Below are 143726 nucleotides of genomic sequence, written 5' to 3' on the forward strand. Positions count from 1 at the left end.
AGTGAACAGAACCAGGACAAGGAAATGACTGTGACTCTGCACTCCATAAAATAAAGAAATAAAATGCAATTTATCACTGGAGAAATGGAGGAAGCTGAGCTGATAAAATAACCTAAGAAACTATGCGAATGATGTGATAAAGCTGGAATGGAGTCGACCATTTTGTACTTAGGATTTAATACCGTTCTCCCAAGCGGCCTGGGCAATCTAAAGCTGGGGCGGCGGGGGGGCGGGGAGGAAATGTCATTTCGCGGCGCACGTCTGCCTGCAACTCGGTCACCATGTGTGTAGGTGTCACCGGTTGGAGTCAAGAGCGTCTGTTGTCACCTCCAAAAAGCCCACTTGATGATTTTTTCACGTACCTTTATGGAGCGCATAGACTCGTAAGTGGAGGGAGTTAAATAACAGCGTCTGCCCAGGAATTGGGTTTTGGGTTTTGAAATTGTGTAAAATAAACTGTTTTTTCTAACAGATAATTAACATTTCGAGGAGTCTGGCCGCCTGCTCTGTGGGGAGCGGCTGACTCACTGAACCTCAGGGGTATCACCAGCCGCCTTCGCTCCCTCCCACCGAGAGTGGTTTTGTGTGAAGCTGAAGAGGTGGCCTCAAACGAAACTGCAAACTAGGCTGTTTCTCCGGAGCCCTGGGTCTCCGGGTCCCCCGCTTCCCCTCCAGAGATGCCCAGGACGCTCACATCCTCCTCTGCTCCCCACAAAGTGCCCTGGGGGCTGTCTGTTCACACAGAGGAGTCCCAGGTGGCGCAGCGGTGAAGAATCCGCCTGCAGTGTTGGAGACGCAGGTTCCATCCCTGGGCTGGGAAGATCCCCTGCAGGAGGGCATGGCAACCCACTCCAGTGTTCTGGCCTGGAGAGTCCCCACGGACAGAGGAGCCGGGTGGGATCCAGTCCCTGGGGTTGCCAAGAGTCAGCCAGGGCTGAGCACAGGCAAGAGCAGGCGAGACACCCCCATCAATGACCCAGCGACGATGACCCCTAATACACCAGGGCTGTACATTCAAAGGCTTACGGCCACCTTCTCAGCCACGCCTGAAAAGCTTTATTTCCGGTATATCTCCCACTGCCTTGGGATCTGGAGTCGCCTTCAAAGACCACGCCTCCTTTTTTCCAGCGGCAGCACTTCCTGCTGGGAGAGTGGTCATGCTTTCTGGAAATCATGACCGTCCTCCTGAACCCAGTCCCCTGAAAAACGTGGGGAGGTGGTTTCTAGGCTCCCCGGCGATTTCAAAGACAGTAGCTTGGAGATGGACAGGGAGGCCTGGCGTGCTGCAGTCCATGGGGTCACAGAGTCGGACACGACTGAGCGACTGAACTGAACTGAACTGAAATGTGATTGAAAGCACTTTCGGGGAACTTCCCTGCTGGTCCGGTGGTTAAGAATCTGCCTTACAACACAGGTGATACGGGTTCGATCCCTGGTGGCCGAATTAGGATCCTACTTGCCGCTGGGCAACTGGGCCCACGCCTGCCAACTACTGAGCCTGTGTGCCCCAACTAAGACCCAATGCAGTCAAATAAATAAATATTTTTTAAAAAAGAATATTTTAGAATCCAGGAGCCAACCAGGCTCCAAGACCCAGCATGCTGCTTGCAAAGGGGATTCTCCCCGCAGCCTTCCCGGGCGGCCCTGGAGGAGAACGGCAGCCATAGTAAGCTGCATGCGTGCCTGCTCAGTCGCTCGGTGGGGTCCGACCCTTCTCAGTGCTGTGGCTTCTCTCGTTAACGGGAGCACAGGCTCTAGCGTATACCGTCTCAGCCCCCGTGGTACAGCTCACGGGCTCAGTCGCCCTGCAGCATGTGAGATCTTCTCGGACCGGGGAGCGAACCCATGTCCCCTCCATTGGCAGGTGGATTTTTAACCACTGGACCCCCAGGGAAGTCCCAGGCAACTCTTCTGTAAGATTGTAGGGAATCTGGGAAGGGCATGTTTCCCTGAAGATCCAGTTCACCTGGACACATTCCTTTTGCTTCAGGTATATATATCCCTATAAAAAGCGGCGGCCCTCAGGTGGAGAGTGATGATCACTAAACTGAAGCAGCAAACACGTTGGAAAACCGAGGAGGGTAAGGCCCTACTGCTGCTCCCCGTGTCCCTGCCCACAGCGGACATCACCAGTCGGTCATTGCACTCCGGTGTTGAGGCTGACCTCAGCTTGGAGATCTTTCTCCACAAAGGACTCCAGGCATCACTACTCATACCCGAGAATTAGGACGCAAGTCGAAACCTATCTGTAACCATTGCTTTTATTTATTTATTTTTTAAGATTTATTTATTTGGCTGCACTGGGTCTTAGTTGTGGAACACAGAATGCAGAATCTCTAGTTGCAGCATGCGAGATCTAGTTCCCTGACCAGGGATCAAACCCAAGCCCACTCTGCATTGGGAGCAAGAAGTCTTAGCTGCTCGGCCACCAGGAAGTACCTCTGTAACACGGCTTTTAAACTGTTGCCAGTTATTGTAAGGACGATGGTAACCAGTGATGGATCATGTTGTCTGACATACAAGCTACATACAAAAGCATAAAAGTCTCGAGTGGAAAATATTAATATCATCACTGAAGCAAGTGTATCTGGCAAAATTAGGAATCCAGATAAAGCTGATTTCTCTCTTTCGAGCCTAAGGCATGGAGTTTTCTTCTCCCAAGGTCAATTAGGTCAAGTGAGAAATTCTGAAACTTTGGAGATTTGGGGGCCTGACTGTCACTTCTGGTGGATCAAGTCTGCCCCTCAGGAACCACTCCTGTGTGCCGTTCCTGAAAATTGAGAAAAAATATGGCTTTGAAAATGATGGATGGGCTTTTAGACAGCACCCCCCCACCCCTCCCAGCCCATGCTGGGGAAGGAAGGCTTTCCACACTGGCGGGTGTGTGGGTGGCTGAGAAAAGCTAGAGAAATCACCCTGAAGTGAGAGTTTGCTGAGAAAAAAAACGTGCCTCAAACTGAGATGGATGATGCCTGCATCTGCGCGTGCCCACGACTTTCTATCTCCTCAAATGTCGGGAGGATCTGGACAACTCACCAAACTGCTTCAACAGAGGCAACCCAGGTCACGGGGAATTGGGTTAGTCTGGGAGTCTGGACACGGAATCAGAAACTCACAGCGGGCCCAGTAACCTGTAGTTAAGTAAACCCCAGGTGACTTGATGCTAAAATTTGAAAAAGTGAAAAAGGTGAAAGTGTTAGTAGCTCAGTCACGTCTGACTCTTTATGACCCCGTGGACTGCAGGGCTTGTTAATTTAACATCGATTTGCATACTGCATACCACCCACCCTCCACTGCATACCACCCACTTCCAGCTTGTTAACACACAGTGGGGGTGCAGTGCAATCTGAGTGTCTGCCTTTGCTGTGGGCTCACAAGCAAGTGTCTAAAGTGGATCAGAAGAATCACCGTTTCTCTCTGAGAAAGCTCCTTAACCCCGGAGTGCCTGGCCCTGAGGGTGTAGAACCATTGTCAGAAAGGGTTGGGGGTGATGTAGAAAGTAGAGTATCATATCAGAGGCTGCTGCCTCGGCTGAGAGACTGAGCCACCGATGCTGAAGCAGAGAAAGGCAGTGTGGGCAGGGTGGAGCTTCACTGTCACTGGCTATCCACCTATCAGGGGACAGGGATGTTCGCCTGTCCCCAGCTTAATACTGTTGGGCTTCCTGGGTGGCTCAGTGGTAAAAGAGTCCACCTGCCAATGCAGGAGACCCGGGTTCGATCCCTGGGTTGGGAAGATCCCCTGGAGGAGGGCTTGGCAACCCACTCCAGTATTCTTGCCTGGAGAATCCCACGGACAGAGGAGTCTGGTGGGTTACAGTCCATGGGGTTGCAAAGAGTCAGACACGATTGGCCACTAAACAACAACGCGGTCATTTTCAACCGGAGGAGGTTCCCCTCCCTTCCCGGCCCCTTGCTGGTGAACATTTTACCCTTACAGCTTGGGGCGGGGAGAGGGCAGTGTTGCCAGCTTCCAGTGGACAGGAGGCAGAGAAGCTACGAAACAGCCTATGATCCACACGACAGTCCCCACCCCGGCAAAGAACTTCTGGCCGCAGAAAGTGAGCTTTGCTGAGGCTGAGAAATGCTGACGTGGAGGACTGAAATCAGGGTCCCTGAGTGACTGATCCTGCCTAAAACAAACCCTTAACTTAGGACTCATTCAGTGGAGAATATAATTCTTCCAATAAGAGGAAAAAGAACCCAATTCTTGCTTTGGACCTAAGGGAAAGTGTGTCCATATGATGTCTTTATCAAATTAGAGAAAACTGTATTTATAAACGCCTCTACAGCCTAGTATTTCTGCAAACCAGACAAATAACTTACACCTTTTTATGTGAGCACAATCTCTGTGGCCGCAGCAATCTGTTTAGGAGACGTGGCTAGGAGGGTAGCCTGTCATTCCCCTCGCCACAGAGAAACATTAGAATAAACAAACCATCCTGGGGCCCCCTTGCATACTTGAAGTAAATGATAACAGCGGTTTTTTGTTTTCCATCTTTAAGATCAAAATATTTTAGTGACTTGTGATTCCTACCCCTATAAAAATGATGTGCTTAAAATTCTACAGTCTTAAAAAATAAATATGAAAAGCCTAGTTCATTTAAGACATCAAGAAAAAAAAAAAAGGTTGGTGGGATTTTTTTTTTCCTTTCCTGATCGAATAACGAACAAAATCAGCTATAGCACTACACTTTTAAAACATTGTAAGCTGTAGCATTTTACTGTAACGAGTCTGTGGGTTTGCAAGGCAAACTCAAAAGTTATGACGATCAACTCAGTCCCAGAGGGGAGAGTTTAGCTGTGTAAGCACTGCTTTGGGGAATGAATATTTGGTCGAATCAAAGATTCCGATAGTTGCTGGGTTTCCTCAACCCTAAATTCTTCTAAGATGCATAATTGGATATTATGCAGTTAACTGAGAAGGACCTTGGGAGAAAACAAAAACCGAGTTCCTTTTAGATCTTCAGGAACATTAAAAGCTAAGCTTTCAACTCTAGCCAAATGCCATTACCATGAATTTCTTCCAATATATATTGTTTAGTCACAATGCTTTATCCTTGATATTACATGTGGTCCCAAAAGTTCAAACTTATAAACCAAGACTCCAAGACTTGTAATCCCAGAGACAGACTGTGACCAACATACAGTGTGGAATACATTTATGCTGTAAAATGCTACTAATGATAACGTCAAACTGAGTGGGATTTGATCAAAGTCTTCACTGAGAGGTTTGTGAAGAAAGGTGGCCTGGGTCAAGTAGTCGGGTCCCACCAAGTATTTGCAACAGCAACCAAAGTGGGAAGCTAGGTTCTCCTACACTCAGGAGAAGAGGAGTGTGTTTTCCTGCCTGGAGTTTCCAGTCTTTAGAGGCATTTGGGGTTCTTATAGGTAGAGAAGGAGCCTTTCCTTGGAAACTTCACACCACAGCCTCAGTCTTGGATGTTCCCCATCAGTGACAGCTGCCGGGACCGGGTACCAAGGGCTTCACGGGCTGCGTGCGTGCATGTTAAGTCATTTCAGTCGTGTCTGACTCTGTGCGACCTTATGTTATGGACCACAGCCTGCCAGGCTCCTCTGTCCATGGGATTCTTCAGGCAAGAATACTGGAGTGGGTTTCCATGCCCTTCTCCAGGGGATCTTCCCGACCCAGGGATCGAACCCGGGTCTTCTGCACCGCAGATGAGTCTTTACCATCTGAGCCACAAAGGAAGCCCAACAAAGGCTTCAGAGTTATCCAAGGCAAGTCACTAAAGCGATGGTTGTGACCAACACCTCAAGCCCCCATTCCTTCTCTAAGGCAGCCTTCATCTCAGACTCAAATCCAGTCCCAGCTCTTTTCATCCCATCCTCTTCCCACGACCTCACTACATCGTCCATCTGCGAATTCTGTGCACAGAACTGTCCCGTGTTCTTTTTCACCATATTTGTCCTCAAGCCTTGCCACTGGTTCCTGCTGATGCTGACACAAGAAGACCTCTGGCTTCTGGTGTGGCTGGGGACCCAGGGGCGCAGTCTTTCAAGTTGTTTGACTTAAGCACCCAAGACTTAAGGGGTTGCTCCCCGACAAAAATAAAATTCATCTGGCCTTGAAAATTTGGTCTTGATTGGCATGACAGAGAGGAAAGATTTTTTTTTCCCCCGTGAGTGAAAGAGTACAGACAAAACTTCAGAAGCAAACGTGTCAAAGCATTTCCAGCCAACATGTTCGTTCAGAACCGCAGCTGATCAGCAAAAAGCAAAGGTCAGCACCGCCCTGGATGCAAGGCTTAAAAAAGTTTTGTTTTGTCCAACTGGCCAGAGGAGTTATGAATGTTTTGAGGTCAGAGTGGTTACGTGATCAAAGTGCTTCAGGAAAATTAATTAGATGGTGTTATGGGTTGGGACCCGATATGGATGGAACAGAGTCAAGAAAAAAAAATCAGTTAGGAACTATTAGAGTGAGGAGGGCCTGAGCTTGGGTGGTAAGAGAAAGGGGAAAAGTACTCACAGAAGGATCAGCAGTAAGTAACCAGGCACGTGAGGCTCCAGAGACGCCCTAGAAGGCGTCACAGCACCGCTGTGCCCCCTGCCTTGTCAGGAACGCGACACATCCTTGCCATATTTGCATCCCCCCACAGTTGGTGGCCCCCAGTACGCGGGCGGTGCTGTTGGAGCAGATGTCTCCCTGATTCCCCCAGCACCCCGTCCCTCCCTGCCCAAGGCTGCCCCATGCACCGCTCCTGTTGAGTGTGGCCTAACTGAATGCAACCTTTTACAAGGGTCTTCCCTGGGTTCTGGAAGCACAAACCTCTTCAGGGCTTCCCTGATGACTCAGCGGGTGAAGAATCCTCCTGCAAAGCAGAAGACACAGGAGATGCGTGTTCGACCCCTGAATGGGAAAGGTCCCCTGGAGGAGGGCATGGCAACCCACTCCAGTGTTCTTGCCTGGAGAATCCCACGGACAGAGGAGCCTGGTGGGCTACAGTCCATGGGGTCACAGAGAGTCGGACACAAATGAGCACATGGAAATCTTCCTTTCTGAAAGCAACTGTGAAGACATTACCCTTCCTCAACCCTTCATTCTGAGCCCTTCATGCCAGCTAAATGGGCTTGGTGAAAGCGATGTGATTTTATGTTATCATGTGGTCCAAGCTCTGATTCCTGACCTTTTCACTTTCTGCGCATGTCATTTGGGACAAGTTTATTTAGTCTTGCTGGGCCTCAGTTTCCCTATTTAAAAATGGGGTTGATAATAACAGTCATGCAAGGACCTGATAAGAATTAAACCGCATGTGCCAGCAGTTGGCATGCTGTAGAATGACTGTACCTTTAGTTATAAAATAATGATGATAAAACGGGTGTTTCATTGTTACTGTGATATGTACAGAAGTAAATATTCTCAACCTGACCACACAGAAGGATCCTCTAACCACAAACAAGTCATCCTGCTCTGCAACCCAGCGGCCCCCAACCCTTTTGGCATCAGGGACCAGTTTTGTGGAGTACAAGTTTTCTAAGGACCGGGGGTGGGACAGCACATCACTACCCATCATGGGAAGGATGAAGGCAGGGGTCTCCCACCTCTGGGATCTAATGCCCGATGATCTGAGGTGGAGCTGATGTACCAATCCTAGAAACCGAGTGCACAATAAATGTGATGCACTTGAATCATCCCAAAACCCACCCATGACGACCCAGACGGGCTCAGATGAGTGTCACTCTCACCATTAGAGTCCCAGACTCCTCCACGAATTTTCAAAACCAAGTGAACTGATCTCAAACTGGCTTAATAAAGAGAATTTTAAAATAATGTTGCGTTGTCATTCTTTCTGAACAATTAAGTTAATATTTAGCCTTTGAGTAAGTAAAAAAAAAAAGAAAAGAAAAATTAATTTACTCATTCAACATTATAAAACTTTGCTTTTGTTTTGTTTTTTAAATTAACTCCTTTCTTCTCAAGCTCTGGGTCAACCTCTCCTCGCACTTGGGAGAGTCCTGTATAATATTCTGCAACACCACTGACCCATTTACGAACAGGCCCACTTCTGAAAAGAGCCTAACACAAACACACGTCTTTCCCAGAAAATCAGAATTTAAATAAGAGAAACGAGGCTGTTTGGTCGCAGGTCTGCAGCTCCCCAGCGAGTCCTTCTCCCCTTCTGCTCCTTTGAGGAAATGAGTTGGCTGTAAGGAAACCACAATGACCTCACTTTCACGGAGGAAAATGGAGAAAACTCAGGGTTGTGACGCCGTGGAATTCATTTACAAAGAAAGTATGAGGGGCAGTCGGGCCATATATCTGATGTTGATCTTGTCTATATCGGTGCTAAACTTGCAATTTGGGTTCAGTCCTGGGTGTAGCTGTTCACCCCTGGCTAAACAGGAAGCTTTCTTCCTCATCAAAGTCTAAAGCTTTTGATCTTCCTAATCTCCTGCTTGTTCACAGTCTCTGCATACCCAAGTGAGGGAGTTTCACTTGAGTCTATTGAATCTCTTAAAACTCCAGGAAATGTGCTTTTTTTTTTTTTTTTATTTCATCCTTCATCCTTAGGCACCAGTGATAACAACTGAATTCTGAAGAGATGTGGGTGATATAGGCGATTCATGCTCATTTTTATGACTGCTTAAATTCTGAATTAAAGATTCAATAGTTCAGAGAACCAGCTTGATATAGTAGCATCTGCTCTGCATTTTTATGGTGTCTTTTAACTGCTTTATTCTCGGCGAGTCTGTTGACCCCTTCAAAGCCGGCCAAGGGTTGGTGGCAGGTTTCCGAGCAGTCTCTTCAGCCCACGTCTTCCGACGTGATTATTGGTGGTCTATTTGGTTTTGCTGGAGAAGGAAGTAGCAGTCCACTCCAGTATTCTTGCCTGGGAAATCCCAGGGACAGAGGAGCCTGGGGGGCTACAGTCCACGGGATCGCAAAGAGTCAGACACAACTTAGCGACTACCGAATTTGGTTTTGCAGAGAAAAGTTGTGATAGTCATATTCTAACAGCTATGTGTCAATTTTAATTAAATGCTGAAATTGAATATTAATCCATTTTGTGCAGTAGAACAATTAAAAAATACATCATCTCATCCCTTAGAATTAACCAGCCTATGAATATGGGCATAATTTATTCTAATTGTATCTGTCTGTGTTTCCTCCATGCTTGAGATCATTCTTTTTTTTTTTAAAATTTTGACTTTTTTTCCCCCTGAATCCTTAATTTTTTTAATTTAATATTTTTAAAATTTCAGCTGCACTGTGTCCTCATTGTGTTACTCAGGATCTTTGTTGTCGTGCATGGGCTTAGCTGCATGTGGGAGCTTACTTTTCTGACCAGGGATCGAAACCACATCCCCTGCATTTGAAGGTGAATTCCTGACCACTGGACCATCAGGCAAGTCCCTTGAGATCATTCTTTATATACCATTTGACAGCCTACTTAAATAAATAAATTTAAGTTTATTTTTAATTGTAGAATAATTGCTTTACAATATTGTGTTGGTTTCTGCCATACATCAACATGAATCAGCCACAGGTATATGTACGTCCACTCTCTCTTGAACCTCCCACCCACCTCCCACTTTTGCTTAGCTTAAAAAATCGTTATCATTAGGTGGGTCCTTAAGCAGTCTTCACTGTTTTAATGGTCACATGATATTTCCTTGCATGGACATACCTTATGTTAATAACCCAAAGTGGATGTTTGGGTCATTTCTTACTTACATTAATATTACCATAAATATTCATACTCTCTATCTGCACTCCTAAATATTTCCCTAGGATAGCACCCTAGATGCATAACTTCAGGATCTGAGGATTTTAAAGACATTCCTCCTCCACATTTAAAAATCTGAATAACTTCTAAGGTTTCATAAAATGTGGTATTTCACAATTATGAGGGAGAATACACAGTTCTCCCTGGTGGCTCAGATGGTAAAGAATCTGCCTGCCAATACAGGAGACGTGGGTTCAACCCCTGGGTTGGGAAGATACCCTGAAGGAGGAAATGGCTGCCCACTCCAGTATTCTTGCCTGGAGAGTTCCATGGACAGAGGAGCCTGGTGGGCTGCAGTCTGTGGGGTCACAAAGAGTCAGACACCACTCAGCAACTACCTCTATATACTACTATCCACAGCCCTGCCAGTCTGACTGTGGAAACACTTAGACTCTAATGTAAAATAGTATAAAGTTCTACTGAGGGAGTATCTAGTCTCTGTGAGTACATTTCTCTCATCTATGTGTGTCTTCATTTTTCTTTGTCATTCTCTTCACATGAGTACTTAAAATTTTCTAAAAATTTGAGTTAAAATACATGTAAAAATACAAGTTAAAATATTTGTGCATGATACGGAAGCAACTTAAAGTGGTCATCGCTGCAGAGATGAACAGAAGAGAGTGGAAAACTGAGATTTGGAGTTTTCATTTGGATTTTTTTGTATTATTTGAACTAAGTACATGTATTATATTCTTTAAGTATCAACGGGATGATCTTCATAGTGTGACTATAAGTTTCTCTTTTTCTGTTTTGTAGTTTAAATAAAAGATACTTTTTGAAAAAATACAAGTTTCTATCATCCAATTCATAATGAAAGTTATTAGTGGAAAAAGTCAACAAGTCAACAGTTAAACTGTTGGCAATTAAAATCGCACATGGTAAAACATACTATCAGATAAAAGTATAAACATAAAATATAAAAAATAGAATCTTCATAGTTAAATGATATGAAATAAATTTGGCAGGAGAAATTTGCACTTAGCTGAATGAATGTTCAAGAAATAAAACTCTAAATGTATAACTGGTAAAATTTTTATTTTTTTATATCTGATGTAGCTAAACATTTTCACATCTGTTAGCTTTTATATATCCTCTTTAAAAATTGTTCATAACCTCTGTTATTTATATATTAGATTTTTGATGTCTTTTCTTATTGATTTACCTTATTTTTCATATTACAAAACCATGAACCATTCACCTGAAATTTTTATTGGGAAGATTTTCAGCTAGTGTGCTTATGAAGTATTAAAGTGCCTGCTTTGCTCCTTGCATCATTGTTGCAGCTATTCCTCCTAAAGGTTCCAGGACTTGCAGGCACATTCATTCATTTATTAACAACCCAGAATCTTTATGGCTTCTCAGGTGGCTCCGTGGTAAAGAATCCACTAGCCAGTGCAAGAGATACACCAGACACAAATTCAACCCCTGGGTCAGGAGGATCTCCTGGAGGAGGAAATGGCAATGTGTTCCAGTATTCTTGCCTGGGAAATCCCTTGGAGAAAGGAACCTGGCGGGCTACAGTCCACGGGGTCGCAAAGGGTTGGACATGACTGAGCACACACACACACAGGATCTTCATTTATCATCTGTCTTGACCTATGCAGATATGTTGTTGTTCAGTCGTGTCTGGCTTTTTGTGACCCCATGGACTGTAGCCCACCAGGCTGCTCTCTCCACGGGATTTCCCAGGAAAGAATACTGGAGTGGGTTGCCATTTCCTCCTCCAGAGGATCTTCCCAACCCAGGGATCGAACCTGCATCTCCTGTGTCTCCTGAAGATGTATAGTACCTTTAAGCAGTGGGCATCTGATCGTCCCTCTAGGTTTGGCCACAGTCCATTTCCCAAACACAACAGAGTATCAAGCCTGTCTCAGTTGCTAGGCCTGCCATAACAAGGTTTCATAAACTGGGTGATTTAAACGATAGGAACATCTTGTCTCAGTGTTCAGGAGGCTAGAAGTTCGAACTCAAGGTGTTGGTGGAGTGGGTTCCTTTCGAGAGCTGTGAGAGAGAGCTCTAAACTCCCAGCCATACCCACCTCCAGGTCTCCTGGAAGGGCAGCCACTTGGCAGGACCTAGAAACACGTGAAGCTTTACACCAGGAGGCTTAAGGAGCCAAGGGCTCTCCTTTTCCTGGCTAGATCATACAGGGAGACAAAGTAGGTGCCGAGTGAAATACACAGTATCTGCAACAGCATGCGAGTTGGAGGAGGGAGAGGGCATGTAGACAAGCAAGAATTACACACGACCCTGGTTCCAAAGCTGCCCCGTGAAAGCCAGCAGCCCCTTCAGGGACCACAGCCTTGTCCTGGCGATGAGGGTGAAAGAGGACAGTGAAAAAGCTGGCTTGAAACTCAACATTAAAAAAAAACAAAAAAACTTAGATCATGGCATCTGGGCCCATCACTTCATGGCAAATAGAAGCAGAAAGGGTGGAAAGAGTGACAGGTTTTATTTTCTTGGGTTCCAAAATCACTGCAGATGTTGGCTGTAGCCATGAAATTAAAAAGACACTTGCTCCTTGGAAAGAAAGCTGTGACAAATATAGACAGCACATTAAAAAGCAGAGACATCACTTTGCCGACAAAGCTCCATAAGTCAAACGTGTGGTTTTACCAATAGTCACGTACAGATGTGAGAGTTGGACCATAAAGAAGGCTGAGCGCTGAAGAACTGATGCTTTTGAACTGTGGTGTTGGAGAAGACTCTTGAGAGACCCTTGGACTGCAAGGAGATCCAACCAGTCCATCCTAAAGGAGATCAGTCCTGGGTGTTCATTGGAAGGACTGATGCTGAAGCTGAAACTCCAATACTTTGGCCACCTGATGCGAAGAACTGACTCAGTGGAAAAAGACTGAGGGCAAGAGGAGAAGAGGGCGGCAGAGGATACAATGGTTGGATGGCATCACCAGCTCAGTGGACATGATTTTGAGCAAGTTTCAGGAGATGGTGATGGAGGGGGAAGCCTGGCACGCTGCAGTCCACGGGGTCACAGAGTCGCATGTGAGTTAGAGACCGAACAACAATGACAAAGAAGGCAGCAGGAGAACCGATGGAAGAGGCATGGCTCACCACCCCACCCTGCTGCCGTCCACCCTTCCAGCTCGCTGGATCTGTAACCTCTTGCCATACTCTTAATGGACCAATTAACTCTGCTGTCTTATTTTCTCCACTGTCAGATTTATATTTCTTTTGCCTTATTAGACACAATAATCACGTCAGAGAGAGATTAAGCCACTATAAAAAACATAAAATTCACCTACAGCTTTTAAGTCACAAGGGAATTTTAAAATCTGGATATTATTTATGGGGATATTAAATTTGGTTGTTGTTTTTAACGCAATTTAAATTGCTGTGGAGACATAACACAACAACAACACAATCAAAAAAAAAAAAATGATTTTCGGTGTACCTAACAAGCACACTTATGATTTAGGCTTATAGCCGAAAACTTAATTAACTCTGCTGAAATGTAGCAAAGGCCATGAACCATGTGTTAGAGAAATCAGAAAGAGAGGGGAAAACGTTAGGCCTACCACAGTGGCGGCAGTTTTACAATGGTGATTTCTGAGTAAGCAAAGCAATAGAATCAGAGAGTATATTTGCTTTTAGTGGGCACACTTTTTTTTTTTTTTTAAGAAACAGAACATTTTCAGCTAGAAAAAAGCATGCAACAATTCAAAAAGAAAAGGGTTCTAAATGGTCTTATCCAAAGCTCTAATTTTGCCCGCAATCTAGATGAGCTAAAAGCATGAAAACAAGTCTTTTATTAGGGAAGCTAGTGAAGGCAGAAAGAGAGAGAACTGGACAGCGTGGGGAGACAGGCTGGCTGTTCAGTAAGCGGGCATGGGAAATAAAATATAATGATTAATAAACAGAAGCGGGGGGCTTCCCTAGTGGTTCAGTAATTAAGACTCTATACTTCCAATACAGGGGACGTGGGTTTGATCTCTGGTCAGGGAGCTAAAATCCCACACACACCGCGGCATGCCCCAAAAAAGACAACGGAAAGGAAGATGGCTGTCACAATATCCGTAGACCCCTGGGAATTCAGGGGAGTGGATTTTGTTTATATGTATAGTTTAAATTCCTTCCTTCACGCCAATCAGTATGTCAACATAAGCACTTGCGTTGGTGGCTCAGACGGTAAAGAATCTGCCTGCAATGCAGGAGACCTGGGTTTGGTCCCTGGGTCAGGTAGATCTCCTAGAGAAGGGAATGCCTACCCACTCCAGTATTCTTGCCTGGAGAATCCTAAAGAAAATCAACCCTGAATATTTACTGGAAAGACTGATGCTGAAGCTGAAGCTCCAATACTTTGGTCACCTCATGCGAAGAGCCAACTCATTGGAAAAGACCCTGATGCTGGGAAAGATTGAGGGCAGCAGGAGAAGGCAGCAGATGATGAGATGACTGGATGGCATCACCGACTCAATGGACATGAATTTGAGCAGACTCTGGGAGATGGTGGAGGACAGGTAAGCCTGGCGTGCGGCAGTTTATGGGTTGCAAAGAGTCAGACACGACTGAGCTGCTGAACAATAATAACAAATCCTTGTATTATGCTGAGGGAAGAAGACTAAAGTTCTCTCATCCTGCCTGGGGTGAAAGAAACTCAGCTGTTGAGTTCTGTTTCTGATGGCCAGGTTAGGGAATTTGAGATGGGCATGTTCACACTGTTATATTTTAAATGGATAACCAACAAGGGGACTTCCCTGGTGTCTCAGCGGTAAAGAATCTGCCTGCAATGCAGGAGTTGCTGGAGATGTAGATTTGATCAGTGGGTCAGAAAGATCTCCTGGAGGAGGGCATGGCAGCTCACTCCAGTATTCTTACCTGGAAAATCCCATGACAGGAGCCTGGCGGGCTACAGTCCACAGGGTCACAAAGAGTCAGATATGACTGAATCAACTTGGCACACATGTCCATAACCAACAAGGACCTCCTGTATAGCAGAAGGAATTCTGGTCAATCTTATGTAGCAGCCTGGATGGGAAGGGGCTTTGGAGGAAAATAGGGCATCCCCAGTAGCTCAGCTGGCAAAGAATCTGCCTGCAATGCAGGAGACCTGGGTTCAATGCCTGGGTTGGGAAGGTCCCCTGAAGAAGGGAAAAGCTACCCACTCCAGTATTCTGGCCTGGAGAATTCTATGGACTGTATAGTCCATGGGGTCACAAAGAGTCGGACACGACTGAGCGACTTTCACTTTCACTTTCAGATACATATATACGAGGGCCTCCTGTAGAGCAGAAGGAACTCTGCTCAATATTATGTGGCAGCCTGGCTGTGAAGGATGTTTGGGGAAGAAGAGATACATGTGTACCTATGACCAAGTCCCTTTGCTGTTCATCTGAAGCTATCACAACATTGTTTGCCAATCGCCTATACCTCCATACGAAACAAAAAGATTAAAGTTTAAAAAAAATCAGCTATCATAAAAAACCAACAACAACAAAAAACAAACCAACATAAAATAAAAAGTTAAAAAAATAAAAGATGCGGTCCCATGAGGCTCCACTGGATAGGATGCACCATTCATCCAAGATGACTGGTGTCCTTACAAGAAGCCACGAGACCAGCACGGAGAGGACCCCATCACGTGAGGGCAGAGGGGGCTCCACAATTGAGGATGGGAGCAGAGATGGGGTGACCCCACTGCTGGCTGAGCAGCACCCCGGACGCTGCGCCATGGACGCCTGAGTGCGGCTCGGGGACACGCTGACCCTGACAGCTCCCCTGCTGTCCGCAGCTGTCCCGCTGGTGACAGTTTTCACAGCAGCCCTGAGACATGAACACCACGTCCAGAGGGATGGTGGCACCAAGGGACAGCTCGCTGAGCGCCTGGCTGAGTTCTCGGGGAGAATTTACAGAGACTCTGCAAGGATGGAGGGGTTTCTCTACTTCCAGGTAAATCCAATCTGGAATCACCTCGCCTTGAAAGGGGCCAGAGTTTAATGCTCCCCCTTTATGGCTCCGGGGCGGGGGGAGGGCGGAGGACAGGCTTTTGTTCCCTAGCTCTTCCCATCCAGAGTGGGCTAAAGGTCAGAGAAACTTCTCCAAAAGGGCAACCCAGGGCCAAGCGCAGGCTGGTAGAATTCCTAAGAGCAGACAGAGAAATTTGAAAGCAGACAGAGACATGTGTGACTCCAACATCTGAAAAGAGACTAGAAAGTTCACCCTCCTCCATTGCTAGCACCCCTCCCACCCTGCCCCAGTGAAGCAGAGGCTTGGTGATTTCAGCTGCCTGCTGTTTACACATAAACTTTATCCCAGAAACACATTTTGGAGTTAGCCAAACTATGAGGATGCCAGGACAGAAATTTAGAAAGCAGAGTCAAAAAAAAAAAAAAGGGCTGACTTTTCTAAAAAATACAGAAACTGAGACCAAATAACAAGGATTGTTCTAGAATTCAAAACAGCTTGGGAGAGAGAGTCTTTGCCAACAATGGAAAGCAGTAAAGAGATGGGACAGAGGAAAATTCTCACCAAATGAAGAAAAGACTGTCGAATGGGAGAGAGAAAGCATGTGTGGATTTAAGTATGTGCTTCCCAGGTGGTGCTAGTGGTACAGAACCTGGCTGCCAATGCAGGAGACTTAAGAGACGCGAGTTCGATCCCTGGGCCGGGAAGATCCCCTGGAGGAGGGTGTGGCCACCCACTCCAGTGCTCTTGCCTGGAGAATCCCTTGGACAGAGGAGCCTGGTGGGCTACAGTCCATGGGGTCGCAAAGAGTCGGACACGACTGAAGCGACTTAGCACTCTCATGCCCAACAATACCCAGGATGCTCCAAATGGGGTCACATATTTCATTTTCAGGAGATAAACAGTGTCAACTTGGCTTTACAGATGAGAAAACAGAGATGGGGCTGGCCTGATGCGTCCTAGTCACAGAGTGAATGAATGGAAGAGCTGCATTTCAATCTCCTGACTGCAAATCTCATGTTTTCCTTTGTTTTTTGTTCTTAGTTTTGAGTTTGTTTCAGAAATACCCAGGCAAGGCAAGAAGAGTGGAATTTGGCTGTCTGCTGAAAACACATCCGTGCATGAGATGCAAACTCAGAGGAACCAAACTGAAGACTGTATACACTGGTTTTGTTTTTCTTAAATACAGATGATGAGAAATGAGAGCTTCCAGGAAAACACAGAAAACTCAGTTTTTGCTCAAATATCATTGTTGTAAGGCAAGCGTGCCTAAACCAGGCAATAACACAAGAGGCAAAAAAATCTGCTGGGGAAAATGACAAGGTTTTTGCCTGCCTTTGAATCTTAAAAATATTTGGCACAAACCTTGAGAATAGTTCAAAGATATTTCCTACCAGCTGTAAGTTAAATATTAGAAGTGAATGTTCTCATTGTGAATACAAACATAAAGCAAGAACATAAAACTGTCAGTTTCAAAGAAGACCGTATTTCTTGTGCAGCTGGTACCTTCTGAGAGAAGCACGAACCTCGTCCTTCCCTTGTTCTCATATGCGACCCTTGTGTTGGGGCGCCCGTGGCCTGAAGCAGGATGCTCGTTTTCTAGAGGGTCTGAAACCTTCGCTTCACTCAGAGCATGGGGCAAGGGAAGCTCATAAAGACCAAAGTTTGATTCCTCGAGCTGCCACTCGCCGAGGTAAGGTAGCCAACCTCTTTGTCTAGGCACCCTTATCTGCAAAATGAAGGCATTACAGAGCTGTCATAAAAGATAAATTAGAATGAGAACCTCCTGCCCAGCGCAGGGACCTCCGCTCAGGGCCCTGCAGTGACCTAAACAGCAGTGTGTTAGTCGCTCAGCTGCGTCCAACTCTTTGCGACCCCATGGACTGCAGCCCACCAGGCTCCTCTGTCCAAGGGATTCTCCAGGCAGGAATACTGGAGTGGGTTGCCATTTCCTCCTCCAGGGGATCTTCCCGACCCAGGGACCAAACCCGGGTCTCCTGCACTGCAGGCAGATTCTTTACTATCTGAGCCACCAGGGCACTGGAATTAAATCCTGCCTCTAACTTTTCTTTATTGTAGGACTTCAGGGGAAGTTTTCGGTTTCTGAGTCAGCCTCTGTTTCCTCTTCTGATGAGGAAAAATAAATGGAAACCCTCCCTCACAAGGCAGCGAGAGGATGAAATGAGCCATCCCCAGGAAGCAGAGCGCTGGTCCTGTCCTCGGCATCACTGCCACCCCCTTCTTACTTCCAAGGTGTCCTCTGCTGTGGTCCTTGGCTGGCCTCTTCCCTGGGTGACTCTAGCACTCACCATGGGATGAGGGGCTCCAGCCTTGATTGCTCACAGCATCTCTTCCTCATCCTTCTCCTCCCTTTTTACATCAGTGGGGATTAGGACTTTTCCCAGGAACTGGTCTGGGTGGATCAGAGTCACAGCTGGTCTGGACATGGCCGGAGCTGAGCAACCAAGAGCCCGTTGTCAAGCTACCAGGTCCAGAAGAGCAGAGGAAACCCAGGCTCGCCTCGTGCCAAGGTCTCCATCCAACGGGGATCTGATCCAGCAGTACTTTCTGGACTCCTCACTTGATATTTAAGAATCCTGTGACATTCACAGACCAGACACTGTTATTTTCAACTTAGAGAGAGACCTGTAAGTGATTTGTCCAATGCGAGGCCAAAGGCCGTGGGCAAAGTCAACAACAGGAAAAACGCCAGGGGACAAGGAGCCAGAGGAACCCTCAACCCGGTTCAGTCAGTTTGGCAAACACTCACTGAGAACCAAGGCATCTTAGACCCGGTGCAGAAAGCGAGAGCCCAGAGCAGCAGCCACTGAGATGTGTCTCTCCCTGCTCCTGGGAAGAGGGAGCAGACCTCGGAATTTGCAAAGGGAAGTAGGGGTCCTGGAGCGGGAGTGACCAACCCAATCCAGGGGCTCAGGGGAAACTGGCAATGTAGTAGAAATGTGAGGAATGGAAGGATTGCCAAGCAGAAAGTGGAGGAAGGAAGCGAAGAGAATAGTGTGGTCCACCTCTGCAAAGGGCAAAAGAAAGAGCCACGCACCCTGAGAAACGTTCCCTTCTGCTAACTCAGGGGCCGAGGTGGCAGGACCCAAGCTGTTACTACAGAGGTGGGGGACGGTTAGACCACAGAACAAAATGATAGATTGTCATGGAATATTACTCAGCCATAAAAAGGAATGCATTTGAGTCAGCTCTAATGAGGTGGACGGACCTAGAACCTATTATACAGAGTGAAGTAAGTCAGAAAGAGAAAGACAAATACCATATTCTAACACATATATATGGAATCTAGAAAAGTGGTACTGAAGAATTTATTTACAGGGCAACAGTGGAGATGCAGACATAGAGAACAGACTTATGGACATGGGGAGAGGGGAGCAGAGGGTGAGACGTATGGAGGGAGTAACATGGAAACTTCCATTACCGTATGTAAATAGATAGCCAACAGGAATCTGCTCTATGGCTCAGAAAACAAACAGGATAGATTATCAATACTTTGTAGCATATGTTTTAAATGCCAACTATTCATAAACAGTCCACGCTACTCTCTCTGTTCATCTCAACCTCTCCCCAAACCTTGTCTGTAAGTCTGTTCTCCATGTCTGCATCTCCATCGCTGCCCTGAGAACAGGTTCATACACACTAATACCTGTAAAGACGCAGCCAATGGGAACTTGCCGTTTGACCCAGGGAACTCAAGCTGGGCTCTGTGATAACCTAGAGGGGGGAATGGACAGGAGGTGGGAGGGAGACTCAAGAGGGAGGGGACATATGTACACCTATGGTTAATTCATGCTGATGTGTCACAGAAATCAAACCAATATTGTAAAGCAATCATCAATCAATTAAAAATAAGTATTTTTTTAAAAGGGCCAGAAAAGTGCAAAATCAGAGACTCTAAATGTTGCATTAATTTGCTAGCTGCCTTCAGAAAATACTATTTACCAGTGACTTTGAAATACAGTGTGGTCTGTTTTATGCATGCAGGCTTTTATCTTAGGGAATAATCTAGGTCATCTCCTTTAAGCACCACAGTAGGAAATGTTTAATTGGTATTTTACTGTTTTATTAATAAGACTATTCTCCATCAATTGTTTCATTAAATTTTACAGTAAGGGGAAATGCCACAAGCACTGTTTCTCACCTCTCGCTACCAAGGTTTTAAGTCTCCTTTCTCTGGACTATTATTAAAACTATACAAATGATTTTATTTATTAGAAAAACAACTAAAATAGGAAACACACGTAAGTGAAAAACATTCAGTTATCCTCACGCTAAATTTGGCAACTATCAGTTCCAACCTGATCTCCATTACTCACATGAATACATGGTTTCTATTCCTAAAAGGGTCTACTGCATCAGCTGGTAACTGAGCAGATCTTTGAGAGAAAGGTTTGTGTGTGCTGCGTCTTCTCAAAGCATTTCCCACGCTCCAGGGACCCACACTGGGATGTTTAAGAAAGTTTCTGCCGTCTGGTTCAGGGCTCCGTTCAGTTGATCCTGGAGGCGCTCCTGTCTCCTGGGTGGCCTGGTGGCCGGCAGCTCAGTGTTCCTCCAGGAGAGACTTCCTGGGTGGGCTCTGGGGAACGTGGACAGTGGCCCGCAGACCTGCAGAAACTACTGCAGCTTTGACTACGGCCCCTGCTTTGACCGGTAGCCCCCAGCCAGCAGGCAAGCACCCTAGGAGTACCAGACTCCCCCACCAGCGAGAAATCTTCACTCCAAGATTCCGTATGTACTGATACATGTTCCGTGCATTCTTCCCTCTGATTGTAAACTCCAGGAAAACAGGGCTGTGCTGTGTTCAGCGGCGTCCGACTCTTTGTGACCCCATGGACTGTAGCCCGCAGGGCTCCTTTGTCTGTTGGATTCTCCAGGCAAAAATACTGGATGGAGTAAGTTGCCATTTCCTCCTCCAGGGGAGCTTCCTGACCCAGGGATGGAACCCACGTCTCCTACATTGGCAGGTGGATTCTTTACCACTGAGTCACCTGGGAAGTATGAAAATAGGGACCATGACCATTTTATTCACCCATTTTCACAGCAGGAGCAGAGAGGGATGCACTGAGTGCACAAAAATTCACAGATGGAACCCCTGGCCGTGTGGCGTGATGGTATTTGAAGGTGATTAGGTTCAGATGAGGTCGTGTGGATGGGCCCCCCCACAGTGGGATTAGTGCCCTTATGAAAAGAGGGAGGGACAAGAGATCCCTCTCATTCTCCAGATGCTTGCACCATGGAAGACCTTGTGAGGACATAGGGAGGGAGAGGGCATCACCAGAACCCAGCCTTGCCGCTGGCCACTGTTGGAACAACACAGGCTGGGCGGCCTAAGCAACAGAGATTGATTCCTCACCATCCTGGAGACTAGAGGTCAGAGGTCAGCCTCTTATTCCCTTGGGGGTAATGTGAACTGAGGTCTGATGGGAGAGTTAAAGGTCAACTGGACGAAGAGGAGGTGATGAGAAACAGAGGATTCCAGGAGAGGGAGCCATGGATGCCAACACGGGGTGGCGTGCACAGCAACATGGAGAGACAGAGGTGGGGAGAGAGGGGTAAGGCTGGGGGGCAGGCAAGCAGACCCCGCTGAGCTTCATCACACACAGTGAGGACTTTCATCATCATCCCGACCTGACCCCACCTTAAGAAAGGTTTCTTGCCTGGAGAATTCCACAGATGGGGGAGCCTGGTGGGCTACAGTCCTCGGACTCACAAAGAGTTGGACAAGACGGAGCAACTTTCACTTTGGGCTTCTCTGGGGGCTCAGTCTGTAAAGAATCTGCCTGTAATGCAGGAGAACCCCGTTTGATCTTCCTGGGTCAGGAAGATCCCCTGGAGGAGGGCATGGCAACCCACCCCAGTATTCTTGCCTGGAGAATCCCCATGGACAGAGGAGCCTGGTGGGCTGCAGTCCATGGGGTCGCAAAGAGTTGGACATGGCTGAACGACTCAGCACAGCACAAGAAAGTTTACCCTGACTTCACTAATGAAATAATTCTCTCACTCTTCATTGTTAGGGAACCACCTACCTCTTCTTAGAAGCACCCCAGTGGTTACTTGGATGTTTATTGCTATAATCAATTCTACTAGCTTCTGTCTCTCCCACTGTATCCTAAGCTCCCTGAGGGCCAGAGCCAGGCCTCCTTGGTCCTGCAGTGGCCACTTGGCTCACTGTGTTGTCTCCAGCATGAAGGGCCATACCTGACCCAACCAGACACTCAAACAGCATTTGCTGAATAAATGAACAAAGGAAAACTATGTACAATAATCATGAAAAGGCTGAGGTTCCCTCGTGCCAAGTTCTATCATTGAAAGATGAGAAGATGTGGCTGGGTTCCTTTCTGTGCCTTTGCAGACTTTTTTTTCCCCCCAGTTTCTCTTCCTGGAATCAGTTAATACCATGAATAAGTTTAAGAGCCAAACTCTTGAGACCCAGCCCTAAACAGAGCACAGTATTTGTAAACATTTAACCCAGGCCACCGTCCCAAAGAGCCAAGGTTGGCGTGCACTGCAAGGAGTTTCTTTGTGGGTTTTAATTGAATTGAGGGTTGGAGGTCCCTCCCTACCACAAATAAAAAATGTTTTGAAATCACTAGAAAACTTCCATGTTTGAACCAACTCTCAACTTTCACCCCTTCCTACCACAAAGTTCAAAAGTTGGCAGTCTCTCGAGTTTAACTCCCCAAATTCGATTCTGTCCTAAGCTGGGCTTTTCTATCTATAATGGTGGTTACATAGGTCAACCATTGTCTTAAACCCCCCATCCTCGATTCAACATTATGGAACCCATAAACCCACAAGGAAGCATTAGCAATTCAGAAAGAATGAACCATTTCAATAGGAACGCGTTTCTTCCTCCAGCCTCCGCTAGGAATCAGAAACACCTAATGTCAGCAAAGCTAGCAAGGCCTGTGTGGCCGTAACCTGCACATCTTTTCAACATATGAGGGTTGTGTGATGTGAAGAAAAGGATGAAACCGTAAAGATCTTTACGGCTCCGTGCCCCTAATAATAAGCTCCATGCAGGCAAATATTTTCACCCGGGTTATCCATAGCCTAAAACGGCTCCTGGCACATAACTCAGTAAATACTTCTTGAATGATGAACGAGTAGATGGGTAAATGAATTGAAAGCTTAGTATAAGTTCCAGACACTTTTCTAAATACTTGATGTGGTGCAGCTCCTTTCATCCTGACGGCCACTTTATGAGGTGGCCACTAGTGCGTCTGCTCTGGGATGAAGAAACTAGAGGGAAAAGGGCCTACCTTGTGCAGGCCCATGGAGCTTGATGGTCACTTTTTAAAGCACATTTATTGGTTGGGCCCTGCTGGGTCTCTGCTGCTGCACTGGGGCTTTCTCTAGTTGGAGCAAGTGGGGTAATCTTGTTGGGGAGCACAGGCTCTAGGGTGCTGGGGCTCGGTAGTTGGGGGCATGGACTTTAGCTGCCCCACGGCATGTGGAATCTTCCCAGACCAGGGATTGAACCTAAGTCCCCTGCATTGGCATGCTGATTCTTAACCACTGGACCTGCAGGGAAGTCCTGAGGTCGCTTATAAGAGTGAGGCTGATACCCTCTCTGGCCAGACCCTGAAGCCGGTGCTCTCCCAGGTAACAGGCCCAGTTCACACGGCCAACCCACACTCTATGCCCCCAGGTCTACGCTTCCATGTCATATGCACACCCAGCTCCATACATCTTCCCTGACTTCTAGGCATGGAGAAGAGCAGCCCGGCACATCCTACCACTCACCCCCCGCCCCCCCAGTTAAAAGAGAGTCCGTCTACTTATGGATTTTCTGTGCTGGGCTGAGTCACCCACCTGCAAAGCGTTCTATAAGCAGAGCAGGTAACTGGCAGGAGTGACAGGTCCTCGGGCTGAAGTAGAAGCAGCTATTCTTTGCTGGGGTCGCTTTTCCGTATTCACTGGCTTCACTAGGCTGTGCCTGTGAAGTGAGGTCATGCTTCTTTTTAAGGCCTGAGTACTTGTGGTAAAGACCCCAGGGCCTTCCTGCCCACGTCCATCCCGACTTTGAGCATCCACGCCGTTGTCTCTGCTCTTCAGGACACGGCATCTCCCAAAGGCAAAGCCCTGTGTAAGTTACCCCACTTTTTCTTATAGAAGGAATTCCACCTCTTTCATCTCCCCAGCACAAATGACAGCAAACGTAGACTTTCACAAGAATGTAGGGGAGGTTCAAGGTCAGCAGAGAGATGGCCCCCTGGGTCACAGTCAGTCCTGGAACTGGGCACTCAGACTCCCAGGCCCCACCAGATCTCAGCATCCCTGCTCAGCCCAAGACACCCAGCTGGGGGCCGCCACCTCTGTCTCCATCAGTGGATATCTCTACGCATCCCAGAGAGAGCTCCCCAAACTTGTCCCACGCTCATTCCGGCGAGAGTAGCCACAGCTATTTCCTCCAGGGTGGACCCTGGGGCCCACCCTTTAGCATCAAATTCAGCAGGCCTGGACCAAACAATGACAGTAATTCACAGAGCAATACCCGAAGTCTGACGGATTCAGTGCTAAGTAACACCATGTGTGGGACCCACCAGCCAGATCCCAGAAACTGCTGAGTCCAATTCCATTGTCTGCGTCCCACACACGGGGAAAAAACACCAGGCCTGCTGGCTCACACCAGGGTCCAGGATTCCTACTTACCATCTAAGTGCTTAGAGAGGAACTCACTCACACACACACACACACACACACACACACACCCCAGGAACTAGCAAGGATCTGTAGACACAAAGCATTTAAGCCACGATTCAAAGGGGAGGAAGAACACGGTACACCATTCTGCAACAACGCAGCCTTGGTAAAGTCCACAGTTTTCATGCCTGGGCGAACAGTGATCCCCCCGGCACGACACATGGACCCTCACGTGATGCTGGGTGTGCAGGGCTGTCCAGAAACGGCCCACCTGCCCTTCCACACCCACTCCGCTCCCCACCCTCTGTGTTCTCCGACCCCCTGACCTGTTTGGTATACACAGGTCATGAAGCTCCACTTGGGCTTGGCCTATGAGGAGTCCAGAGGGAGCCTGGGAAGAAAGGCAGGGTCTTCATCCCCTCTGCTCCCTCCCTGTGTGGTCCCCCTAACTGGCTGTGCCTCTTTATCCTCCAAAAGCCATCCTCTCAGTGTGATGCTCAGTCGTGTCTGACTCTTTGCAACCCCATGGACTGTAGCCCACCAGGCTCCTCTGTCCATGAGATTTTCCATTGCAAGAATACTGGATTGGGTTGCCGTGCCCTCCTCCACGGCATCGTCCCAACCCAAGGATCGAATGCAGGTCACCTGCATTACAGGTGGATTCTTCACCGTCTGAGCCACCGGGGAAGCCCTGTGATGCTCCCAGGTCCCCGTAACTACCCTCACCATTGTCCCCCTGGGTCTGGGTGATGGGCAGCTCTGGTCGGCACGGGTTACTGCTGGGGCTTTGGGGCTCCCAAACAGTGCGTCAAACCTTTGTGAAAGGTCCCTTCATTCCACCCTCCTTCACCCTCCGTCTCCTGGGGGGGTGCCGACCGACACAAGAGTTTTCCCGGAATAGAGCCGACGACTGAAGAGCTGGATGTGTCTGAGCAAAAGAGGAGGCTGCTGGTAGCTCCTGAAAGCTGCCCACAGGGCAGCGATCCTAAACCCCTGTTCTCTTCTGTCTCCACCCAATGCTCTCTTCCTCCTGTTGCAGCTGGGCTTTTGTTCCCGAACACAATAAAGAAAAGAGTCTGGAAGGGACCAGCATGAGTCTTGGCACCTACAGGCAAGATATATTATTATGCTTGTTTTCCTCTGACCTGGAAAAGAAACAGCAGGAGAAGGAGAGGAATGTGCTTATGAGCTGGACAACCTCCATCCCAGCCTTCCTAGTTCAGGGCTTGCTTTAGGCTTCCTTGTTTTATAGGGAACATTGGCTTGCAGGCATATTTCTTGCCTTTTCTAACCACTTGCTTTTTAGATATTATTAAATACGTGCTCCTAGACAGAGGTTCCATTGCATTTTTAAATTTTAATATTTATCAAATGATTTGGAAATGTCCCTATGGAGCTGTGTTAAAAGGGCCCTCACATATTGTCATGATGGTATGCTCTTAGCCGAGGAATGGGAATTGTCGGTCTCATGAAATACCCTTTTGGGGTCGAGGAGCTGCCTGCTCTGCTGAGGAGACAGTCCAGGGGATCAGATGGGAACAGAAGTTTGGGGCGGGTGGGGGGCGCTCTAGGCTACCCATAGGTCTGGAAATCTAGAAGCAAACTGGGGGTCAGGCGGGTGGGATCACTGTGCCATCGGCGGCACGTGGCCTGCCACTGTGCCTCTCCCCCTCTGTCTCTGGGTGGGAAGGACAAGCTGGCTGTGGAGACTGCAGGGAGGAAGGAGCCTTCTCTCTCCCTGCGGGGGGTTTTCTGTTCTCCCAGGAAGGCTTATGCAGGTGAGTGTCCAGAGTGCCCAGTGCATTGGTTTCCCCATGCCCGGAATCCTCATCTACCCCACTGTCGGGTTTTTATTTTTAGTTAATTTATTTATTCATCTGTTTGCACCGGGTCTTAGTTGCAGCATGTGGGATCCAGTTCACGGACCAGGGATCGAACCCCGGCCCCTGGCCTTGGGAGCGCAGAGTCTTCCCCACTGGACCACCAGGGAAGTCCCTACCCCCCGTTTTTTGTGCTGATTGATTGGTTTGGATCATCAATTTGACCTTGGAAATTGCTTCCCAGGTGGTGCTAATTACGGTAAAGAAACTGGCTGCCAATGCAGGAGATGTAAGAGACGTGAGTTCGATCCCTGGGTTGGGAAATCCCCTAGAGGAGGGCATGGCCACCCACTCCAGTATTCTTGCCAGGAGAATCCCCAGAAGCCTGGCGGGCTGCAGTCCATGGGGTCACAAACAGTCGGATACAATTGAAGTGACTTAGTACACACATTAGCAGACATGCGTGTCACTCACACAGTCTTTGCCTCCTTAGTTTTTGAGAGACTGACTTCACCTCCTTCATTGATAGGGACCCTCAAGCCTCCTGATCCCACCCGGCCCTGCATGGAGCAGAAGCATCCTTCATCCCACTGTGGCCAGGGTCCCTTCCCAACCCGTCAGAGAAGGTAGGGGAGGCAGCAAGAGGTGGGTAGAAATAGGAGGACAGGAGGATGGAAAGAGATCCAAGATGCCCATCCCACCAGATGGATCTGGAGAAACGGCCTCGTTCGAAGTAAGAGGACCTACATTCAACTCTAGAACGCTGCCCTCACTTAAACCTCCCAAACTTCTATGTCCTCAGTAGGGAAACAGAGACAGTGACATCACTAGGCTGATGCAAAGAGTAATGGAGAGAAGACAGGTGCAGGCGTCTGGCACCAGGACGGTCAGGCAAGGGGCACACCGTGATCAGCACGATATTAGAGAGAGTGGATTCTTTCTGTTCTTATTCCATGGAATGCCTGTCATTTCCTCAACAGGAGTCTGCTGGACATCTGGTCTCTGGAGGAAAGGGCTGGAACAGAGCACCCTCTGTGGACACCGAAACAGTTTTAGGGGCTAGTGACGCGGCTCCAAGGAAGCGTTCCCCAACTGCTCTCCTGCAAGCAGGAGTCTAAAAAAGGATGGAAATGCGCTGGGTGAGATGGGAACAACGGGGAACACGGAGAGGTCCAGAACCACAAAATCTGTAAGACCATGAAACACAGAGGCCTGTTAGCCTAAAGAAAAAGAAACTCTAGCGGAGATGACTAGGCACCTCCTTTCTCTCTCTTTTTTTTAAGATCATTTTTTATGTGGATAACTATTAAAGCCTTTAATGAACTTGTTACAATATTGCTTCTGTTTTACCTTTTTTTGAGGGTTTTTTTGACAGTGAGGCGAGTGGGATCTTCGCTTCCCCACCAAGGATCAAACCCACATCCCTGGCACTGGAAGGTGAAGTCTCAACCACCAGACCCCCAGGGAAGTTCCTTAGGCACCTTCAGTAGTAACAACAAGGATAATCTGTTACTGAACCCTCACTGGATGTCTTCTACACATTTTCCTCAAATCTTCCCCACCGCTCTGTCGGTCAGGTCTGATAACCAGCATTGCAGAGAGGAAGAGACTGAGGGTCAGAGAGGACAGGACCCTGACTGCCCACAAACCTCACCGCCTCCCCCTGAGAGCGGAGTGCCGACACAATGGAAAACAGGGCCGGTTTCTTTTCGGGTCGGAGGCATGTACCTGGGAACAATGGGTGGAAATTACAGGAAGACAGATCTCAGTTTGATAGCAGGAAGAACTCTGGAAACCTGGGGGTGCTCACAGACGGAAGGTGCTGCCGTTGGAGACGCACAGTTTCCCATGACTGGAGAAACCTAAGCATTGTGTGGAAGTGGGGGGAGGGGGTTCTGGGTAGGGCGCTGGAGCCGCAAAAGCACCTCTGCGTTAGATGACTTTGTTTTTTTCTTTCCTTTTGGTTGCACCACATGGCACAAGGGATGTTAGTCTCCTGCCTGGGAATCAAACCCCTGCATTGGCGGCCTGGAGTCCTTATCTCCGGACCACCACTAAGTCCCCGTGCATTAGATGACTTTTATAGGTCCTCTGCGGTCTTTTCCAACGAGTCAGTTCTTTGAATCAGGTGGCCAAAGTATTGGAACTTCAGCTTCAGCATCAGTCCTTCCAATGAACACCCAGGACTGGTCTCCTTCAGGATGGACTGCTTGGATCTCCTTGCAGTCCAAGGGACTCTCAAGAGTCTTCTCCAACACCACAGTTCAAAAGCATCAATTCTTTGGTGCTCAGCTTTCTTTACAGTCCAACTCTCACATCTGTACATGACCACTGGAAAAGCCATAGCTTTGATTAGACAGACCTTTGTTGGCAAAGCGATGTCTCTGCTTTTTAATATGCATCAAGGTGGGTCACAGCACTTCGGTAATGTGTCCAGCCTGTGAAACGACCGGCTCCCCAGTTCAGAGGAGAGAGGGCATCTTCGCTTTCCCCGCCATGTTCCTGCATGGTGACTGAGCAGCAACTCTGATGTGCCGGGGCTCCAGAGAAGAACTCCCCGACATCTGCCTCCAGCCCACCCCGTAAACTGAAGTGCTCTCAGTTCACAAGCTTTCAACAAGCCCTGAAACCCATCCCACTGTTCCGTGGGTGATCTTAGCTGGGAAGAGTCCTGAGCCCTTACCCTCGAGAGCACTGCACCCAACTTCCAGACTCTTAGGATCATGCATTTGGGCGAAGTAATTCAATATCTCACAAAACCCCCAGCAAAACGAAATGAAATATAACATGCGAAACAGAACAACTTTCTTGCACACAAAACTTTCAAAAGAGAGCCAGCAAGTGTGTTCTAGACATCTCACAAAGTTCATATTGTTTTGTGAACCTCTTTAATGAACCTGTTATTATGCTAGGAGAACGCAATAAAACATCTGAAACCTGAAATTTCCTATTTTTATCACCTCCTGTAAAATTTTCAAAAGGGCCAAAATGATTTGTTTCAAAATGTGTACAGAAATAATTGGATTGAGGGTTTTCATGCCAATTTTCCACTTGGAATGAAATCTAGAGACTGTTACTTCATAAACCACTGCAACTATGAGCACAAAATGAAAAGGGTAAAATATTATGAAATATAAGTATAATCAAACATAACGTACCCTGGAAGGAACCATTGATTTACCATCTCCTGGTGTGGGGTTCGGCACAGGGACCTCTTTTACATCACAAATAATTGGTTTTAACTGAATCCCCTAATTACTTCTGGAAAGAGAAGCATTATATACATGAACTTCTGTGTGTGAACACATAATACTAAAATACTAAAGTGCAAATCCTACATTGCTTAATTTTTAAGCACAATAGTATTCTGGATTGTTCAGAAGAATGCTATCCTCGGTCCCTTAATTTTCTCTTGGCAACACAAATCCTTATTCCCTGTTACAAAACTCTGGCACAAATCAAATCCTTGTGTGCCAAGCCAATACATTTTAGCATACAAATTGAATATAAGAAGTTTATTTCAGATTGTGATTTGTTGTAACAGTCCTGCCAAATGACCAGGAATTAATCATACGCCCAAACGTGTAACTGTAACAGGAAGATGTTAGTTATCTCATGATTTCAGATTTAATTTTCAATTCGCACCTTTTTGAAAGTCATTCTGGAAGATCGGTCGCTTAGGAAACAGACAAACCCTCCTCGATTGCAAATCAAGTTTCTGGTGTGGGGGGCAATCTTTCCCAAAGCATTCATCTCTGTCAGTGTATCCAGTGCACTGTCTTTCATGAACAGCTTTCACAATTAAGTAGAGCAATTCTGTCTACCATCTGGCTATCTGAGCAAAAAGTTTTTTTTTTTTTTTCTCCTATGTGAAAGTATAAAACTGATGTGTCCCTTGGACTAGACATATAATCTTTCCAAGGATATTGTCCATCTCCTCGTCCATTCCCAATGGATGGAATTTGAGATGGACCAGTCATCAGAGGTGAAAGGAATGGAGTCTAATTTCATATGTTTACTTAAGTTGTTTTTAAAGGACATAGGGATTGGAATCACTTTTTTTTAAAGAGGACCACCATCCCTGGGAACTGGCCCAACATTTACTTTTTCCTATGTGACAATTGAGCACATTTTCAGGAGAAAACACTGCCTAGTGGAGGCGGCAGGGGTCTTATTTAGCTGTCGCAGATGTTGGCGGTTAAAACCACAGCTTTTACTGGTTGATCTGCAGTTCGAACCCCTTCGGTCACACTTCTAACCACATAGGTTTATGCTCACATGCTAGATAAAATCACAGTTGGGAAAAAAAAAAGGCATAAAAAGCCACTACAACAAGAGTGTGATCTCTCTTTAACTGCTCTTTTAATGCAATGGATTGTCTGCATGGATTGCGTTGGCTGAAAAGCTTGTCTGTGTTTTCCCATGTCATCTTCTGGAAAAAGCTGAACAAACTTTTTGGCCAGCCCAGTCCAACATGAGTGTGGGTTTCAGCCACGGAGTGGGTCTTCCCTCCGTCTTTCTTCCGCCCCGCCAGAACAGTACCCTGGGCGGTGGAAAGCACGGTCAAGGTCGCAAAGCACGAGTACGCTGACTCGTGGGGCTGTGAAAATTTTAGGGTGGTCGTTTCTAAAACACTTCAACCACCAAGAAAAACTTTCTTAAAGAAATCTTGTCTGTGTTCTACAAATAGTAATTGATAAAACTGGTGCCCATGGGGGAGTAAGGAGCAATCTCATCTCTATCATGCAATCTGGTAGAAACTGAGGCCACCCAATTCCAACGAACTCAGCCTAGAATCCTGAAGAACAAGATAGAATTTTATGTGCTCAATCAAGCCGCAGTGAAACACTATCCTTTTAGGAAGAACTGATGTTCAGTCGCTAAGTTATGTCTGACTCTCTGTGACCCCATGGACTGCAGCATGCCTGGCTTCCCTGTCCATCACCATCTCCCCGAGCTTGCTCAAACTCATGTCCATCGAGTCGGTGATGCCATCCAACCATCTCATCCTCTGTCGCCCCCTTCTCCTCCTACCTTCAATCTTTCCCAGCATCAGGATGGACTGATAATCAATCAACAAGCCCTAAAAGGTCATGGAGATCTACTGCAAAGATCAGATCAGCTGATGCTTCAAAAGCTCAGCTCTGCTGCCCTTCTCCGCTGGAGGGCCAACTCCGGCACAAGTGCTAAGGTGCCAGCCGGGCTGGAATCCACCCTATCGCTTCCTCTAGGCAAGTGGCTTCACCGTCCTCTGCCTCAGTGCATCTCTGCAGTGAAGATTCTAACAGTGTGTTCCTTGGCATGCTATTGGGAAGACTTCGTGCATTAATGCGTGGGTGCTAGGTTGCTTCATCTGTGTCCTACTCTACGCCACCCCATGGACCGCAGCCTGCCAGGATCAAGAATGCTCCAGGCAAGAATACTAGAGTGGGTAGCCATTCCTTTCTCCAGGAAATCTTCCCGACCCAGGGATTGAACCTGGGTCTCTCGAATTGCAGGGCAGATTCTTTCCCATCTGAGCCACCAGGGAAGCTGCATTAACACTCAGGTAAATGAAAGAAGAAAGGTCTTTCTCTCAGCCCTTGACCTACACTGCTGACATACGGAAGAGAGAAATTTTTTATAAAGACTCAGGAAATAGAAACATTTGAAAGTGGTGCCTGAGGACAGCTGGAGGGGAAGCTACAAGCCTCCCCGCGCCCCTACGAGGCTGCTCCCCCACCCTGTGTCCCCACGTCTCATCCTGTTCTTTAGTTTTCCGGCGGCAAGAAAATAGACCCTGCTCCTTACAGAGCCCATCCCCACCTCTTCCCAGTGGCTCAGAGGGAGGCTTTGAGATTTAACAATGGAAGGGAAAAAGAGCCGAAGACTAATTGATTCTAATGACTTCTGCCTCTTGATAGGAGCCTTTGCCTTTAGCTCAAGGTTAAGCTCATCATTTCAGACCACGTGACACTGGGTAACATTTTTTAACTGTAGAAGGCTCTTCCTAGTCTTCTTCATATCATCCAGCTCACCTCCCCTCTTTTTTTAGTTATATTTTAGGACTACAGTTGCTTACAGAGCTTGTGCGTTTCTGCTGTACGGCAAAGTGAATCAGTTACACATACATGAATCCACACTTTCTTAGGTTCTTTTCCCATATAGGTCAGCACAGTGTACTGAGGAGAGTTACCTATGCAATACAGTAGGTTCTTATTGGTTATTTATTTTATATATATATATGAAAGTGAAAGTGAAAGTCGCTCAGTCGTGGCTGACTCTTGTTGACCCCATGGACTATGTAGTCCATGGAATTCTCCAGGCCAGAATTCTAGAGTGGGTTTCCAGTCCCTTCTCCAGGGGATCTTCCTGACCCAGGGATCCAACCCAGTTCTCTCACATGGCAGGAGGATTCTTTCTATGGACAGAGGATCCTGGCAGGCTACAGTCTATGAGTCACATCTATTTTATATATAATAGTGTGTATGCGTCAATTGCAATTTATCTCACGCCCCTCTTCAATTCCCCTCGGGTGACCATATGTTTGGTTGCTAAATCTGTGTCTCTATTGCTGACCCCACTTCTTAGGACTATGGTCAGCCTTGGAAATACAGGCATAACCTAGCATTCTAACCCTAGGGTTCTCTTTCAGTAAACTAATTGATTCCACTCAAAAGGGCAATGTGACCAATGTCAGCTTTACAGAACCAGCTTCATTCAGATTGCAATTTAGATAAAGATGATCAGCTTAAGTTTATTTTCCATCAATTGTATTGTCATGTATGATAATAGAAAAAACACCTAAAAGTCTTGATTATATGACAAAGTCTGATTTACATAGAAGTAATTTTTGGTATTTAATTTCTTGTGTCTGTAATCAAACAATAAAGAACAAATACCTCACGATTTCCGAATGGACTGTCTGTTGTGCTTAAATCAGAAGCTGGACCTCCTCTGAGTGGTAAAGCTGGACTTTCTCTCCTTTCAGCATCTTTTCTATTTGCATACCAGCCTGGCAGCCTGAGCTGCCGTGACCCAGGCTCCCTCGAGGGATTTACCGAGCCTGCCGCTAGGGGGAGCAGAAGGGAAGGCAGTAACCAGGCCTGCCGAGGAGCTGGGTGGGCAGGGGGGGAGGGGGGCAGGAGTGGAGGAGGGGGTGAGCAGGGGGGAGGGGTGAGCAGGGAGAGGGGTGAGGAGTGGGGGAGGGGGAGGAGTGGGAGAGGGGTGTGAGGAGGGGAGGGGGTGAGCAGCGGGGGAGGAGGTGAGCAGGGGAGACCGGGTGGGTGAGTAGGGGAAGAGGGGAGGAGTGGGGGAGGGAGTGAGGAGGGGGGAGGGGGAGGAGTGGGTGGTGAGGAGTGGGGGAGGGGTGAGGAGTGGGCGAGCAGGGGGGAGGGGGGGAGAAGGGGGGAGGGGCTGAGCAGGGGGAGGGGGAGGGAGAGAGCAGCAGGAGAGGGGGGGAGGGGTGGGGAGGGGTTGTGAGCAGGGGGCAGGGTGTGAGCAGGGGGAGGGGGTGGTGAGCAGGGGGGAGGGTGGTGAGGGGTGAGGGAGAGGGGGTGAGCAGGGGAGGGGGTGAGGAGTGGGAGAGGGGTGAGGAGTGGGAGAGGGGTGAGGAGTGGGCGAGCAGGGGGGAGGGGGTGAGAAGGGGGAAGGAGTGAGGAGGGGGGAAGGGGAGGAGTGGGGGAGGGATATGAGCAGGGGAGGGGGTGAGCAGCGGGGAAGGAGGTGAGCAGGGGGGACCGAGACCGGGTGAGCAGGGGAAGGCGGGGGGAGTGGGGGAGGGGGTGCAGGGGGGAGGGGGACGGGGCCGTGATGGCGCCTGAGCCCAAGTCCGGGAAGGAGGGGTGGCGCCAGGGTGCGGAGGAGCCCCGGCAGGGACATCAGGGGCTTTTAGGGACTCTGTCATCCATGTCTGCGGGTTAATGATCAGGCGCCCTGATAAACAAGCAAAGGTGGGGGCCTGCAAAGTAAGGTTGGGGGGGCTCCCGTTTCTCGGTCGAGGGGGATCTCTGTTCCTCTTTTCCCGGGCCCCCCGGCGAGGGGTGCAGGGAGATGAAGCCCTGGGCTCCGTATGAGAACTGGGACTTCTCGGGAATTATCAGCCACGTGGGACCGGCTCCTATCACACTTGGTTTCCTTTGGCTGGTGTTTAGTTTTCCTATTTAATACAGGCTTCCTCCATAACCTCGGTGAGGGGAATTGGGGGGGTGCTGGGCTGGGAGGAGACCCCCCCGTGTGTCCCTGCACACAGGCCCAGGGCCGGCTCAGCGGGAATGAGCCTGCACCTGCGGTTAAAAAAAGCCACAGTGCGTCCTAGTCAGCATTTCCCAAACCTCCGGCAAGAGCTGTCATTGAAGGAGGTTGTTCATGGTCTGGGTTCTGCCACTGATAAGAATAAACCTGCTGAAGCCAGTGCAGCTTTTGTCACTGGGGCTCATAGGGGACATTGTTCCAGCACAGGGGGGTCCGGGGGGGACAAGGGGAGACGGGGAAGGAGGACCCCAGGCCACCACTGGCCGTCCAGGCAAAGCTGACCTGGATGACCGAGTCCACAGCAGGAAGAACATCCTTAGCTCTCCCTGTTGGTGGGGGGCAGGGGGCATGCAGAACTTGTCTCCACGGAGCCTTCCGCTCCACGTTCAAGTCAACACTGGAGAGGGAACCGGCAGCCCACTCCAGTGTTCTTGCCTGGAGAATCCCATGGACAGAGAGCCTGGCGGGCTACAGTCCATGGGGTCACAGAGAGTTGGACACGACTGAGTCACACACACACACACACACAAACACACAAACACAGAGTTGCATGGAGAAGGAAATGGCAACCCACTCCAGTATTCTTACCTGGAGAATCCCGTGGACAGAGAGCCTGGCGGGCTCCAGTCCATGGGGTTGCAAAGAGTCGGACACGACTGATCGATTTACACACACACACACACACACACACACACAAAGTCAACACGGAACCCATTAGACAACAGACCTTTGCCAGCCCGGCCGTCACCCTCTCGCTTTATTCCAGTTCTTGGCATAGCATTGACCACTATCCAGTACTGACTCACCCGTTCACTCAGGCATCCATTGGTTTCTTTCCCATCAGTGCCTGCATCTCCCCATGAAATGTCAGCTCCAGGAGAGCAGACCTAGTCTGCACTGCGGGCCATGGCAGGCCCAGAGCACCTGGACGGGGGACCTGGCACGTGTTCAGTAACTACTCCTGCCTGAATCCGATCGTGTCTCTGAGGATGCGTCCCCCAGCAGCAGCGTGGAGCGTGGTCTGGGGGAAGGAAGGAGGGAGCAGAATTGGAGACTGAGACAGGAAGGGAGAAACGCGCGCAGAGGGCGTCCCGGGTCCACTCCCGTGAGGGCTGACATCCATGCTGCGAGGCGGGGCCCGGGTCTGCAGCCGGCAAGGCAGGGTGGTGGTTAAGGCCAGGGTAGGGGCAGTGGGCAGGGGGAGACTCACGTGATGCAAAGGGTGGCCAGTCCAGAGGGGCCAGGAGCAAACAGAAGTGCAAACCAGTGGCCTGGAAGCCTGGGGACAAGGCAAGGGGCAAGTTCAGGCCAGGGCAGCGGATGTCATGTGCCCCCCACCCTCCCCCAAAGAAAAGTGAGTGTTAGTCGTTCAATCATGTCCAACTCTTTGCGACCCCATGGACTGTAGTCCGCCAGGCTCCTCTGTCCATGGGATTTCCCAGGCAAGAATACTGGAGTGCATTGCCATTTCCTCCTCCAGGGGAATCTTTCCCCACCCAGGGATGGAACCTGGGTCTCCCACACTGCAGGCAGATTCTTTACTGTCTGAGCCACTAAAGACATGTGTGGCCAAGAAGATAAAGCCTGAGAATGGGGTCTGGGGTGCAGCAGTGCTCAGTGAGGGACGGGTGGGCCGCGAGACGGTAACAGGGGACAGTGGTGGCAGGTACCCCCACGGTCCCCCAGCCGCTGAAAGTGTTGGTGGCTCCAAGCTCTCTGCTGAGTCCCTCCCTGGGAACCGGCCCAGGTGATGAAAGCCACCCTGTCCCAGTTCACAGTCTGCAGTGACTGGTCCACGGTGGGAGGTGACAAGACAGAGGCGTGGACCCCGGCCTGGCGGCTTGGCTCCAAATGCCGTCTCGGCTCAGGATCCAGTGGGGCTGACAGAGGTCTGCCACAACCACCAAGACAGTTTAGCATCCGCTGCTTGGGGTCACTTCTGCTATCCCTCTAGAGGCCAAGACCCCAAGGTCACGCCTCAGGAAACTTGTCTCACACAAATCTTCCTCTCCACGTCTGTTTCCCAGAGAGCCTGCCGCAAGGAGTGGGTGCCTGGAGCTACCCGAGGACACAGCCTCTGACACAGAATTGGAGAGTGGATCATCCAGCTCCCAGCTGGAAACAAAGCCCCGTCCCTGGAGGCCGGGGAGACCCTGACCGTCCTTGGTTCTGCTGGAGATGGGTGAGTCAGTACTGGATAGTGGTTAAAGCAGAGACGTTACTGATGAACTGGGAGGTAGGTACCCTTGAAACTGAATTGGCCATAACAATGGCGAAGTTGGATAATGGCTACAAGGAGATGTATCTATGTATTCTCTACTTTGTATGTATTTAAATTTTTCCCGTAATAAAAGGTCTTAAAAAAAAAAAAAAAAAACAGAAAGAAAGTAGATATCAATGAAAACCATTTAGGCAGCAAATACAGAAAACCAGAAAAGCAAGACTAACCTTTTCCTCATCTCTCAGCAGCACGATCCGAGGCATTGAAAATACAGTGATAAACAAAACAGGTGAAAATTCTTGCCCTTATGAAGATTAGATTCTAGTGGGGGAAATAGACAATAAACAAAATAATCAGGACAGGAAAACTGTTTCTGAGCACCTTTGTGTTGACCCTGCTTTTTCTCCCCTCCCCTAAGTGCTCAGGTTATAGCTTTGAAAACAACATAACTGGCTCAGGGGTCAAGGCAGCACAATGAAAATATTCTGTCAAAGTACTAGGATCACAGATTACACATACGAGTTCTTCCTTGGCCAAACTGTTATGTACATAAACATAAACCCATAAAGCAGGAATATAGTTCCCTTCTCCTCAAATCTAGTAGTACTTTGTTGGTGTTCAGTCACAGCAGCACGCCAGGCTCCTCTGTCCTCCACCATCTCCTGGAATTTGCTTTAATTCATTTCCATTGAGTGGGTGATGCTATCTAACCATCTCATCCTCTGCCGCCCCCTTCTCATTTGCCGTCAATCTTCCCCAGCATCAGGGTCTTTTCCAGTGATTCGGCTCTGTTCATCAGGTGGCCAAAGTATTGCAGCTTCAGCTTCAGTATCGATCCTTCTAGTGAATATTCAGAGTTGATTTCCTTTAGGATTGACTGGTTTGATCTCCTTGGAGTCCAAGAGACTTTTAAGAATCTTCTCCAGCACCATAGCTCGAATGCATTAATTCTTCAGCACTCAGCCATCTTCATAGTCCAACTCTCACATCCATACATGACTACTGAAAAAAACCATATCTTTGACTATGTGGACCTTTGTCAGCAAAGTGATGTCTCTGTTTTTTAATACGCTGTCTAGGTTTGTCACAGCTTTCCTTCTAAGAACACGCGTCTACAGGGAACCAGAGCCAAATAAGCATTCCACTGGGTTGTCTACAAGATTCAAAGTGACTATAGGCGTTCCACAGCCACAACCCCTGTCCTTCAAGTAGGCTGGGAAGACTGCAGCCTCTTTCTGCAGATATTAAGCAAAAGCTCCACCTGTGTCATCAGCTTTGATTGGGCCGTCTATGCTGAACCAACCGTTGTCATCAGATGAACACGGTCTAAGTCCTCTGCTCCCTTCCCCGGCTGAGGGTGGAGTCCTGCTCAAGGGCTAATCATGCTACACACAGCGGGGTCTGTATTGACAGCTGAGCTGACGGAACTTGATGAGGAGTTTTAAACAATGGAGCAGTGATTTTTCAGTAGGGACGCCACCACTCAGAAGGGAGTTTTAAAGATTTGTGGGAGTATTTCGATTGTCACAGCTATGAAAGGGGAGCTGCTGGCACTGAGGAGGCCGAGCCTGGGATGTCAGACCTCCTGCCCTGAACAGGGTAGTTTGCGTAAGGAGCTAGCTCTCAATCCTGCATAATTTCCATGAATCTCATTAAAAACCAGGCCTGGGGCTTCCCTGCTGGCAAAGTAGGTAAGAATCCGCCTGCTGATGCAGGGGACAAGGGTTCAGTCCCTGGTCCGGGAAGATCCCACATGCCCCCCCGGAGCAACTAAGTCCATACGTCACAACTACTGAGCCTGAATTCTAGAGACCGAACACCACAACGACGATGCCCCAGTACTGAAGCCTTCACACACAGAGCCTGTACTCTGCAAGAGAAGTCTCCGCCGTGAGAAACCCGAGCACCACAACGGAGAGAAGCCCCCATTTCTCGAAACTAGGAAAGCCTTCACTTGGCAATGAAGACCCAGTGCAGTCAAAAGCAAAAAAAAAAATTCAATTAAAAAAAGTTTTAAATTAAAATTTAAAAAATTGAAATTAAAATTTTAACAACGAAAGGAAAAGCATGCCTGACTATGTACTCTACAGCAAGCTGTGTTGTAAAGAGGAGATTTGTTTTCCATAAGATGATCCACATCACAGCAAAGAAAATTATTTTCTCCCTACACTTACAAATAATAAACAAAGCTGAGCTCATTGATAAGATTATCATACTTGCTCATTTTTTTCACTTTAACAGTCTCAGCTGTAACTTGTCTTGACATGTTATCAGCTCAGTTCAATTAAGGATATCCCCCTCATCCTCTTATTTTGTAGCCCTGTAAGAAAAAGACTATGAAGCCCCTCTGAGTTTCTCCCTTGGTTCGCAGGGAAGAAGGGGCCACAGACAATCAAATATGGAAGCCAGGACATCATGGTTACCAGCAGAGAAGGAAAAAGTGCAGCTACAGTCAAAGGTTAGCACATATTTAAAGGGAAGAAAAACTATTAAAAAAAATATTGATAATATGCAGCTTAAAAAAGATTACAGCATTTGGCAAGGAAAACTATTAGGTTTTATGAACAAACCACTGTGCTTGTCCAGGAAAGTAAAACCTCAAGGATCTCTGGTTCATTAAGTTTTTAAACTTAGAATACACGGTATGATCACTTGGCTACTAAAAAGGGATAATTTTTGTCAACACTGGAGTACTTCTAGTTTTCCTAAAACTCGTTTGTAAGCTGTGGCTTTCCCGGTGGTTCAGTGGTAAAGAATCCACCTGCAATGCAGGAGATGCAGGTTCGATCCCTGGGTGGGGAAGGCCCGTGGAGAAGGAAATGGCAACCCACTCCAGTATTCTTGCCTGGAGAATCTGACACGACTTAGCACACAGACACACACACTCAACAGTTTATAAGCTGACACTGGTTTTTAATCAAAGTCCACTCACATCTCTGCTCTTTCCCATAATTTTCTGCTCAGAATGACTTCTGATCATATTTCCCTTACGTCCAAATGATTCGCTAGAAACAGATGCAAGCATCTGACAACTTCATCATGGAGTGTTAGCTTCTACTGATAAGTAACTCATTCCCCTGAAATGTGGTGGCTTAGAACAACATTTATTATCTCACTTTTTTCTGGGTCAGGAGTCCAGGTAGAGCTCAGCTGGTTCTTCTGCCTCAAGGTCTCTGATAAGCCTGCAATTGAGATATCTACTGGGGGACTTGCTTGGCGGTCCACTGCTTAAGACTCTGAGCAACCAATGGAGGGGGCGCGAGCTTGGTCCCTGGTCAGGGAACTAAGAGTCCACATTCCCCGGGGCAACAACTAGAGAAGTCCTGAGCACCCAACTAAGACTCGAGACGGTCAGATAAATAAATATAAAATAAATAAACAACTTCAACCACAAGGTTCTTGGACATTCTGAAGTGTCATTTGCTAAGAGACTGCTTTTGTGAAGACATCTGTGCTAGATTCTTTTTGCATTCTCAAGGAGCTTATCCTTTAGAAGAACTTTGTCTTTTCAGTTTATGCCCTGCTTCTGTGGGCTTCCCTGGTAGCTCAGACAGTAAAGAATCCGCTTCCAATGCAGGAAACCTGGGTTCGATCCCTGGGTCGGGAAGATCCCCTGGAGAAGGGAATGGCAGCCCACTCCAGTATTCCTGCCTGGAGAATTCCATGGACAGAGGAGCCTGGTGGGCTACAGTTCACGGGGTCATGCACAGATTTGGACACGACAGAGTGACTAACACTTTCACTTTCACACTTTCTGTGGAAGCAGAAGTCAGCATTCTCTCAAACATCCGGATCTTACAGGGCAGAAGATACCTACTAAAATGATGACCATATGAGGCAAATGGACAATGTTCCATCAGAGGGCCAAATTACTGCTTCATTCAAAAATATGTATTGGATGTCTTCTGTTGCCAGATCTGTGTTAATTATTGGACACTGTGCTAGAGGCTAGTTACAATTTTCACAGCAAGCTATTATCTGAGTGAAACTAGGTCAGGGAGACAGAGGAATTAAGTAGAACATTTAGCTCCGAAAGTATCAGACACATGACAGACTGGAATCTTGGCAAAGGTTAACAATGACAGCAAAGTCTCCTATTTGACACAGATATGGACACTTTTCCTCTCAACACCCAGCAATGAGCACAGAGGAGCTGTCTTGGGTTGGGTTGCTAGGAGCCGAGCCTGCGAGAGGTTATCCACTCAGGAGGCGTATTCAGAGTGACCTTGGGAGAAGGGTCAGGGTTAGTACTGGAAGTGGGACAGACCAGGAGGAAAAGCTAAGCAAGAATGTATGACTCCCCTGAGATGAGCCCCCAGTGAGGCCCGGGGTAGAGATAGACACAGTCTTGTCCTACCTTGAGGTTATCTATGCCCATGTCACTAGGTCAGGGGCCACGGTCCATGTAGGTTTAGCAACACGAATAGCACTCAGACCTTAATGATAGCATCAACCAGTCAGTCCTAAAGGAAATCAGCCCTGAATGTTTATTGGAAGGACTGATGCTGAAGCTGAAACTCCAACACTTTGGCCACCTGATGTGAACAGCCGACTCACTAGAAGAGACCCTGATGCTGGGAAAGACTGGAGGCAAAAGGAGAAGGGGGAGGCAGAGGATGAGATGGTTGGATGGCATTACCGATTCAATGGGCATGAATTTGAACAAACTCTGGGAGATGGTGAAGGACAGCGAAGCCTGGCGTGCTGCAGTCCACGGGGTTGCAAAGAGTCTGCCGTGACTGAGTCACTGAACAACAATGATGGCAGGCTGGGTAGTGAGGCAGGAGCACAGACCTGCTGAGTGTATTCGAGAGAGAACGGGAAGGGAGGAACCGCACCCAGCGGGTGTAGACAGCTCTTCCGGGAAGCACTGCTGCAAATGGGGCAGAAAATGGACTTGCAGCCAGACAAGTACACAGGATCAAGGGGACTTTTCTTTAAAAAAACATTATTTATTTGGCTGCCCCAGGTGTTTGCTGCAACACTGGGTATCTTTGATTTTTCCAGAATCTTTTTTTTTTTTCAGTTGTAGCATGCAAACTCTTAGTTGTGGCATGTGGGATCTAGTTCCCTGACCAGGAACCAAGCTCTGGCCCCCTGAATTGGGAGCACGAAGTCTCAGTCACTGGACGCCCAGAGAAGTCCCAAGGAGGTCTTTTTTAAATGGAAAAAATGTTTTGTTTTGTTTTGTTTTTTTGCTAATAGGGATGATCTAATAGAGAAGAAACATGATGATGCCAAGAGGAAGGATAGTTTGGAGGACACTGGCAGGTGGGTCCTTTACCGCTGAGCTACCACGGAAGCCCCAGTTCACCTCTGTGAACAGAGGAAAAGACAGACTAAATATAAGGGGGTATATTCACCTGAACAGGAGGGCAGGGGCACCGATGGGAGACTCCAGAGGTTCTCTTCTGATTGCTTTCTGTTTCCCCTGAACTAGAGGAGGAGAGGAGACTGAGGACAGGAAAGGGGGTGGAGGTTTGAGGCGTGCAAGAAAGTGCATGGGATGAGGAGGGGCTTCCCTGGTGGCTCAGCTGGTAAAGAATCCACCTGCAATGCAGGAGACCTGGGTTTGATCCTTGGGTCGGGAAGATCCCCTGGAGAAGAGAAAGGCTACCCACTCCAGTGTTCTGGCCTGGAGCATTCCATGGACTGCAAAGAGTTGGACACGACTGAGTGACTTTCACTTTCACTTTGCTTTCAAGCAACTTGACTGATTCATTTTTGGTTGATGACTTCAGATTGCCTGAAATCATGACTTCTGTTCTTTCCATATCGCAGCATGTCCTTTATTTCTGTTCCATTCCTTTTTTAAAAAAATATATGTATATTAAGTTTTTTTTTTTTTTTTAATGTGGACCATTGTTAAAGTCTTCACTGAATTTGTTACATATTGCTTCTGTTTTTTGTTTTGGCTTTTTGGCCACAAGGCATGTGGGATCTCAGCCCACACCAACCAGGGATTGAGCTGGCACCCCTTCCACTGGAAGGTGAAGTCAACTACTGGGCCACCAGAGAAGTCTCTAAACTGAGTTTTCTGTCTTTCTGTTGGGGTTTGGGAAGGGTGTGCGTGCTAAGTCACTCAGTTGTGTCCGACTCTTTGTGACCGCATGGACTGTAGCCCTCCAGGCTCCTCTGTCCATGGGATTTCCCAGCAAGAATACTGGAGAGGGTTGCCATTTCCTTCTCCAGGGGATCTTCCCAGCCCAGGGATTGAACCCAGGTCTCCTATATTGGCAGGCAGGTTCTTTACCACCAAGCCACCAGGATACTCCCTTGGGAAGGGTATGGAGATTGTTGTTTACGTGTTCACTGGGGTCTCAAACAGTACTTAGCAACTAAACAACTGTGCTTAAAGGAAAAGTCCTATAGTAAGTTCTAACTGGAAATGAGAAGGGAGATTGGGTAGTAGCAATAAAGAAACCTTATTCCCTCTCAATTGGGATAAAGTTTTGCTTTTATTCCAACCCCTAAGTTTTCTAAATAAATGCTCATGAAGGCACACATGGGCAATCCACCCACACACCCTCCCCCATGCCTGCAGAGCTTCGGTGACCAACCACGGAGGCCCACGTTTAAAATAAAATGACTGCGGACTCATTGGTGGTGCCCAGCGTGATATACAGCTTGTTTAAGCAAAAATAATAATGACTTTCCCGGAAGATATAAATGGACTCTACCCATGCATGACTTTGCATTTTAATCCTACCACTATCGAGTGGAACCAACCTTGAGGAAGCCAACTTAAGCCATAGCAAGAAATGTCAGTTATTTAAAAATGAGCTGGAGTCCATACTCATCCAAGCAAATAAGAGAATCATAGACTTAAAGTTCTGAATGGCCTCTCTTTGTTCTGACCTTCAGATATCATGCAGGTGAATCTTTAAAGCGGTGTTGTCTGCCAAACGCCAGGCTTTCAAAGGCCACTGAAGCTGCCAGTCTTATTCAGATCCTTCCTGCCTTTCTCCCTGTCTCCCCAAACACACACCCCATTCAGCAAAACCAGAAAGTGTTGATGAGCCAATAGCATTTGTTTGGGCGGTGCTGCTGATCAGAGAGGTGAAGACTGTTTAAACAAGGCAGGGTTAGTAGGAGAAGGCGTCTTGCAGAGATAATTCCCAGGACGTTGGAGAAAAAATAATCCTTAATTTTTTTTTTGGTAAAAGACAATGAACTTGAAGAAGAACTTGGATCCTCCAAGTTTAGCCCCAAAGTGGAAGTGACCAAGTAGAATGGCTACTAAGACTGTTTCATCCTTCTCTCATCGGTCTACAGGATCTGCTGCAGTGTTGACACATACATTTTTTGTTGGGATTCTGTACCAGCTGAGCCACAAGGGAAGCTCAAGAATACTGGGGTGGGTAGCCTGTCCCTTCTCCAGGGGATCCTCCCAACCCAGGAATTGAACTGGGATCCCCTGCATTGCAGACAGATTCTTTACCAGCTGAGCTATGAGGGAAGCCTGGGTAAATAAACAGAATTATTCAAGGAAAATAGTTCAATAACAATACTGTTCATGTGCTCTGGAATATTATGTAGTGTTTAAAAAACATGTTCAATCTCTATTTTATTGACAGGCTAAAACTCCTAAGACATGTGGTTAAGTCATTTTAAAAAGTAAACAAATAATATATTTGATAAATACAGGAAAACATCTAGAGGTATAAGGAATAAATATAATAGACGTTATCTCTGTGGAAAAAATACCGAGGGAGACAGTCATCCATGTGTGCTGTGTGCTAAGCCGCTTCAGTCACGTCCGACTCTTTGCAACCCTATGGACTGGGGCTTCCCAGGCTCCCCCGTCCATGGGAGGCAAGAACACTGGAGTGGGTTGCCATGCCCTCCTCCAGGGGATCTTCTCAACCCAGGGGTCGAACCTGCGTCTCTTACATCTCTTGCGGTGGCCGGCAAGTGCTTTACCATTTGAATATTTTCAACAAGAGTATATTTTTATATTCAGTCAGTCAGTCAGTTCAGTCGCTCAGTCGTGTCCGACTCTTTGCGACCCAATGAATCGCAGCACGCCAGGCCTCCCTGTCCATCACAAACTCCCGGAGTTTACTCAAACTTATGCCCATCGAGTCGGTGATGCCATCCAGCCATCTCATCCTCTGTCGTCCCCTTCTCCTCCTGCCCCCAATCGCTCCCAGCATCAGGGTCTTTTCCAGTGAGTCAGCTCTTCTCATTTGGTGGCCAAAGTATTGGAGTTTCAGCTTCAGCATCACTCCTTCCAATGAACACCCAGGACTGATCTCCTTTAGGATGGACTGGTTGGATCTCCTTGCAGTCCAAGGGACTCTCAAGAGCCTTCTCTAACACACAGTTCAAAAGCATCAATTTTTCGGCACTCAGCTTTCTTCACAGTCCAACACTTACATCCATACATGACCACTGGAAAAACCATAGCCTTGATCAGACAGACCTTTGTTGGCAAAGTAATGTCTCTTCTTTTTAATATGCTATCTAGGTCGGTCATAGATTTCCTTCCAAGGAGTAAGCGTCTTTTAATTTCAGGGCTGCAATCACTATCTGCAGTGATTTTGGAGCCCAAAAAACTTTGCTGGAGCAGCCGTAAAGAAATACCCCATGTCCAAGGTAAGAGAAACCCAAGTAAGCTGGTAGGTGTTGTGAGAGGGCATCAGAGGGCAGACACACTAAAACCATAATCACAGAAAACTAGCCAATCTGATCACAGGACCATAGCGTGTCTAACTCAATGAAACTAAGCCATGCCGTGTGGGGCCACCCAAGATGGTCAGGTCACGGTGGAGAGGTCTGACAGAATGTGGTCCACTGGAGAAGGAAATGGCAAACCACTTCAGTATTCTTGCCTTGAGAACCCCGTGAACAGTATGAACAGTATATTTTTATATTAGGTGTGTAGAAAAAAGATAAAGCAAATGTGCCAATTATCAACTGATATTTTTCTCTTGTGCACTTATGATAAATTTTCATATTTTACTTATCTTTTAAATGTCCTATTTACATTTCATTTTTAATTTAAAAATTGTAAATTAATCTTTGGTAATTCATATTTTTCCTACTAAGAATACTATTTTTATTGTACTGGCATAGTTATTTTGCTATGATTTCATATAATAAACATGTAAACAAACACACTTAATAAAAATTAACAAAAACTGAACAATACTATCAATGTTTTTCAACCATTTCTTTACTATATATATTTCCATATGAATATTATACACCTATCAGTATTCATGGTGATTTCATTCTATTTCATTGGATATATATTATATGGATATATATCATCATCTTATAACCCCCTTCTTTTTGAGTATGTATACTGTATTCCTGTTTTTAACTATTACAAACAATTCCAAGAAGTATACATTTGAGCTTGATTGGCTTGCATTTTTAAAAAAAATTTAGTAGTGCAAATTATTGTCCAGAAAAGTTGCACTATTTTAAACTTGCAGTGAGCAGGAATACATTTTCCCCTACCAGTAAAATAATTGTTGACATCAGCATTTAAAAAAACCTTCATTATGTGGTAAAAAAATAGAACCATTTACTGTTTAAATGTATGAGTCTTTATAGTTATTAGTGACAATGTTAATATCTATCTTTGATTCTTTAGTGAAGTTCATGCCCTTTCCTTAGTGGGATATTCACTTTTGTTACTGACTTATAAGCTATTTTTATATTTTAAGGCTGTTTGGTCTTTACAATGTGTTGAAATCTTATTTACCAGGTCATTTAATTTTAAACATTGTCTTAAAACTTTCATCATAAGACTCTTTAAATTCTTATTAAACTTTAGAAATATTTTCTCTTACCACTTTTTCCTCAGTCACATTTTGACAGTTTCCCAAAATATACATGTAAGAAAATAAAAATCCTTCAAGCACGAGTACGGTTTCATTTTCTACCTTTAAAATATGTAAAATATGAATAAAAAAGAAAATGTGTGTCTAGGTGCATAAAACATAAAAACATTAAGGCTTTAATTCACCTTATATTTATTGATTTATTTATATGCAAACAGGTAGGACATGAAATTTATTTTTTCCCAAGTGGTTAGTTAGCTAATCATCCCAGTACCAATAAACAAATATCATTTATTGGCTGTTGCATAATACCACCTTCATTATATCCATAGAACACAATTATAAATAAACATGGGCTTGTTTCTGCATTTTTATTCGTTCATTCGTTTATTCACTCAGCCCATCCTGACTGAGCAAACAGTACATTCTGGGCACCGCTTAGGCACGAAGGACTCGGCATAAATGAGATGCACAGGAGCCTTGCCTTTGGGAGCTTCTGCGGAAGTCACAGGCACAACAACGAAGGAACGGTGACCAGCAGGAGGAACATACAGCAGAAGTCAGAGCGCAGCATGGGAAGAGGGGCGGGAGAGAAATCTCACTCAGCACGATCAGACGCGTCCGGGAGGACGGGGGTCTCAGCACACCGGAAAGCAGCAGAGGGAACATGAACGACGCGCAGAGCCCCAAATGTAGTGAGGAAATAAACCTGTGACCGTCTGGGGGTGGAGAAGCAGCCAGTGCAAAGGCCCCGGGGCAGGACGGGGTGGGGAGGGCAGGCCAAGGCAGCTGGACCGAGATAAACCAGCACATGTGCAGAGATTTTTAGAGTGCTGGGGGCCCTTTGCAGCTGTGGATCAAAGTGAAAGTGAAAGTCACTCAGTCGTGTCCGACTCTTTGCGACCCCATGGACTATAGAGTCCATGGAATTCTCCAGGCCAGAATACTGGAGTGGGTAGCCTTTCCCTTCTCCAGGGGAATTCTTCCCAACCCAGAGATGGAACCCAGCTCTCCCGCATTGCGGGCAGATTCTTTACCAGCTGAGTCACAAGGGAAGCCCAAGAATACTGGGGTGGGTAGCCTATCCCTTCTTCAGCGGATCTTCCTGACCCAGGAATTGAACTGGGGTCTCCTGCACTGCAGGCAGATTCTGTACCAACTGAGCTACTAGGGAAGTGGCTGCGGATGAAAGTTCTGTATGTAGGAAGTGTGCTCTGACTCACATCACTTAAACAAGCGCCTTTGTAGCTATGTGGAAAACTGATCACGTGAGCCAGTGACAGGACTAGATTCAAGCTGTGAAGCTAAGCTGGAGCTCACAGGACTTGGTGATTGACTGGACATACAGGAGAGGAAGAGGTATGGCTGGAACAACTGAGGTGGGACGAACTGGAGACGCATGAAGGCTCCCTAAGGAACATCAGCAATCAGGAGTTTGGTTCTGAACAGGTTCCAGTTGAAATTCTTAGGACCTCTCCAAGTGGAAATATTAAGCAGGTGGCTCGATATACAAGTCTGAACCGTGGGGGAAAAGGTCAGGCTGGAAATACAAGTTTGGGAGGGTCAGGAGCATGCAGGTGGTGTGGTATGCAGGGCCTGTGGGATCTCCAGGGCAGACAAGATAATCAGAGGGTCTGGGGGAAGAGACGGAGAATGCAAAGGAATGGCCAGTGGGGGAGAGGGTGCGGTGTCCTGAGACGGAGCCAGGACGGTGTTTTCAGGAGGACGGCAGGATGCGAGTGGTGACTCAAGGTCAGGACTGCAAATGGACGGTTGGGTTCCCTGAGCTCAGGGCCATTAGTGACGGGGACAAAGCTCTTGCCGTAGAGGAGCAGGACTTCCAGCTGAAGAGCTCGGGGCAGAAGGAATAAGGGTGAAGCTATAAGAAACAGAGGCTGTTCGAGAAGTGTGCATAAGCAGGCACTTGCATTTTTTTTCCCCCCATGGAAGTTAATTCAGTATCCTTGCACACTGACAAAGTAACCCAGGAGAAAGAAGAAATTAACCATGCAGGTGAGGGGGATAAAGGCAGGAACGAGACGAAATAAGGGGCTTTTCCTGCTGGCTCAGACAGTAAAGAATCTGCTTGCAATACGGGAGACCTGAGTTCGATCCCTGGGTCAGGAAGATCTCCTGGAGAAGGGACTGACTACCCACTCCAGCATTCTTGCCTGGGAAATCCCACGGACAGAGGAGCCTGAGGGGTTACAGTCCACGGGGTCGCAAAGAGTCGGACATGGCTTAGTGACAAACAACAACAGTTCTTGTTTTATTGGCTACTTTTATAAATATTACACTTACTTTTGATGCTTAATTGCTAGGTCATGTCCTATTCTTTGCAACCCCATGGACAGTAGCCCACCAGGCTCCTCTGTCCATGGGATTTCTCAGGCAAGAATACCAGAGTGGGTTGCCATTTCCTTCTCCAGGGCCTCTTCCCCAACCTATGGCTCGATCCCTTGTGTCCTGCATTGCTGGGGGTTTCTTTACCACTGAGCCACCAGGGAAACCCCAAAAGAAGGATGCAAATAAATAAAGACTCTACAAAAAGCAAAGAAAGCAGATACTATAAGTGAAAGACTTTTAAAAAATATTCTAAAACTGGAGACAACAGAAAATAATGTGACAGATAAACATCAGCTGTATAATGCAAACTGGAACCTGTAACATTTCAGTTGGTACAATTACAGGAAGAACTCTAAAACCACAGCTCTGCAGAGGCGCTGGGGACCTACCTAGTTCAGCCCTTCATCCCGCAGTTGAGGACAGTGAGGGCTGGAGAGCTGCAAAATCTTACTCAAAATCAAACAGAAGCCTGAGAGAGTATCTCCCACCTAGAATGCAGCACTACTTTCATTACATGTTCTTTGAAACATTTATTTGTGAAGGGTATTGTGATGATTTTTTTTTTTTTTTTTTATTGTGATGATTTTTAAACACAGCTGCACATTCTGTGAGTCCTCAGGAAGAGGCCTCTTCCCCTGAAATCTGCACTAACCCTGGTGACTCAATGGTTACAAACAGAATACAGTAGAAGTGATGGCATGGCTTTGGAAGTCACGTTGAGAAAAGGCTTGGGTAGTCTCTGCCTCACTTGTTCTCTTGGGTCACTGACATTGGGGGCACCGAGCTGGCTCGAGGCCCGACGCTGTGCCCAGGCCACAGGTAGGTGATGTAGCTGAGTTTCCAGATGATGCCCCTGGCCATTGAGTCGTGGTCCCCCTTCTGCTTTCTGCCACTGAACCTTCCCAACCGAGCCCCCAGACAACCTGGAGCAGAGACAAGCCACTCCCACTGTTGTTATTCACTCAGTCGTGTCTGACTCTTAACCAACCCATGGGCTGTAGCACACCATGCTTCCCTGTCCTTCACCATCTCCTGGAGTGTGCTCAGACTCAATGTCCCTTGAGTCAGTGATGCCATCCAACCCATCTCGTCCTCTGAGATGGGTTGGATGGCATCTCCCACTGTACACAGAATCTCTGTGCATAATAAAATGGTTCTTTTAGGCCAAAGTTTTGGGGTGGCTTGTTGCAGCAGCATGAAAATGAATACTATTTTTCCTCCACTACTATGGGTTTTTAAATGGAGAGCAAAGAGGAAAAATTTATTCCTAGTCTATTTTATCTTCGAGTCCAACTAAAGCCAAAAGGCTGTACTTGATTCGAGTAGAGAAATGAAATAAAACTTGGTTCTGAATTTTAACTTTCTGCAGCACAGAGGAACAAATTATAAGGCTAGTCCAAGAAGTTTTTCTTTTCTAAATGTCACAAGATTTTCAGATGATAAACACTTGCTTAGCAGCACAGGACTCAAGCAAATATCTTGGCAATTAATCACATGTATACAAGATTTTTTTCCCCCCTGGGGAGAAATTTTCTGTTGTTGTTGAAGAATAGAGCTGTACTTTAAAAGTATTTGAAAGCAAAAGCAAACCAGAGGCTTCTCTGCTCTTAAGTACAATACGACTGATTTACTTTCATAATGTAAACATCTTATTTTTTTTTTTTTTTCTAATTAAGCAAGTAAACAAAGCAGGATGAGGGCTGGTGTTGGTGTCAAGGGTTCTCGGGAGCCCCTGAAATGCCTGATGACAATCCAGCCTGGCAGAGACCTGTGAAACCAAGATACTGTATGAAGTGTTTCTGTCAGTTCCCTATGGCTGCTGTAACCAATTACCTCAAAATTTGTGGTTGAAAACAACAGACCTGGACTTCCCTGGCAGCTCAGCGAAAAAGAATCCGCCTGCCAATGCAGGAGACACAGGTTCGATCCCTGATGTGGGCAGATCCCACATGCAATGGAGTCGCTACAATTATGCACCACAACTATGCAGCCTGTCCTCTAGAGCCTGGAAGCCACAACTCCTGAAGCCTGTGTGCCCTAGACCCTGAGTTCTGCAACAAGAGAAACCCCCGCAATGAGATGCCCCCACTCGCTGCAATTAGAGAAAAGCCCACACTGCAATTAAGGCTCAGCACAGCCAAAAAAAAAAAAAAAAAATTACAAAAAAACCAGAAATAAACCCAGCACAGTATTGTTGCAGTTATGGAGATGGTTACCTTTACTGCTGTGCTCAGTCATGTTCAACCCTTTGGAACCCCAACATAGCCCACCAGACTCCTCTGTGCATGCAATTTTCAGGTAATCCTGGAGTGGGTTGCCTGGTTTCCTGCTCCAGGGGACCTTCCCCACCCAGGGAGTGAACCCAGGTCTCCTGCGTTGGCAGGCGGATTCTTTACCTTCGAGCCATCCACGAAACCCACTGTTTTGGAGGTTAGAAGTCCTAAATTAAGGGGTTGGAATAGCGACATCCTCTCCAGAGCCTCCAGGGGAGACTCTTTCCCTGCCTTGGAGACAGGCTGGGACGAGGACCCTCTGCTTCAGAGCTGCAGTGCCGGCACCTGGACACACCTCTCCTGGAGCTACAAGGTACAAAGAAGCTGTCAGGGACTAAAAATAACCACACATATGCGCAGTTGGGCCAAATTCTGGACAAAAAGATACAGAGTCTAAAAAGCCCAACTGTTACTTCTGCAGAGCCTGGAGCAAAACCCGGTGTGTATCAGTCGTGTCTGACTCTTTGTGACCCTAAGAGCCAGGAGGCTCCTCTGTCCATGGAATTCTCCAGGCAAGAATACTGGAGTGGATAGCCTATCTCTTCTCCAGGGGAATCTTCCCCACCTAGGGATGGAGCCCAGGTCTCCCGCATTGCAGGTGGATTATTTACCAGTGAGCCACCAGGAAGCAAAAGCAGGAGGTGGGGGGAAGCAGCAGGATACACACATGCCCTGTGCACACAACATGACCAGAGGGGAGGGAGCCAGAAGGGGAGCCTGTTACATGTTCTCATTCCCACTGCTGCAGCAAGTGCCCCAATAAAGCCTTGTCGGAATTTCTTGTCTGTCCTCTGATCAGTTTCCGTTGATTAAGGAGGCCAAGAACCCTGATTGGCAACACTTCTTCCCACTCCTAGTGGTGATCCTCAGGATTGCTTAGTTTGAGGCTTCATCACTGCAGTCTCTGCCTCAGTCTTCATGTGACCTTGTCCTCTCTGTGTCTGTCACCATCCTCTTCTTATAAGGGCGCCCATCATGCTGGATTCAGGGTCCCCTCCTCCAGTTTGATCTCATCTTGATTATATCTGTAAAGATGCTATTTTCAAATAACATCACATTCACCCATAGGGGGTTGGGGTTAGAGCTTGAATATATGTTTGTGGGGGACACAATTCAACTGATAACAGTGTCCTAAACAGAAATCTAAATAAAGGGCTGTGATTGTGGGGGAGATGGGATGATTAACTGCAGGGATCCCAGGGCCACTTCTTTTTAAGAAGTCAAGTGCTCAGTTGCTTAGTCGTGTCCAACTCTTTGTGACCCCATGGACTACAGCCCACCAGGCTCCTCTGTCCTTGGGATTTTCCAGGCAAGAATACTGGACTGGGTTGCCATTTCCTCCTCCCTTTGGAGTCAAGAACCTGGATTTAAATACTGACCAGCTGTGAAGCTGTGCAAAAGCCCTTTCTCCTCTCCGGTCTCCCAATACTTATCCGTGAGCAGGGATTAGCCAAGGCAAATGCAGTCACAGACCAGCAACCAGGCATCACCCAGTGAGGAATGCTGACACTCAGGCCCCACCCTGGACCAACTGAGCCAGAATGTGCTTTTAAGCTGGAGCCCCAGCTGCTTCCAGCGCGCCTTAACGCTTGAGGAGCACTTAGCACAGTTCCTGAGGCATGATGGTTTGCCAATAAATGCTAATCCCCCCTGCCTATAAACCCCACAAAGGCACTTACATAAAATGGCTGAGTTTACATTTAATTTAATAACTGAAGACTAAAATGAAAGAAAGGAGGAGGGAAGGCCATTCTTAAAATGTCTCATTACAAAAAAAAAAAAAAATGGCTAACTAGGAACAGGCTGGTACTGAAACACTAATTTCTGGAACTCTTTGGTATATGTCAACTTTTTTTTTTTTTTTTTTAAAGAAAAGATTGCTCACACTACATGGGGAAAAGAAACCTAGATATGAGTCACAGCTCACTCACATTTTTTTAAGGCTGTATTATCTGAAAGAAATAGGTGAATTCCTAGGTTACTGGTATATGATTCCTGTGGGAGTTAAAACAATTAAGTGTAAAAACAAAACAAAAAGCTTGGAACTCATGTCTCCATCCCTCAGAACGAGAAAAGAGCTGCATAAACTGAAAGCGTGAAAGTGTTAGTCGCTCAGTCATGTCCGACTCTGTGCAACCCCATAGACTGTAGCCCACTAGGCTCCTCTGTCCATGGGATTGTCCAGGCAAGAGGACTGGAGTGGGTTGCCATTTCCTTCTCCAGGGGATCTTCCTGACCCAGGAATCAAACCCAGGTTTCCTGCACTGTAAGCAGATTCTTTACCGTCTGAGCTACCAGCGAAGACCTGCACAAACTGAAAGTCAATGAATTTTCTTAGCTCCATCAGAGAATTGAGGTCCTGGGATAAGCCAACACCCTGAAAACTACAGACAGGTGAGGACTGAGAAAACAGGACTGCACAGCAGAAGCTCTGGGACCAGGAGCAGGGCTTTTGTGGTTCCCACAGCACACTGCTGGACACTGACAAAGGGCTAACAGATTAAGCAAGGATCCCCCACATTTTCATGGATTTTATCTCCAGCACCCCCATCAGGTTCTCATGGTGGAGATGGGAGAAAAATCCCCTTGTTTGGCTTGTGGGTGAGGTAGTAGCCATTTCAAAATATGTCATGACAGAAGTTTAACCAAGGTTTGACTAACACACATTTGCTCCCATTGATCAGTGGGGACAAAATAGTTCAGCTCATTTAAGAGATAAAGCATGGAAATTTGGAGGGTCTGTGTCTGGCCTTTTCATAAGTAATCAAGGTACTCCTATAAGTCTCATTTAGTCTTACGGGGGAGATGGGTTCCTTGCAGTGAGCTTTTTCTCCAAACACCAAGTATGAGAAATCTCTTAATTGTCACTGTTTTCCAGGAGTATGGGATTCAGATTAACAGTCAGCACCATTAACAGTAAGGGCTTCCAAGGGCAATCTAAGATTCTTCACTATTTCTTCTCTGACTCTTCTTTATGTAGATCTGAGTTTCTGACCCTTATCCTTTTCCTTCTCTCTGATGAACTGTTAAAACTGTTTCTTGCAAGGCAGGTCTACTTTTGCTTCTCTGAGAAGATCTGTATTTCTCTTTTACTTTTGAAGGATAACTGTGCTGGATACAAAATTCTAGGTCACCTTTTTTTTTTTCCTTTCAAGACTCTGAATATGTCACCCCACTGTCTTCTACTATGCATGGTTTCTGGTAAGAAGTCTGATATGATGCTGACCTTTGTTTCTCTCCGTCTAAGTTCATGGAGTGTGCAATGCTGAAACTTTGATAAAGTGGACAACTGATGTGTGTGTGTCCCTCGTTGCTTCAGTGCATCCTCAAAGACAGTTCCCAGTAATTTAAGTGGCTTTGATCCACTTTTCTTTTCCACAAACAGTTGCTGATGGAGTGCCTCCAAGAGAAGCATGTGGGGTGCTCACTAAAAATGCAGACTCTTGGGTCCAAGCACTCTATGAGAATCTCTGGGGAAAGGACACAGGATTTTGTATTAAAAACAAATCTCTAGGTGGTAAAACCATTGCTTCATAGTTACACATTTTATGTCTCATATCATTATTTAAGAGTGCTATTTTATGCTTTTGTATATATTTAGATTTCAATCCATCTTAATTTTCTTTCTGTTATGATGCAAAGGGATTCCTTAGTGGTTCAGATGGTAAAGAATCTGCCTGCCATGTGAGAGACCTAGGTTCGATCCCTGGGTTGGGAAGATCTCCTGGAGGAGGGCATGGCAACCCACTCCAGTATTCTTGCCTGGAGAATCCCCATTGACAGAGGAGCCTGGCAGGCTACAGTCCATGGGGTCACAAACAGTAAGAAATGACTGTGTGACTAAGCACAGCACATGATGCAAAACTCTAAATTAACTGTATTTTTAAGGTTTTTACTTTAATTATGCCAGCAGCATTTATTAATAACCCATTTTTTCCCACTAAATTAAAGCATCACCTTTATGATAGATGGTGGAGTTTCTCACAGTTTTTAAAGACACATTCCTTTATTCTTTTTGTAAAATATCACGCACTAATCAAAGGATTCATGACATGCAGAAAAATAAGGTTAAGTTTAAAAAACCCAGCTGTCTTAGATTGAATAGTATCCCTCCAAAATTCATGTCAACCTGGATTTGTGAACTTATTTGGAAATGGGATCTTTGCAGATTAACTTGCATTAAGATCAGACCATACAGGATTAGGGTGGGTCCTAATGAAAAGAATTAGTATCTACATAAGAAGGGAACCTGGGCTTCCCAGGTGGTACAGTGGTAAAGAATCGGCCTGCCAATGCAGGAAACACAAGAGACACAGGTTCAATTTCTGGGTCAGAAAGATCCCCTGGAGAAGGAAATGGCACCCACTCCAGTATTGTTGCCTGGGAAATCCCATGGACAGAGGAGCCTGGTGGGCTACAGGCCATGGAGTCGTGAAGAGTCGGACACAACTGAGCACACATGAATAAGAAAAGAACAGATGCACAGTGAATGCCATGTGAAGACAGAGACTGAGATTGAAAAGCCAAAGAAAGAGAGAATGCAACTACCACAAACTAAGACAGAGGCATGGAATATGGTCTCCCTCCAAGCCTCCCAAAGAACCAATCTTGCCGACACCTTGAGTTTGGACGGCTGGACCCCAGAGTTGCAAGTGATTAAGTTTCTGTTGCTTTGTGCAACCAGTCTGACTGTGGTACTCTAGGAAACCAATATATCAACTACCAAGAAATAACTAACTTTAACATCAAATGGCCCTCATTCCAGATATGTTCAGTTCAGTTGCAGCACACCAGGCTTCCCTGTCCTTCACCAACTCCTGGAGCTTACTCAAACTCATGTCCATCGAGTTGGTGATGCCATCCAATCATCATCCTGTGTTGTACCCTTCTCCTCCTGCCTTCAATCAATTCCAGCATCAGGGTCTTTTCCAAGTCAGTACTTCGAATCCAGTGGCCAAAGTATTGGAGCTTCAGCATCAGTTCTTCCAACGAATATTCAGAGCTGATTTTCCTTTAGGATTGACTGGTTTGATCTCCTGCAGTCCAAGGGCCTCTTAAGAATCTTCTCCAACACCACAGTTCAAAGCATCAATTCTCTGGCACTCAGCTTCTCTTTGTGGTCCAAATTTCACATCCCATACATGACTACTGGAAAAACCATAGCTTTGACTAGACGAACCTTTGTCAGCAAAGTAATGTGGCATTTAGCATGATGTACTCTGCATACAAGTTAAACAAGCAGGCTGACAATACACAGCCTTGGCGTACTCCTTTCCCAATTTGGAACCAGTCCATTGTTCCATGTCCAGTTCTAATTATTGCTTCTTGATCTGTGTATAGATTTCTTAGGAGGCAGGTAAAGTGGTTTGGTATTCCCATCTGTTTAAGAATTTTCCAGTTTGTTGTGATTCACAACATGTAATAACCTTTGCCTAAGTCAAAGGCTTTGGCATAGTCCATAAAGCAGAAGTAAATGTTTTTTTGGAACTCTCTTGCTTTTTCTATGATCCAACAGATATTGGCAATTTGATCTCTGGTTCCTCTGCCTTTTCTAAATCCAGCTTGAACATCTGGAAGTTCTCGGTTCAAGTACTGTTGAAGTCTTGCTTGGAGAATTATATGTAAGCACGAAGTGTAGTGTGAAAGTGTTAGTCACTCAGTTATGTCCAACTCTTTGAGACCCTATGGACTGTAGCCTGCTAGGCTCCTCTGTCCATGGGATTTTCCAGGCAAGAATACTGGAGTGGGTTGCCATTTCCTACTCAAGGGGATCTTCCTAACCTGGGGATTGAACCTGGGTCTCCTACACTGCAGGCAGATTCTTTACTGTCTGAGCCATCAGGCAAGCCCATAATATGTATACACATATTATACATGTAATAGACTGAGAGAAATATTTCCAGTACAAGGTAATTCTGTACACTCTATATTATTAAATGTTATTTTACTTGAATCTATCTTTAAAAAAAAGGGGGGAGGGAGGTGGGCAGGGGGTTCAAGATGGGGAACATATGTACACTCATGGTGGATTCAAGTCAATGTATGGCAAAACCAATACAAAGTTGTAAAGTAAAATAAGTAAATTAATTAATTTTAAAAAAAATAAAGAAAAAAACTGGATTTGTACTATTAGTCTGCTGATGGTTTTTCCTATTTCTGTGCTAACAGGTTGGTGTTTAATTTTTTTTATTATTACTCCTTTTTTTAAGGGTTTTCTTGATCATTCACAACTGTGTGATCCTCTACACAAAATTTAAAATTAGTTACTTTTAAGTCACCCTCGAGAGAATCTGGGATTCTGTTGTCAATCGTGCTAATTTTCAAATTTGACTTGGGAAGAATTGGCCTATTTTTGGTACTGACTTCTCATCCAAAGATCTCGCACGTTTTTTTCATTTACTCAAGTCTTGTTTTCACCAAGAGTGATGGATTTATTTCATCACCAGGATCTTCTAACTCCTTAAACTTTATTCCTAACTACTTTACAGTTTTTGATGCCATTGCAAAATAATTTCCTTTTTAATAGGTTATTACTTGTTCAAAAGGAAAACTGCTAATTTTCCCTCTGCTTATCTGTCGAGAGTTTTAAGCCTCTTACTAAATTCAGTTTTGATGGAGACATCTGAGTTTTTGCACTTGGCCTTTGAACCGCTGCATTAACCCCTGGCTTTCCTGTATCCCAGCCTTCTTGCCAGCCAGTGAGCTGCACAACCGCGTCATAAAGTGGGGCGTCGCCAGGCACAGCACCAGAGAGCTCAGCTCAGAGGAAAGTGGTCTATACCCAGGGTCACTGACACCACTTTGGCCTGCTTGACGAAATCAGCTCCTAAGAAATAACGCCGTCAGTCAGTTCGTACTGAGGCACCTTTCACCTGAGCCAAAAGCTGACGAGCCCAAGATCACGACAGTAGCATCTTACCAGGAAGCAAACACGCGCTGGAGCAGAGGCCAGGAGGTCGGCCTCCCGCGCGGCGGGCCGGCGGAAAGAGCCGAGCGCGCTCGGAAGCTGCGGCCACGCCTTCCGCAGGGAGCGTCAGGGGCGGGGCTCGCGCGACGGCGCGTTGCGCGGGGCATTGTGGGAGGGGCGGCCGGTGCGGCCACGGCTGCCATCTTAGCAACTCCTGGCGTTGCGGCCTTGTCGTTGGAGGCGGCCTTCGCGGCGGCCCTCGACCTCACGGAGAGACGAGAGAGTCAGCTCGCTGACCAGCTTTCCTTCCCTCGGCCTCGACAGGCCTGCCGGCCCGCGTCCGGAGGCGGAGGCGCGGGTAGCCCGGCACGTGCAGGGCCCGAAGCCAGCGGTTAGTCACAGCGTCGCCCGGAAGGATGGGCCGGTCTCGGAGCCGGAGCTCGTCCCGCTCCAAGCACACCAAGAGCAGCAAGCACAACAAGAAGCGGAGCCGGTCCCGCTCGCGCTCTCGGGACAAGGAGCGCGTGCGGAAGCGCTCCAAGTCCCGGGAAAGTAAACGGAACCGGCGGCGGGAGTCGCGGTCCCGCTCGCGCTCCACCAACACGGCCGTGTCCCGGCGCGAGCGGGACCGGGAGCGCGCCTCGTCCCCGCCCGACCGCATCGACATCTTCGGGCGCACGGTGAGCAAGCGCAGCAGCCTGGACGAGAAGCAGAAGCGAGAGGAGGAGGAGAAGAAGGCAGAGTTCGAGCGGCAGCGGAAAATGTGAGCTTCCGCGCGGGGAGGGGTGGGGTGAGGGGGGGAGTGATGAGGGGAGACGGTGACGGGGGGCGGTGGTGAGGGGGGTGGGGGTGACGGGGGGAGTGATGAGGGGAGACGGTGACGGGGGGCACTGGTGAGGGGGGTGGTGAGGGAGTGGGGGTGACGGGAGGAGTGGTGAGGGGAGATGGGGAAGAGGGGGTTGGGAGGGTGGTGAGGGAGTGGGGGTGGTGAGGGAGAGGGTGACAGGGTCAGTGAGGGGGGAGAGGGGCTGACGGGGGAGTCGGGGTGGCAGGGGAAGAAGGGAGTGATGGGGTCAGTGGGGGTGAAGGGGGGTCAGTGAGAGGTAGCGGCGGGTGGCGGGGACACTGGGGGTGCCGGTGAGGCGCGGGAGTGAGGGGCGGCGAGGAGAAAGGCGATGGCTGGGTCGGAGTGGGGGGAGGTGAAGGAGGTTAGAAGGGTCGCTGGACCCGGGCCCCGCGGGCCTGCAGCCTCGGCGTCTGGAAAGGCGAGGGGTCAGGACCTGACGAGTTGGTTGGGAAGGAAGACAGTGGGGACCGGCCTGGGAGGGCTTGGAGGAGAGAGCGCGTTTTGGCGCGAGAGGCGGCGGCAGCGAGTCCCGGAAGTTGGGGGTGCAGTTCCGAGCGGGCGGGGAGCCGCGTCGGCCCCCGAGGGTGACGAGGGATGCGGGCCTCTGTCGCGTCGGAGACGTAGGACCCGAATTCTCGGGGATAAAGAAAAACACTCGAAAACCAGGCGCTGAACTTCCGTGTGTTCCTGCTGTTGAGTGATGTCGTGGTCGCTTTTCCCTTTTTGAGCCTCTCTCTTTTTTTTTTTTTGAGGTGTAAAAAGCAAAACGCAAGTAGCTTGAGTGTACAGTAAGATGGGTCTTGAAGCATGCGTTCACTTGTGTAACCACCATCCCGAGCAAAGCCGACTCCTTCCTTTTGCTGTGCTGTGCCAAGTCGCTCAGTCGTGTCCGACTCTGAGACCCCGTGGACTGCAGCCCGCTCGGCTCCTCTGTCCATGGGGATTCTCCAGGCAAGAATACTGGAGTGGGCTGCCATGCCCTCCTCCAGGGGATCTTCCCGACCCAGGGATCGAACCCAGGTCTCACACATTGCAGGCTAATTCTCTACCGTCAGAGCCACCAGGGAATTGAACTGTTTATTCATTTTGCTGTGTAGTTCTGTGTAGCACACTTTGGTGCAAGTCTGTTGTTTCCCCTTGTGGTGTACTTGCTGTTGAGAAGACAGTAATTGCTTTTACTTTTGCATTGATCCAATGTAGAAGAGACACCTCTCGAGTTATCTTTTGATCTAAGACTAGGTGCACATAGTCCCAAGCCAATGAAATGGCTTGGGATAATATGGTCTAATCATGAAATTTTGGTTTTAAAGTGTAGGGTTTTGTTCCGGTTCAAGACTATGGTATTCTGATGCTCTGGGTGTTCTTTCTCATCCAGAGTTGCCTTGCTGACTCTACCTGTTTAACCAGCAGTCTTCTTGGCTCTTAAGTGCATGTTCTGAAAGTGCCCATGAGGCAGGACAATTACTGAATGTTGAATTTTCTCAAGACAAGTTTATCTTGTGTACTGATTGTGCAGAGGTTTTAACTTTCTCTGCAGTGTGACTTGTTTCTAAAAGCAAATCATTAAGAGGTCAGGGAATAGAAAACTAATATTGCTGTGGCCAAAGAGTCCCTTCACTGCGTTCCTTTAAAACATGCGCAATGCTTTGATTTTCCCTTAGAAGTATCAGTGATTGTATGAACACCAAGTACACATAATTGTGTTGGAGGAAATTTCAATTACATAGAATCCAGTTTTTTGGTCTGGAACAAGATCCTTAATTGTAAAGATTTAGTTCTCGAATAACTATCAACATATGAGCGTTTAAAAAAACTAAGACATCTCTGAGATAATATTTACATGCGAAACCAAAGGATACCTCCAAAGAGTAATGGTTGGCCACTCACTAGAAAGCTTAAGACTTATAGGAACAGTATGTATGGGAGAAATAGAGGGATTTAGCAAACTTCACACGAATAGCAGAGAAGAAATCCAGAGATGAAATGAGAGTTTAGAGCAGTTATATAGTTCCAAGTTGATAGAGGAGGCACACTTCCATTAGCATGTATGAAGGGAGGAGGGGGTAGAACTAGCATCCACCTTACACTGAATTCCTGTGTGTCCTGCCGATAGTCACTCGGTCATGTCTGACTCTTTGCGACCCCATGGACGGTAGCTCACTGGCTGCTTTGTCCATGAAGTTCTCCAGGCAATAATACTGGATGGGTTCAGTTCAGTTCAGTTCAGTCGCTCAGTCCTGTCCGACTCTTTGCAACCCCATGAATCGCAGCGTGCCAGGCCTCCCTGTCCATCACCAACTCCCAGAGTTTACCCAAACGCATGTCCATTGAGTTGGTGGTTTTATCCAACCATCTCATCCTCTGTCGTCCCCTTCTTCTCCTGGCTTCAACCTTTCCCAGCATCAGGGTCTTTTCCAATGAGTCAACTCTTCGCATGAGGTGGCCAAAGTATTGGAGTTTCAGTTTCAGCATCAGTCCTCCCAATGAACATCCAGGACTGAGCTCCTTTAGGATGGGCTGGTTGGATCTCCTTGCAGTCCAAGGGACTCTCAAGAGTCTTCTCCAACAGCACAGTTCAAAAGCATCAATTCTTCGGTGCTCAGCTTTCTTCACAGTCCAACTCTCACATCTGTACATGACCACTGGAAAAACCATAGCCTTGACCAGACAGACCTTTGTTGGCAAAGTAATGTCTCTGCTTTTTAATATGCTATCTAGGTTGGTCATAACTTTGCTTCCAAGGAGTAAGCGTCTCTTAATTTCATGGCTGCAAATCACCATCTGCAGTGATTTGGGAGCCCAAGAAAATAAAGTCAGCCACTGTTTCCCCATCTATTTGCCATGAAGTGATGGGACTGGATGCCATGATCTTAGTTTTCTGAATGTTGAGCTTTAAGCCAACTTTTTCACTCTCCTCTTTCACTTTCATCAAGAGGCTTTTTAGTTCCTCTTCACTTCCTGCCATAAGGGTGGTGTCATCTGCATATCTGAAGTTATTGATATTTCTCCCCAGCAATCTTGATTCCAGCTTGTGCTTCTTCCAGCCCAGTGTTTCTCATGATGTACTCTGCATATAAGTTAAATAAGCAGGGTGACAATATACAGCCTTGACGTACTCCTTTTCCTATTTGGAACCAGTCTGTTGTTCCATGTCCAGTTCTTAACTGTTGCTTCCTGACCTGCATATAGGTTTCTCAAGAGGCAGGTCAGGTGGTTTGGTATTCCTATCTCTATCAGAATTTTCCACAGTTTATTGTGATCCACACTGTCCAAGGCTTTGGCATAGTCAATAAAGCAGAAATAGATGTTTTTCTACAACTCTCTTGCTTTTTCGATGATCCAGCAGATGTTGGCAATTTGATCTCTGGGTCCTCGGCCTTTTCTAAAACCAGCTTGAACATCTGGAAGTTCACGGTTCACGTATTGCTGAAGCCTGGCTTGGAGAATTTTAAGCAATACTTTACTAGTGTGTGAGGTGAGTGCAATTGTGCGGCAGTTTGAGCATTCTTTGGCATTGGAATGAAAACTGATGTTTTCCAGTCCTGTGGCCACTGCTGAGTTTTCTAAATTTGCTGGCCTATTGAGTGCAGCACTTTCACAGCATCATCTTTCAGGATTTGAAATAGCTTAACTGGAATTCCATCACCTCCATAGCTTTGTTAGTAGTGAGGCTTTCTAAGGCCCACTTCACTTCACATTCCAGGATGTCTGACTCTAGGTGAGTGATCACACCATCGTGATTATCTGGGTCGTGAAGATATTTTTTGTACAGTTCTTCTGTGTATTCTTGCCACCTCTTCTTAATATCTTCTGCTTTTGTTAGGTCCATACCATTTCTGTCCTTTATCGAACCTGTCTTTGCCTGAAATGTTCCCTTGGTATCTATAATTTTCTTGAAGAGATCTCCAGTCTTTCCCATTCTGTTGTTTTCCTCTATTTCTTTGCATTGGATGGGTAGCCATTCCCTTTTCCAGGGGATCTTCCTGACCCAGGGATCGAACCTGTGTCTCTTGCAGTAGGCACTGCTTAATATGGTCTAATCATGCAGAAGAGACAAGTGAAAGGTCTAGGTTTCACAGCCGTGGGAATGGGCAGAAGTAGTTGTCTATCTACAGGTTGTGTTGGTTAGCTCATTCAGCTGATACTTAGGGAGCGTTTGAGAAGTGCCGAGCACTGTGCCAAGAGCTGTTACTCTGAGAGACGATGGACCCTCCACGATCTCAGTCTGGCCTGAAGATGGGTAGGTGGGTAAGTAGGTAGTAATGCAGTGTGGCAAATTCCGTGATAGTGATGGGACTGAAAAGGACGCATCCTGGACAGCTCAACACCTTAGTTCTCTTGAAGAATGAGTGGCAGATAAAGATAGGAGACTGTCAGGCTCTCCATAGGAGGATACGTGCAGACCCAGGGTGGGAGTGCCCCCACCCCTGCCAGAATAAAGGGAGAGGTGCAGATGGTCTTAATGTAGAGTAAAGAGATGGATATGGACTTGAACATGAAATTCCTTAGGCACTAAAGTCATGGAGTACTGGAAAGGTAGATAGAGGCTGGGAATCATGGGAAGGGTCTTATAGGCTGAATTACGGACCTTGGATTTCATCATAGAAACCAGAAGGGTTTAAAGCAGACAAATGGTGTGGGGTTGTTGGTTTATTTGTTTTTAAACAGATGTTTGTTTTTAAACAGATCGACTGCTGTGTGGGATAAATTGCAGTAAATACACGTAGGAGTAGTGAAGGAGCAGTTGTTGAAATGGACAAAAGGGGCAGATTTAAGAAACATTTAGTGCAAATAAAATTCGATGTGAAACATAAGGGAAGTAAAGCATTATTCTTGGCTCTTAAGTTTATATTGTGGCCGTTGCACCTCAGCTACCAGATGTTTAAGTCATGACACTGCAGGTCAGACTCAGATAAAATGTCAGAAGCCTGGTGGATGGTGGCGGGGGAAAAATAAAGGGAGTTTCCACTTGGCACTTCCAATGTAGGCACTAGATTTTGGATATAGTGAGTTTATCCAAGCTTGATAGTGGGGGACTGAAACCTGAGAACCCTTGAGCATAGATAGAATGACCCAGGGAGAGTGTGGGGAAGAGCGGGGGGGTCACAGGGATGTCTGTGTTTACCATTGGACAGAAGGAAAGTGCGTGGTTGGGCAGTGAGTGAAGAAGGAGCAGAAGAAGACACACTGTTGAGTGTAGCTTCTTGTGAGAGGTCCAGTGTGAGGTGGAGAGACAGCAAAGTTAAAATTGATTGGGCTTTAGCAATTAGAAAGTCTCAGTAAGATTGGAAACCAGGCTGTTTTGCCATTTACACTCTTGAGACCTTGAATAAACTACCTACCTTTGAGCTTGATTTCTTATCTGTAAAATGGAGATACTTGTCTTGTTTATTGTGAAGGTTAGAAATAGTGCATTTGGGGTACCTAGGTGGTATTTGTCATGTATGCAGTGAGACTCAATAATGTTGTTTGTAACTTACATGTGTGCAACCAGATTGAACCTGGTGAATTTCAGAAGTGATCTTACAAGTCGTAATCTTAATACAATAAAAGGCAGACCTTAAAATTAAAAAATTCTTGAAATTTTGAGGTTGATAATTCAGTTCGAAAGATCTCCTCCTCATGTCCCAGTCATTCAGTGTTGTGCTCGCTCTCCGCTTCTGCACCCTTATCATTTTTCATGTTTTATTTTGAGATGCTTTATGCCTGATGTAATATCTGTTGGGGAAAGAGAAAGAGTGACTGAAAATGACTTGCAACAAATCAGGATAATAGTGGCATAGTAACTTTAGTGTTCAACTACATGACATCTTGAGCGCCTTCTAAATGAGAGTATCTGAAGTGAACTGGGGTCTGTCTAGTGATTCTGAGAATACTTAGGAGCTTATTGTGAGAGCAAATTCAGTGTGTTGGAACTGCATATCAGGGAGGGTAGGGCTTTGAGATGAACTTTAGGGAGAAAGGTCAGGCTGATGTTGAAAAGAATTTTATCAATTTTTAAAGTATTTTGTAGCTAAATTTTTGTGCATACCTGTGCCTTCCACATTTGTCTGGAGAAACAGTGCAGAGTAGTAGGTCATTACCTGTGGAGTAGCTAGGTTGAGGGTCACTCCTCAGTCACCTGCTTTGCCTCAGAGGCCATCAGAGATGTACATGATGCTGTGGTGTATAGAGCTTTGGGCAGAGTAGTCAGTACTGAGTAAATACTGTTTGCTAATGTTATGAAGCAGTTCCTAGAATTAAGCTCCTAGCACTGAGTTTGTACATTTTAAAGACTTAATATTTCTCGATACTTTGTGCAAAGTCCCACTTGAATTAATGGTGCTGTGCTGCTGGGCCTTTGTTGTTTGTTCTAGTGGTTGCCATTTTAAGGTTGATTGTGATCAATGTTTTTAAAAGACCTGAGACAATGGAGAAAACTTGGTTTTGATTCGCCCCTTTCATGTGTCACAGGTTCTTAACAAGGGGATGAATTTAGCAAAGGACTTTGAGGGAAAAAATTAGAGAAAAGAATCAAGAATGATACTCCTATGACCAAAGTTTAACAAAGGGGTATGCAATGATTGTAGTGATAGGTTTCATAAGATACTAATGATGAAATTGGGTTGTTTTTTTTTTTTTTTTCTTTTCTTGAGAAAGTTTCAGTGCCTCTTTGGAAAGGCAGCCTAATAGCTGCCTTATCAGCGATTATGATAATAAATTTGTTTGTCATCAGTAAAAATGAACTCAATTTTTTTTTTTTAAGAGCTATCCACCCATCCCACCTTCCTTCAGCCGAGTGGTACAGGAAAGCTATGTTGTACTAGCTTTTATTCAATTTTATACCATATATTTTTACCTTTGTGGGAAGACAGACAAAGAAAGGGATCCGGACACAAGAAGGGTGCAGTAAAGGGATACAGAGTCACAGTCAGGAGTCCAGGCTCTGGTTTCTAGCGCAGCACCTAGTACCCAGTGAGTGGTTCAACAGAGGCTTGTCCTGTCTCTCAGGTGCTTAATTCCCCTGTGCTTGTGTCATTGAGATTCTGGATTCACGTGTGTGGAGGGAGGGGAATTAAAACAGTATTGGGCTTTTAACTTTTTCAGAGCTGGATCTAGAAATTGATTAATTTTTTCTGATTGCTGAAGTGGCCGTTTTAACCTTACCAAGAATAACAGCGATTATATTGTTGATAATCCTTGTAGGGGGCAGCTTTGCACTGGTGCCCTGACCTTGCCTGTCTCCTGGCAGGGCATGGCAGCAAGGCCTAATTACAGTCCGGGGTGGGGGTGCCTGTTCCTCCAGGAACAGAGAGAGATAAGCAGCCTTGTGAGAAAGTCCACTGGGCCGTTTCCCATCTCCTGGTTTCAGTTAAGCTTGGCAGTTTCCGCTTGCCCTCCCCTTGAGACTGTGAAACTGCTGAGCTGTAGTTAGAGTTGACTCCTTAGCAGCAGCCATCTCTTGTCTCCACTGCATGTCACAGTGTGTAGCCTGTCACCTGGCCCCTCTGGTTTGGTGTCCGTCAGTGGGAGCAGAGACCCAGGGAGCTGATACCATGCTGGTGTGGCTTTTGCTGTAAGTAATAACACTGAATTTATTTAGGTTCATTTTGTGCTTACTGACCAAATCTGTGGAAATGTGGCCCCATCAGCCATTGTGCTGTATTGCTGTCATTTAGGGACTGTTTGCTTGTCAGAAACACTAAATATATGTCAAATCTCTTCCACCTTTACCAAACTCCTTAGTTAATTAGTCAGCTTTTATACTGATAACCTAACTCAAAGCCTTATCCCATTCTTTTCCCTCTTTACTACTTTGTGTGGAAAGTTTTAATTGGAACTTGGTTTATAGTGTCCTTTTAAGAGTTGAGTTGTACCATTTTTGAAATTTTAAAATGAAATTTCTTCTAGACTTACACATTTATTAATTTTATAAGAACCAACTAACAAAAGGCGTGCAGGGTATGTGTATACTTTTAAACTTGGTGTTATGAAAGCTTTCCAGTTTACCAAAATGGAGTACTGTAATCCTCATACATCATACAGGTTCAGCAATTGTTAGCCTTGCTTGTTTCTTACATATTTTCTTTCTCTTGGGATGAAGTAGAGAAACAGCATGTTTATATTTGAAATATAGTTTTAATTTGTATTGAAGTCACTGCCTGATTTCCTTTAGATACTTTGGTCACTCATTTTTAGTGCTGGAGTAGATGTCTGTTCTCTTACTGAGCTGCTGTAGATGAAGGCTTATTGGAACTGCCTTAATACTATATTTTGTTGAAACTAAAAAAAGGTAAAGGAGCATAGTTAGAATACATGTTAGGCTTTCATGTTTTTTCCCCCAATTATAATCACCAATAATGTAATGTTGGGAAGAGATAGTTAAGAAACAAGCAACAGAATCTTCAGAATGGTTATTGCAGATATCTGGAACCTAATAGAAATTATGCTTTTTCAAGAAACTACTATCTCCCTGGTAGAAATACGTAGAGATTATAAATGCAGAAACATATATGAATCGGAATGTTAGATATGCTGGTGTTAGTATGGTATCACTGAATAAATAACAGGAGTTAAGAATGAAAGCACCTTAGTGGGAGTTGAATCACCCCCCAAAATAGTTGACTTGAAGTGGATTAGGATATTTAAAGGTCACTTAGAAACTATGAAGTCTTAACTAAACAGATAAATTGAATGACTTCATACATACATAGGAGTCATCAAAAGATACAAAGGTTACAGATTTTGTTTAATTTTGTGGTTGTGAGAAACTGAAGCATTAATGGATTGACCTCTTAGGATTTAGGTATACTTTCAGAGTTTCTTGCATTCATTTCAGCACAGATTGTCTCAAATAATGCTGTTCAATAGAAATGTAATGTGAGACAGATTAAAAAGAAACCAGTGAAATTAATTTTAACATATGCTGTATCTTTATTCTTTTCTTTTTACTAATCTTCAGTTCAAATTGGATGCATGTGAGACTATTGGCTGTCATATTGGAGATCACTGGTATAAAATGTGCGACGTTTCCACCATGGTGCCTTGATAAATGTCAGTATCTTCAGCACCAAATTTCACCTTGAGTAAATAAGTTCATATATAATATCTAAATGAGATTAGAATAATTAAGCAATATCATGCTTCATTGAACTTTATAGAAGAAGTGATGATAAAAATGCATTTCATCCACTTCGCCCTATCTGGAGAAGGAAATGGCAACCCACTCCAGTATTCTTGCCTGGAGAATTCCATGGACAGAGGAGCCTGGTGGGCTACAGTCCATGGCGTCACAAAGAGTCGGACACAACTGAGTGACTAGCACTCCCCATATTTGGTAGAGCTTTGAATTGACAGTCAATTAATAAAAGAAAGAACAGGTTCATTAAAGGGTAAAAGTTGCAAAGCTAAATAAGTCTGTGTTTTCTCTGAAAGCTGTAGTACTATTGCTTTCACACTCTGAATCTCTTTCAATCTGTATTTATTCTGACCTTGCTTGTAAGTGGGGGAGGAGGAATCAATTTAGCTGGTCTGAATTGCTTGCTACATAAGTTTCTCCTAACTTCTCTGTAACTCATCGCTTAGATTAAATGGATTGGCAGATGAGCAAATCATATATTTAATAGCTTGTCCTTTCATTATAAAGCTGATAATGAAAGTAGATTCCCTGTTTCAGATTTACTCTGCGGTTCCTAAAGCTAAGGCATTAAGCTCTTTGTATATACTAGTCTTTTTGTATTTACTTTAGAGAGTGACAGAAGAAAAAACCATGATATTATATTTACTTGAATTTTGGTATCACTTAACCTCTTGATATCTATCTTTTCCTTGTATGTTATGTGAGAATGAATTGTGAAATCATAGAAATATATAATCGGACTCTGTTTTACAGACTTAGAACTAGTTCTCTTTCAACTCTTGGTTTACTATATTATCAAAATCACCTTTCCCACTTTGTTTGCTAGTCGGCAGCAGGAAATAGAAGAAAAACTCATCGAGGAAGAAACAGCACGAAGAGTGGAAGAGCTGGTGGCCAAACGGGTCGAGGAAGAATTGGAGAAACGGAAGGATGAGATTGAGCGAGAAGTTCTCCGAAGGGTGGAGGAAGCCAAGCGCATCATGGAAAAGCAGTTGCTCGAAGAACTCGAGCGACAGAGACAAGCTGAGCTTGCAGCACAAAAAGCCAGAGAGGTAACGCTCGGTCGTTTGGAAAGTAGAGACAGTCCATGGCAAAACTTTCAGTGTCGGGTGTGCCTCCTGCTCAGTTCAGAAAGAGATGGAATACAGACTCATTCCTTTCTCGTCTAAACTTAACATTGCTGTGAAAGTTAATTTTTTAGCCTATTCAGATGTGCTGACTGATACTTAAAAGTTATTTCCATAAAACTATCCAAGGATACTTTTTGATTGAATGGAACTGGCTTACATATTTGAGAAGTGTTTGAAACTTTTGCCATGGCTGCAGGACTTATATTCTTCTTTGGGAGGGTGGGGGGAGACAGGGAGTGGTAAAGGAGAAGGTTAATAATCCACCTGTGGTTATGTGTTCTTTTCTGTTCATCACTCTTACTGCCTAGACTGTGAGAGGCTTTTTGCCTTCAGTCAGATTAAAAAGAGCAGGGCCTAATGTTGAGTGACAGCACCTGCTTTTGATAAATAGGTTTTCTTGTTCTTCTTTTTTTCCTCCTTTTATTCCTTGCCCCCTACCCCAAATCCTGCTACAACACAATGGACTAATTCTAGCATTCTGATCATAAGGCCCTCCATTTTCCTAATGTGTTTCAAGGATCTTTTTAGGAAAAATGTCCAGATTATTCATCCACTTTTTTAGTATCTACTAACAACTCCTTTTTTCCTCTAGAGAGTTATGAAGGAACAGGTTGTCCTTGTCTGGAGTCAAGCTAAACACACGATTTGTTTTATCAGCAGCTGGAGCAGAAGTTGAAAATGTCTTTCTGTGAGACAGTAATTTGCTACTGAAGCTTTATGGCTTGTTTGCACTGATTACTCCAGGAACCTAAAACTTGCTGAAAGTCACTGAAACACTCGAGGCAAATTACTTTACAGCACTGAGTGTCCCTCAACATGGTTGCATAATAACTGAATTCCAATGATAGAAAATAGAACCCGTAGTTCTATTTTGTTGGACTTCAATGTTTTACTCAAAATAATGTGATTCATTGTCTTTTTTAATCTTGGCATTATTGTGGACAAGTTGACCTTACATTAAATCTCTGTTTTCCAGTAAGCTTAGTTTTTCAAATGCATTTTCCCTCGTGCTGTCTTTAACTAGATATACATGTCTATATTTAGTGGATGTCACAGCCTCTGCAATTGAGTATATGAAATTTTGATTAGTGTTTTTCATGACGAAGATACTTTTGGAGTAATGGTGCTGTCTTGTAGCGAGTTATTAATCATAGGAAGATTTTTTTCTCTTCGTTTGCTTTTTGTTTCATATTAACAAATTTTTTTTTTTACACGGACACAACCCTCTTGACAGTCTTCCCAAATATTAAAATCATTTGAATATGTATGCTGTGATCTCAACACTGCCCAAACCATCAAGCAGTCTTCATATAGTTTGCATTATAAAATCTCATTAAATTCTCCAAGAAAAAATAAATTACAGAATTTTATTTCCTGACCATGCACCCCCTGGATTCCTGATTTTCAGTTCAGATTGTAGATGACAAGATAAGCTGCCTTTAGAAATTGTCAACAATTCTGAATGTTAAGTCCATTTTCCCCATGGAAGAAGCCCTTAGTTCCATGAAGTATGGATTACCATTTGTATTTTTCACTAACAGTAAATGTATTTTTCTTATTAATTGTTTGCCTTAGGAATGATGAATTACATTTTTTGTTCCTTCTTACCATAAACATCTGCATTCCTCAGCTCAGCCTTCCTTGTATGTTGTTTCTTTATAAATGGTTGAGCTGCTGATGCAGGTTTTGCCAAGCTAACAGTACAAATCATTTTAAAGAGGAAGCTGGCGCGTATGGCAGCCGAGGAGCACACTCTGCAGGACACTGGACAAGACAGTAAATATTCAACTTTTAATGCTGATTAAAGGAGTATAGGTAAAGAATACGTAGGTATACATAATTGGTGAGACAAATATTCACTTTATTTATCTTTTATATATTATTTTTTAATTTGGTAAATACTATCCAGTTTTGTAGTTGTCCTTGTTGATTTGTGTGATGTTAAAGTATTAGTAGTAACTGCCAGGAAACTGTCATTAGGGAGGGTGTAGTCGGTTGCTGTTTGGACTGGGAGGGATGATTGAAATTTAGTGCTAGAGACAAATGTTAGTGGCTGCACAGTTTATCATTTGTCAGACAGAAGGTAGCTATACAGCTGCCCTGTTAAGTCAGATCAAAAAAGTTCAGAGGAAGATTAGTAAGTATTTTATCAATTAAAAAAAAAAAACATTTTATCTTTCTAACATCTTAACATGTCCTCCCCTTTAGGAGGAAGAACGTGCAAAACGTGAAGAGCTAGAGCGAATACTAGAAGAGAATAACCGAAAAATTGCAGAAGCACAAGCCAAACTGGTATGTATAAAGCATATATGAAAAATAGTCCAGAGTTCTCAGAACTGTTTTAAGGAATTTGAGGCAGGAGTAGGAATAGTTCACTAGATTTTAGCTACTGTCTTTAGAGGAATCTCTTTGGGGCAAGCCAGAAATTCTGATTAATCTGGAGAAAATTCCAGAATTCACAGTGGTTTAGAACAGATTTTCTAGGGGAAATTGAACTGTCCCTAATTTTTTTCTATCCTAACCTCATTCACATTTCTTCTCTACCTACAACACAAAAGCAAAAGTCTGAAGGTATTTACACGCACTAATATGCAATATTTCACTTGGCATAAGTTGCTGTTATCAATTACTAGACAGAATAAGTATACAGTATTTGATAAAGTGTACCCAGTTAGTAAGTGTTCTGTGTTTTTCAAGTTTATAATCTAACAAGGAATAGAGACTTAAATAATTGCATTATGAAATAGGCATATGAAAGGAGATACAATTTTTACATTTCATTCAAGTCAACATAAGAATACCAAAGTAGATTTTTTAATAGAAAAGCTAATGCACATCACTTCTGTTTTTCTTTCCCATTCTGTGTTTTAGTACTCCAGTTTTTTTGTGTTTGTAGCATATACTAGCATTTAAAAGTAGATCAAGTTTTTGTTGTAGTAGGATTTTCCCACTTAAAAGTGTGAATATATTTTGAAGCATACTCAGTATGATGAAAAAGAAAGCTAGAATTAAAGGAATATAGGTATAAATAAAAACAAAAAAGGATAGTCAGACACTATAAGGGAAAACTTTCTTATACAGATGGCACATAGGAACTCTACTTCAAAGTAAGAATATAAATCAAGGATGGAAGGACATGAACATAACGATGAATGAGCATTAGTGGTGGTTCCTGCCCAGGAATGAAAACATGGCCCAAGAGGGACTTTTGGTTGTAGACAGGATTTGCCTAGTTAGAAATGGTTGTGAATAATATAGCCACAGGAAAACATTTGCTACTAAGTTATGCTGTAGACTGGGGGGGAAGCAAGATGTAGGTTCCATTTAAGTGGTTTAGAAAAAAACAAATTCTGTGACTGTGTTTATAAAGGCACAGAAAAAGATCTGGGAGTGTATAAGCAATTTGAGTTTGGGCAAACTCCGAGAGATAGTGAAGGACAAGGAAGCCTGGCATGCTGCAGTTCATGGGGTCGAAGAGTGGGACAAGCACTTAGAGGTGGATCGTTATGGCCAGGTGGGGGTGAGGGAAGACCGCAACTACTTGTTTATAATGCGTAAGAATGTGACAGTGAAACCACCAGCAGTTGGTCCTAGAGCATGATCTTTTACAAGATAATGTACCCCACGTAAGAGCCAAACTCGAAATACTCTGAACAACTTACCGAGCTTGACATAAGGACTCTTACTTAATATCACTGTCCTGGTTAAAGTGAAAGCCACAGGGAAAGGGGAAGACTCACTTCCGCTTTACCAAGGAAAAGACATTAAAATCTGCTTAGGTAGAAAAGACACCATGAATGTGAAGTGGATGAGAAGTTATAGTAAGGTGTATCACTGTATGCTGATGAACAAGTATGTGATCATTTTTTTTTTTTAAATAATTCCACATAAGGAAATCTCAGTACAAATAGAGAGTGTAAGTTGGAAGTGTGCCTCTTAAATTTAGTTTTGCAAGTTGAGCTTTGAATGGTACATGCAGTCTGGTTTGTAAGGCATGAATATTTGCAGAAGACAGGAGCAGTGTAGTTTAGGTTGAAACACTGAAGCAAAATTACCCAGCAGGTGAGGTGGCATTCCTTTTAGAACATGGTGTAAGAGATTGGATAGTAAATGGGTTTGGGTTGTGGATGGCCTGAAACGCTGGATGGTGACTCTTGAAGTAGGTATATGCTGCCAAATTCCTGATCCCTCCTGACCTGGGCTGTCTGGGTGCCTAGGGACAGCTCAGGGTCCGGTGTTCCTCTAGGAGTGTTTACCCACATGAGCCATAAATTCAGAGTCTTCTGTTTGTCATTACTGGGAAAGGATGAGCCAAACATACTCTGGAGCAGCTTCTCAAGTGGTAGTAAAACTGGCCAGATTTTATTTTTGTCTTCTAATTCTGGTTTGCCTCAGACCCCTATTTTTGCAAAACAACAGTTAAGATGCATTATTAAAAAAATGAGGTGAGAGTGCTGTAGAAGTTGCTGAAATGCTTACTGGCTTCTCTCTTGTGGGTCAGTGAGTTTGCGCGGTCCTGGGTCCCTGGACCATACTTAGACCAGTGCTGCTCCAGGGCAGCATTAACAGATTGTTCCGTGACACTACTGTTAACCGCATATTGCCAGTGAAACTTGGGTGGGAAGAAAGGTATCCTACAGGGAAAGAAGCTTGAATTTCAGGAAAGTTGGTAAGAATTTGGACACAATTAGTTCATTTGTTTCTTGGGTTCGGTAAAGTTGCAAGTATAAGTTACTGTTCATGTTGGAAAAGATTAATTTTTGTTTATTCTCTTGGTGAACATTTCCTTGCAGGGAAAGTAGAGTATCCTTTGTGTAGGAAGAGACAGAATGTATATTTTATAAAACATTGAGTTTCTTTAATTTTTGTTTTCTCTCCTCTTCCTCTGAATTTTGAGTACAGTTCTTTAATCTTCTTACATATTTACTAAGAAATAGGCTTACTTGGTGGCTCAGTTGTAAGGAACTTGCCTGCTAACGCAGGAGACACAGGTTCAGTCCCTGGGTCAGGAAGATCCCCTGGAGAAGGAAATGGGAACCCACTCAGTATTCTTGCCTGGGAAATCCCAGGGCTAGAGGAGGCTGGCAGGCTACAGTCCATGGAGTCACAACGAGTCAGGCATTACTAGGGAATTCTACATGGAATATATTGAAAATCTTGTTAAAATGATAGATATAATGTATAAAGAGCAATATGGAGATAAAAAAAGAGTCAAGTCTCTTAAAAACTTTAATGTATTAATTGTGGAGACAAGGACAGTTCCAAGAAAAGTCAACTAATAATATGGAACTGCCGGGTAAGGAGTATGAATTATGTGAGACAACTGACATAATTGCCCTGAGAACCTTCCTGGAAGAGAGACCCCGGATCTGGACCCTGATGGACAGTTAGAATGAGGACAAGAGTGTGAGGAAACGAAGTGTAGAGCAAAGGCCTGTAGGGAAGTAGAATTGGAGAAATCTCTTTGGGGGATCTCTTGGAATAATGGGAAGAGCAGTAGTAGTTGTGGTAGTAAAAGCACTTTGTGAGTAGCAAGCTGTGTGATAAGTGATGGGAGAGTAGGTGTAATGGGTTCCATAAAACCCCTTCTTAGTAGGGAAACAAAGAAATGGCCCTCTCTCTGCTCTTTCTCTGACACGACGTGCCACATTTGAAGGTCTTTTCCTCCTGTCAGTGCCCAGTGCTGCTGGCAGGGTTGTGGTCATAGGGACCCTTTGTGCAGAGCGCTGTCCTGGGAATGGAAATGGGCATGACCATTTTCAGTTCAGATCAGTTGCTCAGTCCTTTCCAACTCTTTGCAACCTCATGGACTGTATCCCACCAGGCTCCTCTGTCCATGGGCTTCTCCAGGCAAGAATACTGGAATGGGTTGTCATTTCCTTCCCAAGGGATCTTGCCAACCCAGGGATCAAACCTATGTAATACGGGGAAAGTAGCTAAATACAAAACTTACATACATACTTTGATTTTCCTAATTTGAAATGTACATTTGCACATTTAATAGAAAAATATGCCAAAGTGCTGAGAATAGATCTAATTGGTAGGCTTGTAAGTGATTTTATACTTTTCTCCAGTGTCTACATTTTGTCCAAGAAATACATGTCACCATTGTGATCATGTAAGAGTAACTAGTAAAGAAAGTAAACTTAAGCCACACTTAGACTAACTTTTTAGTAGGTCCTCGTGACAAAACTACAGAGATAGATCCCAGTAATGTCTATAATAAGGAACACATTAGCTAAGCGCTGGGCTCTCATATGTGATAATCATGTTAAGTGGTCTAGACCAAGAGTAATTTTTGCTTATTTTGATTCCACATTATCAAGATACTTTATTTTATCTGTTCATAAGGACACAATATATTAACTGACATACATACTTGATTTATAAAATCAAATGAAAATTAACCAGAATGTGAATTGACTTGGCTTGGCTTTTTGGCAGATTGGGTTCAGTTCTTGGGTTAGTATTGGCAGTGCACAACTATCATCAAATATTTGCAAGGCTGTTAGCATGATGAGATGGAGAATTTTAATTTTCTTCAGTGTTAAAATAATACTTAAAAACTGTGTGAAAGTCGTCGTCTTTGCACTGTTTTTTAGTGATATGTCTGGGAAGAGCCCAGATACTATTCTGAAATGTATATGAATCTTACTTATTCAGAAAGGGAAACAAACTAAATGAAGGTGATAGGTGTTGGCATGGAATAAAATGTTCTAGGAGGTTATGTCAGTAGGAAAAATGACCCTCAGATGGTTCCCTAAAATTGTAGCTCTATCGTATATTTCCTCTCCTTAATGTTGAAATAGTTTTCTCCTTTCCCCCTTATCGGAAAGGGAGATTTCCCATGTTCATTGTGCTGCATGACAGTTGGTATCTCACCAGTTTGAGAGATTTAAAAAATAGTACCATTGTTTACTATATATGAAATGTATCCATATTCTTAAAGTAAACCAGATCTTACTTTGCAGTTTCAGGAGAGGCTCTAAAACAGAGTTTTTAGAAAGGTGCAGGAAAGCGCTTTTTTAAAGTGTGTGTGTGTATGTATTGAATATAGTTACTCTCAGTGTTTCAGGTGCCCAGCAGGGTGCTTCGGGTACACATGTACACATATATTAGTTTTGAAATTATTTCCATCACAGGTTATTACAAGCTATTGACTATCTTTCTCTATGCTATACAGTAATAAACCTTTGTTGCTTGTTGCATATCTATTTTTTAATTAGAAATCTAGCATTCCATTCATACCAAGACAAGTGGAATCACAGTGTCATAAGTTTTTAGGCAAAAAGTCAAAAAGTTTTCTAAAATATATGTTATGTGTACTATGTATGTATACAAAAACTTTTTAACTATACTTGATAAAGCCTTGAAAAAGAACACCAGAAAGAGAGATTGAGAAATTGGAGAACAAACTAAATGAAATGGGAGTGCTGAATATGAAATAGAAAAATAGAAACAAACTAGATAAATGTAAAAGTATAGTCCAGTTGTTTAAACGTGACTGCTCATTAGAAACATATCTGGAGCTCTGGAGAAAAGGCAATTCCTGAGCATATTTTTCAAAAAAATTTCAAGATAATTCTGATATACATGTGGATTTTAAAAAATGTTTACAGGTTTTTCTATTAGATTCTAGTTTTGATGATACAGAGTTCTGTTATTTTTCTGTTGACCAATCATGATACAGTGGTATTGAGTAATAGTTACATAATCACAATAGTAAAAATGTTTTATCAGTTTTCGCAATCAGTACCAGACCGCCCCCCCCCCAAATAAAGATAATTACAATTACAAGCCACAATAGGAACATGTTTAACTTAACAATATAAAATAATCACATACAATTTGGGGTGTTAGGCAGAGTGATGTGGTAAGTGGAAGTATGTGCATACACATGTCTTCATCCCCTCAGTCAGTCAGTCTGTCTTTTGGTTGGTGCATTTAATATGTTTACATTTAACATAGTTATTGATATTTGTGATCCTGTTACCATTTTCTTAATTGTTTTGGGTTTATTTTCTGTGTGTCTTTTCCTTTGTGTTTCCTTCCTGGAGAAGTTCCTTTAGCATTCGTTGTAAAGCTGGTTTGGTGATGCTGAATTCTCTGAACTTTTGCTTGTCTGGAAAGCTTTCAATTTCTCCATCAAATCTGAACAAGAGTCATGCAGGGTTGAGTATTCTTGGTTGTAGGTTTTTCCCTTTCATCACTTTAAATACATCATGCCATTCCCTTCTGTCTTATAGAGTTTCTGTTGAGAAATCAGCTGATAGCCTGATGGGAGTTCCCTTGTATGTTATTTCTCATTTTTCCCTTGTTGCTTTTAATATTTTATCTCTGTCTTTTAATTTTTGTCAGTTTGATTACTGTGTGTCTCATTGTGAGACACCTCCTTGAGTTTATCTTTCCTGGGACTCTGTGCTTCCTGGACTTGGTTGAATTTCCTTTCCCATGTTCAGGAAATTTTTAGCCATTATCGCTTCAAATATTTTCTTAAGTCCTTTCTCTCTCCCATCTCCTTCTTGGGACCCTTGTAATGCAAATGTTGGTGCATTTAATTATCCTCAGGTTGTCCCAGAGGTCTCTTCGGCCATCTTCATTTCTTTCATTCTTTTTTCTGTATTCTGCAACACTGATTTCCACCATCTGTCCTCCATTTATCCGTTCTGCCTCAATTATTCTGCTGTTAATTCTTTCTAATGTATTATTCATCTCTATTTGTTCTTTAGTTCTTGTAGGTCTTTGGTAAACGTTTCTTGCATCTTCTCAATCTTTGCCTCCATTCTTTTTCTGTGATCCTGGATCATCTTCACTATCATCATTCTGAATTCTTTTTCTAGAAGGTTGCCTATCTCCACTTCATTAGTTGTTTTTCTGGGATTTTATCTTTTCCCTTCATCTGGGACATAACTTTCTGCTCTGTCATCATGATTAACTTTCTGTAATATGGTTTTTGTTTTAGCCGCTGTGAGACTGTGCTTCTTGCTGCTTCTGTCTGCCTTCTGATGGAGGAAGCTAAGGGGCTTGTGTAAGCTTCCTGATGGGAGGAATGGGTGGTGGGAAAAACTGGGTCTTGCTCTGGTGGGCAGGGCCTTGCTCAGTAAAGCTTTAATCTGATTATCTGCTGCTCGGGGGGTGGGGTGTCACACTCTGTCCCTGGTAGTTGTTTGGCCTGAGCTGACCCAACCCTGGGGTCTCCAGGGCTCTATGGTAGGGTTAATGGCAGACTCCCAGGGGGGTTACACTACAGGGGACCCTCCAGTGCCCCTGTAATAATGCCCCTGTGGTGAGCCCCTGGCGACCCACGCCTCCACGGGAGGCCCTCCAACAGTAGCAGGTAGCTTTGGTTCAGTCTCGTGTGGGGTCACTGTTCCTCTTCTCTAGGTCTTGGTGTGTGCAAAGTTTTATTTGTGCTCTCCAAGACTGGAGTCTCTGTTTCCCACAGTCTCCTGGGAGGCCTATGATCAAATCCTGTTGACCCTCAAGGCCAGATTCCCTGGGGATTCCCAGTCCCTTTGTTGGATCCCAGGCTGGGAACCCTGACGTGGGGTTCAGAACCTTCACAACAGTGGGAGATCGTCTTGGGTATTATTGGTCTCCAGTCTGTGTATCATCCACCTGGCAAGTATGGGGTTTGATTTTATGGTGATTGCGCCCCTCCTACCATCTGACTGCGGCGTCTTTGTCTTTGGACGTGGGGGGTCTTTTTTTGGTGGGCTCCAGTGTCCTCTTGATGGTTGTTGTACAGCTAGTTAAAGTTTTGTTGCTCTCGCAGATGAGTGCACGTCCTTTTACTCTGCCATCTTGAACCAAAAGCACTTTTTAATGTTTGTATAGTAGACTGAAAAATACCTCCAGCCCCCTAAAAAAAGATATCCGTGTTCTAATCCCCAAAACTTAGGAATGTTATCTTATATGACAGATGAAGAGTTTTACAGATAAAAGTTCAGGGTCTTGAGGTGGAAAGTCTATCCTGGTTTATTACTGTGCCCTGAATGCCTTCAGGCATTCACCGACTCATCACTGACTCCATGGACTTGAGTTTGAGTAAACTGGGAGTTGGTGATGGACAGGGAGGCCTGGTGTGCTGCAGTCCATGGGGTTGCAGAGTCAGACACAACTGAGCGACTGAGCTGAACTGAATGCCTTCACATGTATCCTTTCAAGAGGGAGCTAGAAGAGGTTTTACCACAGAACACACAAGAGATGGAAAGATACTAGCCTTGAAGACAAGAGTGATGTGGTCAGAATGCAAGAAGTCCTCCTCGCACCCCCCAGGAGCAGGAAGAAGCTTGCAGTGGACTCCCCTAGACCTTTGTGAGGGAGCACAGCTGCCAACACCTTGGTGTGGCCTAGCAATGCTGATTTTCTATTTCCAACGCTTAGGTGAACTTTGTGTTGTTTTCAGCCTACCTAGTTTGTGCTAACTTGTTACCTTAAAATGTGGGCATATTTTTGGAATTGGACAGTGGATAGAGGCTGGAAGAATTTTGAGGCACATGATAGAAAATGCCTGGACTGCTTTTGAGAGACTCTAGGTAGGAATATGGACTTTATAAAGTGCCTCTGGGCACTTCTGGTTAGGGGTGGGAAGAAAAGAAATAACATGTTAATGGAAACTAGAGGCAAGGAATTCCTTATTATATAGTGGGAGAAAACCCAGCTGGATTGTATCCTACAGTTGTGTGAGAGGCAGAACTTACGTAATGATGATCTTCATGTATGATTGAAGATACTTGTAAGTAAAGTGCAGTCTTGTTTCTGCTCATAATTTATGTAAAATGAAAGAAGAGAGAAATTGAGCAAAGAACCAGGAAGTAAAATAGATGAGAACTTGATGCTTGTTCTAGAAAGAAGGCCAAGGGTATGACTGGACATCTTCCTAATGCTGAAAAGGTTATGCATGTAACTCAGAGGCTACCTCAGCCATTTTAGCAGAAGCCAGGAGTAGGTGAGATTATCCAAGAAGGACCCGTGGAAGAGCCTGTTGGCTCATGGCCAGATGTGCCTAGGAGATCAGCAGAAGCACTGCCAACACGGACTGATAGAGAAGACACCGTGGCAAAAGACTTTCAGACTCCATAACAGATGAAAAGGTGGTGTGAAGTCAGAACAGAGATGGAAAGATCCTGGCGGAAGGAATGTGGCCCTGGAATGTCAGCACCTTGATTCTGCTGCAGTGATAACTGCCTGCTGGATTCACTTCTGTCGTTTTAAGCTATCCAGTTTGTGGTAATATGTTATAGTGCCTACCGGAAACTAACAGTTGTAAAGAGAACGGAACATTTGTAATAGAGCTGAGTGTGTGTAAGTTGACTAGTAATGACATGTTTATACATTTTAAGAGATGGGAAAACATGATATGGCATCACATTTAAAGGTCAGTTTAAATATCTTAATTTGAGATGGGATGGTGGGCAAGTTAGGGTTTTCAGGCATTGAGAGGCTTGTTCCCAGATGATAAAGTAGAAAACTGATTTAATTATGTTGTATTTTCGGCAACAGTTTTTTTAAAAACTGTGAACATTAAATGTATGGACATTGTGCGATGTGGTGTGAAGGACAGAGGCTATAGAAACAAGAAAGCCACTGAGGTCAGTGAAAAGGTGGGCACTTGATAAGGTGGAAATAGAAATAGTAAAGAGAATAGCTGAACTCGGTGAGTGGTGAGGGTGTGCAGAGGGAGGAAGAAGAGGAAATGCAAGAGAAGGAAGTCTGCACTAGGAACCTGGAAGGCTGGATGTGATCATGCTAAGAACCAGGTGTCACCAGGCATTGAAGGAAAACTCACAAAAGGGATGAGTATTGAACAAGACAAGCAAAAGAACTGAGTAAAAGAACAGAGAATTTAGGGCGCAAAATTAAAAGAAGTGCATCTAGAAGAGTACAGTTTCTTTTTTGTGAAATTTTAAGACACGAGTGGTGGAATCCTGAAAGTGTCAGCTATCTCTTTTGGCAGTAATGACGAGCAGCCTCTCCAGAGATCTGGAAGGCAGTGATTTCTGTACCCAGTGTTTCATACCATGCTCAATTACCAGGCAGTTCTTGACGCAATTGTTTGTACTTTAGGTAAAATGAGAGAGGAGATGTTATCTAACATTGAAGTTTGGAAAGTATGTTTGTTACAAAGGTAGCAAAGGGGAATTAAACTGAGCAGAAAGGGGGCTAGATGGAGGGTGGTTACTGTTTCTTTTTAGATGAGTAGCTAATGGTACAGTGATGGTATATATCCTCAGAAGCTGTCAGTCAGAATAACGAAATTAACATGGGCCCCTGGGGGGAAAGAGGGTATTACTTTTTTCAAGCTCCCTGTCCCCCCCCCCCCAACCTTTTTTTTTTTTTTGGCCTTGTGCATGAATAACATAAAATAGTTTGCTAAGGGTCAAAACTAATTACATCAGATTTTCTTTTTAATATTTTTTACTCATTTTTTAATCTAAAATGGAACCTATGTTATACTTGTTAATACAGGGGAGGGTGTGTTAAAATTGCAAAATGGCAGAGTGAAACATGCTTTGGAAGGTTAAAATGCAGAAATTCACATTTCCAAGTTAGGGGCATGATTCCTAATTGTAATTTTTTTTCCCCATTATTCCTGTTATCACTCCTGATACATATTTCATAAAAATTCATATGTATTCCAAGTAGAGAGTGATGGTTTTCAGTATCACTATTTGCTAAAGAAATTGTAGCTAAGAACCTTGAACCAAAATTGCAGACAGTGTAAGGAGAATGCTTAGAAAGGAGTTAATTAAAAAGGTAATAGAAGCTCTGGCTAAAGAGGGACAGGGAGACAAAAGATCCTGGGAGAGGGGCTAGGTAGACCCTGCTATTATGGCAGTATACTCTGCTTTTGTGTATTTCATCTCAGCAGTCGTTCTTTTGAATGGGGTGAGGGTTGAAAACCTTTCTGAGACCAAGCAGGGCCCTGGGTGCAGTGGCCGGGAAGGCTGGCCCCGCTGTGACGACTGGCATCGTCGGTGTGGACCTTTCTCTCCGGGCGCCGTGGTGTGAGAGGACTTGGTGCTGTCCCTCGGTGTGAACACGCCTGTGCGTGCCCTCCCCCTCCTCTGGAATAGTGGTTTCTTCTGCGCACATTGGAAATGAAGAGGGGAGAGGGGTCGTGTGCACTTGCCTGCAGACGGGGTCGTGAGAGACAGCGCAGCAGGCCAGTTACCTGAGAGGGCTGCACGGCTCCGAGCAAGCCCTGGCCAGGCGGTCGTGGAGCCCGCCACACGCAGGGGACGGGCAGGCTTCATCTCCTAAACGCCACTGCGTTAACATGAGCGAGCACTGGTTTTTCTCAACTGGCCTTTTTTAATATGAAATGTACTTTATTGTCAGGGTTTATCAATTTACCAACATACTTGTTAACTTGCAGTTGAAAAGGACTTTGTAATTTTATCAGTTCAACATAATTTTCTTATTTTAGAGCTAAAATAATGGTTTTTCTTCTTTGGTCACTGTACTTAGGCCTCAGATATTTTTTGTTTGGCTTAGAGGATAACTTCTAGCATTTATAAAGTATTGTACTTTACCGTGTGCTCTCATAATTATCTTATTTCATCTTGTAATTACCCTATGATATAATTACTCTGTGATCATTTCATTGTTATTGTCATTGCTATTGGAGTCATTATTTATATATAAGGGCCAAAAAAAATTAAGATTTCCCCAAGATTATTGAAGTACTGAATCTTAAAAACCAACTTTTATGCATGTCAAATTCTTCTGTGTTTTACAAAAGCCTTGAGTGTTTTACAAATAGGGAGCCTTCCTTAATATATTACAATTGTTAAAAAACTTATTTCAGGCCACATTTTGGCATACATGTTCTTTACACAAAGACACTTATTTCTGCACTGTTTTATTTGAAAATGTCTGTTTTGTTACTCTCTATTTTCTTCTTGCAGTTCTGTTGAGATACAATTGACATACAGCACTGTATGGGTTAGTGTATAGCCTAAACATCTGGCTTATGAAATGATTACCATGATACGTTTATTGAAAATTCTTTTTTCTTTTTTTGCCAAAAAATATGCTTGGTTTAAAGCCGTAATGACAAACTAGGAGTGTGTGTGTGCATGAGGACAGGAGAGATGTGCTTCACGGCTGAGAGAATCGTGCCCTGTCTGGGGCTGGTGAGGCGCCGCGCTTCACTGGCCCTGGGCATCGTGCCTCAGTGCTGCGCGCCACCCCAGCTTAGTCATGCTCCCAGCTGCATAGGCTCTGCCCTTGCCTGTATCTGCAGACTTAATGAAAACGAACCTTTTCTTTTTCTTCACTCAAATCTGAAGTTAATTTCAGTACAGTTGGAATACTTCTGTCTGTGAAGGAAGTTGCTTTTTAAATCTTGTTTAATTTCTTTGATTAGGTAATATCACATGATTCTGGATTTAACAGCTACACAGTATTTTCTTTTATAGGGTTTTTCCAGTCTTTCACAAACCATGTTGCAATAAATTTGTTCAATTTTGCATGTATGCAAGTATATTTATAGAATAAAACTAGTAGAAAATGAAATTGCTGGATATAAAAGTGCTATGAAAATGTAGTTTGGGGTAGATAGTGTCAAAGTGCTTTTCATAAATTTCTCAAGTGGGTTGTTGAGGTTGTGATATAAAATCCTTCAATCCCCAGGGTTCTTTCTAATATGCTTTCCTCGAGGCTGAGTTAGAACCTTAGGGATGTTTGTATTGGTGAAAGTTTCCGAAGCACAGGCATGCACCCTGAGAGTCTTTACTACACCTTGATTCAGCTGCATGTGCCATGCCCTGGCCATCTAGAAAGCAATTTCAGGAAAATAATGGAGACGAAAGCAGTGAATTTTTGACTTTGGAAATATAAAGGCATTCAGATAACGTAGTGAATTATTTTACGATCAAGGTCAGATAGGGAAAAAAGGACAACTCAGTGATAACTGAGATTCAGAAGTCAAGGGTTAGAGCAGGTTTTCCAAACCTTGGCACTCTTAAACTTAGGAGTTAGACAGTTGTTTGTTGTGGGGGCTGTCCTGTGCCTTGTAGGGTGTTTGGCAGTCTGTTTCCTACCCACGAGATGCCAGCAGCGATCCCCCAGTCGTGATGACTCAAGTCACCACCACACACTACCTGATGTCCCCTGGGGGAGAGTGGAGTGGAATTGCACCTAGTTGAGAGTTTAAGGAAGTGGATGTGGTATCTCTGGAGAGAAGAGCGGCTTGAGGAGGAAGGAGCTGGTGAGAATGGCCTGCATTTTCTTGGTGCAGAGAGGAAATCTGTAGAGAACACAGGAAGTTGGTTGCTTGAGACTGAAGGTGTTGAAGGCATTTGCAGGAATTAATTTTATTGGTGTCTATTGAAAATAGCCAAGGAATCTCAAGAATACTGGCGTGGGTAGCCTATCCCTTCTCTAGGGAATCTTCCCGACCAGGAGATATACCTTTAGGTTAAAGATAAACCTTCTGGTTAATTTTCTTGAAATTGGACTGCAAGGAGATCAAACCAGTCCTTCCTAAAGGAAATCAGTCCTGAATATTCATTGGAAGGACTGATGCTGAAGCTGAAACTCCTAATACTTGGGCCACCTGATTCAAAGAACTGACTCATTGGAAAAGACCCTGATGCTGGTAAAGATTGAAGGCAGGAGAAGGGGACAACAGAGGATGAGATGGTTGGATGGCATCACTGACTCGATGGACATGAGTTTGAGCAAGCTCCAGGAGTTGGTGAAGGACAGGGAAGCCTTGCATGCTGCAGTCCATGGGGTCGCAAAGTCAGACACAGCTGAGCGACTGAACTGAACTGAACTGATTGAAATTCACGTTTTATAGTCAGCCAAGTCAGAAAGGTTCTGTTGTTTTTCTCTCCAGAAAAAAGTTTATTATTTTTTGGTTGTCAATATGACGGTATAATGTAGCACCATTGAGGATCTTTTTATGCCTTTCTAATTACAAATTAAAACAAATTGGTAGATAGCATACTCTTTAGAATTCATGCCTCGATTTGTAATTGACAGTTTGTTAGTCCGGTTACTAAAATGGTAAATAAAAATAGGTAATAGGACAAAATGTATACTGAGCTCAAGGCATGATTATAGAAACTTCTTTTCATCTTCAAAATGTTCACGTGCTTTCTTAACGATTTGTTCATGTATTTTTCATAAAAAACAATATTGGAAAATGTTGGAATAATTTACAAGGAGTTCTTTTCTACTTCGTCAGTATTTTTCCCTGATACCTTATATGTCATCTGTGGCAAGAGTTTTTTGAACATATACTTTTGTATACCCCTTTTGATTAACTTGTCAGAATATTACAAATAAAAGATAAGATTCTAATTTTTTACTTTGAACTTACAGGCTGAAGAACAGTTGAGAATTGTTGAAGAACAAAGAAAGATTCATGAGGAAAGGATGAAACTAGAACAAGAGCGACAGCGTCAACAAAAAGAAGAACAAAAAATTATCCTGGGCAAGGGGAAGTCCAGGCCGAAACTGTCCTTCTCATTAAAAACCCAGGATTAGACTGCAAACTCTGAACTTTTTACAAAGAAATATGGAAAAACTTTGTATGGTAGCTTCATGTTGAAGTGGTTTTTTTTGTTTTGTTTTTGTTTTTTTAATTTGGAAAATCTGGAAAGTTAGCTTGTTTTAATAGGGGCTATGCTCTACACAGTTCCTTTTTTCCCCCCGCCCACCCCCCCCAACCCCCTCTTAACGTCCATTAAGTCAGATCCTTATCAGATCATTGGTACCTTCTAAAAAGCGATCTATTTTTCACCTGTTGGACTGTTGTGTTAGTGGTCTGAGGAAGAACAGATCACTGGTAAACTATGGATGGTCTGATAAGGTTTTTACTGACCCACTGACTTTAGAGTTATACTCTGTTTACTACATCATAATGCTGGTTTTGCTGACTTTTTGTTTTTTTATATATTTATAAAAAAAGAAAAAGTTGGTGATTGCATTGGAAGCCCCAGGGTGTCACTGGACCTTTGTGGTGTATTGTTAACCAGTGTCTCGTGATACCGTTGCTCTTGGTGTTCCTGACACAGGTAAGGAAACAGTTGGTCAGCTCTGGTACAAAATACATATACAATTCAGTATTGTCTCTGTTCACCTTGTTCTTATTTCATTGACAGAATCAAACCAGCATTCCCCACTGTGTAAATAAATGATTTTGCTGAATAAAGTAAAAGTCTTAAATTCATATGTTGAAGCAATTTTTTTTAAAGTTCTGTTAAGTCTTAAAGAGGGTGGTTTACTTTTTGATGTCAACAATCTAGAAATCCTAGGACTATGCTATATATTTCTTCTAGCTTATACTTTTAACATAGGATTTATATGTACTTTAAATATACTTGAGAATTAGTATTTAATGGCTATTTTTACAAATACCTAATTTATGCTGACACAAGAAATTATGGCAGCAGTATTACCTTTAAGAAAGATTAAGCACCCAGAAAAAGATTGAAATTCTCAATCCTGCACCTCTATTTTAGGATAATAAGTATTATCACCACAAATTACACTTAATAAAGGCTAGAAAAATGCTTCTAAAATTTACAGTATCTTAAATTATTTTCACAGTGGGCCATCAGAAAGAACTTAGCTCTGTTCTTTTACAAAAGGCTGAGGTGGTCAGATCGCCCTCAGTGGAGGGTACCTGCACATTTATTTTTGGGAAAACACATTTCAACTTAAAAGTTTTTCTTTTGTTTTTGCATGTGGTATCTTATAAATGACTTTTATACACTAGAATCTGCCTCATTTATCTTTACATATGTTTAAGTCAACTGGCATTACAACATTTATTCAAGAAAAGGAGATGGATATAAAAAAGCTGCCTGAGATACATAGATATGTCATCAAAGTAGAGAAACCTTCCAATATTTTTGAGACAGTTTGACCAGTCTTTTAAAAGGGAAAACATAAGTTAATGATATGACTAAATGCTAGATTATTTTGTGTGTGCATGCTTTAGTTTGAGCTCTTCATGAGTCTAATTGTGCTAAGGAACAATAAACTAGGTTTAAATATCTTTAAAGATAGAATTTTAAATAGGCATGAACTGTAGTGAGAACTGACTTTTAGTAAACATGGTACCTTCTACTCTTAATAAAACATTCACTTAATTTACCCTAAAGAATTTAGGTTGCATATGAATCCTTTTTTTAATCTCTAAATTAGGTTAGCTTTAATTATTTTATGATTCTTAACACTTTTTTAAATGTAACTTTTTTTTGGGGGGGGTGCAGATCCATTGTTCCTAAGTTGTGTATTCAAGTTTTTGGAAATGTTTATTTAAAAATTGTTTTGCTATACAAGTGTTCTAAACATTGTATCTAAGAGAGTAGCCTGGACTTTAGAATATATGAAATCAGCTTATGCGTGCCTTTTTTATTTTTAAAAAACTTCTTCCTGCCTCATATGGTGTGAAATCACAGTGAGTTGCTTAGTAACGTATTGCAGTATCCCTTTGCTGTTGGAGACTCCCGTCCAATAATGAAATTGTTCCTGCTCCAGGCTGCAGGAAAGAGGATGGAATTGTTAATAAAGTACACCCAATCTTCTCTGTGCAACAGCAATGTGTAGATTTGTTTTCTTCATTTCCACTGCTTTTGTATACATATTATAAAAGTTCAAATTCTTTCCCAAACTATTAGCAGTTCAGATGTTCCTTAATTTATTAAGTATGCTTTTCTTCATAGTTTGTTTTTTAAAGTTATAAATTCTTACTGCATTACAGAATTAACTAATGACTTTGTTTATTTTTATTACAGTATTTAAAATATGTAGTTAATGCCATTTATATTGTGGAGTTTGCAGAATGAAATCAGTTGTATAAACTAAACCTTTAAATTAGCTATGTGTGAGGACTCTTTAATGCTTGCAAAGAGGGGAAGGGGTTTGTAGTTAAAGATACACTGCTCCAATTTCTTTTGTGAAGACAGCAAATTAGGCTCTCCCTGTCCTCAGTTAATTTCTTAGTTACACTAGTACTGTCCATAGCTTTTCTGTGTAGCCACCAGTACTTTTAGGAATTTGCAAATAATTTAGTTTACAAAAAATAAATTTTTTTTTTGCAAATGAAAATTTGTACTACTTTTTAAATTTTCTGAGGTAAAATAAGTATGGAATCCTGGTCAGTTGAGGTATATATATTGTTTCCAAGGCTTTGTTTTATATCAGAGTTCTCAACTAAAATTTCTCCAAAGATATTAATAAAACCAGACTGTCGTCGGTTGTCTCAATTTTCTGCTCATTTACACCCAGAGCCATCCATCTGTTTTATCTGTTGGCCATGAGGAATTCTAAGACACAGTATCAATTTTTGAGACTCCATCCAGGAGGCTTGTGAACGCTCAGGTACCAAAGTATGACTGATTAGCGGAAGGACCAGAACCAGTGAAGATACAGGCTCTGGGAGGAGTATGAAGGCCGAGCAGAAGGCCCGCTCTTTCATTGGTTAAATTGCCACTTGAGGAGGTGTTGATTCTTCACCATCACCTGTGGTGTTCATAAATGTTTTTGTTTACCCTTGCGCTTTGAGTGTTACTATTTATTTTAAACAGTCTGTGGTCCAGTGTCACAGAGTTGCCAGTGGAGCTGTAGTTTGTTTTATACTCAATGTTTCGCATTGTATATTGTGTAGCACATAGCTATAATTGGTTTTCAGATGGTTAAATCACTTTGCCTGATCCATTTACTGTGTATCTATAATGACTAGAATGAGTAACTTGCAGCTAGGAAGCAATGGAAAGAGGGATACAGGCAAGCCAATAGGATTTAAAAGTTGGTGTGTGTGTAATTGAACTTCATGGGAAGTTGTTTTACAAGATTGTTCCTTTCCTGAGCCTCCGGTGGTTGACCAAGGGATGCTGGAACAGTTTCACTATTTATCCTTCCACGTCTGAAGCCAGTAAGTTTCAGAGTAAAAGTAAAATCAATGTTCAGGTAGTTTTCACTGCCATTCAAGCAAAGGTGTGTGTGTGTGTTCAGTAGCATCAATAACCTTGTAAGATTGCTGTAACTGCTGATCACTAAGCCTGGTTTATTAGGGTTAGAACTAAATGGATTCTTTGTATACATTTGGGTAATGATTGTTGCCTTCCTCATTTTCCGGGCTTTCAGGATGGATTAAATTAATGACAACATGAATTAAAGGAATATATAATTCCAATTGGTTCTAGATACTATGAAATCTCTTACTGCAAAGTGGGATAAAGGAGCAAAAATGGTTTGATGGAGACTGCTGGTCAGTAATAACCCTTACATGTTGAGAGCAGAATTTATTATAATACACAGTATGTCTGTATCTTACCGGTGCACAAAGTGGGAATCTCAGCATGTTCAGTCACTAAGTCGTGTCCAACTCTTCCCAACCTCACGAACCATAACCTACCAGGCACTTATGTCCTCCACTATCTCCCGGAGTTTGCTTAAATTCATGTCCGTTGAGTCGGTGATGCTATCTAACTATCTCATCCTCTACTGCCCCCTTGTTTTGCCTTTAGTCTCTCAGCATCAGAGTCTACCAGTGAGTCAGCTCTTCGGATCAGGTGACCACAATACTGGAGCTTCAGCATCAGTCCTTCCAATGAATATTCAGGGTTGATTTCCTTTAGGGTTGACTGGTTTGATCTAAAGTGAAGTCTTGTGCCAGGTTCCAGAGGTAGTTGGAGCCATACCTTTCTTTCCACATACAGTCCTTTTGCATTAATAATATTATAAAAGCAGTGATCATTTGAGCTAGAGATTTATTAGATTACTATATGTTTGCCCAGTCGTGTCCAACTCTTGGTGACCTCATGGACTGTAGCCTGCCAGGCCCCTCCATGGAATTTCCCAGGCAAGAATACTGGAGTGGGCTGCCATTTCCTTCTCCAGGGGATCTTCCTGACCCAATGAGCAAACACTTCTGTTGCATATCCTGCTTTGACAGGTAGATTCTTTACCACTGGAAAGTCACCTTGGAAGCCATCTGTAGTAGAAAGGAATGGTATTTTGGTTCTTTAAAGAGTATGTTAGGGTCTATAAGGTCATGAAACTTCCCAAAGGGAAAAATAACTTTTGACCAAGAACCCTATGTAATGACTAATAATTTTTACCTACCAAACTAATAAGTAGACACTAACTTAGCATGCTGCAATGTGTAATAATGAGAATTTTATAAGTTGATAAGGCAGGAATGTGTGGCAAAGTTGGTCTTACCAGGGAAGAGACCAAGCAAAGTGTCACTCTGGGGGAAGAGCTCTTACAACTTCAGTAACTTGTATGAGGTGAACTGCATGTAGTGCTGCAGAGACTTCCAGCTATGTTGGAAAATTCATGGCTTTGACAACATTTAATCAACAAGAATCAAATGTCAGCAATTTTTCTGTAATGTTAAACTTAGATACAACATTTCTTTATAGTTTTTTGAAAGTTAAAGATGTCTTTCAAAGTCTTGGAATACTATACAAGGAATATGTAAGAAAACAAGTTCTAAAGACCAAAGCTTGAGTATGAACCCCAAAGGGGTAGGAACATGACTAGTAAGGTACATTTACTTGGGCAAAATTCATTGCCCTCTTATTTTTAAAACTATTAACTATCAAACTTTTATATCTATGTTTATTCAAATTTATATCCAACTTTTATATTTTGGTTGTCTCTGAAGTCACCCAAAGTTTGACTAGACTTTTAAAAATTTCTTCCTTAACACTAGAAGTAGTTGAAGTAATGTTTTTTGCTGAAATAAAATGTCATTTTTAGATGTAGGGTTAAATATATGCTGGTAGAATTACAGGTTTTCAAAAACCATGTTTCTCTTAGAATTGTAAAGAAGTCCAAATACAAAGAGCTATTAAACTGACCAGTCCAGCCAGACGGGACTGGTTTTTTTCCCTTGTATGATAGGCGTACGATAGAGACAAGTGACTTGGGGTAATGCTTTTAATTATTGAAATTAACTAAAGAGCAGTGGTGTTCCTACTGCTGGTACTTTAAACATAGTTTCTACAGTTATTTTATGTTTACTGAAAGTAAGTTAATGCATATTCACACTAAAGTTATGTAATAGGAGTCTTTTTGTGTAACTTTATTTTTTGGTCAGATACACACTTTATTTTTTAAAAATGAAGCCATTTAAACGTGCATTTACATTTCCCCCAAGGTAAAATTCTCTGGATGTGAGAATATTTGATTGACTAAAAATGGAAGCCAGGGTTATTTTCAGACAATGCAAATTTCCTTTATTTCCTCTGGTTTACTTGGAGAGAGGATGTAGGCTCTAAGAGGTCAGAACTTAAATTTCACAATTTCATAAGTTCGCTAAAGGTGAAACAGCTATTGAGACACTCGGTTTTAGTACTTTTTAAGGGTTATAATAGCTAGCTTTATATTAAATTTCAAATGAATCCCTTAAATGTTTGTGAGCTTATTTAAAAAAAAACAAAAAACAACTTTTGCTTTTGTGAAATATACTGCCTGTTTGCTCCGGGTTTTTCAGTCCTCTGGGAGTCAGGATGACTTTCAATAGGTGTGCTGTCTTCGAGACTAAAATATTTTCGCAAGTTGGAGTCTTTCATTGAAAACTAGCAATTGCAGAGAATACAGTTGTTTTCTTCTTGTAAAGACTTGTTTGGAATATGAATGTATTGGGTACCTCGCCTGCCTTGGTATTTTCAGCCTTAACAAAGTAGTCTTCACAGAAGTTTTAACATTTAACATTTGGACATTCGTAATGTCCAAAAACCGAATGCTGAATGCACCATAAAACTCTTCCAAACTTACTACAAAGAAGAGGGAAAGGGAAACTCATAACTATCTAAACGAGATTTTTAAAAAACCATATAATTAGTTATGTTTTAAATTTAGTGGATAATCCGTCTTAAAAATTTAGAATTCGTAGCAATAGTAGTGACTGGTTCTTTGCATTTAAAACATTAAGGGCACCCTGGTGTAGAAAGGAATTTTTTAAAGCATGCTGTAGGTAGGTATACAACATACATTTTTCAAACTGAATCGTTGCAATCAGTACAGCGCCTCGTCCCCGCCGCGCTCCCGCGGCGGTTCCTCACTCGGGCGATCTCGCCCGCGGCCCCTCTGCGCCGCGGGGCGCGCGCGCGCGCGGAGTACCGGCCGCCCGAGGGTCCCGCTCCTGCCGCGGAGCGCGCAGACCGGCCGCTAGTGGGCGCTGTGGGTCCGCGGAAGCCGCGGTGCGGTGCGTCCCGCCCGCTCCGGGGGCCCGCGCTCCGCCGGGACTCGGAGCGAAGGATTCCCGCCGCCCCTCCGCTTCGGCGCTGTCTGTCCCGGTCACCCCCGAAATTCGCGATCACCTTGGGGAGGTGTGAGCGTGTCCCAGTCAAGGAGACGGTCCGGCGGCGCGCTCGGGGAGAGGCGCTGCCTTCGCGGAGCCAGCGCCCCGGGGCTCCGCCGCCCCGCCGGGTCCCCGGCAGACGCGCTCTGCCTCTCCCGGCCCCCGCGCACTGGGATCGGGCGCCCCGGCCAGCGTTTGGCGCAGAAATCAGGTGTGCGAAGCGTCACCGACAGGCCCTGCAGAGGGGGTGGCTAGGGGCTGCGCGAGGGGCCTCGAGCCCCTCTACGCAGTTTGGGGGGGTGTCCCCCGCCTCTTAAGGAGGAAGACCCTCGGGAAACCCACCGCCTTCCCCTCCGCAGGGAAAAGGGGCGCCCTCGCCGCGATGCCTCTGCCGAACTTTAGGGCGCTTGCGGGGCCCTGCGATCGCGGCTTCTGGGCGCTGCCGGGCGCTGCCGGGCGCTGCTGGGCACGGGGACAGGTGGCCCGCTCTGTCCCCGCTCCCGCTCGCCCGCCGGGCCGAGCGTCTCCAGGCCGCCGCTCCGGGGGCGCCGGGGGCTCGCGCGGGCGGGTCCCCCTTGGCCCCGGCTCCTCCGCGCTGCTGTGCTCGCGCCGCCCGCCCGGGGCCGGGGGCGGGGCTCACCTGTCAGCTGGCACCGCCCACTGTCGGGTGGGGGCGGGACGGCGGATGACGGACAGACCGGCCGTCCAACCAGGTGGCGAGGGCCCCGCGGCGGGCCAATGGGTGGCGCGGCGCGGGGCGGGGCTCCGCGTTTATAGCGCTCTGACAGCGCGCCGGCCGAGCGGACTCTGCTCGGCGGGGACGGCGGCGCCGGCCGGAGCGAGGAGCTGCGCGCGGAGCTGCTCCCGGTGCCTTCCCCGCGCACAAAGGGCCCCCCCCAGCCCCCAGCCCCGCGCGCGCGCCTTGGCGCCCGCGGCGAGGACCGAGCCACCCTCTCCTGCCTGCCCCGCGGGCTGGGATCCGCGAGGACTGTGGAGGCTCCCCGTGCGCCCGGAGGCGCCCCTCGCCGCTCGCGCCCCGCGCGCGCTCCGGGACATGGAACGGCGCCGAAGCGGCGCCCGCGCGCTCGGGCCGCTGCCGGGCCCCCTGGATCTATAGTGCGAGGCGGTCCCTCTCGGGGCGCCGCGCCCGCCGCTGCGTCGTCTCTCCGCCTTTGTGTCCCGGCCGCGCGCCCTCCCCGCTTCCCGGCGCCCGGCACCCTGGAGCCGCACGGGAGCCGGCTGTCCGAGCTGCGTCCGGCGCGGCGCCCCGGAGCCCCGAGCCCGCCGCGCCGCCGCGCCCCGCGCGTGCGCTCCCGCCCCGCGCTCTGAAGGGCCCCCGCGGAGAGCGCCCCCGGGCCTTGGCGACCGCTGGAGCTGCTGATCGGCGCGCCCCGGAGCTGCCTGCGGTCTCCCCTGTGTCTGCCTGGAGGATTGGGGTTCCCGGCCCGCACTTCGTTCCTCCGGCGTCAGGAGCGCGCGGAGCTGGGAGCGGCTTGGCCATGGCCGCGAGGAGGGACTCCTTGTGGAAGTACTGCTGGGGAGTTTTGATGGTTTTATGCAGAACTGCGATTTCCAGATCGATAGTTTTAGAACCCATCTATTGGAATTCCTCGAACTCCAAGTAAGTAGCGTCCACGATGCCCCTCGTTCGCCGCCCCGGGGTCCGCCGCTCCGCGCAGCCCCGAAGGGAGGATGGGTCGGGCCGCCGAGCCTCGGAGCGTGTTTCTGGATCCTCGATCTCTCGAGCCCCCTCGCCCCCCACCCCCGCCGCCTTTCGCTTTGTGGTGACTCCGCTGGGCCTTGCAGCCAGAGTGCCGGCCCCGAGGGGCGCCCTCCTCGTCCTCTTCGCCCCGTGAATAGGCCCCCGGGCGCTAAAAAAAAAGCCCCTGTTGACTTGGGTGTCACGTCCGGAGAGGTGTCCGATGGCGATCCCTGACCCTGACTTCTTCTCCAGGGCGGAGAACGGGGCTACAAACAGGGCCGGCTGGCGCGCTGAGGCTGGCGGGCTCCGGAGACGCTAGGATGCCGCGCTCCCGAGGAGCGGCCGGGCGCGGGCCGGGCCGGCTGGGCGGGCGGGGCAGGCAGGCCGGGGGGGCAGCGGAGCGCTCCCCGGAGAAGGGAGTCGGGGGTCCCTGGGCCGCCCAGAGCTCACGCGTCTGGGCGCCGCGCCGCCTGCCCGAGCGTGCACGGGGAGCTCGCCCGCCTGGGAGAAGTCGGGCGGCGAGCCCTTCCCTCCCCACCCGGGAGACTGGCCTTCGGCTGCTCCCAGGGAACCGTCTGCAGGTCGGCCTCTCCCTTCGTTTCTAAACCGATGGCCCGGACTCTGTGGTCCCGAAGGCTAACTTGATTTTAAAGATGCTTTGCGCAAAAGCTTCATTAAGGCCCTGCCCAGTAGCCACACAGCTCCTGAAGCCTTCGCGCTTGGGGAGCCTGGGCGGGAATGGGAGCCTTGGGTCCGATTTGCTTTATCGAAAGGTGCAGCCGGGAGAAGCCAGGCCTGGCGGAGATTAAGTTTCACTGTGAGCAGCCCGAGTACGTTTAGCATTTAGAAAAGGCTATCCATCTCGAAATATACATATATGATATATATATATATATATACACACACACATATATGGCTGTGACTGGTAATTAGTCAGCTGTGTACTCAGTATTGCGTTATAACTTCACTCTCGGGAGACGTTTCGAATCCTAGCCAGAATTATTTTACAGAACCATGGGATTTTTTAACCTTGGGAAACTTGGGGGGTAAGTCTGAAGACATTGGTTGTTCCCGGAGTCAGCATTTGAGATCAGAAGCAAAAATTAATGACCTAACACGAAGTTGAGCTGAGTCGGCCCGTGGATTTAGGAATAAAGGGGTGGGGGTGGGGGTGGGGTTGATTTGAAGATCACATCTCAATCAGAGAATTATTAATCCACGCTTTTAAAAGTGGTGAATTTCAGATTCACCGACATGCTAACCAAGAATTCCCTGGTAAAGAGCGAAAAACGTCACGGCTATAAAGCGGATGAAACCGAGATTCTTGCACGAGGCTGGATGGCTTTTTCCCAACACTGCTCCCGTGTATAATAAAAGTTACTCTGTGCACTCCCTTTCCCTGTAGCCTGATCTTTATGGACTTCTGTTTCCCTTTCCCCGCCTCGGTGTAAGATACTGGATTTGCTGAGAAAACGCTGGCAGTGAGAGCTGGTCTCCGCTCCGGCAGCGTGAGGCGCCGGGCGGTGCGGGAGAACGCGGGGCTGGGAGCCTCGGCCCGGGCACCGGGCACCGGGGACCGGGGAGCCAGGCCAGGGCAGCGGGCCCCGTGGAGCCGGCCCAGGGCGGCCGGCGCTCGCTTCCTGCCTACAGGGGTCACTCTTCCCTGCGCTGTCGCCGAGCTGGCCCTCGCCTCCTCCCCGGGGCTGCCTTGCACTTTCACTCACCGACTGGCTTTGGGGGGCTGGTTTTGGGGTTTGAGTTTGCACTCCCCTCCTCCTCCCAGTAAGATTTAATTTTTACATTCCTGTCTTTAAAGAAATTCCCATTAACCCCTTCAGGTTTCAGCTCAGTAAAAGTCACCTTTTTGTATTATTAACTACTGGTTTGTAGGCTTTGCAAATAGCTACTTGGAAACAATAAAGCTAGCGCAGTAATTATTTCAGCCTACGGTTTCCCTGTGAGTATCTTCTTCCTCCAGGATGCTGGGGGAAGGGGTGACTGATACTCACTGGCCTGATAGGAGAATCAGGCTGCTCTTCTGAGCTGGGCTCGGGTTTAGAGCCCTCCCGGAGGCCTGGTTGTGGAGAAGCCTGCCTCCCTGCACTGACCCTGTTGCTGTTGGTGCGATGGCTCCGGCCCCCAAGAGGAGAATTTCTTTGACAATCCTCATGATAATGGCTGGCCTGGAGGACGGGATCGTTTGTCCCCTGGCAAAAGTCTACTTAACTAAGTTATGCAGCTGAATGCTAGCTTGAGAGATCAGAAAGATTTCTTCCTGGAGGAATGCTATGAAAGAGCCTTTTCTAAGTTTGAGAATGAATTTTTTTTTTTTTTAAGGGTGCCAAGGAGTTGCTCTGTTTGTTGGGGGCGGTTGCATATTTATTTCCAGGGGGAGAGTTTTCGGTCAGTAAATGTGACGTGGCAGAGAGTAATCAACTGCATTGAAGTTGCCCATCAGTTTGTCCAAGTGTAGAACAATTCACTTGTAATGAAGCGGCCATCAGTAATTAGGTTTGTTTCGCTCGGAGGTCAGCTTTTTTAGCAGGTGGTGGACAGAGGGGGCACACAGCAGCTGTTTGGAGACACAGTCCAGAAAAGCCTTTGTAAATTCACCGTCTCCATAACTACTTCAATCACACTGTCTGCTTCTCCCACCCCCGGAGAGTCTTGAATAAGTTTTACTGCTGAAAAGTTAGCCACTGCATCCACAGGTTCAAAGAAGAGTTGTGTCAACTGTGGCCATTTCGTTGTGTAGCTTTTTTTTTTTTAACTCTGGAGAGAAAAGCAGAGCCTGGCTTTCATTGCTAATTAACGTTTCAGTAGAATAATTTTTTCCAAGCATGATGTTTTTGCCAAAAAAAAAAAAGGTTTACTCTTTAAAATATATTTATTTATTTATTATTAACTTCACTTTAGAGTGAGCAAGTCCGTATTGGTATGGAATTCTGGAGTGAATTACACTAGCTTTGTTGAATTTGGAGCATTCATTTCTTCTATTTGTTCCCTAGTATATGCGCCATATACTAGTTAACCAAGCGTTTTGCTTTTCTCGGGTCATTTTTTCCCTACATAATGGTGAATTCCTGATATTGATTGACTTGATACAAAAGAATGGCTGGATAATGTCCAGATAACCTATAATACTTAGGCTCCGCCACAGTCAGGCTCTGAATAAATACAGACCTGTCAGAGATTGATAAAATAAACTACAATGGATAGTGCTGTTTAAACAGTCCATTCAATACCATATATAAGCCGGCCGGCCTTCCATTGTGTCTGAAATTCTTATTTTTGTAGGTAAACAAATGCACATTCAGCAAGGATTCAATAGCCCCTTGAACTATGCTCCCCAGTTTGCGTTTGGGTTAATCTTGTCGGTTTTAATATGGGGGGGGGGGAAGCACAAAGCAGCAGGGGTGGAATTGTTAGTGCCTTCACATCCACAGCCCTCACATTTTGTCAGGATGATAAACTGTAGGTAATGGACTGTCGCGGTTGCACAGGACGACCGAGCCAGGGCGAGCACAAAGCCGGGGCGGCCTCGAGATCTCACCGCAGGCTTGGGAGCCTTCTTTTCAGACCAGGAGAGAATTGATTTGGGAATCGTGTGTCCAGGGACTGCACTTTTTAACCTCAGCAATTACAGCCTCAAGCTTCAGAAACGGGAGCTGGAGGTTAAGATGATTCCTTAAGCACTTGGTTCAAAATCTTTCACAAAGGGTAGCTCTTGACACTTGTCCTAGGAGGCAAAGGCATGCAAATGACTCCCGCATCCTGAAATGTGCCGGGCTGAAGCCGGGGGACAGGTAAATGAGCCATCAAGCCCCGGACCAGCTGAGAACTGCTGATGGGCTTGGTTGCTCCATACGGAGTCAGCTGAAGAGTCAGCGGTATATTTAGAATCATTATCGTAAAACCTCTTATCTGGAAATACACGGAGAGGAATCCTCTGGTTGGTGGGTCAGCATGATTACCTGCAGAGGGACTTTGCTACCTGGCCCCGCCCCGAAATAATTCAGGTAGTATCTGGGGGTGGCTGAGAGTGACCCCCCCAGCCGGCTACTTCTCCCAGCGCCAGCACCTAATGGGAAGCGATTCGAGATCCCAGCGTGACTGCAGTGACGCGTCACAGGGATGGGAGTGGCAGGGGCAAGGATATACAGACTGAGACCCTCATCAGAAAAGAAAGAAAAAAAACAAGCAGGCTATTTCTTGAGCATTCCATGAAAACTTTATTTTTGAACTCTCCCACTGCAAATGAGATGAGAAGGAGGGCTTTTCTAAGGAAAATAATCATCGAGACGGTCCTAGGGGCCCGCCTAGTCTCTGGCTGCTGCCATAAAAACCTGTTTTTCAGGTCACTTTTCATATATCTACATAGATTTACTTAGGAGCTTGCTGTTGGTGCAGTAAAGTAGAGCCTTAAATGGGGAGTGTTCAGCTGCTTAAAATATTTTCATTAACATATGCAGACTAGAAGCTGCTAGTCAGGAATTAGGTCTTTTGGGAAAGAGCTCCCCCCACTTCTATCTTTTTTTTTTTTTTTAAGGGGAGGAATTAGAATGGGGCTGGGAGAGAGGAGGAGAAGAAAAGGCAAGAGGGAAGGGTAGGGTAGGGAAGGGACAGAGTTTCGAACAGCTTGGAGAAACTCCTGTGGCTTCATTGTCTCTCTAAAGCCAAAGAACACAAAGACATAGGCAATTCAGCCCTTCTCCCATGATGGAAAATGTAGACCGTGGACATGGCTCTCCTGTTTGACTTGTTTAATTCTCATTTTAAATTCAGTACTATACGAGCCGTGTGAACTCTGAAGATTTCTTTAGTAATCCATTTTGTAGTTCCGAATCAAAAACAAAGTGAAAGGGTCTGACACAATTTGCTTTTATTTTTAGGCAAATCAACCCTGGTCATAGTTAATAAGGGGATTACAACCCAGACTGGGTCTTTACAGATGTAATGTAAATCAAGGGCAGAGTAAAAAGACACGGATCCCTTTTGATTGAAGTATGGTAAAAAGGCATAGAGAAAGTAGCAGCGGTAATCTGATTGTATGGCAATAAAACCACCATTTTCTGTCTTTCAGATAAAAATAATGTGGTAAATCCATGCAGTTCATAAGATGTAAAGGCAGATAAAGGGTGAAGCCATGGCAACATATAGATTAGCTGGATGTGGGGAATGACACGTCTCTGAAAAGAGGGTAGAAAGGAAGGCCCTTGCTTCAGGCTGTTGGCTATTATGTGGGAGCCATACAGACTTGGAAACTCGGATTAGAAGGTATGAAAGCCCCCCTTGTGGCCTGGGTTGGTTGAAGCCGGGAAGAAAAGATGGCTCAGTTCTTGCTCATTGGTGGCGGATAATATGGCCAAGGTAGGTTCCCATTGACCGCCTTTTCCAGAGGTTGAGGTTGCGGCTGATTAAAACCTCGGCTCACTGCAGTGAGTTCAGGCCCGCAAGCTTTTCCTTTTTAACTCCTGGCCTAACAGCGGCTGCCGTAATGTAGGATTAGCCGCCCTTGGCGGTACCTGCCTTCATCTCTTTGGGCTCCAGGCAGGGACCTGCTGGGGATGAACAGAGCCCAGAGGGGCTAGGAAGGGCCGCAGGGACCTGAAAAGAAAACACCGACCTTTTGATTTCAGCCATCTTTCAGCCCCAGCCCGGGCAAGGCCGAGCTAAACATTTATATCCCACCCCCCACCCCCCGCCTCTGCCAGGGAGCTCCTCTCTGAGTTTTGTCTTTCCCACCCCCAGGAAAAAAAGAAAAAAACGTATAATTAAGCAAAATCACAGGACGAATTGGGTTTTCACTTGGATAGGCAGTAATCGGATATGCCCCTACCGGTGGAGATGACATTTCACTCCTAACCGTGAGTTGAGTTGAATGGGACAGGGACAGGCCCCCATTGGGGAAACGGTAGGATTGTGAAAGTGTGATTGCTGCCAGCTTGAAAGTTAGAAACGGAAGAGGCTCTTGCTCTCCTGTGCCCTGAACAGCCCTGTCCATGGGCCGGGCTTTTGTCTTGGAGGTCCACACTTTGCATTTTAGTCATAACCAAAATCGGCCTTTGAAGCCACGGTTGGGTTCCAGGCAGAGTGGCATCAAGTTAAGTCAGGCCAGAAAGGAGATTTTCGCTTTTTCTGCCTCCTGCTTGGGTTCTTAGAAAAGTCTCAGCATTTCTTTGGGAAAGTCTGAACTCTTAAGAGGCTGAGAAAACTGAAAGCTATAAACACCCTAGGTTGGTGACTTGCTGGAGTGGGTGGGGGGCATTTGGGGGCCGTCCTCTAAAAAACAGCGTGGCAGCTTTCTAGACGAATGCATCCCGTGTCTGAAGATCCTCACTAAGTCGAAATTATTCTGTTTTAGACCCATTTCCTGGATTTTGTTCCTAATTCTCAGAGAGCCAACTCAATGGTGTGGAGCGATGGCTTTCTGACACTTGTTGCCTGCTTCTCTTCACTGCGGTGTAGCTTTCACCATTTCAAAACATGTAAGAGAGGGCCCAGAGACCTGCCCTCCGCAGGGCCTGCTACTCTACCTTCCTCTCCAGTGCAATTCAGAAACCATATCAAAAGACCCAGCGTTCACCCAGGTTCATCTAAGAGAAGGGGCACCCCCTCATTTACAAGCTGGTCACATCCCAGCACCTTGCATTCTGCATCTGACAATAAGCGCTAATGGTCCATTCAGCGAAAGTATTTGCTTGTTAGCGGGGAACAGAGCATGATAAATGTCCAGCAAGCTTGCGGCCTCCTTCAGCCTTTCAGACGCAGGCTGGTGCATATTTATGGCAGGCAAGTGACAAAAGGAGCCACTGAATTGCCCTGGCCTCCAGCTTCCTATGAGGAACAGGGTTAAAGTGATTAAAGAAATGATGCAGGCAAGTCCTGCCACTTGTTTACGAACCAGCCTCCAACCCACAGCTTCGCATCCTACCTTTGAGAACCCCCCGCAGGAGCGTTAGGGATCAGGATGTTTGGATCCAGTGGCCCCGTGGAAAGAGAAGGTGATCCCTTATGAACTGTTCTGCACGCGCGCTGAATGCCAGGTGCACCAATTTCTGTGGCTCCCGCAGAGAAGCAGCAGAGGGTCTTTATTCCCCTTTTCATGTATAAATATCAAATATATAATTCTAGTCCAGAGCATTTTGTGACTGGTGAGTGCAGCCGTGCTGGTTTCAAAGAAAACACCATCATTGGAGAAGGCGCCATGAAAGGCAAACAGGTTGTTTCTGCCCTTAGTAATTCCCCCCAACAAAATATGAAGACAAAATTGGCAGTAGTGAAGTGTTAATAGTTCGCTCTTTCCATTCTCGAGAGCACGGGTAGGTGAATGTTCTAACTGCCTGGTACTGGGCAAGCATTCAGAAGACCGTGAATGAACCATGCTCTGAAAACTTCATCTTCTTGGTGTTTTCTGTATGAAACTCGAAAACCATCCAGATTTTTCTTCTCAGTTTATGTTTGGTGGCATCCAATTTTAATTACAGTCCTTGGATCCCTCTACAAGTATTAATGTGCATGCGTGCTAAATTGCTTCAGTCCTGTCTGACTCTTTGCGGCCCCCTGGACTGTAGCCCGCCAGGCTCCTCTGTCCATGGGATTCTCCAGGCAACAATCGTGGAGTGGGTTGCCATGGCCTCCTCTGGGGGATCTTCCTGACCCAGGAATCGAACCCGTGTCTCCTGCATTGGCAGGCAGGTTCCTTACCACTGGCACCACCTGGGAAGCCCACGGGTACTCATAGGTGCTAGTTGAGTCTCTTGCTTCTGAGACAGAACTCTCTGCTTTCCACCTGCTGAGTCCTCCCGCATTCCGCCAGAGTGGTGATGGGTGCTCCCCACCCGACCGTGCTCACCTCAGCAGCTCTGAGCTGCAGAGCTGATGTCTGAAGTGGCCCTCCTCGCATCTCTGCGGCGCCTCCTGTGCCAGCTGATGAACCTGAGGGCCGGCCTGGCGTTCTCACCTGAGGAAGCACTTCTGAATCTCGGTCCTTGCTTTCTCCACCTATTAAACTGGCTCACTGTGGCCTGAAACTTTTGTCCCGAATGGGAACTGTCTGACGCGTGAGTGGGGCCAGGCTGCTTATATTCAAGGCCAGCTCAGAGTGCCTCTACCTGCAGAAGTTAGAAGAGGTCAGTTTTCACTTAGCTCCGTTGCTGTTGTTTAGCTGCTAAGTTGTGTCCAACTCCTTTGTGACCCCATGGACTGTAGCCCACCAGGCTCCTCTGTCCATGGGATTTCCCAGGCAAGAACACTGGAGTGGGTTGCCATCATCTTGCTCCAGGGGATCTTCCCCACCCAGGAGTTGAACCCCGTGTCTCCTGCATTGGCAGGAGAATTCTTTACTGATGAGCCACTATTAGCTTACCAGAACTATATTTGGGATACATTTTTTTTTTTGCAATAAACATAGTGTATTTTCATCTCTATTCTTTTATATTCAGTACAAATATATGCATAGTCAGTGTTAGGAGTATCATCTACTGTATAATGCCCTTCTCTTATGTTAAATACATGACCTTTAAACAATAAGTATTTTAATCTTGCAAACTCCAATCAGCAGAAAATAAATGTCTAATTGTATGGGGGAAATAATTAAAAATAAGATTGACCTTCTCTATGATTGCATATTGTGGGTTTTTTTTTTTTAATTAATTTTTATTTGAAATGTTGTTCCCTGGGTTGGGAAGATCCCCTGGAGAAAGAAATGGCAGTGTACTCCAGGACTCTGGCCTGGAGAATTCCGTGGACAGAGGAGCCTGGTGGGCTACAGTCCATGGGGTCACAAAGGGTCAGACACGACTTAGTGACTGGCACTTTTGCGCCACATTCATAGCTGGCTTTGCACTGTTGTGTTACTCTCTGCTCTACGGCAAAGTGAATCAACAGTATGTTTACTTATAAGCCCTCTTTTTTGGATTTCCCTCCCGTTTAGGTCACTGCAGAGCATCGAGTAGAATTCCCTGTGCTGTACAGTGGGTTCTTGGGGGTACATTTTTGATAAAAACAGGCTCTCCTAAGCCCTGCACCCCACTTTGTCTATGGGAAAATGGATCTTCATGAGAAACGGACTGTCCTTAAAGGTCACCGTGTCCCCTGAAATGACTGCCCTCTCTTGATGGCGTAGATCAAACACAGTTCCTTTAAGTCTTGCCCCTGTAATCCCACAGCACTTTAGTTAAATACCCAGGGCACAGAAAGAACGTGATACACAGCACTGTTGTGATTCATATGCAAGTCTTGATCCCCCAGCACCCAGCCTGTCCCTAAAAGGCAGGGAGCAGAATTCTTTCCTGTCATCAATCTCTGCCAGTGAGCATTGACATCCAGTAAGTATTAGTCGAAGGGGCACTCACAACGCAGAGGTCTGTGTCTGGCTGCCCCTGTTAACAAATCACCTGATCCTGGAGAGCTCCCTCAAGCCCAGTGGCTCTAGAACCATCAGAATCACCTGGAGGACTTGTTAAAACAGGCTGGCCGCCCGCCCCCGCAGTTCCGGATTCCTGAGGTCTGCGTGGGACTTGAAATTCACATTTCTAACAAGCTCTCAGCTGATGCCACACCTTAAGAACTGCTGCCCTCTTTCCAACTTTTTTTTTTGGAAAACGGCTAAAGATTAGATCACCATTCTCCGAAAGGCTGATAAGGATCGCTGAAGAAAGCCCTGGATTGCTGAAGAAAGCCCTGGATCGCTGAAGAAATCGGAGGCCCTTGTCTCCCAGCTCTTGGCCTCTCTTCTTGCCTGGTTGATCACTAACGGTAGATAATTCATTGATTTGTTGGATGAGCATTTGTGAACGGTGAGGTCTGTTAACGCTGGGCTCTGAGAATACAGAAAAGAGCAGTCTCTACCCTCAAGAGACTTAAACCCTAAGGGGGTAAGGGTATCCCCCGGGGAAGGCAAACATGCTCTGTGCAGCGCTGCGTGGCCGGGGTGGCCGTGGGCACGGAGGAAGAAAGGGATTGGAGTTCCTCCCATGGGAGGGGAAACTGAGTCAGGAGAGAGAACAGTATTGCTCAGCAAAGTCCCGGGAGATCTCCGAAACAGAACCACAGCAAATCAAAGGAACACATTTCAGCTAAGGGTGGCCACTGTCTACACCGTATGTCTTTAATAATCTGCCTCATTTCCTATGTCTCAGTGGAGCTTGAAGACAGATTCCCACAAGTGAACAAATAGACCCTGCGGGACAGCTAACCCAGCAATTCTAGCCCCCTTACTCTCAGGAGAACTAGCAGTACCTGTTGGTTTTCAAAAGGTCTGTGCTGATAATGGAAAGGTCAGGTGATTCAATTTAGCAAAGTGAGCCAGGCCAGGGCTATTTCAGTTTGCTTAAGAGGACGGGCCTTGGAACCTGGCCGTAGGCGCCCACTCCCAGGTTAGTCATTTTTCTGCTGTGTAGCTTTGGGAACAAAACCCCCCTGTGTTTCTGACTTGTCCCATTTCTAAACTGGGGGACAATAATCTAACAGGACTGAAGAAGAAGCGTGCTAGAACTGTGGTCAGGATTTAGAGAAGACTCTAGCTCTGGACTTGGCGCAACGAACCGATACATGTCAGCTCCTGCCATTGAAAGTGAATTGAGCATCTACTGTATGCCTGGCCGTCTGGTTCAGTTTGCCTTCTACATACAGATGCCAAGTAAATAAAAAGAAAATGTTAGTAAGGATTAGGACACGGCGCCTGCACCTTCTAACGTCTCTGTTTAGCTGCCTGTGTCCCACTCATCTCGCACACTTCACTGCTCCAGGAGGCACCTTTTTAGTTCCCTTCTGCTGCCAAATCAGACGTGCTCTCCTCTGCTTCCTGCCCTGGTGCTGTGTTGTAACATCTATAACCCTGGATTCACTCAGCTTCTCCACCACGGCTGGGGAAGGGCTGGATCCTGGGCGAACCCCCTTTATGGGAGGACACGGGAAGCCATTGGGTTGTTGAATGAATCCTCGAAGGCAGCCCAGTAGCCTTTTGGCATTAATGTGCCATGCGGTTGCTTATTTAGCAAGCTCCTCACCTGGCGGGCACAGTCTGTTTCATTGAACGACAGTTGCCTGCAGCACACACTGGGGGCCAGTGGCTGTTCCAGCCGCCCCACAAATACTGACTCGTTCAGACTTCATGATGACCCCTTGAGGAAGGAACTCTCATGACCCCCGTGACAGCGATGGGGAAACCAAGGCAGAGCCTGGCTCATCATCTTGCCTCAAGTCATTCAGCTCGTAGGTGGTACAGTCTGTATTTGAACCTGAGTGTTCTGATTCCAGGCTCCTTCCTCCAAATTCTCCAGCTCTCTTTCTTAGGCTGTTTCGTGGAGTGGTTAGAAATCACATAACCCAGTGAAGCGTATGGGTGCTCAAAGTAATACCCACAAGGTGGGCTGAAAGAAGGTTGGGGTATCACACTTCGCTTGTCCATCTTGATTTATAGACTTTCCTGGGATGGACATGCGGTTCTAAATGGATCCTTTAAATCTTTGATAACAAGGTTTTACCCAATGGAAGCTAGACAGTTACAAAAGTCCATCATATTAATAATGCATTTATTGAATATTACTCCTCTGACTATTAACATTTTCCTTTTAAAAATGGGAGCATTTGATTGTCTCTTTGCTGGGAGAAGACAAGGTCAGGTTTGTGCGGAGAGTTCCATGGGGTTCGATGGTGCACGCGTGTCAAGCTAAGGAGATAGGATGACATCTTTTTTAGAGTCTAGTCACAATTAAATGCCATTTTATTTTGGATTTTGGGATCTGAGCCAGCTTCCATCTTGTCAGAGCTGAGAAGACTCAAATCAAGTCCAGGCCTATTTCTACTGCAAACTGGGCTTCTGGCTTCCTGCCTGTGGATTCATTCAGTGGAGCCCATCTGGCTTTTGATGTTCGGCGAGTTTGGAGCAGTTTGTTTCAGGAAGCAAGGCAGGGAGGATCTGTGGGCCTGGGGTGCTCTTGACTCCTGAGCAGATCCTCCCCAACCCCGTTGCATCCCCTCAGGGCTCAGGGTCTGCTCACCTGCAACCCTGGTGTGGGTTGGGGGGTGGTGGTGAGGGGCTCTCACACCCCCAGCCCTCACTCCTGATAAGAGGAGTTCAGGGCCTCCTCTTATCACCATGGTCCAGTTCCCCTCCTGGGGTTCAGTAGCAACCTGGGTAACTCAGGGTGCTGGACTCCCCTTGTGTTTGTTTTATGATCTGGCTCATCCCAGGCTGCTGGTGGCGACTGAGCAGGAAATATATTGTCCCCAAAGCTACGGCGGTGCACCACCCACATTTTTTCCCCTAATGTACACACCTGGGGGGTGATCTGCAAGGGAATTAGTCACCCAGGCTGGTATTCCTCCTTTCTGAGGATCTCCCGCCCACAGCGGACCCGTCCCTGACCCTCTCTGGAGCGAGGAAGGAGGAAGCGTCCAGAAGGCAACCGTGTAGGTGGCTGTGAAGGGCTGGCATGCAGCCTTCTGAATTGTGTTGGTAGGTGATGCTTGCCTGGCAAGGGGCTTCTCTGCTCGTGGCAGGAGAGACCTGGAATCTCGCCTCTTTTTTAAACCTTACTTCTGAAAATGCTCTTTCTCCAGTTACACAGACGCTCACTGAGCCCTCATTGGACGCGGGGCAGACTGGGGTGGGGGCCCCAGGGTCCAATGCTGAACCGTCCTGGGGTCACACTCCAGCCTGGAGAGCAGGCGTCCCACCCCCGCGGCGTGTGCTTGCTTTCAAGGCTGTTTTCCCCACCAAAGGGGAGCGGTCTCGTTCGCCCATGAGACGTGGCTGGATGGTCTCTCTCCGTAGGCCCAATTCTTTGAAGTTAAAAGAAAAGGTGTGCTGCTGGAAATGAAAGGGATGCTCAAGGGCCCTCGATGGTGGTGCTGCGCTGAGACCTCAGGCCCATCTCCTTAAGATGCCAGCCTGTTTCTGGACCGTGTCCTGCTCCTCCTCCCGGCGGTGTTCCCACTCAGGTGGCTGAGCATGGGGGCTCCAAGCTTCAGTCTGAAACAGCAGAGACCCAGCTGGAAATGCCCTTCGAATGGCTTTCTGTAGGAAAGCTGGTTTTTTGAGTTTTCATTCCGGGCCCTCAGCTGTGAATAGCGAGTCCCACCTTCCTTTATAGACTCTTGCTAAGAGCATAGTTTGGAACAAGACCGTACAGGTGCAAACAAATTACACTTGGGAAAGAAGCTTGCTCGCACCGGCTCTCGCCTGTGAGGGTTATGAAATTCCTGTTTCGATAATGGGGCCGCGTGGTCGGGCCAGCCCGACAGAGGTTGGCCTGGGTGATTCACCCCCCCACCAGCTGCTTTCCCAGGCACATCCCAGCATTTCCAGCCCTCCCTGTCTCACCCCCCCAACCCCCAACCCTTTTGCCCCAGCTAGTTACAAAATTCATGGCATGTTTTTTTTTTTTTTGGAAAGTTTTGAGGGAGGAGATGTTTGGGTCACTTCCATAAATAAAGACCTTGATTTTTTTAGTGTGTTTTGGGCCCAGTGGTTGATTTTTGTTTTTAATTCCATGCTGGAGATTAACTAGTCTCTGTGAACCTGGGAAAGGGAAACTATGATCTCTGCCCTTCCCACTCTTAAATTCTAACTTAACTGATAAAGACACATCTAGTCCAACCTCGGCTTGTTAAAGGCCAGCCTTCTGTGAATTGGAGGGTTTTGTTACGGTGAAAATTATGGTATGGATCAAAAAATTAAATACCTACTTGTGTTATTTTCCTGAAAGAAAATTTAAAGCTTGAGCATCTTCTCTTTGAGCACTGGAGACTAAAATTCACTTTTAGCCACCAGTGTTTTGAGCGTTATATCACAAATAACAAACAAGATTAACATCAAAGGGAGTCAGTTTTCGTCCCATTGTGCAGCCTTGGAGGCTGTGAAATTTGATATTATTTTGACTTGTACGGTAATTGTAGAATGACAGAGGGAAATGGATTAAGTTGAAATGAAAGGATACACGCCGTGCACACACATACTGCCAAATGCGGGTTGAGGTCTTTGGGCCAAGAATGGGGGCCCGGAGCTGTGTCCTTGCAGATTAGGATTTTATAAATAAAACTTTGCTTCAGTCACCGCAGTTTACAGTTCTTTCAAGTGCCTGCGTAGATGAGGAGTCCGCCTCCCCTTGGAGAGTTGCAGAACTGGATCGGGCACCTGTGCTCACCGCCCGTGTGAATTTCAGTGCTTCTCATCTTTCCTTTCCTTGAAAAGATGCTGCCTGTCCTCGGTGTGAAGTCTGAGATGTACTCTCCACCCCCACCCCACCCCCCGTCAGCTCTTGGATTAAGACCTCTGTAAAGGTCCAAAGTGTAGAGCCAGCTTTTATGTACCTTTTCTTTTCCTTGAATAAATCAGTTTCATGTTGCAGATGATATTTGTTTCTAGAAAAGTGTGAAAGAAGGGACACCTGTGAAAACAGACAATTGTCCCAGCACTCACACATATTGGAATCAAAAGCTGCAAATGCCAATTAAAACCTCCAGTGACTACCTTATTTCTTAGAGCTTTAAAGCCACAGAGAAGACAGTGAATGGTGCGTTTACTTGAAGTTTTAAGGTAATTACTTGTTCCTCCAAGGTGGGGTCTGGTAACCTAATTCTGTATCAGCCTGACACCCTATAGCGACACCCCACTATCTCTCTGGTTTCAGAGTAACTTTGCAGACACTTGTTCTGATATTAGAGTGCAAAAGGGGGCAGTAAAGTGCTGTCCACAAAAACAGCACAATGGTTTCCCTGAGTATTTCTTATGGTCGATATTGCCTAAGTCTTTCTTGGGCCCTGCTTTTATTCATTTATGACAAACTCTTCTGTTTGGGGTGTTTGGAGTTGATCGAACTAAGCCAGAGCAGCAATCTAGCATTAAATGGAAGTAAGGCAAGCCCCCAAATCCTGCCCGTTTATGAAATGTGCCATCAAATTCACAAACTCGTGAGTTTAAGTCATTTTGGGGGGTGGGATTTATGTTCCCAAGTGCACTGAGCATTGCTGGAAGGAATCTCGGGGTTCTGCGTTAATGCTGTTTTAGCTCCACCTCTGGAAAGCCCCAGGTGCATGGGGAGGTCACGGGGTCAAGGGTGTGGGCTCATCTCTAGTATCGAGTATGTTTTTTTCAGGAGCGAGCTAGGAAGGTGTGCCTTGGAGGACAGAGCAATGGCGGGCTTGTCCTCATTCAGAATTTCAGACACAGCGATTTACACACCGACTGCTCTTCTTCCTGCAGCCTCTGACATTTAATTAAAAATAAAAGCATTTTCTGGGAAAAATGCATGTTTTCCAAAACATGGTAAACTGAGAGTGTACTTGATGCAGAACTCTGGCTTGTGAATGAGCCTATTCTGTGGTATGATTTGGGGTGTGCCAACGGCTAGGGTAATAAAAACCTGTTCCTAAAGCTGGGACTCAAGCGCGCCTGAAATGTTAGCCAACTCCCAGATCTGTGCAGTTGAATGATTAAGCAGAAACTGTATCCCGTAGTTTTCATCTGTTTGAATAAACTACTTGTATGTGACTACATACGGCTTTTGTAGACTCAAGAACTGCTTCGTTAAATAGACCGCAGTTCAGGAGAACGATAATTTTATTTCGTTGCGTTCTCAGGAAATGCATCCCCCAAAAGTGTAAAAGTCTACAGGCCTTGAAAATCTTGTTTTAAACTGGAGTCATGAAAGACTGCTCCAGAATGTAGTAGTTTGTTCTTGAAACTGGACCTTGATGCATAATGTTCTAATCAGATTACAAAAGCACTTGATGTTTATCGCAGAGAATTCTGAAAAAACACCGAAAGCTGACAGTCACCCCCAGTCCAGCATCCAGTAGCTCAGAGCAGCCTCAGATAGAGGCCCCGCGTCTGACCGTCCGTGTCTGTGTTCTCTGTCTGGTCCGCAGAATGAGCAGAGCAGCACGCTCTGTGTGTGTGTGTGTGTGTGTGTGTGTATTTTCAACTGAACTTAGCCATTTACTTACATAATCATATACTCTAATGATGTAATGTTTTTCAAATCTTTTTATTTTGTGTTGGGGTATACCCCCATTAACTATTAACACCGTTGTGATAGCGTCAGGGGAACAGTGAAGCGACTGAGCCATACCTACATTAAATACATGTATCCACTCTCCCCAAACTCCCCTCCCATCCAGGCCGCCACATGACATTGAGCAGAGTTCCCTGTGCCCTACAGGAGGTCCTTGTTGGTTGTCCAGTTTGAATATGGCAGTGTGCACATGTGCCTCTAATGATGTAATTTTGAAAGGAAAGGAAAAATAAAATCAGTCATACACACGGGCTTCCCAGGTGGCTCAGGCGGTAAAGAATCTACCCGCACTGCAGGGGACCTGGGTTGGATCCCTGGGCTGGCCAAGTCCCCTGGAGGAGGATGTGGCAACCCACTCCAGTATTCTTGGCCTGGAGAATCCCGTGGACAGAGGAGCCTGGTGGGCCACAGTCCATGGGGCCGTGAAGAGTTGGAACAGAGTGAGGTCTGTTCACTCAGACGCTGAAGCTTTTGCTTTTGCTCGGCGTTTTGTTCCAGAGGTAGAAGAGTGTCACCTGTCGGTCCCTCCCCCCAGTCTGCCCATTGGCAGGGCTTGCATGGGTTCTGATACATGAGTAACTTGCTCCTGGCTCAGTCGGACGATACCTGCCACAAGTAGGCGGAAATATTAGATACTCAGAAAGATGCTGAAATCATATGTGTACCATGGTACCCGGAGAGGACCCTGGGTTGGAGCTGACGCACTTTAGAGCAAGAAGCTCAGTGGTCATGCCCGTCTGGAGGGCGTTTGCCTGACCCGGTTATTCGTTTGGACCCAGGAGCTGGTCATTCCTGTCTACATCCTTTCATTCCCATCTCTTCTGCTCTGGGTAGGCGGGATGTTTTTGCGTTTGGCAGCAGCGTATCAATTTGCCCTTATTACTATGGTAGTTCGATGTGTTCTCCGGTCATCTACCTTGACGTGCTGTTGCCTTCAGGAGAGCAAGGGCTCCTTATTTCAAGTCTTCTCAGACTCTTTGAACATCAAGGGGGCCACGGTGACTCGGCTGTCCTAAGTTCAACCTACATAGTTTTGGCAACCTCGAAGAAAAGTGTGAGAAGTCCTTGCACGTTTGTCCTGAGGAACACATGTTATGATGGGGGCATGAATGGAGGAGCGGGAAGGAGAGAAAAGAGAAGCAAGGAAAACGGAGTGTCCATGAGGGGCTGGGGAGAATCGCTGTGGCCCCATAACCAGCCAGCCATGAGCATCTCAGCTCCTCGGTCCCGTGGACCTCGCTGTTCCCTCGGGCCTGGTTTGGAAGTCAGGCAGGCAACCATTGCCCCATCTGATGTACCCTGTGAAACCTGGGAATGCGATGCTAGTCGACAGAAGGGTCCAGATTGGAGAGTGTAACGTGTGATACGCTGATCTGTCGTGACCCCTAAACGCCTAAGTGGCAGGTTTAGGCTTTCAATGCATTATGCTAGGTTTTTAAACAAGCATGGGATCCTAGTGTGAATTAAAACATTAAGGAAATTTGTGTCACCAGGGAAGTATATTCAATATCCTACGACACACCTCATGGAAAAAATATGAAAAAGAATGTGTTGTGTATGTATCACTGAATCCCTATGCTGCATGGCAGGAATTGTTGTTGTTGTTTAGATGTCTGTCTGACTTTCACGACCCCATGGGTTGTAGCCCGTCATGGGATTTCCCAGGCAAGAATACTGGAGTCCGTTGCCATTTCCTTCTTCAGGGGAATCTTCCCAACACAGGGATCGAACTTGTGTTTCCTACACTGCAAGTGGATTCTTTACCCCCGAGCCACCTGGGAAGGAAGGCACAGCAGAAATCCACACACCTAATCAGCTCTACTCCCATAAAATAAGTTTTTAAAAAATGCTGTGTCACATAATGGTTGCATTATTTTAAAAGTTTCCACAGTGATGAATATGGAGTTGGAGTATGTAATTGAGATTATTAGAGATCTAATTTAGATTATTAAACATTAAAGTCTAATTTAGGTTATTAGATTGATTCAGAGTATTCCCTGTGGAAGTGTTAGAGTCTAGTTTGGTGAATAACTTTTGAAAACTTGGATTCAGGTTGATAGGTAATCAGAAGATAGAAACAGATCCTAGTAGCAAAGCATTTCATATCAGGGACTTTCTGGGTGGTCCAGTGGTTAAGACTGCACTTCCACAGCAGCGGGGACAGGTTCGATCCCTGGTTAGGGAACTAGGATCCCACAAGTTGTGTGGTGCGACCAAAATAATCATACTAATAATAAATTTCAGGCAGGGAAACTTCAGAAACCGTACTCAGAGTTTCCATTTTGTCCCATATTATAGCGTCCCTGGGTTTGGCTCAGAGTCATCGTATCTTATTGTCTTGCTTGGGAGTGATTCATTGGGAAAAACTGAAAAACCATAGGAGTTCCCTGTTTCTGCTCGGCTCACCCCACTCCCGTGCCTTCCCACGGAAGCTCTCCAGGGAGAGACCCACAGCCACAGCTCCGACACTCCCGGCAGCCGTCCCGACCGTGAGCTCCCCTGATGGGGATGGGCTGCCCCCTCCCAGGAGGGCAGCAGGGTGACTCGTTCTGACTTTGAGCCCTGGCCCCGAAGGGGATCTGACCCACTGTGTTTGCTCTGCTATATAGGACGTGAGACCGTGTGAGTCTTGTTCTTTGTTTTCGATCAAAAGCCAGCAGATATTATTGACAAAGACCTCTAACCACTTTTTTTTCTTTTTCTTTTTGGATGTGGTTGAACGACAACCACCTCAGCTCTGTGATATGGGTTACAAATGTGGGGATTTTCCCCTGGGCTGCTTTGGCTACAGAAATAGATGTGATCTCAGCACACAGAAGGAAATCTGCACTTAATATTCACTAGGCAAGGTCACTAGACTTCCCTGGCAGTTCAGTAGTAATGAAATCTGCTGACCAATGCAGAAGATGAGGGTTCGATCCCTGAGAAGGGAAGATTCCCAGGTCAGGAAGCTCCCCAGAGAACACAAAGGCAGCCCAGTCCAGTATTCCTGTCTGGGAAGTCCCGTGGACAGAGGAGCTTGGCAGGCTGCAGTCCATGGGGTCATGAAAGAGTCAGACTCGACTTAGCAACTAAACAACAAGAGGCAGAGTCAGTGTAGTAATTTAAAATTAGCCAGTTGTCCCCACCCTAATTCTTTAAATAAAAAAAAAAATTCCCAGGTCAACAATAACACAAGTGTCTTATTATTACCAAATGTTCAGGGCACAGATGTACTGTGCGGTCTGACTTGTTAACATGTCTGAGCAATCTTGAGGCGATAAAATGCAAATATAAGTGACCTGGCTTCAAAACAGAACTCTGTGGTTACTGCCTTGGCTTTAACCTGTGGGACAGACACATTGTTTTCCATTCAGAAATGATAGTATGAGGACATCCACCCCGTTTTCTTTCCACATACATTCTGCGATTCTCCTGAACTGTCCAGATCTCTCTCTAACACCACATTGGAAACACAAGTTCCACCTCTGGCCCGTTTTCGCCTCGGACCCTGGTCTCTGACGCCTGGGTAAAGGCGTGCACGTGGGTTGACGTTCTTTCTCTTGATTCGCCTTTAAACTGCGTGGCTTTTCTATGAAAAGCTCAATTGAGAGAAAGCTGCGTTTCCCCAAACCTGATTTTCGCTTTAATGCCGTGTAGCCGGAGCTGAGAAGGGTGCGGGGCGGAGGCTTTTCCTGTTGCGTCCGCATGTCTGGTCTGCGTGTCAGGTCCGGGTGCGGGGACCGAACGGAGACCGTGGAGGAGGGTGCTCTGATCTGTGTTCACTTACCAAAGAGTCAGTGCCCCAAAGCCGCCTGGCTTCTGGGGGCGGCGCACCGCTTTGCGTTGTGACCAGGAAAGGATTGCAGAAAACCGTCGATATTCATGACTGGGGAGAAGGAGTCCAGAACTCCATCTGCAGTTGGACAGCCCCTGACTGTCCAGAAACGCATCCTGCCGGGGTGGTTCCGCTCGGTTCTCAGCACCACCACCCTCCCGCCCACCTCCCCGGCCCCATCCCAACTCCCGCTCATCCTTCCTTCAGAATCCCTAACGTGCCTGCCATCTGCAGCTAGTTCATGGCACTAGATTTGACTTAAATTGATTGTGTCTTAGCTGCCGCTGGTTCTTTAGGCGTCTACCAGATGTCAGCACTTGGACGTTCTGTGTTGAGTCAGCCACGCCTGGGACCTGCTGCCCTCGGGAAGCCAGATTGTAAAGTCCTGACATCCGGGTCCTACTTTCCTGTAGCATCTCTCCTAGCATCTCTCATGGAGATGCGGGTGCCTCCGTTGTTACCCTCACTTGATTCCACTTGCTCCATGTTGCCTTAGAGACAGTGAAGGTGCTTGGATAGACCCAAAGGGTATCCTGCCTGCTTCTTAAGTAAGCCAAAGACAGATACTGTTTGTGATCCCTTACATGTGGAATCTAAAAAATAAAGCAAATTAGTGATTGTAACTAAAAAGAAAAGTTCACAGATTCAGAGAACAAACCAGTGGTTATTAATTGAGGGGGGTGGGCAGAGGAAGGTGGGAGGAGCAGAGAATTAAGAGCTACAAACCACTATGTATAAAATAAATAAGCTACAAGGGTATATTGTGCAACACAGGGAATATAATCAATACTTCATAATAATTGTAAATGGAATAGAACCATAAACATTTTGAATCACAATGCAGTGCACCTGAAAGGAATATAATATTATAAATCAACTATATCTCAATTAAAAGAAAACACAACAACAACCGTGAAGTCTCCTGGGAGGCAAAAGAATTTCTGGGCTCAATAAACTTAGTGGTAACATGTGCAAGAAATTCCGCCCGAGTCATTTGTCTACTGAGAAACCATAATCTCATCAATTAGAGAAACAAGTGTGCTAATTGCTGGTATATCTATTAATATATACCTGTATAGGTTTAAAAAAGTCAACCTCTGAAGTGCTCAAGTGTCGGGTCCTGTTGTATGCATTTAAAGAAGGAATAATTTTTTTTTAGGAACCCTTGAAACCACTTTTCAGAGTGAAGGAGCAAATCCTTGCCTGACTTTTTGCCACAGCGTCCTCTGAAAAGTGAACTGATGCTTTTGCAAGCATTAGGAATAGTGGGTTTTATCAGGATTTACTTTTTATGAGTGCATCCAATACGCTTACTGCAATTGAGATTCCCCCCTTTCAAAAAGCATCCCCTGGGTTAACTCCTCCCCAGACATGGCTCTCCTGTGATTGACCATTTAAGCTTTTTGTGTGATCAGTACTTTCTTCCCAGGCGGTGCTACTGGTAAACAAGAGATGAGGGTTTGATCTCTGGGTCAGGAAGATCCCCTGGAGAAGGGAAAGGCAACCCACTCCAGTATTCTTGCCCAGAGAACCCCATGGACAGAGGAGCCTGGCAGGCTACATGGGATTGCAAAGAGTTGGACACGACTGAAGTGACTTAGCAAATATAATCAGGGCCTTCTGAGAACCTGGTCTGAAACACAGAGATCCTTGTAGCTAAACCCGTTCATGTGTCCTCTGTTCTTGACTTCGCCCCATCAGCTCCAGCAGAAACTGGAACTTGGATTTGGTGAGTGAAGAGAGAGTCCCGTGGAGGTGCTCACAGGGGCGGAGAGGGAACCAACAGCGAGTCTTCGGTTATGCAGGAAAAAATCATCTTCGTGAGGGGAACAGGATCTGGGTAGCATCTTGAATGAAGAAAGAGCTTGGTGAGCCAAACCTGAGACGTAGGCATGATGTGGGAGAGCATGGAGATGTGCAGAGATGATACACAGCTTTCGGGTGGGGATGGGCCTGATGTCTTACAGGAACTGAGTGGATGGACAAGAGGATGGGTCCATCTGTCTCAGGATCCTGAGGTCCGGAGCCTGGTGGTCCAGGGTGAAGTTCGCTCAGTGTGGAGGTCAGAGCTGAAAGGAGGCAGGTCCGGGCATCCAGGCTGCAGATTTCACTCCAGCTAACGCAGGTGCTCGCTGTGCCGGCTGCTCTCGGAGCAGGTTTAGGGGAGAAGGTGTTTGGAGAGGGGTGGGAAACCCCAGGCAGGAGTCTGCCCTTGGTGCTCAGATGCAGTGAAGATTTCCCAAGAAGGTCCAGGAGTAAGACATGAGAAAAATGATGTGCCAGGAAGGTGAGCAGCGTTAATACTCAGTGTATCTCATCTATATGGACCAGCAGGCTCCTGGCCCCCACTTCCCAACCACGGCAGAATCACTTAGTAAAGACTGAACAAGCCTCAAACATTCAGATTCTGTCCTTCAGTCTGTCCACCAGAAACCAGAGCCAGGTTTTAGCCACAGGAAAGACGGAGACCCCCGACCCTCGGGGTGGAGAGAGAGCCCTGGATGCCCGCAGTCCCCTGGAGTCCAGTTTTCCAAGCAGCTCTCCAGAAAACTGCAGGAATGGCCCAGAATTTCCCCGAGAGGCTCCTACACAGTGGTGATCTACATTTGTCAGCAGTTCTAGAGAATTCTTCAAGGGTGCACAACATGGTTGTCTGAAATTTGTCATTCATTTTGAGTTCTGCTTCAAGGAAAGATTTTTGTCATCCACTTTTCTTTCATTTTTAACTTAAAAAAAGTGTCATATATCCCTGCTTTAGGAATTTCAGTTAAGACAAAATAAGAAAGGGGGCCACTCTCTCTTGGAGATTGTAAAAAGGCACAGTCCCAGGGAAGAGTGACAGACCATTGTGTGCAACTTGCTTTTTTTCCTGGTTTTTCGTATAAATCTGCAATCTAGTTTTTGTTATGTTCTGTGATGCTTTATAATCAACCTCATGCACATTTTAGAAAAATTCATACCACTCATTAGCACACATCATCAGCTGTTCCTTCAGTATCGATTTGAAATTGGGGACGCCCCATCCCTCCTGCTTTCTCCCTCCCTCTCTCTGCTTCTTTCTCAGTGAATTATGACCCATTCATGGTCATGGCTGATGGCCTTCCCTGGTTCAGTAAACGTTGGATCAGACATGATGCTTTGTTCCCAGGCTTTAATACTTGAATGAGCCTGCAGGCTTGGTCTCCTCAGAAGGAACGAGATGGGTTTCCTAAGTGTGTTTTTAATGTTAGCACTTGTAGAAGGATGTTCACTGAGAAGCTCTTGTTTCAGGCTTTCAGAGGAGCTCCCCGGTAGGAAAGATCTTCCAGCAGCAGAGCTAGGAAGAAAGAACGGGGAGGAGGGAGGCTGTTAGTAAGCACTGTGGGGATAGTGCATTAGGAGTTTGGGTTCTAAAGATCTGCTTCTAAGAATTAATTGAAGCAACTGTATCTCAAGGGAGGGGGAAAATGGTTTGTGGGGCCGGGACAGTAGATGCTGTCCTCCTGAGCTGGGGACTTTTCATCTTGCAGCTGAATCAATACTCCAACTAATTATTTCTGGTTAACTTTTTATGGGTTTGTAAGACGTTTCTTTTGTTCAGGGTAATAAAGGAGCCATTGTTTGATCAGTGACTGACTAATTATGATAAGTAATTTGAAACATTCTTGATGAAACTTGTCTGTTAATTAGCATCAACAGCAAATGGAAACTAACAGGACAACAAAGTTTTCGGGCATCCACCATTCCATGGAATTGAGGCGGTCTTTCTGTGGCATGCCCAATAAACGGAGGCTGCCAATGGTTAAAAAATAACAAACAGGTGGGAAGGTCTGACTCACCATCAAGGAGAAGTCATTGTGGAGTTACACAAAGGAGCCCTGAAATGTTACAGTGAGGGGGTGGGGAAGGAGTGTCAGCAGGGTGACTTGATCCTACTGGGTAAAGATAGGAGTGTGGTTTCTTTCTTTTTCTTTTTTCCTTTAAAGCTTAGTTCCTAAATACATGCATCCCGTATTGATCTGAATTCAGATTGTTGTTCAGTCACTCAGTGGTGTCCCACGCTTTGTGCACACCAAGCTTCCCTGTCCTTCACTGTCTCCCGGAGTTTGCTCACACTCACGTCCATTGAGTCGGTGATGCCATCCAGCCATCTCATCCTCTGTCACCCCCTTCTCCTCCTGCCCTCAGTCTTTCCCAGCATCAGGGTCTTTTCCAATGAGTCTGCTCTCCGTCCACATAGGTGGCCAAAGTACTGGAGCTTCAGCTTCAGTCCTTCCAGTGATATCCAGGGTTGATTTCCTTTAGGATGAACTGATTGGATCTCCTTGCAGTTTGCGGGACTCTCAAGAGCCTTCTCCAGCACCACAGTTTGAAAGCATCAGTTCTTCGGCACTCAGCCTTCTTTATGGTCCAACTCTCACGTCCGGACATGAATACTGGAAAAGCTATAGCTTTGACTAGACGGACTTTTGTTGGCAAAGTGAACTCAGATACTGTTGATCAATAAAAGTGTGGAACTATGAAATTGGAGTTTGGAATTTTTGATGTCTGACTATATTGTCATTATTATTAACATGGTTAATTTTTTAAAAATAAACTCAATGGTACCTTTTCTTTTATGCTTTTAGATTTCTACCTGGACAAGGACTGGTACTATACCCACAGATAGGAGACAAATTGGATATTATTTGCCCCAAGGTGGACTCTAAAACTGTTGGCCAGTATGAATATTATAAAGTTTATATGGTGGACAAAGACCAAGCAGACAGATGCACTATTAAGAAGGAAAATACCCCTCTTCTCAACTGTGCCAGACCAGATCAAGATGTAAAGTTCACTATCAAGTTCCAAGAATTCAGCCCTAACCTCTGGGGTCTAGAATTTCAGAAGAACAGAGATTATTACATTATATGTAAGTATAATTCTATTCATTTATTTTATAGAAATTAGGATAAGCTAAATAGGTTTGTATCCATTTTTGTTTCCTGAAAATTATTACTGTGGCAAATAATTTGGTGGGAATCTTTGCTGAAAATTGTCCATTTTTTTTTTTAAAAGAAGCCTTAATTGAATGAAGGACCCTGTACTAGTAATACCATTAATATAAATACCTAAAGAGAAAGAGCCTCCTAGAGTTTTTGTAGCATTGAAATAAGTGGATATATTTGAATATACTCAGCATCTCTACTGACAAAATCATTTTTAAGAAACATTGGTGAGATTTTGATAGGTGAATCTTGTGCGATGACTTTTATCTTTATCCATCCATCCATCCATCCATCCATCCATCTATCCATCCATTCATTTAGTATTTACTCTGTGCCAGAAACTGCATCAGTGCTAGGGGTTCAGCAGTGAGCAAGATGGTAAAATGGTACCCATTCCGCATGGAGTGTGTAGGTCAAAGGATGGGAGTTCCAGGCAACCACTATCATACATGGGTAGGCTAAAACCAGATTTGGAAGAAGAATAAAGTTAGGTTTGTTTGATGAATTTCTTTTTTTCTCTCCCCATATAATTAATTTGACACATCCCGTGTACCTCGTGGGTTCTATCTGAGCTCCTGTTCACTCCTGAGGCTGTGAACTCCAATGAGGCAGCCTGTGCCTAGTAGGTACAGGAGTTAGGGTTGTTCCGGGCCCAGGGTATGTCAGAGCCCGGTCTGGGTGCCTAGGACAGCTGTTCACATCACGCAAGCAACGCAGTCATTTTTCTCGGTTTCTTTGGGGAGTCTCCACTCACTCGTCAGAAGGGGCCCCAGTTTGTCGGGGGCGCTGAGCTGCTGTCTACTGGGAGATGGTCTCTGGGTGATCAGACTGAAACTCTCTTGGCTGCTCTTGAGAAATTGCAAAATCAACAATTCACTGACTACTTATTAAGTACTCAATAATGTATTGTTTTCTGTTTTTTATTACAGTCATTAGTAATTAAAACAAAGATATGGTCATAACCGTCTAATCCTTGTCCTTTGCTGTGAACCTGAAATGCCACAGCGACTGAAAGCCTATTTTTAAACCATGGTAATGCGGCTTAGTGAGAACAAGCAACAAAGAAAAAGGGAAAGTGGTGAATTATAGATTTAAAAGCAGAGTGATCATACAATGAAAGTAAAAGTATTTTTGAGGGATGGGACAAGCAGATGGGTATGAAATAAGAGGGAAATCTTTGAAAGTATAAAATAGTCATTAGGTAAAATAAAAGGAAATCTCAAGCCTTTGGAAGTCCAACAGTGTCTTCCAAAAAAAAAAAAAACTTTTAAAAGTAAGACTTCATTGTTGTTTAGTCACTAAGTCATGTCTGACTCTTGCGACCCCATGAACTTTAGCCCTCCAGGCTCCTCTGTCCCTGGAATTTCCCAGGCAGGAATATTGGAGTGGGTTGCCGCTTCTTTCTCCCAGGGATCTTCCTGACCCAGGGATGGAACCTGGGTCTCCTGTACTGCAGTGGATTCTTTACCACTGAGCCACCAGGAAAGCCCGGCAATGTGTATGACATGAGTTTAACTCCAAATCTTAGCATCCAGCTAGTAGGCACCTTCATAGCTAAGAGTATTAGTCCAGTCAGCGTCATCACTGTATCCTGGTTTCTGTCCGTGGGTAGGAAGAAGAGAAGTGACACTTTGGAGCAGTTGTTCAGCAGCCCCAGAGAGGAACAGTCCAAGTTGCCAGTGGACTGAGTTGGAATTGGTGTTGGGCCGTTCCCTAGGGGAACTGCCAGGAGCCCTGACACCTGGGTTCTAGTCCTGCTGCCTAAGCTTAATGAGGAAGTTACTTTATTTCTTTGAATTTTGATGCCTTCTGTAGGAAACGGCTTTTATTGTTATTATTGTTCTTATTCTGGCTAAGGGTAGAAGTCTCCAGTTCCACACCATTTGTGGTTGGATGGATACATCTGGTCTAGCATCTCTTGTCAGAGTGGCTCTTCTCCAACTGAATGGACAGGATCCACTAAACTCTTTAAAGACACGGATTTGTAGTAGTAACGGGTTTATGATGCAGGCGTCACACTTTTTTTAAGTCTTAGAAGTCAATATTAACTTTTAATTGGGAGTGTATTTTTAAACCTACCAAGTATCCGCTGACTTCCCCTAGGAAAGGACATGACACAACGATGCTGATCCTAATTAGTTTTTCTCCTAGATGAGTATTTGCTTTGACGTGGGGCAAAGTGATATATACGGGTTTTCCTCATGTTGGGAACTGACTTTTTCAGGTGACCTGGGTCAGTCATTAACCTTGGGTTTAATTTGCATAATAAAGTCTCCTAATCTTTAATCTTCCAAAGGTGAGGATATTGTGGCCATTGGGTCTCTTTTTCATTACATTCTGATTCTTAATTGCCTCAAAGACAAACATTTATAAGCTACAGTTTTTTTTTCTTAGCATGTCTTTACATTTTTTAAAAAAAGTTTATAAAATAACTATCTGTTCTGAAGTGACCCATTGTCAAAGGAAGCTTAGTCTCAGAAAAACACTCCAGTGAATACTAGGCAAGCATTCCTAACTGTGTCCTCAGCCTTATTTGTGTCAAATTTATGCTTGTTTCCAGTTTCTTTTTAGAAGGGATAACCCAGAAGGATTTGCTTGCTTCCAAATACCAAATTGGGAGTCATTGTCACTGATTTCTTTGAAATTGTTTAATAACTCACCTGCATTATCTCTGGGTCTTCCCTGGTGCCTCGGATGGTAAAGAATCTGCCTGCAATGCAGAAAACTGGGATTCGATCCCTGGGTTGGGAATCGCAACCCACTCCTGTATTCTTGCCTGGGAAATCCCATGGACAGAGGAGCCTGGTGGGCTACAGTCCACAGGGTCGAAAAGAGTCAGACACGACTGAACGACTGACACTTTCACTTTGTATTCTCTCTGCCTTCCACGGCAGAGATTCAGCTTTTGTGGGCTTGATAACCAGGATATTTCTAGACCTAAGCATGGTATGCGCTGTGTGGTTGGCACTTAACAGTCATTTATTTCTAATAAACAAATGGCTGAAGAATTTGAAAAGTTAAAAAAAAAAGGGGGGAATTAATAATTCAGAGCTGAATGAATCAGCAGTTTTGGTGTGGAGGCCCTTTGCAGTATTAACCCTCACGAAGGTCCCTTGGGTTGGTCAGCCAGCCACAGCGTAAAATCTTGCAAAATACCTGCAAAGAGGTTTTCATCACACTACCAAAACCTGTGAGTCAGAGACGGTGACAATGAATGCCCTTGTGTGGATAATTTTTAAGTGAACCCTGTCCACAGCCCAGCTGTTAGGAAGAACACCGCCCGCCCAGGGCACCTCCCAACTTACCCTTGTGTGGTTGGTACGTTCTTTCACCACAGACCCATAGCCAAGATGTGGATTTGTGGAATAGTTTAAAAGACATCATTTCTAACGATTGCTTGATTGATTGAACGCTGTTCTGTAACTCCACCCTGCTGCGTTCACAGTGGTCCTTCCAAAAGCCACCCCTCGGGAAAGTCTTCCTTGAGAAACGCTGAATGAATCTGAATGAGTCACCATTTCGTAGGCCCATTATGGGTTTCATTCTCCAAAGCAATTTTTTTTTTTTTAGTGTTATCAGAGCATATAAAATTGGAAAGCTCCTCAGTCAGCTTTGCTATTTTTTAGGCATAAACTTCACTTCTGAGCAAAATTGCTAAATAAATTAAAATGTTTGCACACAAATATAAGGAAACACCATTCTTAAAGAATCAAAACAGAACAGCAGATTCCATCCCTGTATTTTTGTGGAGTGTTTTCCTTTTTTCCTGTTTGTTTTTCTTTTTTGTTTTTGGTTTCCCTATTTCTGGGAGTCAGTGTAGCAAATAGCAGTAGATATACTGAATAGAGACTTCCCTGGTGGTCCAGTGGTCAGATTTCATGCTGCCAGTGGAAGGGGCACAGGTTCGATCCCTGGTTGGGGAACTAAGATCCTGCATGCTGAGTGGTGTGGCCAAAAGATTAAATATATATATATACATAAATGAAAAATAAAATATGCTGAATGTACCATAGCCCTTTCCCTAGCAAAATCGTTATGGGAGGTTTCAGATGTCCTTCTACACATAGATTTATTTTAGAATATATGTGTGGTCTCTGCAGTTGATTATGGGCTTTAGTTGATGACTTATTTACATGATAAAGGTGGCAAACGCTGTATTTCCATCACGGAGCATCATTAAGTTCTAAAATGTGACAGTATGAGCCCTGTCACTTATCTAACTTTGGGGTAGGGATTTATGTTTGATACCTGGCGTAGAATTGCCTTGCATATAAACTCAAGAATTAGACACATTTTTATTTTTCACCTACAACTGTTGGCTTCATAGGCTGGCATGCTGCAGTCCATGGGGTCGCAAAGAGTTGGACACGACTGAGCGACTGAACTGAACCGATTGGCTCCATCATAGAATGCTCATCGACTCTGTGACCCCGTGGACTGTAGCCCACCAGGCTCCTCTGTCCATGGGATTCTCCAGGCAAGGTTACGGGAGTGGGTTGCCGTTTCCTTCTCCTGGGGGATCCTCCGGATCCAGGGGTTGAACCTGCATCTCCTGCATTGGCAGCTGGATTCTTTACCGCTGAGTCACCTGGGAAAACCCAGTTGGGAGCTTGGAGTCAGGCACAGCTGGGTTCTCGAGTGCCCTCACCAAGGAACTGAACCAGTCCCTGCCTCATGCCCCTGTCTGTCAGCTGGGGACCATGTGCCTTTAAGTGGGGTGCTGTATGTGAACTGCTTACTGCCAGGGCGGCCCCCAAGTAAGCACAGCTGGGGGTCTCTTTGCGGAGAGGCAGGGGGTGGAGGGATGTGAGAGGCAGGAGATTAAAGGCAAGCCTGTGCGCTCCTGCGAGCTGGCAGGCAGGAAGATGTGCTCCAAAAGTGTCATTTATTTGAAAAACCATCCACAAAATGAAACTCCGGAGACTTTACAAGTTTCAGTAATGCTACGTAACTTAATTATAAGACCTTCCCTCTTTTTTGTCTTCTTGGAGTGTTATAAAAGTTCTTTTGTCCTTGGGCTTTCCTTACCGAGAAACATGCATTTATGGATCTTTTTGTCGGAGGCATTGCCCAAGCTTGTTAGCAGATCCTCTGTAAGACCCGAAAGAGACAGACTGGGCGGAGTCTTCTACACGTATAATCATCTCCCACTTAGCATCTCACCAGCCTTGCCAGGTCCATTTCTCTGTTCCCTGTTACACAAAGGAGATGTTGTGTTTTTATCGGTCATTTCCACAGCATCCCCACGTGGTATACATGTTCTTCTAGAGCAAACGTAGGCGTCACGGTTGGCTTGTCCCTGAGATGAACTGAGACCGTGCTTCCTTTCACTGGTCTGACCATGAGAAGCATCGTTTCTGTTCTTTTCAGCGTAACATAAAATCCTTTTATGACCGTATTGGAGGCTCTCTAGCGGAGTACATCAGTAAGGCTCCTTGTTCAATTTAATATGAATAAAGCTTAAATTCTTTATAATTTCAGGAATAAAATCTCAACTTCTGCTTCATTGGAGCTTGTGCTGGGAAATGCCTGGCTTGCAGGTCTGATGGAGTCATGGCCATTGGGGTATTTATCCCGTATCTCTTGGGGTTTAGGAGGATTAGGCTATTGTAGGTTGAGACTGTTCAAGTTCAATGGCGTCACCTAGGTGGTAGTGACAGCTTATTTAAAGCTAGACAGAGATTGTCTTGTGAGCACCATTCCTTTTTCCCAAAATAACCTATGAACGGACAAGATGACTCTGGTCCTTAAAGCAATGGGGAGAGACTAAAAGCCTCTCATGTAAAATAAGAGTACATGAGGAGTGAAGGCAATTCCTTGGAAAAAAAGAATTATGTAGGAATTGCTCAGAATAAAACTGCCTTTACTATTTCATAAAATACGTCTTAATTTCCCTAGCACCTGTATTTATAGCTTTTGCAAAGTTTACTTAGACTTGTAAATAATTGAACAGTCCTGGAGATTTTGTGGAAGCATGAGAACGCGTTTCTTTCTTAATAGCCTTTAAATATTTATCATGAAAATCAAAATTTAAAGCAAAATAAAGTACTTCAAGAAATAGCCAAGAGGCATTAGACAGACATGAAAAGATTACTTGGCAAGAACTTATTTATATCATTCTTAAGAGTCCCGGGTTTGTTCCTAACAGACTGAAACCTCAGGCTCTGGGTGTTTGATCACTTGCAAGAAGGTGTTATGGCCTCACGTACTCTCTGTCACTCTGCAGTCTCAAAACACAGGTGACAGAGGAATTTTTATCACCGTGAGAAAACAGAAACTTGGGACGTGTGAGAAGTTTAGTCCAGTTCACACGGCAGTGTGAGGGGCAAAACTGAGGCCAGAGTTTTCAGACCCTTAGACCAGCATCATCAGATTATGACAGAGCTCCTTGGGGTGGCCAGGCACATACATGTGTACAGATGGAGAGGAAAGACAGTCTCCAGCCAGAGCATACTACATCCTGGGACACACGAGTCTCACACAGAGTGACAGCAGAGACAGCATGTATACATACAAAGCGCATGCCTAGTGAGCAGGCGTGGATCCCCAGACACCCAAGCATGGATCTTCACCATGGATACCCAGAGACCGGTTGGACCAGAGGTGCTGGCCTCTGTTGTCCAAATGTATAACTGCCCTCTGGCTTCACTGGTGACTCAGATAGTAAAGAATCTGCCTGCAATGCAGGAGACCCAGGTTCCATCCCTGGGTTGGGAAGATCCCTTGGAGAAGGGAATGGCTACCCACTCCAGTATTTTTGCCTGGAGAATCCCCATAGACAGAGGAGCCTGGAGGGCTACAGTCCATGAGGTTGCAAAGAGTCAGACGCAACTGAGTGACCAAGCATGATCACAACGATGGCTGACTTCAATCATATGCCCCGAAATTGACCTATGAAAATTCTGTAGAGCAGTAGGAAAGGAGAAAGGGCCATTGGTTAACAGTGGTCGTAGTGGCAATTTGTCAGATCTTCCAAATTTTCATTTTTCTTTTTAGAGCTACTATCAGTCAATTCCATTTCTCTAGTAAGATGGAGCTTTGTGTTTTATCAAGTACAGTTGACCCTTGAACAGCACAGGTTGAACTGGTTGTATCCACTTACATGCAGATTTGTTCAGTAGTAAATATTCCAGTACCGTAGGATCTACTGTTGGTTGAATTCGAGGATATGGAAGAACCACGGGTATGGAGGGCCCACCGTAAACTAGACTTGGATTCCTGACTGCTTGGGGGTTAGGGCCTCTAACCCTCATGTTGTTCAAGGGTCCAGTGTACTTTGCCTGTCAGTGAGAAGTGACGAAATAGTAAAATTAAAAATAATAAAAAAAACTCTCAAGTGTACAAAAGAGGTAATAAGAGACTTCAGATTTCCTTAGACAAGTATAAGGGTACAAGTTTGTGTGGAGGGATGGATGGATGGGTGGGTGGAGGAGGGATGGATGGATGGATAGAAGCATAGATGCAATGGTGGGTGGATGGATGGATGGAGAGAGGGATGGATGGAGCAAGGAGTGGCTGGATGGATGCAGGGAGGGATGGATGGATGGATGGATAGATGGATGGATGGAGAGGGGAGGGATGGATGGAGGGAGGGATGGATGGATGGAGTGGGGAGGGATGGATGGATGGAGGGAGGGATGGAGGCATGGGTGGATGGATGGATGGAGGGGGGAGGGATGGATGGAGGGAGGGATGGATGGATAGATAAAGCGGGGAGGGATGGATGGATGGAGGGAGGGAGGGAGGCATGGGTGGATGGATGGATGGAGGGGGGAGGGATGGATGGAGGGAGGGAGGGATGGAGACATGGATGGATGGGTGGATGGATGAATGGGCAGGCAGAACCTCTGGCAGGAGCACAGTTGATCACTTCACAGAGGAGCCAGGCTGTGTGTCTTTAAAGCCGTCCCGCTTTGCAAATGGCTTTTTGCCTTGGTGGAGTAACCCAGTTTTATCGTTCCTGATGTTAAACCAGGAGCTGAAGGTGTTCTTTTATTGATGCAAACATGTGGAAAATGGCTGTGGCTTCTTGGCGTCTAGGACGTGTCCCCGGAATGGAATTAGGTTCACGTGTAGGGCAGATTTAGGCAGGGCACTTTATCGGGGTTCCTGCTGGTCTCTAGGCGGTCAAAGCAAATAGCATCATGTCCGTCTGAGCTATTTTGCATTTTCGCATCTGCAGTGTTATGCTCTAAACTGTCAGCAAGCATTAATTCAGGCACTGGTGAAGCCCTACCACCCAGAGATGAACTCTGCCTCAGATGGAAGTTTTCCACTTGAGTGCCGCGGTCTCCCAATTACTGGGTCATTAATATCATTGCCTGTGATTAGGGACGAGCAGGAGGCTTGTGGGCTGTGCCCGCCCCACCATCAACTTTTTACTCTGACCCTTCACTGTCTAGAGGTTTCCACATCTCCACAAAGATATTTTAATGATGAAGACCGTTAAACACTCAGGAGTGGGCTAGAAATCGTGTGCTGGAAATAATTCGCCCAAACACACGCTTCTTCATGGCCAAAATGTTTTTATTAGATATTATCACTCTCTCTTGACTGGGAAGTCTCATTTTTATTAAAAAAAAAAAATTCAGAATGCCAAAGTAAAGCTAATATAGACAATAGGGCATTATGTTTTATCTTTAGAACTCTGACCTCATTCTTTTCTTAATGTGAGTTTGGTCATTCTATTGAAGTGATCATCTGGCCCCCTAATTTTTGTTTTTGAACCAGAGCCATGGCAATGAAAGTCTGCAATCCTAACTAACCACTAGGCCACCAGGGAGTTAGCACCCTATTTTTAAAATGTGATTCCTCTTTTGAAGTAGATTTTGGCCCATATTAAGGTTGACTCTCACATGTAGAAGGTGATTGTTCTTTTACCTTTAATGTTCACATTCTCTCAATTATGAATCTTTGTGACACTCTCTTAAAGCACACTTGATGCAAAGCTTTTTCTTTTTTTTTTAAATCTTGTTGAAATTTTTGTTTTGCCTAATGAGAGATCCTACCTGCATAAATCATCATCACTTGTAGCAAAAAAATTTTAGACTCTGAAAGGAATGTTTTCCCACAACAGAATTTATGAAAAATCAAGACATCAAGGTGTTGCAAGCCATATTTTGAGGAAAATAAAGTAAGCCACTCATAAAGGAACCCCCATGTGTTTAAGCCTGCCTCTTGTAAAAAGAGGGGACCTGTGATTTATTTCCGGGACTGTTTGATCTTTCTCAGCGAAATGTCAGAGCAGCCGTTGAACCTGGGAGGTGCTTCTGTCATTGACATACACCTGCGATGTGTGCCCACACGCACACACGCACATTCTCTGCTTCTCCTTTTCCCACGTTTTTCCACTCTGGTCTTATGTGTAGTCAGTGGCTGTTCAGGGCTCTCTCATCAAAGGTGACTATGGCTTTTAGCATCTTCGTTGACTGTCCCTACCTTGAACTTTGTATATACTTCCTCATGGTGAAGCGGTTTTATGAGTAAGCTGTGATGAAATTTCTTATGCTCTGAGGGTCATATTTATTATTTTCAATTATTACTGTTCTCTCAGTTGGCTGAATTCTCTCAACGTCCAAGTCTCGTATGACATAGGAGATATAACATATGTTGGCACCTTTAGACTCAGTTCTACATAGTATCTTTGTATTGTCCCTCTTTCCCCAAAGAGTAATATGTGGAAGAGTAATAAGTCATACAATTTTTTAGTGAACACACAAACAAACAGTTCATGAAATTGTTTCAAGGTTGTTACATTTTTCAAAACTGTCATTACTGAGTTGTTAGTAGAATATCCTATCACTGTTCATGGTGAACATTTACAATTGAGGAAATAAAATTATACCATTTTATTCAAGAGCATTCTTTTATACTGGGTACCGATATCTTTGTTGCTACATGCATGCTAAGTCACTTCAGTCGTGTCCAACTCTTTGAGATCCCATGGACTATAGCCCGCCAGGCTCCTCTGTCCATGGGATTTCCCAGGCAAGAACACTGGAGTGGGTTGCCATTTCCTTCTCCAAGGAATCTTCCTGACCCAGGGATCAAACGCACGTCTCATATCTCCTGCATTGCCAGGAGGTTCTTTACCACTAGTGCTCCCTGCGAAGTAGATATCTTTACTTGTATTTTAATATGGTAGGAGGGGCTAAAGTGTGACTCTCGTTTTTAATTCATTTTTCCAAATCATTCTGTCTAATGGAGAAACTAACTGAATGTGTTGTATAGAAGTTACTGGGGCTAAGCCCATTATTACCTCCAAATGCCTGATTTACGGCTTTAAAATGTCAAAACACACCCAGAATGATGTGGGGTTAAGTTCAAGTGACTCTTCCCATTGTTACTAGAACCATGTTTCCTTGGGTGAAAAATGCACACATCCTGTATCTTCCTTTGTATTTTTCTTTCTTCAAGTCGAGACTTTTAGAAGTACCTATAAAACTTTCACTCTAAGATCAGGCATTCTGGGAAGAAATGCCATATGATTTGAATTAATGCTGAACTTTTTTTGATACTGCGCCAAGCAAAAATAGTGAGGTCCTTGGGAAACTACGGCGGTGTATTCACCATTTCTTTAACTATAAAACCACAGAGGAAAGCATATAAAAAGAAGAAGTTAGAAGTGATTTTTTTTTCATCTTCCTTTTGACACATCGTACAGATGTTTTTGTTTCAAAAGTTTTTATTAATTAAAGCAAAGGGCAAGTCCCTTTTGGCATTTAGTGATTGTTATCATTTCCATGGTTAGAATTTTTCTTTGAAGTTGGCATGTTAAAGGATAACCATGATACTCAGGGCATTAAACTACCTTGAGTTCTAGAAATTGAATCCCTATCTCTTTAATACATATTTTGAATATGCATCCTATGTTTTGAATTTGAATTCATGTCACGGTGCGAAGTAGGTAGATCTTAACTCCCTGGGTTGTATGTTCATATTAAGTACTTAAATTTTTCTCAACCTTCTGGTTTTCAACTTACATAGCTCAGTTCTTTTTTTCTTTTCTTTTAGAAACTCAAAATTTTGCTCACTCTGCTGGAAGAAAACAGTAACCCAGTCTATGTGTCACATGCATTTCAGCATCATGACTTTACTTTTCAAGTTTCTCACTTGGTTTTGCTTCCTTTAGTTCCTCAGTTTCCCAGGTAATAGGCTTCCAAGTTCTTCCAGTTCTTGAGTTGAGTTTCAGGAGACCTGTGTGTAGAAGGGCTGCCCGAAGAAACCAAAATTAGCACGGCCAGCATCAGATGACAGGGTGGACACGCATAGTGCCAAGAAGATGATGTTGGTAGAGGATTCTCATAAAATGCTCGTTGTTTCATAACCAAATAAGAGCACCTTATGTCATGTGCAGCTTTATATGGACACAAAGTTTTTATTCTTTCTAGAAAACTGAACTCTCTCATTTCCTGACCCTGTATGCTTATTATCTGTCTCTCTTTTGTGGGTCTCTCTGATGAGAAAAGGATTTGCTTTAGGGATGTCCATCAATGCCCCCCCCCAACTCCATCCCAGCCCCATCCCAGTAAGCTACTTTTTAAAATGATCTAGATTCTTCCCTGGCAGTCCAGTGGTTAAGACTCTGTGCTTCCAATGCAGGGGCAAAGGTTTGATCCCTGGTCAAGGAAATAAGATCCCACAAACCAAGAAAATAAATAAATTAAATAGTATGAAATACCCTGCATAGGCTATCTCGATGTTTCCTTCTTTCCATCATACCCTAAGAATGATGGATGCCCTTGGTCAGGAGGGGCCAACTCTGTAGAATTTCTTGGCGCGGGCCTCAGGGCTTGGGACAGACCCATGTATGCGTCAGCACGCAGCCAGCAGTTAATGCCCCATCCAGTTACCGAGGTGGAAGACTGAAATCAAAACAGCCGAGATCCAGGACTCCAGCTCACCCTCCCCTGGGTGCAGAGCCGTAAGCACCCAGTGAAGACACATTAAAATGCGATAGGACTTCCTCTCCGTGGGCACAGCCTAGAAACACCGCCAGAAACACAGTCTGCCTTGCCCACTGGGTCTCCTCTGTTACTCAGATCACCAGCACACTGCCTACCTGTAGGGAGGGAGAAAGTTAAGTCCGCCTACAGATACACCGGCAGGTACAGATGTTCGCGGAGTAGTTTTCAGACCTGAAGAGAACTTTTAGGCAATATGAACTCAGGGTCCCCCCCCCACCCCCTGCTAAGCCATGGTCTCCACCCACTTAAAATCAGGCCCTGGGGGAACAAGCTAGTGATTTCAATACACTCAGCTCAGTGCAATTAGATCCCAGAAGCAAAAGCTTTTAAAAGCAGGCTATAAAATGCCCATGTATCTTTATGAACCCTCCTTTCTAACTAGATAGAGATACTCTTCTGATAATTTTTGATTTGATAAAATCTAGTTTTTCTCTTGAGTCAAGGGGGGAAAAAAAGTCTGGGCACTAAAAGCTTAGATATAACAATGTTCTTTTTTCTCTCTCTAAATGAGTAAATGCAATTTCATCCATTTAGTTCAGTCATACTATGATTGTGGCGGCATTGGATGATGCTGGTTGAGAGATGCAAAGAAAAATTAAGTAGAATGAGGTTAGCAATTTATTTTTACCTTCTCCCAGTTAAAAATTCACAATACATTCAAATCAACAATAAGAAAAATTGCAAAACTGTCTCCTGAAGTAGAAGCAGATTTTACTCCCAAGAATTAGCACTTTCTTATTGTGTTTCAAAGTTGGCCACTAAGCCTTTTAAAGCTTGTTGATGACTAGCTGTTGCATCAGAAATCAGAATATTAATCTTGAGGCTTTATTTCAGAGTTCAAGGCCAAAGAAGACTTTCAGCTATGCTATTTCTCAAGGTTGGGGGGCGGAGGGCAAGGGAGGGCAGGGGACACCTCTAGAATTAGGACCACATGCCCTTACACTCCTTGATAAGAAGGTACTGAGGAAGACAGACATAGTTTTTACTGTGAGACTAGATGTAAAATAAGTTGAAGTTGCTCAAGTTATTTTATACTTGAACTTGCTATGAAGTTTACCTTCTGAAGTTTCCGTTGGTACTCACATCTTAAAACAGGGTTTTCCTAGACAGCTTGCATCATTCCTAACTCAGAGCAAAAATCCTTTCATGGTGGAACATATAACTGTACTTTTTTTTTTTAACCGAGCTGCATGGTTTGTGGGATCTTAATTCCCTGACCAGGGATTGAACTAGGGGCCTCATCAGGGAGAATGCCAAGTCCTAACCATTGGACTGCCAGAGAATTCCCTCTTAACTGTGTTTTAAAGTTTAGCTCCCTTTTATTTATTTTTTTAAAGGTTTTATTGGAGTATAGTTGCTTTGCGATGTTGTGTTCGTTTCCACTGTACAGCAAAGTAGATCAGCTCTGCATACACATACATGCCCTCTTGCTTGGATCTCCTTCCCATTTAGGTCACTGAGTACAGAGTTCCCTGCGCTGTTCCGTGGAGTATCACCAGCGTGTATGTGTTAGGACCTGCTGTAAGCGCAGGGAACTCTGCCCATTGTTACGTGGCAGCCTGGATGGGAGGCGAGTTCGGGGGAGAGTGGAAACCTGTAAGGCTGAGTCCCTTCATTCTTCACCTGGAGCTACCACCACGTTGTTAATCAGCTATACTCTGATACAAAATGAAAAGTTAAAAAAACAACAGGGTGTCTGTGTCAATTCCAGTCTCCTAATTCATCCCACCCGCCCCCCACTTGGCACCCCTTTAAAAAGCCACATATCGGGGATGCTAAAACAAACATTAGGAATGAATTTTTCAGCATCTTCCAGTAACTTTGCAACTTCCAAGTGGACTTCGAGAGGAGGGATGCAGAGTCCAGAGTGGAGAGAAGAACCTCCCGCAGTCATGGTGCTCTGCTCCCGGCCGCCCTCCCCCCTCATCCCCACCCCCCCACCCCAGCAGTGGCCTTGGCCTCAAGAACTCAGCCAAAGCTGCATCTTCAGGTTTCCTTCTGGGAATCTCCAGGGCTTGAGGCTTTGTTTTTTTTTTTCCTCACCAAGGGATAAAAAAATGTCCACGGTTGGAGATGCAAAGCAGTCTTCTCCCACTACACATTTTCTGCCTGCCGTGTATAGTCTGTGGATGCTGAATTATAGATTGCTCTTTGATTTGAATACTTCTGGAGTTCTTTATGTTTAGGGGTTCCTCAGACATCACTCTGAGTAAACCAAAGGGAGCTCTCCACGGAGGCACTGGTATTCAGAAAAGGCACTGACCTATAAATTAAAATCAAAAGAGAAGTCACTCGAATTATGTGCACCCCTCCTGCTTCCAGACTGACAAAGTGGAAGTCAGCTGTAGTTTCTGCCTCTGCAGATGCAGTTCTGAATGTTATTCACCAGTGACTCTTCTCTGCTGTGACTTGTCTAGCCTTTCTTGTACTCCTTTATTTTTTTTACTTTTACACCTGAATCTTTGATCTTTTTACATCAAGGTTAAAATAAATAAATCTATATTACTTCCCCTTATCTGTTTTTTCCTTCTTCTTCTGTGTATCAACCTTCAAATCTTATTTTTATCATTTGTCAGCTCAGTGTTAAAGTTTTAGCAAGAAACACTTAGTCATTGAACTTTGCATTGGGGTGCATTTATGTGTGTATGAATTAGAAAAGATGGGAATTCCACTTCAATTAAGTAACTAAACCTTTGAGACTGTCAGCCAGATAAAGACATCAGCTTTTCACCATTTTTTCTGTATAAAAACATATCCTAAATTTTGAGAAAAATCAGATAAGAAAACTCAAGTGACAATTATAGCACTGCTCTGATATTGCTCAGAAAGAGTGCCTGCTGACACCCATGCTATTCTAGGCCTTTGGGAGGAAAAGATATTTTGAAATTTAAGCCCAGGTTTGGAAAACACAAAAGGGAAAGAAGACAGAAAATGGAAAGAAAAATAAAAATATTTTTAGAGTCGCCAAAGCATGCAAGCTTCTTAGGTATTTGTTCTAACTTATCGGCCAAACATTTTCTCAGTCATCTACAAGAGGATACTATCTACTTTTTACTCTTTAAAAAAAAAAAATTCTAATGGCAATTTTTGTCCAGTTTCCCAGGAGAAACTCAGTGTCAGCAAGAACAGAAGAGTAAGATATGATTGTGAGCCCGTACTTTAAGGAAGCACTCAGATAAGCAAAGAGATATTTATACACACAAGAGACAGCCATTGTTATTACGGAAAACAGTGAATGTAAAAGTCAGTAACTCGAGAACACAGAAACGAGTCAGCCCAGGCCTCGTTTTCCAGCTGAGATACTCATCCACACATACATGTTTCCATGCACACCTGTCCTGATTTGTCTGCTGCCCTGCCGTTTGGGAAACAAACAGCCCATTAAAAGAATGTCTTTGGATATATTTTTATCAGGAAGTCTGTCCCCTTTTCAGTGCCTTTAAAAGTATAGAGTTAGTAGGCACGACTTTGGTCGTTAGAGAAGGGAGAATACTCTGAGGGTCCAGTGGTTAGGAATCTGTGCTTACCATAGGGGCTGCAGGTTTGATTCCTGGTCAGGGAACTAAGATCCAGAATGCCATACAGCATGACCAAAAAAGGAAAAAAAGAAAAGGAAAGAGAGAAAAAAAAAATAGAGAAGGATTTATATGGCAGAATTGGATATGAAACACTTAGTTCCCTGCCCCTTGAACTGTGGAGGAATAGAAATGTCTCAACGTCCACCTCCTTTTCTTGTCTGGAACTTGACCTGTAATTTAAATCCTGTCCCTCAGCAAGTTAGCTAGCATAGCAGCCTGTCTTTTTTCGGCTTTAGTTACAATGCTGTTCAGAGAACTCACTGTCCTAAAGAGATAGACCTTTGACTTCAAATAGAGTAGGGCATGGACTGTTGAGAAAAAAGAGACACTGAGAATGGTTAAACATCCTGCCTTCCCCTCCTCCTTGAGGTGGAAAGGGAATCGAGCTGGGGGGCCTGAACCAAGTCCTTGCCTTATGTCCCGAGCTGCCCGGGCGACTCACAGAGCAGTGGGCATGTGTGGGTCCCTCTGTCCATCCAGAGTTCTGCACCAGGGAGTCTGGTTAATGAGTCTGACCAAGGTCGATGGTGGTGGTCAAAGCACATCCGTGCATTCGGGTCGAGTACAAAATGATAGGAAAACTCCAGAACTGGAAGATGCGAATTCTAGTACAACCTCTTAAGCTCCAGAAAGGCTGGGGAAAGAAAACGGGGCGTGGGAGTCTCCTCTCTTGAGTGTTTATAGAACTTGGACGCTTGACAATCAGGGAGCATCAAGGTAATTGTTCTTGAGGCAGGAAATCAGTAGTAGAGGAAGCAGGTGCTGGGTGATGATTACCGTGGTTTGAAATTACCGTATTTACTGTACTGCTCTTTGGAGGCTGAACTCCAAAATAGTCAGCTTTTGGAAGATGCCGTTCTTTTTATCTACAGACTCAGGCGAAATCCGTTGATTATAAAGGGAGGGGAAAGTGCTTAAGCCCATTGGACACCAGAGGTCATACGCAAAGCAGTGTGGATGACATCCATCGCTCTTTGTTTCTTTATTTTTTTCGTTTTGCCTTTCAGCATCCCATACTTTCAGCAAACCTGTGACTAAGAGTGAATTCTTATTTTCCAAATTGTTTTCAGACATTTCATGTTCATGTAAACTTGGCTTATTGATTTCCTGATTTTTTCTTTATTTTTTTGTTTTGTCCATTTTATTTTTGATCAGCTACATCAAATGGGTCTTTGGAGGGCCTGGATAACCAGGAGGGAGGGGTGTGCCAGACAAGAGCCATGAAGATCCTCATGAAAGTTGGACAAGGTAAAAAACCGTCTGCTGATTCACGGAGCCTCTGATCTGGTTGGGCCCCCAGCTAGTATGGCTGCCCCCAGGGCCGCGCACAAGCGCCTCCACTCACTCTTCAGCTTAGTTTCCAAAGCAAACCTTTCTGCGCTCCTCGAGCCACTGACCGGCTTCCTTAAGTTGATGCAGCCCACTTCTTTTTACTGGAGACACTTCTAAAAGTTGAGGTCAGCCAGGTTCAGTGTCTATGGCCATGTCTGTATCTGAAGATAAATTTTTCCTTCTTCAAAGCAAAACACCCCCTTTGGTTCGCAATTAAAATATCCAGAATGCAAATTAAAGTTTCTTCCATTTTGCCCATTTCTGCCTCTTGTCTACGGAAGACTTGTGTTCACTGAGCCTTTTCACACAGAGATGACCTCTTGTGCAGAGAGAATTATTCTTCTAATTAGAAATTGGGGTAGTAGTCAGTCAACTCGCTCAGTTAAATTAAAATGTCATCTGCAATGTTCTGCCTGCCAAATGCAAGAATCCCTATAGTTTCCACAGATGGCCTCACTAGCTAAACCTCTGAAGTAACTAGTAGAACCGTTGTGCTTTCAAAGGAAAGTTTATATTCTTGCATCTCACAGTACTTTGCATAAAGAATCTTATGTTCATTGCTATTCGTGCCTCTTGAGATTTAGATCCTGCTCCTAAAGGTAGATCCCATCAGATCTCTGTGCCGTAAGTAACTGCTTGTTTTTCATGTAGATGCAAGTTCCACTGGGTCAACCAGGCATAATGATCCAACGAGACGGCCAGAATTCGAAGCTGGTACAAATGGAAGAAGTTCAACAACAAGTCCCTTTGTCAAACCAAATTCAGGTACAGCAGCGTGACTCATGTGTGTCTAGCCTGCGTGGACCGCTCTTACCGTGTATCACACTTAGGGTGTCACACTCGGGGGGGGGGTACCAGAGCGCGGGTACTTCTGCCCCAGAACATACTTGTTCTTCCCGCAGTCAGTAATCTTTGCTCTCGGTTAGTTGTTATTAATTACCCAATCAGAATACAATAATTCACTGCCACAAAAGTCTTAGATTCAAGAGAGCAGAATCCATCAAATTTAAGTGCCAATTATTAGCACTGCTCTTTCAGATCAAAGTTATTTTCATTGGCTGACACTTGATCATGCTGGTTGCAACACTAGCTTCAAGCCGGTGTTAATGTATATATAATTAAGGCTCTAATGCCTCATCTAATTATATCTAATCCACAGAGAGCCTGATTGATCCTCTTCTACATTTAAGATGGTAACGTCTTAAAATATTGCACAATGCTTCATTTTTCAGGTGGTTCCATCAATTTTATTTTTCTTTCCATGAATTCAGTGTAAAATGAAATATTAAAGGGAGTCCTGGCAAAAGTTTAGAATACTGGATAAAACTGACTGTTGTGTAACTTCGCTTTTTTTAGCAGTCTTTGAGCAAATAGCTATGTGTTTGTTACCACTCGAATGAACTTGTTATGTGGTGGTCGCTGAGCAGACGTCAGCCGTTCCGTGTTAAAGATCCGCACGTCTGGTTGGTAGTCGCGCGAATTTAGCCTCTGTAGCAATATTCCATCTCTTTCCAAGCGTCAAGGAGGGAAGTTGTTATTTCCAACTTTCAATGACAAGATGTGTCAAATTCTTATGACAAACTGATAAATGGATAATATAATGATGCCAGGCAGTTTTTTAATGCTTAACATTTGGGTTGGCAGTCTGTTCCGTGTGAGAGTTTCTACTGCCTTCCAGATATATTTTAAGTGTAAATCAAATAATACAAACGAGTTACGGTTTGAACGTTTTCCCAGGCCCCATCCCTCTTCGCGAGCGCTCTCGCCATTCTGCGGGTAGGCGGGGCTTGTCCTTAATAATAGGCGGTTTGCAGGGTAGGCGGGGCTTGCCTTTAATGACAGGTGGTTTGCAGGGTAGGCGGGGCTTGTCCTTAATGACAGGCGATTTGGAGATTCCCACCGAAAACTTCGAGAGCGATGCCGCCTGAGCGGCAGACGCCGACCTGAAGACCTGGCCCCTTGCTTTCTTGCGCCCTGTGGTGGCTGCAGGCTGGCTGACCTGGGCTGAGACATGGGGCAAGATCAAGAGCTGCCTGTCACAGCCCGTTCTCGCGGCTGATGGACGATGATGTATGGAAGGGCAATGAAGCAGTCTGGGAGCAGCATCAAAGCCCCACCTGGAGTCCCGTCTCCCCGCCCAGGGCTGGCTTCTGCAGTTTGCATTTAGCTGTTTGTTTGTTTAACTGAAGTACAGTAGTGGCTCATTGGTAAAAAAAAAAAAAAAAAAGTCTGCCTGCCAATGCAGGAGATACAGATTCAGTCCCTGGATCAGGAAAATCCCTTGGAGAAGGAAATGGTAACTCATTCCACTATTCTTGCCTGGGAAATCCCATGGACAGAGGAACCTGGTGGGTTACAGTCCATGGGGTCGGAAAAGACTCACACGCCTTAGTGACTAAACAAAACGTAATTTACCATGTCGTGTTAGTTTCAAGTGTATAGCACAGTGATCCAGGTATGCATATATAGTCTTTTTCAGATTCTTTTCCTTTAAAGTTATTACAAAGTACTGAGTATCATTCCCTGGGCTATCAGTAGGTTTTTTTATTGTATTGTTAGTTGCTCAGTGGTGTCTGATGTTTTGCAGCCCCTTGGACTGTAGCCTGTTAGGCTCCTCTATCCATGGGATTCTTGCAGGGAAGAATACTGGAGTGGGTTGCCATTTCCTTCTCCAGGGGATCTTCCGGATCCAGGGATGGAACCCGGGTCTCCTGCATTGCAGGCAGGTTCTTTACCTTCTGAGTCACCAAGGAAGCCCACAGTAGGTCCTTGTTGGTTTTCTAGTTTATATATATAGCAGTGGTTGGTCAATTCCAATTTTCTGATTTACCCTTGCATTTGGCTAATAAACGAGGTGATTGGTTTACCAGAGTCTAGCTGCCAGGGAAGTGTTTGGCCCCCCGCTGAGTCTTCCCACCTGGGCGCACCCCACCCCACCCCCACCCCCACCCCCCGCCCAGCGGTGACTCTTCTGACCGCTCTCCCTGTCCCCGTCCTCCCCACAGGTTCCAGCACAGACGGCAGCAGCGCCGGACATTCTGGGAGCAATATCCTGGGTTCCGAAGTGGCCTTATTCGCAGGGATAGCTTCAGGGTGCATCATCTTCATCGTCATCATCATCACGCTGGTGGTCCTGCTGCTCAAGTACCGCCGGCGACACCGCAAGCACTCGCCGCAGCACACGGCCACGCTGTCGCTGAGCACGCTGGCCACGCCCAAGCGCGGCGGCAACAACAACGGCTCGGAGCCCAGCGACATCATCATCCCGCTAAGGACCGCGGACAGTGTCTTCTGCCCCCACTACGAGAAGGTCAGCGGGGACTACGGGCACCCGGTGTACATAGTCCAGGAGATGCCCCCGCAGAGCCCGGCGAACATTTATTACAAGGTCTGAGCCTCGGCGGTGCCTTCGCTTCCCGGAGGAAACTTACTGTCCCCGCTGCTGCCCGCCGAGGGTCCGAGACCCCCTGTGTCTGCGACGGACTGACGCGCATCAGGGAGCGGGGACACCCCTTCTCTGAAGAGCCCCGTGGAGTCGGACAGCCTTCTAGTCTGTAGCGTTTCGGCCGCGGTGACGGAGGATGCGCCCCTGCCCGGCCGTCGGAAGACTCGCGTAGAAGATGCGCGCGCGCGCCCCGCCCCTCTCCTCCTCCCCGTACCACTGGGTACCACGAGCGCGCGAGCCCGCGGGCCTCCGCAGGAGCCGGGAGACCTAGCGGCTGGTGGGCGGGAGAGAGCTGGCAGCATCCCAGGCCCCTGGCTCGCCGGGCCTGGCGGGGCCGCCCTCGGCCTCGGGTGTGACCCCCGACCCCCCACCCCTGAGCTGCACCCCGGACTTGTCTTGCCGCACAGACTCTGGCTGCGTGAGGCCTTGGGAGACCGCTGGCTTCTAGTCGTCACTGTTGCACACGCTCTGTCATCCAGGGCTCTGCAGGCCTTCACCCGAGATTCCCTCCCCCACGCCACACTCGCATCACTCATGGGACACTAACGTTGGGCGTCTCCTACTCCATCCTTTTGCCACAACAGCCGCAGCGGAAGGGGTCATACGTTGATAGGAATGGCGTTTGCGGGTAAAAAGGAGCCTTCCAGCTAGATGCTCGGCTGTCAGCCCAGGAAGACGAGGAGTTTCGTGAGAAGCGGGGCGTGGGGGGAGACGCAAACGCTGTCTGCAAAGGCGGTTCCGTGCTGCCGCCTCTGAAACAAGGTTTGGGAAGGGAAAGCCCCAATTAGGGAGCACAGCACTTTGGTTCTGCTAAGATTTTTAAGAGGCAAGTAGGAGACACAGCGACACACACAGTAGATTAGGGTGCATTTGAAGGAATCACTCTTATCAAATAGCAATGCACAGGAAAAATAAAGAAATAGCCCCTCTCTAGCCGGGTGGAACGAAGGGGCATTGTTGGTAGAGGACCAGGCTTGGAGAGAAGGGTGATTCGGGCAGGACTTTCTTGGTACTGGCAATAGACGTACAGCTGTGAGGCTGTAGGGAAGTCGTCGGTCTGCTTTGGATGTCGTTTAAAGCGGACCCAGCTGCTATACTGATCACATTTTATTAACACAGGGAGAGCCTTTAGCAGAGAGCCAAATCTGACCTAGCAGTTTAAAAAGCCAAAGGTCACACGGGCTGTAATTCCATCATCATTGACATTATTAAGGCATCTTCATATCCTGAAGGAAGGTCAGATCCCCCCGCCCCCCCCCCCCCCCCCCCCCCCCCCCCCCCCCCCCCCCCCCCCCCCATCGCGCCTTGTGGCACTTGGGTTTATGGCGGTGCCGTCCTGGCCTGGGGCCGAGGGGTGGGTGCTGAGCGAGACTGCAGTCCTGGTACCGTGTCAGGGTCAGACACACACGGCAACCCTCCTAGGAGTCCTGAGGACCCAACCGATGATGCCGAGGGGGAAGGAAGGTAGGATGTGTTTATAATAGGTATATAGAACACAAGGGATATAAAGTGAAAGAGTTTTACTAATATATATTTTAAGATTGCACACAATCCACACCAGAAGATGTGAAACTCATTTGTGACGATTAAGTGGTCTCAAACGCTCCGTGGTTTTTTGTTTTGTTTTGTTTTAATTGAACTGCTACTTCTGGGAAAAACGACATTACTCCAAAAATAACAATAATGGGAGCAAACACAAAAATAACCAAGTCCTCTGAAGGCGTGTCACGTCACCATAGATTAGGAAGTGCAAGCCCCAAATACCAGGAAATCAGTGTTCACTGCATCGTGTTTTCAACAATGAGAAGATGTGCTGGCCTTTAGTTTCTGTGCTGTGTTTTCCCTCGCCTCATGGGCTGAAGTGTTCGCTAGAATCCACCGGGTCACGTCGAGGGGGCTTCAGCTGAAAGTTCAGCCTGACCCCCTTCCTTCCTCTCTCCCCCCTCCCCTCGCCCCTTCCCTGCTGGGAAAAGAAGCGAGTAAACAGGAAACCTACTTTTTATGTGCTATGCAAAATAGACATCTTTAACATAGTCCCGTTACTATGGTAACACTTTGCTTTCTGAATTGGGAGGAAAAAAAAAAAGAAATGAAGCAACAGCATTTTTAAGGTTCTCAAACCTCCAGTGAATACCTGCAAAAATGAGTTGTCACAGAAATTATTCTTTCTACTTCCTGAACCTGAAAATGATGTTGGTCCAAAGTGCGTGTGTGTTTGTGTGAGTGGGTGTGTGGTATACATGTGTACATATATGTATAATATATATCGACAGTATATATTATATATATCTATATCATAGTTCTGTGGAAGGTTGCCATGGTGACCAGCCACAGTACGTATGTAATTCTTTCCATCACCCTGGCCTCTCCTGTACGTGCATTCATATAAGGTTTTCTTGTAAGCCATCAAAAATTGACCTTTAGGATGGGGGAGAGGGGCAAGAAGGGGAAAAATGGGAAACAGTCTGATTTTAATGCAATCGAAGGTGCGTGTCATCAGTTGGCTACATTTTGAGGATGTGCTAAACTGTGAAAAAAAATCAGATGAGTTGATGAAGAGTTGCCTGCAAGCAGTTGACAAGTAGTCTGTGCGTCTGTTTGGTGTGTGGTGCAGAATATGACAATCTACCAACTGTCCCTTTGTCTGAAGTTGGTTCAGCTTTGGAAAGTTACTGTAAATGCCTTCCTTGTATTCTCATCCCTAGTCACCTGACTTTGGAATTTGCACCATAATGTTTAAGTGAAGATGCTGTAAATAAGTTCAGATTTTACTGTATATGGATTTGGGGTGTTACAGTAGCCTTATTCACCTTTTTAATAAAAATACACATGAAAAACAAGGCAGAAATGGCTTTTCTTACCCAGATTGTGTACATAGAGCAATGTTGGTTTTTTATAAAGTCTAAGCAAGATGTTTTGTATAAAATCTGAATTTTGCAATGTATTTAGCTACAGCTTGTTAAACAGCAGTGTCACTCCCCTTTGCACTGTAATGAGGAAAAAAAATGGTATAAAAGGTTGCCAAATTGCTGCATATTTGTGCCGTAATTATGTACCATGAATATTTATTTAAAATTTCGTTGTCCAATTTGTAAGTAACACAGTATTATGCTTGAGTTATAAATATTTTTTCTTTCCTTTGTTTTGTTTTGATAGCCTGTCATAGGTTTTTTGATCTGCTTTAGTTCCACATTGCAGTTAGCCCCCAGCCAATGAAGTCACGTTCCAAACCTGTTTCAAACTGAATTTGTTCTTAAAAAAATAAAATATTTTTTTCCTATGGAAAAAGCGCCTTCAAAGTATTTTCCTTTCCTGCTTGTTTTCTTTTCCTTTGGCTTTCTTTTTTGTTGGTTATTTTAATTTGCCTCCCATGTTTCTCTGTGATTGCAGTTACCCAAACCCTTCTGCCCACAGGCGTGCACGCGCCCATTTTTCAAACCAGGCGGTGCGCGCGATGTAAAGGCTCATCTTGCCCCACACTGGTGCATGAGCCCCTTGGCTTCCCTGTAAAACTTTTGATCTCACGTTTTAGTGTCAAGTTTTATATGGTCTCCTCTTCATCCTGAGCACTTTGACCTGCACAGTGTGAAAACAGCCATGAGAAGAGAAACTTTTAAAAATATTTTTGTTTATTTATTTGGCTGCACTGGGTGTTGGGTGTGGCTCACAGGACCTTTCGTTGCAGCGTGCGGGCTCTTAGTTGAAGCAAGTGGAATCAGGTTCCCTGACCAGGGATCAAAACCGGAATTGAAGTGAAAGTCACTCAGTTGTGTCCGACACTTGCGACCCCATGGACTGTAGCCCACCAGGCTCCTCTGTCCATGAGATTCTCCAGGCAAGAATACTGGAGTGGGTTGCCATTTCCTTCTCCAGGGGATCTTCCCCATCCAGGGATTGAACCCCAGTCTTCTGCATTGCAGTCAGATTCTTTGCCAACTGAGCTATGAGGGAAGCCCATAACTTACCTGGAACCGGAGCCCCCTGCATTAGGAGAACAGAGTCTTAGCCAGCCCCTGGACCACCAGGAAAGACCCAGAAGAAGGACTTTTATGCCAACTTTAGTTCGGGATTGATCTGGTTTCCATTCAAACAGAGCAGTTTGCTTCCCTTTCCTTCACAAAATAATCCCAGGAGGAGGGAAACAGTCAAATGTTCTTTGTGAAAACGTAGCAAGGGTGAAAGCGAGTGTTGTGATGCCGGATAGAGGCCAGCAGTGAGTTTAGCTTCAGCCCCGCTTGCCGTGCGCCTCCTGGGGAAGGTGCCTGCTGCCCGAGTGTCTTCCCCGATCCTGTGGTCTTTGAGGTCTTAGGATTGATCATCAGACCTCCACCGTGGTCATCCTTCGATTTCCGAGGGCAGAGTTGTGGTCCAGCCAGAAGGCGACTGGCTACCACGAAGGGCTCAGCTCTCCAGCTACGCTGGGACTATGCAGCGCGTGAGCGTTCAGTTTCTCGGTCGTGTCTGACTCTGCGTGACCCCCTGGACTGCAGCCCACCAGGCCCCTCTGTTCATGGTCTTTCCCAGGCAAGATTACTGGAGTGAGTGGCCAGGACTCCAGAGCCTCACTGGACTGAGAGGATCTTCCTTGCCC

At 45.5% G+C, this 143726-nt stretch overlaps 2 protein-coding genes and 1 long non-coding RNA gene across 3 annotated transcripts; 2 read left to right on the plus strand and 1 right to left on the minus strand.

Moving 5' to 3' along the window:
- Positions 1-35201: 35201 nt before the first annotated feature.
- Positions 35202-58022, minus strand: LOC122447196. Its single transcript, XR_006271162.1, has 4 exons — positions 57943-58022; positions 36838-36931; positions 35600-35668; positions 35202-35410 (listed from the first exon to the last, which is right to left on the minus strand). It is a non-coding gene; the product is annotated as an uncharacterized LOC122447196 (long non-coding RNA).
- Positions 58023-58095: 73 nt separating this feature from the next.
- ARGLU1 (arginine and glutamate rich 1) lies at positions 58096-86938 on the plus strand. Its single transcript, XM_043477683.1, has 4 exons — positions 58096-58693; positions 68722-68947; positions 71234-71317; positions 85364-86938. Exons 1-4 carry the CDS (start codon positions 58347-58349, stop codon positions 85526-85528), a joined length of 822 nt encoding a protein of 273 aa, XP_043333618.1. The 5' UTR covers positions 58096-58346; the 3' UTR covers positions 85529-86938.
- A 6172-nt stretch (positions 86939-93110) lies between these two features.
- On the plus strand, positions 93111-142423 carry EFNB2 (ephrin B2). The gene is made up of 5 exons (XM_043477697.1): positions 93111-93927; positions 118455-118738; positions 135514-135606; positions 136342-136455; positions 138696-142423. The coding sequence occupies exons 1-5, from the start codon at positions 93806-93808 to the stop codon at positions 139082-139084; spliced, it is 1002 nt and encodes a 333-aa protein (XP_043333632.1). The 5' UTR covers positions 93111-93805; the 3' UTR covers positions 139085-142423.
- The last annotated feature ends 1303 nt before the right edge of the window (positions 142424-143726 follow it).

The sequence above is a fragment of the Cervus canadensis genome, chromosome 9 (assembly GCF_019320065.1).
Source record: "Cervus canadensis isolate Bull #8, Minnesota chromosome 9, ASM1932006v1, whole genome shotgun sequence".
Lineage (NCBI taxonomy): Eukaryota > Metazoa > Chordata > Mammalia > Artiodactyla > Cervidae > Cervus > Cervus canadensis.

Coding starts and splice junctions, on each gene's coding strand:
- ARGLU1 (XM_043477683.1), top strand. CDS start 58,347: ATGGGCCGGTCTCGGAGCCGGAGCTCGTCCCGCTCCAAGCACACCAAG. Junction 68,948..71,233: donor CAGCACAAAAAGCCAGAGAG/GTAACGCTCGGT, acceptor CCTCCCCTTTAG/GAGGAAGAACGTGCAAAACG. Junction 71,318..85,363: donor CAGAAGCACAAGCCAAACTG/GTATGTATAAAG, acceptor TTGAACTTACAG/GCTGAAGAACAGTTGAGAAT.
- EFNB2 (XM_043477697.1), top strand. CDS start 93,806: ATGGCCGCGAGGAGGGACTCCTTGTGGAAGTACTGCTGGGGAGTTTTG. Junction 93,928..118,454: donor TGGAATTCCTCGAACTCCAA/GTAAGTAGCGTC, acceptor TTATGCTTTTAG/ATTTCTACCTGGACAAGGAC. Junction 135,607..136,341: donor CCTCATGAAAGTTGGACAAG/GTAAAAAACCGT, acceptor TTTTTCATGTAG/ATGCAAGTTCCACTGGGTCA.